Consider the following 144,179-nt stretch of genomic DNA (forward strand, 5'->3'; position numbering starts at 1 on the left):
AAGTATTATCTCTGCTTTAAATGTCTGGTAGAATTCCCCAGGAAGCCATCTGGTCCTGGACTCTTATTTGTTGGGAGATTTTTGATAACTGATTTTTTTTTTTGCTTGTTGTAAGACTGTTCAAGATTTCTATATCTTCCTGTGTAAGTTTTGGAAGTTGGTGGGTGCTTAGGAATTTGCATTTCTTCCAGGTTTTCCAATTTGTTGCATCTAATTTTTCATAGTATTCCCTGATAATTTCTTGTATTTATGAGGGATTGGTTGTAATAATTCCATTTTCATTCATGAGTTTATCTACTTAGGTTATCTCCCTTTTCTTTTTGAGAAGCCTGGCTAGAGGTTAATCAATTTTGTTTATTTTTTCAAAAAACAAACTCTTGGTTTCATTGATCTGCTAAACAGTTTTTTTTTAGATTCTATCTTATTTATTTCTGCTCTAATCTTTATTATTTCTCTTCTTCTGCTGAACTGATACATGAATTCAGCAAAGTTGCAAGATATAAAATTAATGTACAGAAATCAGTTGCATTCTTATACACTAATAATGAAGCAACAGAAAGACAAATAGAGAAACTTATCCCTTTCACAATTGCATCAAGAATCATAAAACACCTAGGAATAAACCTAACCACAGATGTAAAAGATCTGTATGCTGAAAACTATAGAAACCTCATGAAGGAAATTGAGTAAGGTATAAATAAATGGAAAAACATTCCATGCCCATGGATTGGAAGAATAAATATTGTTAAAATCTCAATACTACCCAAAGCTAGCTACACATTCAATGCACTCCCAAACAAAATTACAGCAGCATTCTTCTCAAAGCTAGAACAAGCAATCCAAAAATTTATACGGAACCACAAAAGACCTCGAATAGCCAAAGTAATATTGAAGAAGACGACCAAAGCGGGAGGCATCACAATCCCAGATTTAGCCTTTACTACAAAGCTGTCATCATCAAGACAGCATGGTATTGGCACAAAAACAGACACATAGACCAATGGAATAGAATAGAAACCCCAGAGCTAGACCCACAAACGTATGGCCAACTAATCTTTGACAAAGCAGGAAAGAATATCCAATGGAAAAAAGAGTCTCTTTCACAAATGTTGCTGGGAGAACTGGACATCAACATGTAGAAGAATGAAACTAGACCACTTTCTTACACCATTCACAAAAATAAACTCAAAATGGATAAAGGACCTAAATGTGAGACAGGAAACCATCAAAACCCTAGAGGTGAAAGCAGGGGAAAAACCTCTCTGACCTCAGCCACAGCAATTTCTTACTTGACACATCTCCAAAGGCAAGGGACTTAAAAGCAAAAATGAACTATTGGAACCTCATGAAAATAAAAAGCTTCTGTACTGCAAAGGAAACAATCAACAAAACTAAAAGGCAACCAACAGAATGGGAAAAGATATTTGCAAATGACATATTGGATAAAGGGCTAGTGTCCAAAATCTATAAAGAACTAACCAAACTCCACAGTTTAAAAACAATCCAGTGAAGAAATGGACAGAAGACATGAGTAGACATTTGCCTAAAGGAGACATCCAGATGGCCAACAGGCACATGAAAAGATGCTCAACGTCACTCCTCATCTGAGGATTTGTATTTCTCATCTGAGAAATACAAATCAAAACCACACTGAGATACCACCTCATGCCAGTCAGAGTGGCTAAAATGAACAAATTAGGAGACTATAGATGCTGGAGAGGATTGGAGAAGCAGGAACCCTCTTGCACTGTTGGTGGGAATGCAAACTGGTGCAGCCACTCTGGAAAACAGTGTGGAGGTTCCTCAAAAAATTAAAAATAGACTTACCTTATGAACCAGTAATAGCACCTCTAGGAATTTACCCAAGGGATACAGGAGTGCTGATGCATAGGGGTCCTTGTACCCCAATGTTTATAGCAGCACTTTCAACAATCCCAAATTATGGAAAGCCAAAATATGGAAAGAGCCTAAATGCCCCTCAACTGATGAATGGATAAAGAAGTTGTGGTTTATATACACTATGGAATACTACCTTGGCAATGAGAAAGAATGAAATATGGCCTTTTGTAGAAATGTAGATGGAACTGGAGTGTGTTATGCTAAATGAAATAAGTCATACAGAGAAAGACAGATACCATATGTTTTCACTCTTATGTGGATCCTGAGAAACCTGAGAAACTTGTCCATGGGGAAGGGGATGGGAAAAAAAAAGAGAGGGAGTGGCCAAACCATAAGAGACTCTTAAAAACTGAGAATAAACTGAGGGATGATCGGGGGTGGGAGGAAGGGTGGGTGATAGGCATTGAGGAGGGCACTTGTTGGGATGAGCACTGGGTGTTGCATGGAAACTAATTTGACAATAAATTTCAAATACGTACATACATACATACCAGAAATGAAAGGCCAACTTTGCTGTAAATCAGTTCTCATGAATTCTCAGATTTGTATGTAGATTATGCTTTACCCCACAGACTCATAGGTTTACTGGTATATAAGTTTCAATAAGTTTTACAGTAAATTGTAATGGCTGATAAACCACACATGCAATCATCATTTTACTTCTCAAAAGTAACTTCGCTATTCTTCCTTGTTAATTGTCAAGTGATTTGAACCAGTTAATTAAAAATGGTTGGGATTCTTAAAAAAAGAAATACCCATCATCCATTTTACCCATCCTCCCACCCACTACACCTTCAGCAACTCTTGCTTCATCCTCTATAGTTAAGAGCCTCTTCTAAGGTTTTCCTTTTTTTCCCCCCCATGTTCATCTGTCTCATTTCTTAAATTCCACATATGAGTGAAATTAAAAGGTATTTGTCTTTCTCTGACTTCTTTAGCTTAGCATAATATATACTGTAGTTCCATCCATGTTATTTGTTACATTTTACATTGGCAACATTTCATTCTTTTTGATGGCTCAGCAATATTCCATTATACACACACACACACACACACACATATATATATATATGTTATATCTCCTTGGAGATTTGAATGTTTATCATTACATAATATTTCTCTTTGTCTCTTGTAAGTTTTTTTGTAAGATTTTTTGACCTAAAATAGATTTTGTCTATTTTATAGACACCTTTTTTCCCTTTTGGTTATTATTTGCATGGGATAACATTTATATTCTTTTACTTTCAAACTATGCATGTTTTCACATCTAAAATGAGTCCTTCATAGACAGAACATATTATGGTCCTGTTTTAATCCATTCTGTCAATCTATGTTTTTTTAATTGGAGAACTGATTATGTGCATTTAAAGTAATTATTGATAGCCAAGAACTTGCTATTTCAACTTAGTTATTTGTTTTCCACGTATTTTATATACTTTTTGTCTCTTATTTCCTCCTATACTGCCTTCTTTTATGACTAGTTGAATTTTTTTGTACTGGCATTTTTCATTTCTTATTCCTTTAATATGTATCTATATACACTTTGGTGTTTCAATGGGAATTACATAGAACATCCTAAAGTTAATTTTATTCAAACTAATATCAACTTAAATTCAATTTTATTAAAAATGCTCTTATACCTCAACCGTCCTTTATATTATTGATGTCACAAATTACATCTTTAATTAAATAAATTATATTGAAATAGATTTATCATTATTTTATAATTTTATTTTTAATCCTGTAGAATAAAAAGTAGATTTATGAAATAAAATTAAAACAATACTGGTTTTTATATTTGCTTTTGCATTTACCTTTATCAGAAAAAATTATATATTTTTTTGATTTTTATGTGGCATTCTTTCACTTCAACTTGAAGTGTTTCTTTCAGCATGTATAGTAGATCAGATCAAGTATTAAGAAACTCCTCAGCTTTTGCCTATCTGGACATGAATTATTTTCTCCCTCATTTTTGAAGATCATATTTACCAGGTATAGAATTTTGGGTTAACAGTTTTATTATTATTTTTCTTTCAGCACTTTAAATGTTTCATCCCACTGTCTTTGGTCCTGAAAGATTTCTGTTGATAAATCTACTGATAATATTGATGATCACATTTACAAGATGATCTTTTTTCTCTTGCTGCTTTCAAAACACTCTTTTTATATTTGGGTTTTGACAGTTTGATTATAATGTGTCTCAATACAGGTATCTTGTATTTATTCATATTTATTATTCCTTGAATTTCCTGTATTTGTATATTTTCATATTTCTTTAATTTTTGGAAATTCTCAGCCATCATTTTTTAAAAAATAATTATCTTTACTTTTTACCTCTCTCTTCTCTCAGAGCTCACATAATGTGTGTATTTGTCTTTTTGATGGTGTCACATAAATCCTTTAGATTCTTTTCACTTGTATTCATTTCTTTTTTCTTTTTGTTTCTCTGAATTAATAGTTTTTAAATCACATCTTCAGGTACATTGATTCTTTCTTTTGTTTTCTTTTTTCTTTTTTTTTCACATTTGTGCTTTCTTCTGCCTGTTTGAATCTGCTGATGAACCACTCTAGTGAATTTTTCACTTCAGTTATTGTCCTTTTTAGATATAGAATTTATGTTTGGCCTTTTTCATAATTTCTATCATTTAGTCGATATTCTTCTTTTGTTTATATGTTGTATTCCTGATTTTCTTAATTTTTTGTGTGTTTTCCTTTAACATTCTTGCCATATTAAATACAATTTTTTTAGAAAATTGTTAGTCTAGTATATCTGAAGACTATGTTTCTTCATAGATGGTTTATAAAAATTTATTATTTTCCCTTAACAAGTTATGTTTTCCTATTTCTTATATAAGAATTGTGATCATTTATTGAATGTTAGGCATCTGAAAAAAATGATAGATTTTGAAATCTTTTCAGACTGGTCTCATGCATTGAAAAGTTCCTAATATTCTAGGAATGAAAGCTTATGGTCTTATCTGGTCTATTCTATACATATACTTCCCCTGGATATATGTGTGCACTTTTTCAATTTTTCCTTAAATACTTCTATATTTAAATGCCTCGATTTTTATAAGGGTCTTACCTTTGTTCCTACATAAGAATTTAGATATTATCTGGTAGATGCCAATCAGTGGTCTTTTTTAAAAAAAGTTTTAAGTTTTATATATTTTTAAGAGGGACAGAGTCCAAGTGGGGGAAGGCAAGAGAGAGGGAGACACGGAATCTGAAGCAGGATCCAGGCTCTGAGCTGTTCACATAGAGCCCAATGCAGGGCTTTAACTCACAAACCAGGAGATCATGACCTGAGCTGAAATTGGACGCTTAGCCGAGTGAGTCACCCAGGTGCCTCTGATCAGTGGTTTTTCATCCCTTTTGTGATACTGAGTTTCCCTGTGGCTTTTATGAAGCATGCTGCTGTGTCTTTCCCTAGCCTGAGAGTCCAGCTACTTTTGACTGAGCCTCAAGTTAGGCTTCAGAGAGACCAATTAGTCACAAAGAGGACAGACAAATTAGAACATGGAAAATTTTGGTCCATTTTAATCTCTCTGGTTTACAGAAGGGAAATAAGGATGGGGTTTCTGCTTCCCTCAAAGAATCCTGTACCACATCATAAAGGGTGTGAAGCAAGGTGGAGTAAAAGAAACACAAAATTTCCTACAATGTTCAAAGTAGCTCTTTCTTCATTGTGTTTGGTTGCTGTAGATTCTTAAATGATTTCCAGAGCTCCTATTAATGTAGTTTAGTTATTTTTTTTATAATGTATTTAATGTTTCTAGTGAGTACATAGGCTCAGGCATTTTTAATTTGCCATCTGCTTATATCACCTACTCTATCAATATTTTATTCATATACTTTGAAGATATTATTAGATGCTTACAGATTTAAGATAGTGTTTTATTTTGATTAATTGACCTTTTTATTATTTTGCAAAATTATTTTTTTGTGTATGGTAATATTACTTTTCTGAAATACAAGTTTTGCCACATTAATATAGTGACTGCAGTTTTCTGAACTTAATTTTTTTTCATGTAATTAAGTGGGTGAGGGAAAGAACTTGGATGATCTGTATGGTCACTAGGTTTCTCAGATTTTATGAAATACACACTCAAAAATCATTAAAAAAACATGTCTTTCTCCACATATAATATCAAGCCCAAGGAGAAATGCAATTGAAATTATATTTTCTTAAAATGCAGCCCTGGGGCGCCTGGGTGGCTCAGTCGGTTAAGCAGCCGACTTTGGCTCAGGTCATGATCTCGCAGTCCGTGAGTTCGAGCCCCGCGTCGGGCTCTGTGCTGACAGCTCAGAGCCTGGAGCTTGTTTCAGATTCTGTGTCTCCCTCTCTCTGACCCTCCCCCCGTTCATGCTCTGTCTCTCTCTATCTCAAAAATAAATAAACGTTAAAAAAAATTAAAAAATAAATAAAACGCAGCCCTGTAGTCACATTGCCTTTATGCCTGTCTCCAGCCAATTCATTCAGCCTCTCTGAGATTTACTTTTCTCATATTCAAATGTTGTACATTGTCAACTACAAGAAAAAATGGAAAAGAACACAAATATAGGGGAGATAAAAAACATCCTGCTAAACAATCAATGAGTTAACTAGGAAACTAAAGAATGAATAAAATATACATGGAACAAAATTTAAATGAAAACACAATGGTCCAAACCTTTGGATGCAGCAAAAGCAGTCAGAAGAAGGAAGTACATAGCAAACAACTCTTCATCAAGAAGCAAGAACAATCTCAAATACACAACTTAAATGTATACCTAAAGAAGATAGAAAAAGAACAACAAATGAAGACTAAAGCCAGGAGAAGAAGGGAAATTATAAAGGTTGGAGCAGAAATAAATAATACAGAAACCAAAACTGAAACAAAAACAAAAACAGAAAAACAGATCTATGAAACTGGGAGCAGGTTCTCGAAAATAATTGCTAAAATTGATAAACCAGATGTATCAAAAAGAAAGAGAAAAGACCCAAATAGGTAACATCATAAATGATAGAGGAGAAATAACATCCAACATCATAGAAATAGAATCAGTTATGAGAAAATATTATGAAAAATTATATACCAACATATTTGGCAATCTGGAAGAAATGAATACATTCTTAGAAACATATAAACTTCCAAAACTGAAACAGGAAGAGATAGAAAATTTGAAAAGACTGATAACCAGCAAAGAAATTAAATCATTAATCAAAAATCTTCCAGCAAACAAAAGTCCAGTACCAGATGGCTTTCCAGGAGAATTCTACTATACATTTAAAGAAAAATTAATATCTATTCTTCACAAAATGTTTCTAAAAATAGAGATGGAAGGAAAACTTCCAAAATCATTCTATGAAGCCTACATTACTTTCATTCCAAAACCATACAAAGACCCTACTATAAAAGAGAACAACAGGCCAATATCCCTGATAAATCTGAATGGAAATATTCTCAACTAGATACTAGCAAATTGAATCCAAGAGTACATTAAAGGAATCATTCACCATGATCAAGTGGAACTTATTCCTGGACTTCAGAGGCCATTCAATATTCACAAATCAATGGACATGATAAACCACATAAATAAAAGAAATGATAAGAATGATATGATCCTCTCAATTGATGTAGAAAAGGGATTAAAAAAATACTACATCCATTCTTGATAAAATCTCTCAACAAAGTAGGGATAGAGGAAAAATATCTCAACATTATAAAAGCCATAAATGAGAGACCCACAGCTAACATAATCCTCAATGGGGAAAAACAGTTTTTCCTCTCTGGTCAGAAATAAAGGAAGCATGGATATCCAGTTTCATGCCTGTTGTTTAAGATAGTATAGGAAATATTTTAAACTTCTTGTGGAACTTCTAGAGAGTTTTCCACAGTGACTGCACCAGTTTGCATTCTCACCAACAGTGCAAGAGCATTCCTTTTTTTTTCACATCTTCCTCAATGCCTGCTATTTCTTTTATTGTTAATTTTAGCCATTCTGACAGGTTTGAGGCAGGATCTCATTGTGGTTTAGACTTGTATTTCCCTGATGATGAGTTATGTTGAGCATCTTTTAATGTGTCTGTTAGCCATTTGGATGTCTTCTTTGGAAAAATATCTATTCATATTGTATGCCCATTTTTTTTATTTGGGTTATTTATTTTTTGATTGTTGAATTTGATAAGTTCTTTATAGATTTTGGATACTAACACTTTATCAGATATGTCATTTGCAAATAGCTTCTCCCATAAACTGCCTTTTAGTTTTGTTGATTGTTTTCTTTGCTGTTCAGAAGTTTTTATCTTGATCAAGTCTCAATAATTCATGTTTATTTTTGCCTCCCTTGCGTTTGGCAATATGTCTAGCAAGAAGTTACTCTGGCCTAGGTCAAAGAGGTTGCTGACTGGAATCTCCTCTAGGAATTTTATGGTTTCTTGTCTGATATTTAGGTCTTTCATCCATTTTGAATTTATTTTTGTGTATATTATAAGAAAGTGACTCAGTTTTATTCATCTTCAAGTCACCATCCAGTTTTCCCAACACCATTTGTTGAAGAGAGTGTCTTTTTTTCCATTGGCTATTCTTTTCTGCTTTGTTGAAGATGATTTTACTATATAGTTGTGGGTCCATGTCTCAGTTTTCTATTCACTTACATTGATTTATGTGTCTGTTTTTGTACTAGTATCATACTGTCTTGATGACTACAACTTTGTGATATAGGTTGAAATCCAGAATTGTGATGCCTACACTTTTTTCTTCTTCAACATTGCTTTGGGTATTCAGGTGTTTTGAGGTTCCATGCAAATTTTATAATTATTTTGTCCAGCACGGCTAAAAAATGCTGATGGTATATTGATAGGGATTGCATTAAATGTGTAAATTGCTTTGGGTACTATGGACATATTAACAATGTTTGTTCTTCTAATCCATGAGTATGGAATGCCTTTCAATTTCTTTGTCTCATCCTCTATTTCTCTCATAAACATTCCATAGTTTTCCTAGTACATATATTTTACCTCTTTAGTTAGGTTTATTCCTCGGTATCTTACTGTTTTTGGTGCAGTTGCAAATGGGATTGATTTCTTGATTTCTTTTTCTGCTGTTTCGTTATTTCTTTATAGAAATGCAACAAATTTCTGCATGTTGATTTTGTGTTTTGTGACTTTGCTGAATTCTTGCATTAGTTCTAGCAAATTTTTGGTGGAGTCTTTCAGGGTTTCTACATAGTGTAACATATAGCCTGCAAATAGTAAAAGTTTGACTTCTTCCTTGCCAGTTTGGATGCCTTCTATTTATTTTTGCTGTCTTATCCCTGAGGCTAAGACATCCAATACTATAGAAAATAGTAATGGTGAGAGTGGGCATCCTTGTGTTGTTTCTGACCATATAGGATATGCTTTCATTTTTCACATTTAGAATCATATTAGGGGTGGATCTCTCATTTATGGACTTTATGATGTTGAAGTATGTTCCATCTATCCCTACTTTGTTTAGGGTTTTTATAAGAATTGATGCTGTATTTTGTAAAATTTTTTTTCTGTATCTATTGACATGAGTATGTGGTTATTATCTTATGTTTTATTAATGTGGTGTATCCTGTTGATTGATTTACAATTACTGAACCAGCCCTGCAGCCCAGGAATAAATCCCACTTGATCATAGTGAATAATTCTCTTAATGTACTGCTGAATTCAATTTGCTAGTATTTTATTAAGAACGTTTGTGTCCATGTTCATAAGGAATATCTGCCTGTAATTTTACTTTTTAGTGGGGCCTTTGGTTTTGGAATTAAGGTAATACAGGCTTTGTAGAATGAGTTTCAAAGTTTTCCTTCCATTTCTATTTTTTGGAACAGTTAGGGAAGAATAGGTATTAACTGCTTTAAATGTCTGGTAGAATTCCCCTGGGAAACCTTTTGGCCCAGGACTCTGTTTGTTGGGAGATTTTTGATTATTGATTCAATTTCTTTGCTGGATATGGATCTGTTCAAATTTTCTATCTCTTCCTGTATTTCTGTGGTGTTGTGATCTGTCCTCTTTCATTCATGATTTTATATATTTGGGGCTTTTCATTTTTCTTTTTGATACGTCTAAATAGGGTTTTATCAATTTTGGTAATTCTTTCAAACAACCAGCTCTTAGTTTCATTGATCTGTTCTACTGGCTTATTATTTGTTTGTTTCTATAGTGATTATTTCTGCTCTAATCTTTATTATTTCCCTTCTGTTGGCTTTAGGCTTTACTTGCTGATCCTTTTCTAGATCCTTAACGTGTAATAGGTTGTGTATTTGGGAACTTTTTTGTTTCTTGTGACAGGCCTGAATTTCAATAAAATTCCTTCTTAGGATGACCTTTTTTGCATTCCAAAGTTTTTGGACTTTCATGTTTTCATTTTCATTTGCTTCCATGTATATTTTTTAATTTCTTCTTTAATTTCCTGGCTAACCCATTCATTATTTAAAGATTTTTTTTAATGTTTATTTATTTTTGAGAGAGAGAGAGAAAGAGACAGAGAGTGAGCAGAGGAGGGGCAGAGAGAGAGGGAGACACAGAATCCAAAACAATCTCCAGGCTCTGAGCTGTCAGCACAGAGCCCGACGTGGGGCTCAGACTCCCAGACTGTGAGATCATGAACTGAGCTGAAGTCAGACACTTAACTGACTAAGCCACCTAGACGCCCCTAACCTATTCATTCTTTAGCAAAATATTCTTTAACCTCCATGTATTTGAGGGCTTCCCCAATTTTTTTTTCTTATGGTTGATTTCATGTTTCATATCCACATGATCTAAAAATAACCATAATATAATCTTAATCTTTTTATACGTGTTGAGGTCTGATCTGTGACCCAGTATGTAAAATATTCTGGACAATGTTTCAGGCACATTAGAAAGAATGTGTATTCTGCCATGTTAGGATAAAATGTACTGAATATATGTTAAGTCTATCCAGTCCTGTGTGTCATTCCAAGGTTTTGTTTCATTGTTGATTTTCTGCTTAGATGATCTATCATTATAAGCAGGGTATTAAATTCTCTTATTATCGTATTCTTATCAATGAATTTCCTTATGTTTGTTATAAATTGAATTATATACTTGGGATCTTCCAATTTGGAGGCATAAATATTTACAATTATTAGATCTTATTGTTGGATTGGCCCTTTTCTTTCTGATAGAGTGCCCTCCTTTATGTCTTGTTATAGTCTTTCGTTTAAAATTTCTTTTGTCTGGGTGGCTCTGTCGGTTAAGTGTCCGACTTCAGCTCAGGTCATGATCTCACAGTTCATGAGTTTGGGTCCTGCATCAGGCTCTGTACTGACAGCTCAGAGCCTGGAGCCTGCTTCAGATTCTGTGTGCTTCTCTCTATGCCCCGCCCCTACTCGTGCTCTGTCTCTTTCTGTCTTTCAAAAATAAACAAAATGTTAAAAATTTAAAAAAAACCTCTTTTGTCTTGTAGAAGTATGTCTAACAGTGTACTTTTGACATCCATTTGCATGGTAGATGGTTCTTCATCCCCTCACTTTCAATCTGGATGTTTCCTTAGGTCTAAAATGAGTCTCTTATAGGCAACATATAGATGATTCTTGTTTCTTTCATCCATTCTGATACCTATGTCCATTGGAACATCTAGCCATTTACATTTACATTCATTATTGAAAGATATGAATTTAATGCCATTGTATTACTTGTAGAGTTTGTGTTTCTGGTGTTGTTCTCTGGTCTTTTCTAGTCTTGTTGCTTTTTAAAAAATTTCTCTACTCAAAGAGTCTCCCTTGAAATTAGTTCCTTTATCTCTGCAGTAAGGGATAATCTAGTGTCTTCTATTCTTTTTTCAAGTCCAGCTAATATCCTTATAAATGTTTTAAATTCTAGTTCAGACATCTTACTTATATCTGCATTTATTAAAATTTTAGCCATCATTTTTTCCTGTTCTTTCTTTTGTGATGAATTCTCCTTTCTTGTAATTTTGGGGGAAAGAAAATAAAAGCAAAATAAAACAAAATAAAAATTTTTAAATAGAAGAAAAATAAAATAAAATACGTAAAAGAAGGTTGATCATAGGTGTGTTTTGGCCTGTTTGTTATGAGAAGCTTGACAGAAAAAAGTTAGAAAAAAAAGAATAAAAAAATAAAAATTAATATATATATGTATATATATATAAATTACAAATATATAAAAATAAAATTAAAACATTAATAATTTCTCTTTATGTATCAAAAAACAAACAAATAAAACAAAGACAAATAACAAAAACAAAACAAAACAAAAAGACACTAGATTGTTTTTCCCCTAGAGCTGAATGAAGCTTTGCAGCACTCTATGATTAGTAGACTTGGTTTGGTTAAAGGGGTTTGTGCTTGTTTTGGGTGAGGACCCTGCTGCTCTGATTCTCAGGTGCTATTGCCCTAGTGTAAATGTGCCTGCAGGGGGGTGCTTGGTGTAGCAGCTCCATTCTCCACTTGCTGTTGCTGTTTAGCTCACTGATGTGAATCAAGCTGGCAGGCACAGGGAGAAAATGGCTTTGCCCTGTTCTTTCATCTCTGGAGTTGGAAATGTGCACCACTCTTCCTCATTAAACCCTCATAGATGTGCAGACAGTGAAGTCGCCTGTGTCTCTGGTTTCTGTGAGAGCTCCGCCTTCACCTTCTCTGTATCTGAGCTGTCCACCTGCCAGATGGCTAGCACTTCTGCATTTTACCTCAGGCATGGCTGTGTTTTAAAACCCCACACTTCAGAGACATCTGTGGGGTGGACCCATACTGATCTTATAAGGGAGTGATATGCCCCGATTCGAGAGACCCCCCCGAAAAAAACCACCAGAGTCCAGAATCAAAGCCAAGCGGCAAGGGTCGTTTATTGCAGGTTCGAACTTGGTCCTCCACACACTCGTTGCCGGTGACGCTAAGAGACCCCGAGTAAGGATCTTACAGCTTCTTTTATAGACAGGCACAAACAAGTTAGGGATATTTTTTAGAGGTTACAGAGCTGTTGTTAGTTAACATTTAAATTTGAACGCTCAGCAGAACTTGATTGGTTCCCGCCTTTATTTCAAACCATTTAGCAGAACTTGATTGGTTCCGCCTTTATGTCAGACTACAACCAGGCACGCCCTGGCTGGTTTCGGGAACGGGGGTGGAGGGGGAGGTCTTTTCTTTGCAGTTGTGAGTACACCTGGTAATTTTTCTCTTAGTCTCTCATTCCCCCCTCTCTTTGGTGCCTTAAGAGCCAATCTTGGATCTTATATGTCTGACTCAAATGTTTCGGTAATGACGGGTTGGTATTGGGTCCTAAGGACCATCAGTTGGATCGTGTTAACTCGGTCTTTGATAAAGGCAACTAGTTTATTAATAATATAAGGGCCGAGGGTGAGGAGGAGAAGGAGGAGTATAAGGGGCCCAGCTAGAGCAGAAAGCAGGGTGGCTAGCCATGGGGACTGATTGAACCAAGACTCAAACCAGCCTTGTTGTTGTTCTCGTTCACGCTTCCGTTTGGCCAGGCCTTCTCTAACTTTAGCCATGGACTCTCGGACTACTGCAGTGTGGTCAGCATAAAAACATTCTTCTCTTAAGGCTGCACATAAACCTCCCTGTTGGAGGAAGACTAGATCTAGCCCCCTTCGGTTCTGTAGGACCACTTCAGAAAGGGAGATCAGAGATTTTTCGAGGTGAGAGATTGAGTCCTCAAGTCTGGCTATATCCTCATCAATGGCTGCCCTTAGGCTATCGAACCCTCGGTGCTGGATGGCTAGTGATGAGATCCCTGTTCCTGCCCCTATGGCACCAAGGCCAAATAAGGTGGCCAAGGTTATGGTCGTAAAGGGTTCCCGTTTTGTTCTTATTGACTCTCTTGCTTCTGTCCCTTCTGTCCACAGATCATATACAACATTTTCTCGGTGGTAAATAACCCTTGGAAATATTAATATCATGATACAATATTCGGGTGACAAATTAAAAACATCCCTGCTAACACATGGGGTGAGCCCTGTCTTAGAACAAATCCACCAACTGTCAGAGCTGGAATCATCCATTTAGATTCACCCATAGAGTAATTAGTCTGGGCACAGAGCTGGATATGGCTAGAGAGGACCTTTCCTATACAAGTCCCATTGCCAGTGACCGCTTGCAGTGTGAGGCGGGGGCCCTTTCGATTCCACTTGCAAGCTGCTGGCGACTCTTCTTCTGACTGTGAAAAAGGGGCAGCTAGACCTATGGTTTCGTAGAAGGGGGGTTTTAGATCATAACATAGCCAGCAGGCCCTTGTTGCCTCAGGGTCCGATGGTTTAAGGCCTCATACGCTGCTGTTAACAATTTCCATAGGGAGTCTATACCTTCTGGGATAGACTCATCTCTTTTCTTTCTTTTTTTTTTTTTTCTAATACCTGATTTGGCCCTACCGGTTGTACAAGAGGGGAGACTTAATTTTATTTGAATGGCAGTCCCAAAGAGGGGATATTGATATAAGTAGAGTCCCCAAGTGAGTCCTAAGACCCACTGCCTATCTTTTTTCCCCTCCTCTGTAAATCTCACACGAATAAGGTTACAGTTTTCATCATACCTGGTGCAGGTACATGGTTGGACATAGGACATTTCAATAAATTGGGGTTTTACTTCCCACTTCCATTCCCCATCATTAGAGGTCACACAACTCCAGGCTGTGCAATAGAGGTTTTCAAACCCTCCACATGTGTGCCTCATTGCCCCCGTCCTAAATCCTGGACATGCATAAAATCCATTTCTACTTATTGATACCCTCCTTTGCAGTTGCCTCCATTTACCTCCTTCCATTTCTTTTAATGGACTAATTTTTTCTAAATTAAAATATAAATCTGGCCACCAGGTATTTAATGGGGCGGTTCCTAGGGTTTTGTTGTAGACTTCATGAGTCTCTAAATTAGTAATTTCCCATGTCAAATTATAGGGGTCGTGGGGGTTTGGATTTACAGACAGAATTTGCAGAACAATCAAGAGAAGGGCAAGTACCATAGTTACGGCTCAGTCCATTGGGGGCATAGGGTCAATTTTAAAGGATTGTCCTTAGTCCGATCAACAGTCCAGGTTGTCTTTGAAGGTCCGATGAGGTCTGAGAACGGGTCCACTGGTTTGGCGTGGGCGAAATGGATCCAGGTGGCGATTCCGTCTACTTTGATGGCAGTAGGCGTTGTCAGGATGACCTGGAAGGGTCCTTTCCACCTGGGCTCCAGAGTTCCCTGCCGATGACGTCCAACAAGGACCCAATCCCCTGGCCGGAATTGATGTGGAATAGGCGGGGTCCAGTCTCATAGAGTTCCTTTAATTTGGGCCATATATCTTCATGGACTCTCTGCAAGTCTTGTAGGGAGAACAAGAATTCAAGACTATTATCGTTCTCAGCTTTGACAAGGTTATCTTTTAGGTTAGGGATGATGGGGGGTGGTTTACCATGTATTATTTCATAGGGTGTGAGTCCCAGTTTGTATGGGGAATTACGCACCCTGAACAGAGTGTAGGGGAGAAGGACCACCCAATTAGTGCCAGTCTCCATGGTCAATTTGTTTAGGCTCTCCTTTAAGGTTCTGTTCATTCTCTCTACCTGTCCTGAGCTTTGGGGTCGGTATGCACAATGTAATTTCCAATCAGCCCCAAGTATGGAAGCTAGTCCCTGACTTACCTTAGAGTCGAATGCAGGTCCATTGTCTGACCCTATCATTACTGGAAAACCATACCTGGGCAGGATTTCTTCTAGGATCTTTTTGGCTACAATCTGCGTCGTTTCATTCTTGGTTGGAAAGGCTTCAGTCCATCCTGAAAAGGTATCTACAAAAACTAGCAAATACTTATATCCATATTTTCCTGGTTTTACCTCAGTGAAATCTACTTCCCAGTAGGTTCCCGGTCTGCTCCCTCTTTGTCTTACCCCTGTTGTCTGAGGATTGCTACTCGCATTGTCGAGTTGGCACACTGTACATTTAGTGACTACTTGATCGACCTTATCAGAGACATTTCTGATCTTTAGTCCAGTCTGTCTCAGTAAGTCCAACATTTGCCGGGAACCTAAGTGGGTGCTGCGATGGATCCACTCTAGAACTTGCCATCCTAGTTTATTTGGGAGTATAATGCTGCTTTTAGAGTCTCTCCACCAGCCATCTTTGATTCGGGTCATAGGAAGTTTACTCATCCATTGAATGTCACTTTCTGAATACTCAGGGCTGGGGGGCAATTCCCGGGGTCCGGGGTCTGGCAACTGTAGGGTCAGCAATTGCGCTGGGGGCCAAGCTGTTTTTTGCAGTCTGATTGGCCAAATTGTTGCCCCAGGAAATTGGGTCGGTTGTCTTCTGGTGTCCTGGGCAATGCACAATCGCTAGCTTTTTGGGTTCCCATAAGGCTGCTAGCAGGGCTAGAATCTCTTCTTTATTTCTGATGTCTTTCCCTTCAGCTGTGAGGAGCCCCCGTTCTCTGTATATCGCCCCATGTATATGAGCGGTGGTGAAGGCATATTGGCTATCAGTGTACACGGTTAGCTTGTGGTCTCTTCCTAACTTTAGGGCCTGGGTTAAGGCTATTAGCTCAGCCTTCTGGGCTGAGGTTCCGGGGGTAAAGCTTCTGCCCACACTACTTCGGTCTCTGAAGTCACGGCCGCCCCCGCATACCTTTGTCCTTGGTGAACGAAGCTGCTTCCATCGGTAAACCAGATGGCATCTGCGTCCAATAATGGCTGATCCTGCTTGTCCTCCCGGACCCCATAAACTTGAGCCAGTATGTCAGCGCAGTCATGAAGTGGGGTTCCAATGTCTGGGTCTGGCAGCAGTGATGCTGGGTTCAGCGCCATTGGGGGGGGTGAAGATGACCCTGAGGGGATTCAACAGCAGTCCCTGGTAATGAGTGAGTCAGGCATTGCTCAGCCATGGGTCAGGCGGCTGCTTGAGGATGACCTCGATGGCATGCGGGGTGGTGACTCGTAATTCTTGGCCCATGGTCAGCTTATCAGCGTCCTTTACCATTAGGGCAGTGGCTGCAATCATCAGGAGACAGGGTGGCCATCCGGCGGCCACTGGATCTAGCTTTTTAGACAGATAGGCTACTGGCCTGCACCAAGGGCCTAAATGCTGAGTTAGCACCGCCTTAGCTATGCCTTGGTATTCATCTACATATAGGTGGAAGGGTTTGGAGACATCGGGGAGTCCCAGGGCAGGTGCTGATAGCAGAGCAGTTTTGATTTGTTGGAAGGCCTGTTCGGCTTCTTCCGTCCAACTAAAGAGCTGTTGATCTTTTGTTGCCTGGTATAAAGGTTTTGCTAATTCAGCAAACCCTGGTATCCATAGTCTGCAGAACCCAGCCGACCCTAGGAATTCCCTCACCTGCTCGTGGTGTCTGCGGTCTGGGAATACGAAGGACAGTCTCCTTCCGGGCATCCGTTAGCCAGCGTTGCCCCCCTCTCAGTAAGTAACCCAGGTAAGTTACCTCTGACTTGCAGATCTAAGTCTTCTTTGCTGAAGCGCGGTAGCCTAAGGTTCCCAGAGTTCGCAGGAGACCTTTGGTTCCCTGGATGCAGGTTTCGGGTGTCTAGGCAGCTATTAAGAGATCATCAACATACTGTAGGAGAGTTATATTAGGGTGTTGTTGTCTGTACTCACCTAAATCTTCGTGTAGAGCCTCGTCGAACAGGGTCGGAGAGTTCTTGAATCCTTGTGGCAGTCTGGTCCAAGTGAGCTGGCCATTTATGCCCCTGTCTGGATCTGTCCACTCGAATGCAAATAGCTCTTGACTTTTAGGCGCTAGTGGTAGGCTGAAAAAAGCATCTTTTAGATCCAGAACAGTATACCATTGTTTTTCTGGGCTGAGGGCGCTCAGGAGAGTATAGGGGTTAGGAACGGTTGGATGTATGTCCATCACCCGCTTATTGACTTCTCTCAGGTCCTGCACTGGTCTGTATTCCCTGCTGTTGGGTTTGCGCATGGGCAGCAGAGGGGGTATTCCATGCTGAGTGGCAGGTGTGTAGGACCCCGAAGTCAAGGAGGCGGCGGATGTGCGGTGTGATGCCATTTTTGGCTTCCGTGGGCATAGGGTATTGGCGCACGCGGACGGGGTCCGTCCCAGGCTTGACCTCTATAAATAGGGCTAGGCGATGTTTTGCTAACCCCATACCACCCGTTTCTGCCCACATGTCTGGGAAGCATTGAAGCCAGGGCTTGATGTCCTGATCCAGAGGAGTGGGTTCCTGATGGAGCCTATATTCATCTTCTAGTTTCACAGTGAGTACAGATATGGGTTGGTTGTGGAAGTCAGTCACTGTGGGCCCCCCCCCCCGGTTGGAAATGAATTTGGGCCCCCATTTTGGTAAGCAAATCCCTCCCCAACAGGGGGCAGGGGCTGTCGGGAATGACCAGGAAGGAGTGGGTTACCTTCCCAGTTCCTAAGTCCACAGTCCTCTGGGTTGTCCAGGGGTACTTCTTTATTCCAGTGGCCCCTTGTACCCAGGATGATTTTTCAGATACTCTTCCATGTGGCTTGACCAGAACTGAGTGCTGTGCCCCGGTATCAACTAGGAACTGGACCAGGGTCCCCTCCACTTGCAATGTTACCCTAGGTTCGGGGAGGGGATCCGAACCCCGTCCTCCCTATTCTGTATCTTGGGTAAACAGTATGGGGGCTATTTTAGGCTGCCACTGCCCTTGGCTGGGGCGGGGTTGTTTCTTCTTGGGGCATTCTCGTATCCAATGGCCTTTTTCTTTACAATAGGCTCATTGAACTTTATCTAAGTGCCACCTGGGAGGGCGTATTGTTTGAATGCCTTCTGGGGGTAGCTGTTCTTTCTGGACTATAGCAGCCAGGACTTTAGTCATTTTCTCTGTGGCTTTGATCTGTCTCTCTTCTGGGGCGTCCCTGTTGTTGTAGGCCCGTTGTGCTATACGGAGCAGATCCTGGATCTGTTTACCTTCTAAATCCTCTAGCCTTTGGAGTTTTTTTTTAATGTCAGGAGCTGCTTGATTTACAAAGGACATAACGACAGCAGCCTGGTTTTCAGGGACTTCTGGATCCATGGGAGTAAACTGCCTAAAGGCTTCCATTAATCTCTCTAAGTAAGCAGCTGGACTCTCTGCCTTTCCCTGTACGACCGAATATACCTTAGCCAAATTGGTGGGCTTGCGAGCTGCAGCCCGGAGACCTGCCACAGAGTCTGGCGATAAATGAGTAGCCTTCCCTTACCTTCTGCCATGTTGTAGTCCCATTCATTGTGGAGGTCTGGTTAGGGGGAAAGCCGCATTAATGAGGTCAGGGTTAGATGTCGGCCGACCGTCGTCTCCGGGAACCAGATTTCTTGCTTCGAATTGGATCCTCTCTCGCTCCTCTGTGGTGAACAGGATGCAGAGGAGCTGCTGACAGTAGTCCCAGGTGGGCTGGTGGGTGAACATGACACTGTCTAAAAGAGCTATTAGATCTTTAGGGTTATCAGAGAATCGAGCATTCTGCGTTTTCCAGTTGTAAAGGTCACTAGTGGAAAAGGGCCAATACTGGAGTCGGGGGTTGCCTGTTTCATCGGGGGGTCCTATTTCCTGCAGGGGTAGGGCCACAGTGGAGTCGGGCAGGTGAGGGTTTGGCTCACGCTGGGTGTGCCTGCGGGTTCGGCCGGCTGGCCCCCTGCAGTTGGTTTCATTTTCAATGGGGCTCGGCGCGGCTGCTGCCTCCCGTCCTCCCTGTTCCCCTAGGGGGGCAACTAGTGGGGTGACTGGTGGGGCGGCTGCCGTGGGCAGGGCCTGGGGTGCGAGGGGAGGGTGATGATAGGGTGGAGGGTCTAGGGATAGTAGGCCCTGACTATCGGGCAATATGGGATACAAGGGCGCGGCTGGCGTCCTTGATTTTGGGGGACCTGCAGGCTGCATGGCAAGGACCTTACATGTTCCCGAGGATAGGAAGGGGGCCAACCAAGGGGGTGGATTTTCCACTGAACCCAGCCATACAAGAATGTAGGGAATTTGATCAGGGTGTCCCTTGCGACCCAGTAGAAAAACCTTTGATTTCACCTTAGCAATTATAGGGAGGCAGAAAGTTCCTTCGGTTAGCCATCCAACGCCGAAGGTTGGCCATTCAGAGCGGCAGAGGGTTACTAATTTTCCTCGCCGGATGTCTAAACTCAAATTCTGTCCTCTGGTTTTAACATCCCTGAAGTTAGCAACGAGGAGAGAAAGAGGAGTGCTTTGAGATTGACCCATCTGTATCCTGGAGGTGGAGGAAAGGATTAAAAGGAGAAACAGTAAAGTTATGAGGATTTCTGGCTGGGCCAGGCCAGGTCGCCTGTGAAAGAGAAGGAATTTAACACTTAAAAATTATAGAATAGAGAACACAACACTTAGATCGCTAGCGCGTTTCGGGTGTTTGCCACCCGAACAGAAAAATTCCAATGGGCCCAAAAAGGTGCCCCAGACGGGTGCCAGTGGACGTCTCCTACTGGACTTGACCGACTGCCCTATAGCGTGTCCGCCAGGGCCGTGTCAGTCACCAATACAGATCCCGCGCGGGAGAGCCAGAAATGAACAAACAGAAACAGACAGAGCCAGAAATGAACAAACAGAAATGGACAGAGCCAGAAACAAACAGACAAACAGAAACGGACAGAGCCAGAAACGAACAGACAAACAGAAATGGACAGAGCCGGCTCACTCACCGATCGGTCTCAGGGACGACCCATTGACTTGGGGTCTGGTGGGTTTGGGGGGGTCCTGGACGAGCCCCCAGATGATATGCCCCGATTCGAGAGTCCCCCCCACCCCCGAAAACAAACCACCAGAGTCCAGAATCAAAGCCAAGCGGCAAGGGTCGTTTATTGCAGATTCGAACCTGGTCCTCCGCGCACTCGTTGCCGGTGACGCTAAGAGGCCCCGAGTAAGGATCTTACAGCTTCTTTTATAGACAGGCACAAACAAGTTAGGGATATTTTTTAGAGGTTACAGAGCTGTTGTTGGTTAACATTTAAATTTGAACACTCAGCAGAACTTGATTGGTTCCCGCCTTTATTTCAAACCATTTAGCAGAACTTGATTGGTTCCCGCCTTTATGTCAGACTACAACCGGGCACGCCCTGGCTGGTTTCGGGAACGGGGGGGGGGGGGGGGGGGGGGGGGAGGTCTTTTCTTTGCAGTTGTGAGTACACCTGGTAATTTTTCTCTTAGTCTCTCAGGAGGATTTTCTTACGTTGTGGCTGGTGCCAGTTTATCACAGGCAGCCAAACAACTGCACAGACTGTCAGAGTTTATGGTAAATTGCAACACACAGCTGGATTGCTGCCTTCAGCCAGTATCTCTGTTCTTATATTGGTGAGCAAGACAGCTCCATGGCGCTGCAGGATCCTTTGCCTGGCAAAGAGGCCATATCACCTCTCCTAAATGCACTCCAAGCTGTCGCTGGTGCTGGCTTGTCTCAAAAGTAAGTCAGGCAACTGAGCAGTGGTTTGGAGTTTATGATAAATCACAACACAGAGCCAACACCAGGCTTTGTAGACCTTTGCCAGTGTCTTTGTTCCTATACTTTGTCCCATGGTGCCTGCAGGGTCCTTTGCCCACAGAGAGGCTATATCACTTTTACAATATACTCCAAGCAGGGGAACCACTTCTCTTCTATGGCCTTGGGGATCTTTAGGTTGCCTGCTTCTGGGGCTCATCTCTGCTCTCCCACCAGAGCACTGCCCAGCTCTTCAGGCATGAAACTATTAACATCACAGACCTCTGAAACATTTGAGTCTGTGTCCTGCTGTTTACAAAAAAACTAGCAATATTGTAACCCTTCCTTTTTCCTTGTCAAAAGTTTTGGGGAGTAGTTTTCTTGTGTAGTCATCTGTGCGTGTTTTCACTCTTTTTTTTAATTATTATTCTCTTCCTTTTTCTCTCTCTCCTTCTCTCTCACTACTCTCACCATAGTCAGGGCTCCCTCTCCTTGTGAATGTCTGTGGCTCTTTTCTCCCACAAACTCTAGGCAGTTCCTACCTTCCATGGTCACATTTCTGGTTTGTACATGTGCAGCTTTGTTCTCTAAGACTTCCATTTGATTTTTGGATGTTCAGAATAATTTTATATTTATCTAGCTGTGGTTTAAGGGAGGATACAAGCTTAAGGTCACCTTACTCTTCTGCCATTTTACCTCCACCCCCCCCACCCCAAATATCTTTCACTTTTGAAGTTAAAGTTGATGTGGTTTTAGAGTGGTGGTGGGGGGGGGGGGTCCAGAGCTGACAGCCAGGAAAGAATTCTTGAGACAACTTTTATGCAAAAAGGTTATTTTGTTAAGGCATGGGGACAAGAATTATGGGCAGAAAGTGCCGCAATGGAGTTGTGAAGAATGACTGATTATATACTATGTAAGTGGGGGAGGTAAGGGCAAAAAGAGGTTTCCAAAAAGACTTTCAAAAAGCTAAACAGGACTCATAAGATACTGGAGGCTTAGTTATTGTCAAGCTAAGGTTGTTTTTCCCTCTAGCAAAACATTAACATGAAGACAATAGGAATGTTATACTCTGTATTTGCCTCAAGTATTTGTCAATGGGCTACATGTTTTAAAGAAATGTAGTTTTATCTACATTTTCTTCTTGTCTTTGTTCCCCAAAGGGCTCCAGGAAACTGAGTCTATAGGTTTCTAGAGATTGCTTTTTTTTTTCAAGTCATTAAAACAGTTGGAAACCAATGGGAGGCTCCTGTTCTGTATGACAATGATTTCTATCAGTTAACCATTTGTTTTTCCCTTTCCTTTGTTCTTGGGCAGCCAGGAATGCGTGAGGAATGTCACACAAATCCCACCTGGCAAGGGGGTCACTTGTGGAGTGTTAGATTGCCTTATGCTCCTTCACCAAAAGTGAAGTGATATTTTACTTTCATATGAAATAAGAATCAGTATTGCCTTCAGCTAGGAAAGGATATCTTTATTTACAGACACTTGTGCTATAAGAAAAGTATAATTCTTCAAAGGTATTTTTTGGGTCCAAGTAGCAGAGAAAGCAATTAACCTAAATACTCAAGTATATGAGTTTAATAGTTGAATGAGTTATTTTGAACCAGGCATTAATTTATACATAAATGTTCTTGTAAACAATTACTGAAGAATTGCATTGTAAAGATGATTCATAATCTGAAAGTGTTAGCTCAAGGTATTTCTCCCACATATTACATGACACTTTCTCCATAAACCATGGTTTAACATGAAGACTTTGGTAGCAGACATATTCAATATTAGTAACATTGAATTTTAGAATATATAAATGACTTGGTTTTATTTCTTGTCTAACTGCACTGGTTAAAATCTCAAATACAGGGTTGAAAAGAAGTTGTGGAAGCATATATTCTTGTTTTATTCCTCATCTTCGGGCAATGCATGCATTCTTTTGCCATTAAATAGAATGCTACCTGTGAATTTTCCATAAAGGCTCTTGAACAGGATATGGAAGTTCCCATCTATTACTAGTTCATTGAGTGTCCTTTTCATAAAAAGCATTTGATTGTTATCAAAATATTTTTCTATATCTAGTGATATGACCGTGTGATTTTTTATTCCACTGATATAGCACACTATATTAATTAAATTTTAGATGTTAAACCAACTTTGAATTCCTGGGATAATTCCCCGTGTTCATTATATATAACTCATATGTTGTTGTATTCTGTTTGCTAGTATTTTGCTGAACGTTTTTACATTTCTATTTATAATAGAATTTGATCTATAGTTTTTTTTACTTGGTGTCCTTGTCTGGTTTTAATGTCAGGGTTATACTGACTTGATATTAATTTCCCATTTTATTCCTGTCATTACTTGAGTTAACAAATATTTTCCTCTTTGCCAAGGGGCTCTGTGTATGCGTTGGGGCACAACTCTTTTAATCAGAAAATTTACCACTCCTCACCCCTCCTTGTACTTCACTTCCTGTTTACTCAAGGTGAAAATTTCAACCAAAAGTTATAGATTGGAGCATTCTATGATATTTTCTGAGCATGTTTGTAGTCTTATAGTACCTCAAGAATATGTCAGAGTTTTTAAAAACCTATTATGGGACAACCTGTTTTCAGCTCTTTCTTTTAATATTTTGGGCATATTTCTTGTTTCCTTTGTCTGATATTACAACCTTGGGAAGCTGTGATGTAAAATAACCACCACCAGTTGTTTTCAACTAATGTCCTGAAGATAAGGCTTTTCCTATAAAATGAGGTCCAAATTAGGTCAGCTAAAAACACCACCATGTAAATGAAGTTCTTTAAGAAAGTTGGAAGACAGATCATATAATGACAGTAATATTTGGTTGGGGCTTTTTGTTGAGATCCAAACTTACTTTCCCCTTTCTAGTGACTGGTTTATTTTGTTCCTAATTACCATGGTTGTCATGGTGCTGATTTTCTAGGCTACAGAAGAGGTGAGGAAAAGAAAAAAAGTCAATTTTACAATGCCATGATCAATCCTGATGTCCATACTGAGATTCAATAATTTTTTCTTGAATTAGTGATCCTCAGATTGTTGTAAGCTTTGGTTAATTATCAGAGTTCCAAAAAAAGTTGATTTTTCACTTTTTTGCCAGTGTTTTTATTACTTTTATAGAATGTCAGATTTGTGAAGGTTATAAGTCAACCAATATGAAAGTCTTCCCTCAGAAAACCATAGTTTTGAAGTAAATCAGGGAAAAAGATAAAGCAATTACCTTTTAAATGTAGTGGGTAATTACAATGGAAAGTCCTCTAAAATGTGGAAACTCTGCTTAATCAACTAATAAACCAAATGATATAACAGTTCAGTACTTCAATGATATCTTTAAATACTATAATTATGAATCAATTTTATTAATTTATAATTTCTAAAATATTTTCCACACCAATAACGAAGCAGCAGAAACAGAAATCATGGAATGAATCCCATTTACAATTGCACTGAAAACCATAAAATACCTAGGAATAAACTTAACCAAAGAGGGAAAAGATTTGTATGATGAAAAACTATAGAAATCTTATGAAAGAACTTGAAGACACAAAGAAAGGGAAAAACTTTCCATGTTCATGGATCAGAAGAACAAATATTTTAAAAATTTTTATACTACCCAAAGCGATCTACACATTCAATTCAATGCCAATCAAAATAGCATTAGCATTTTTCACAGAGCTAGAACAAAGATTCCTAAAATTTGTGTGGAGCCACAAAAGATCCTGAAAAAACAAAGTAATGTTGAAAAAGAAAACCAAAGCTGGAGGCATCACAATCCCAAACTTTAGCCTGTATTACAAAGCTGTAGTCATCAAGACAGTTTGATGGCATTGTCACAAAACCAGACACATAGACCAATGGAATAGAATAGAATAGAAAACCCAGAAATGGACCCACAAATATATGGCCAACTAATCTTTGATCAAGCAGGAAAAGATATCCAATGGAAAAAAAAAGACAGTCTCTTTAAAAAATAGTGCTGGGAGACCTGGATGGTAGCATGCAGAATAATGACACTGGACCACTTTCTTATATTATACAAAAAAATATATTCAACATGGATAAAAAGGCCTAAATTTGAGATAGGAAACTATCAAAATCTTACAGACAACAACCTCTCTGACCTCAGCTTCAGCAATTTCTTGCTCAACACATCTCCAAAGGCAAGGGAATTGAAAGCAAAAGTGAACTATTGGGACCTCATCAAGATAAAAAGCTTCTGCACAGCAAAGGAAATGATGAACAAAACTAAAAGGCAACTGACAGAATGGGAGAAGGTATTTTCAAATGACATATTAGTTAAAGGGTTAGTATCTAAAATCTATAAAACGACTTACCAAACTCAACACACAAAAAACAAATAATCCGGTGAAGAAATGGGCAGAAGACATGAATAGACACTTCTCCAAAGAAGACATCCAGATGACAAACAGACACATGAAAAGATGCTCAACAACATTCATCATCACGGAAAGACAAATGAAGCCACATTGAGATACCACCTCACACCGGTCAGAGTGGCTAAAATTAACAACTTACGAAACAATAGATATTGGTGAGGATTTGGAGAAAGGGGAACTCTCTTGCACTATTGGTGGGAATGCAAATTGGTACAGACACTGTAGAAAATAGTGTGGTTATTCATCAAAAAATTAAAAATAGAATTACCTTACGACCCAGCAATTGAACTACTAGGGATTTTTCCAAAGAATACAGTGTTTCTGATTTGAAGGGGTACAGGAACCCCAATGTTTATAGCAACATTATCAACAATAACCAAATTATGGAAAGAACCCAAATGTCCATCAAATGATAAATGGAGAAAGAAGATGTGGTACATATACGCAATGGAATACTCAGTGATGAAAATGAATGAAATCATGTCATTTGCAAAAACGTGGATAGAACTGGAACGTATTATGCTAAGCAAAATAAGTCAGTCAGAGAAAGACAGATATATAATTTCACTCATATGTGGAAATTCAGAAATTTAACAGATGACAATAGGGAAAGGGAAGGAAAAATAAGATACAAACACAGAGCGAGGCAAACCATAAGATACTCTAAAATACAGTGAACAATCTGAGAGTTGATGGTGGTAGGGGTTGAGGAGGGAGGGATAATGGGTGATAAGCAATGAGGAGGTCACTTGTTGGGATGAGCACTTGGTGTTGTATGTAAGTGAAGAATCATGGGATCTACTCCTAAAGCCAAGACTACTCTGTATGTTAGCTAATTTGACAATAAATAAAAAAGAGAGAAAGAAGAAAGAAAGGAAGGAAGGAAGGAAGGAAGGAAGGAAGGAAGAAAGAGAAAAGCTGCAAGCATCACAATTCCAGTTTTCAAGTAATATTTCAAAGCTGAAATAATAAAAATAGTATGGTCCTGGTACAAAAAAAGACACATAGATCAATGAAACAGAAAAGAAACCCAGAAATAAACCTACAGTTGTATTATCAATTAATTTTGACAAAGGAGGCAATAATGTGAGGGGGGCAAAAGACAGTCTCTTCAACAAATGGTGTTGGGAAAACTGGACAGCAACTTGCAAATGAATGAAAGTGGAACACTTTGTTTCACCATACACATGTGTGACATAAAACCATAAAACCCCCAATAAAACTAGAAGACAACCTATTTGATTGGGAGAAGATATTCGCAAAAGACATATATGATAAAAGGTTAATACCCAAAATATAAAAAGAACTTATACAACTCAACATCAAAAAAAATCCAATTAATAATGGGCAAAAGAAGTGAACCTGTATTTCTGCAAAGAAAACATTAGATGGCCAACAGACACACGAAAAGAAACTCAACATCACTTATCATCTGGGAAGTGCAAATCAAAACCACAGTGAGATATCACTTCATACCTGTCAGAATTGCTAAAATCAAAATACAAGAAAAAAGTTTTGGAGAGGATGTGGAGAAAATGGAACACTTGTATACTTTTGATGGGGTTTCAAAGTGGTGTAGCCACTGTGCAAGTCAGTATGGAAGTTCCTCAAAGAATATGAAAACCCAAAGAATACGAAAACACTAACTCAAAAAGGTATATGTACCCTTATATTTTTAGCAGCTTTATTTACAATAGCTAAATTATGGAAACATCCCAAGTGTATATTGATAGATGCATGAATAAATAAGATGTGGTGTGTGTGTGCGTGTGTGTGTGTGTGTGTGTATAATCCATTCATATAAATGAATGAAATCTTGCCATTTGCAACATCATGGATGGAGCTAGACAATATAATGCCAAGTGAATAAAGTCAGTCAGAGAAAGACTAGTAACATGATTTCACTCATATGTGGAATTTAAGAAGGTAAACAAATGAACAAAGGTTGGGGGAAGGGGGAGGCAAATGAAGATACAGACTCTTAAAAATAGAAAACAATCAGATGGTTTACCAAAAGGTAAATGGGTGGGGGAATGGGAGTAATAGGTGAAGGTTAAGGTTAAGGCTACACTTATCTTGATGAGCACTTAGTAATATGTGGAATTTTGAATTTGTATATTGTTCAACTGAAACTAATATAACTATATCTTAGCTACACTGAAAATATAATTACATTTGAAAATTAAAAAATAGAAAAATAAAAATAAACAATTAAAATATGTATTAATAAACAGAGCTCACTTAGCAAAGCTATTATCATAGTCGAGGGAGGAAATTATGGGTTCCTGAATTTGGAAAATGACAGAATGGAAAGGAAAAAAAATAAGAAATGTGGAATTTTAATCTTCAGGGCTTTGATACAGAAGGGATAAAGAGAAAAATATGTAAAATTCCTCTCATCATTTTACCTCAGATGGTTAAATTTAAAGCATTAAGTGCAATAAAAAGCAAGGAAAATGAAACCAGTTTTATTTCAGCTTGAGAAGTAAATATCAAAGTCCATTTTAGGCCCTGAATTTGATGTATATGGGAAATATTTACAAGTAGATTTCTAACATTCATTTGAAAACTTGGGTTTTGAAGGTAAGACAGTACTTATGGCTGGCAATGTAGGTTTGACAACCATACAATTATACACAGAGGATACAATTGAATAAACAGGATTGAACAATAATAATTATTATCAGAATCATTATTATTATTATTATTGAAGGAGAAGAAAAAAGATATAGGAAATAAATGTAAAACCGGTTGAAAGATTACAGTAGATTAAGAATAGAAAGTGAATACGGATCAATCTTTCATGTGGTTTCAAAGTAAAAGTAAGAAGAAAACAGCTGTAACCTGAAGGATAGTCATGGTAGGGAATTGTTAATTAGTTTAAGAATATTTATTTTGATATTTTAGAGGAATCTGACCAGTTCTGAAGGCTAAGAAATGTGTTAATGGAAAACAAAATAAACATATCTAAGCTCCTATGGTACTAATTTCTGGGGAATGACAGGAATGGAGAATGATGAAGTGGGAGATTGAGACTGGGTCAAACACTGGACAATTCATTTCTGAGACTGCCAAGTTGAAAAGAAATGTGAAGATAGAGATATTTGGAGATATGAGTGAGGGAAGTCACATAACTTCACACTAAAACAACTTGATCTTCCTAGTAACAGATTGTGGTAAAGCAAAGAGCACCTTTAGTGATAGTGAAGGTTTGGATAAAGTTGAGAGACTTAAAATTATGATAAAATATGGCTTTCATATTTAAAAATATTGGTGTTACAGGAGCTGTGAGTAATGTTGAGTTCTATAAGGTGGATGGGTATACAATTTGATGAAATAAAAAAATAAATATATGCTTTCAGAGGTGCTGAGGGATTTTGAGGCAGAAGTGATAGACATTGATTCTGTGAAAGGAGGCAATGAGAGGGAATAGGGTAGGGCAAATATCTGCTCTGGCTCAAACAAATTATTCAATATAAGTAAATAGATTATAATAGTTTCCTATTGGTTTAGGATATGTGATGAACATGCTAAAGAGCTTTAAACTGATGTGAGAGGAATCAGAATTAATTCCTTTTATTTGAACAGAGAGGAGTGGTTTGATCATCATAATATATAGATTTGTTGGAAGAAAAATAGGCTAAGAGGGAAGGTCAGTTAAGAGGTGATTTTAGTTGTCTTCCTCTGAACCAAAAACAGTTATAGAATTACATAGAAAGACACAGTTGACAATAACATTGTGAAGGAAAAATCAGTTTTTAAAAATGAAAATCTGCCATTTGCTTTTTTGTTTTTGTTTTTTTATTTTTAATATTAAATTTATTGTTAAATTGGTTTCCATACAACACCCAGGGCTCATTCCAACAGGTGTCCTCCTCAGTGCCCATTCTGCCATTTGTAATGGCATGGATGGAACTAGAAAGTATAATGCTAAGTATAATAACCCAGTCAGAAAAAGACAAATACCATATGCTTTCGCTCATATGTGGAATTTAAGAAACAAAACAAATGAGCAAAATGGGAAAAAGAGAGAGAGACAGAGAGAGAGAAACCAAGAAACAGACTTAAATATAGACAACAAACTGCTGTTTACCAAAACGGAGGTGAGTGGGGGATGGGTTAAAATACATTGGAGATTAAGGAATGCACTTGTACTCATGAGCACAGGGTGATATTTGGAATTGTTGAGTCACTATATTGTACACCTGAACTTAATATAACACTGTATGTTAACTAACTGGAATTAAAATAAAAACATTAAAAATCAGTCTTTTAAAACTTACTATATTAAAGAAAAATGACAATTGCCATACTATACATATATTTTAAATAATTTCACCAAACCATACATAAAGTGAAAGAACTTTATAGTGATAAATTTTATAATCTATTTTCTGAATGTTAGTATTTAATAATATGAAGCTGACATTGAAATTTGTTAGAGACAATGATACATGTTAGTTTTTTAAATTTAACTTGTGAGAAATAATTGCCACTTCACACATAATTTCAATTTATCAACCCTCATGGATTTAGATTTATCAAAATTAATTAGAGGAGACACTTAAAATTCTAATGCAATAAAAATGAATTTAAAGTTTGAAAAATATAGAAAAATGTTATACTTAAATTTATCTCCATCCTTGCCCCCACTAATTCCTGCTTTGAACATTGTCATAACTTCAAAAACATCTGTAATCAATATGATTACTCATTCTATTTTTTCCTTAATAAAGAATACATTTATTATTATTCATGACTTAAATACATTAGGTAGACGCTATAGCTATGCCCACATGAACTTTAGAAGGAATTATTTCCACTATTGTCTCAAAATAAATATTTTTTATGTTTTATTTTATTTATTTATGAGAGAGACAGAGAGAGAGAGAGAGAGAAAGAGACAGAGTGCAAGCAAGGGAGGAGCAGAGAGGGAGACACAGAATCTGAAGTAGGCTCCAGGCTACTCGAACCCACAATGGTGAGGTCAAGACCTGAACCGTAGTCGGACACTTAACTGACTGAGCCACCCAGGCACCCCTCAAAGTGGATATTTATATTGCATATTGCATTATATAATTCAGTTTGAAAAATCCTAGGAAATTGTAAAATCAGGATACTAGGAGAGTTTTTAATTAATTTTTCAGTACACCCCTGCTTCAGCACAAAACTGGTCCTAAATCATGATAACTATTTTATTTCTGCAGTAGAAAGTTTTTCCTTCTTTATAAGCTGAGGGTCACCTACTGCATGATAAACATTTTTTTTTCATTCTGGTGGCATCAGCAACAGGCTTCATTTACTTGAAGTTTGTTTCTAGTGATATTTGACACAGGGAGGTGTCAAATATTATGGCCAAAAATATTCTTGACCAAAACAAAGCACCATTAATCAACTTTCTAAAAATAGAGTTTGGAGCATCTACCTTGATACTTCTTTAAAATATTTGATTCAATGTTCATAGACAATGTGCCCTTAACACTAATTATAATAACTCTTCCTCCTTTTTTGAATTGAGAGCAGAGAGAAAAGATCACTTCAAATGCTGATATAAGCAACAAACAGTGAAGGTGCACACTTGCCTATATTTTAATGTTTAACCAAATCAAACTTGCAGGATAATTAATCTGATACCCATATAATGCATGTTTTGTGTGTGTGTATGTGTGTGTGTGACATGAAAATTTGTTAAAAGTTAAATATGTTGCACTATGACGGACATTCATTTTTTATTCAAAAAGCAAAACTGAATTGTTTTAAAAAAAACTTTTTTAAAGATATTTCATGTGAATAGCTTCTGAATGTTATAAAGATTTTTCACATATAAAATGATGGCTGTGGAAAGTTCTGTCTTCAGTATTTGATATTAACAGATTTTTTTGATATTAGGGATAATTTAGTTACAATATTTTCATTACACTTATGCTCACAAACGTTAAAAGACAAATAACTTGCATGTAATTCACTAATGGCTGGGTCAACTATAAACTCCTGTCAAATGTCCATTTCATTAATTCTCTCGCTCCTTTAAGTTTCTTCTTGAAAGAACAGATGCACCCAGTTCCCGATAATCTCCCCAAGATTCATGGTGCTAGAGGTAGTCCCAGAGATTAGAACTCTTGCCCATGATTTTGGAGAATTTTCTCCTTGAGAATTGACACTACTATATTCCTGCTGCTAGTAGGAATATCTGACCCAAACCAAGTTAAGTTCCATGAGTTGCTCCATTGTTATATTTCCACGTTCCTGTCCTATTGCAGCTTTTAGACTGCAATAAGGTAGGCTTAATCACCATACATTTTTTGCAAATATATTATTTATGAGATAAATTTTAACCATAATCTTTTTTAGTATATTGCCTTTTGGAAATCACTATCATACACTCGTAGAAATTAAAAAAAATCTATATTACCAAACTTTAATTCTAAGAAATGGAAACTTTCTGATCTCTTTGCATTCATATTTTGATATCTCTTTCTTGAATATGTAAAGGTGGAATGATCTAATTGTCTGAACTGAATGATGGTCAACTGGCATAAATAAATTATATGGGCAAGAAGAGAAAAACAAATTTATAATTAGTATTTAAAATTAATATTTAAACATATTTTACTTCTAATTGGCTTCTTTGTTTTATACCAAGGAAAAAAAATAATTTTCTTTTTAAAAGTGCAGATAATATTTTATTTTATTCTTTTTATATATTTTTTCTTCCAAGATTTTATTTAAATTCAAATTAGTTAACATAGAGTGTAGTGTTTGTTTCAGGAGAAAAATTGAGTGATTTATCACGGATATATATAACATCCAGTGCTCATCACAACAACTGCCCCCCTTAATGCTCATCACCCATTTAGCCCACCCACCTCCCCTCCAGTACCCTTTAGTTTGTTCTCAATAGATCAGATTCTCTTATGATTTGTCTCCCTGTATGTTTTTATATTATTTTATTTTTCCTTCCCTTCCTCTATATTCCTCTGTTTTGTTTCTCATATTCCATGTATGAGTGAAACAATGCAGCATTTTTATTTCCTTGGCTGACTTATTTCACTTAGCATGATACACTCTAGTTCTTTTTTTTTTTAATTTTTAACGTTTATTCATTTGTGAGAGACAGAGAGAACAGAGCATGAGCAAGGGAGGGGCAGAGAGAGACAGAATAAAAAACAGGCTTCAGGCTCTGAGCTGTCAGCACAGAACCTGACGTGGGCCTCGAACTTATTGATCGTGAGATCATGATCGGAGCCGAAGTTGGACACTCAACCAACTGAGCCACCGAGGTGCCCAAGATATACTCTAGTTCTATCCACATCATTGCAAATGGCAAAATTTCATTATTTTTGGTGGTTGAGTAATATTCCCACAACTTCTTTATGCATTCATCATCAATGGACATTTGGGCTCTTTCCATAATTTGGCTATTGTTCACCATGCTGCAAAAAAAATAAATAAATAAAATAGGGTAATGTGCCCCCTTTGAATCAATATTTTTGTAGCCTTTGGATAAATACCTAGTAGAGCAATTTCTGGGTCATAGGGTAGTTCTATTTTATCATTTTGAGGAACCTCCACAATGTTTTCCAGAGTGGCTTCACCGGTTTGCATTTCCACCAACACTTTAAGAAGGTTTCCCTTTTTTCACATCCTTGCCAACATCTGTTGTTTCCTGAGTTGTTAATTTTAGCCATTCTTACAGGTGTGAGGTGATATCTCATTAGTTCCCATTTGTATTTTCTGAGGATAGGTGATGTCGAGCAGTTTTTCATTTGTCTGTTCATCATTTGTATGTTTTCTTTGGAGAAATGTCTGTTCATGTCTTCTGCCCATTTCTTAACTGGATTATTTATTTTTGGGATGTTGAATTTGGTAAGTCCTTATAGATTTTGGATACTAGCCCTTTAGCCAATATGTCATTTGCAAATATCTTCTCCCATTCTGTAGATTGCCTTTTGGTTTGGTTGATTGGTTGCTTCCCTGAAAACTATAGAACAATTATGAAAGAAATTGCAGAAGACACAAAGAAATGGAAAAGCATTCCATACTCCTGGATTGGAAGAACAAATATTGTTAAAATGTGTATACTACCCGGGGCACCTGGGTGGCTCAGTCAGCTAAGCATCCGACTTCATCTCAGGTAATGATCTCATGGTTGGTGAGTTCGAGTCCCATGTCAGGCCCTGTGCTAACAGTTTAGAGCCTGGAGCCTGCTTCAGATTCTGTGTCTCCCTCTCTCTCCTCCCCTCCCATGTCCATGCTCTGTCTCTCTCTGTCTCTCAATAATAAATAAATGTTAAGTGTTTTTTTTTTAATGTGTATACTATCCAAACCAATCTACATTCAGTGCAATCCCTATTAAATTAATACCAGCATTTTTGGAAAACAGAACAGTGACATGCAGAAGAATGAAACTGGACAACTTTTGTATGCCATACACAAAAATAAGTTAAAAATGGATGAAAGAGGGGCACCTGGATGGCTCACTAGGTTAAACATCCGACTTCAGCTCAGGTCATGATATCATGTTTGGTGTGTTCAAGCCCTGCAAGGGGCTTTCTGTTGTCAGCATGGAGCCCGCTTAGGATCTTCTGTCCTTCTCTCTCTCTGTCCATCCCTCCTCTCAAAAATAAATAAACATTTAAAAAAAATAAATGGATGAAAGACCTAAATGTGATACAGGGAACCATCAAAATCCTAGTGAAGAACACAGGCAGTAACCTCTTTGACCTTGGCCATAGCATCTTACCTCTGGACACATTTCTGGAGGCAAGGGAAACAAAGCAAAAATGTACTATTGGAACTTCATCAGATAAAAATCTTTCTGCACAGATAATATTTTAAATTTATTTCTAATTATTGTCTAGCACAGAACTGGGAATCAAACAAGTGCTCAAATATATTTGTATGTTTTAAAAAAAATTTATAAGTTGTTTATGTTAACATAGGTCCAGAATTTCACCATGGTCTTTCATGGAGTCCTTAATTTTATTGATTTATTGAATATTTCATAGATATTTATTAAGTGATCATTATTTACCAGCCACTTCTAGCTTCTAGAGATAAAAACACAAATGTCATACTGTTGTGACTTTAAATAAATCACAGTTTTGTATTGAAGACAGCCAAGGAAATAAAAAATATAAGAGGTATATAAACTCGATGAAAGCTGTCATCAGTTCAGTTTATTAATGTATCTTCAACACCTAGCATACTGTCTGCTATAGCGTAGTTGTTACATAAACATTTATTTACTGTTTTATTGATAAGTACTATAAAAGACCAACAATTCTCACAGAATTATAATTAAGTTTGAAGCATGTCACCAATAAAATGTAACTTCTAAGCTATCAATATTTGCAAAATATTTCCTTCATTTTTTAAAATTAAAGTGTTTAATCTTATACTAATATAATTCCCACCTACCTGAATTCTGAAGTATTTAGAAAAGCTGTTCGGTAGAGAATACAATCTGCTGAAGTGAGATTTTCTCTGAGTTCTGCTTCTAATTCTTATTAAAATGTAACCATATTATATAATTCCACTACTAGATATTATCTAAATAAAACAAAAATGTTAATTTAAAAAAAATATATACATCCCTATGTTTATTGCAAACATATATATACCCTTACGTTTGTTGCAGAATTGTATATAATAGCCAAGATATGAAAACAACTCAAGTATCCATTGATAGATGAATGGATGAAGAAATTGTGGTATATACACACATTTGTATACACACATATATACATACATAAATATTACTCATCCATAACAAGGAATGAAATATTGTCATTTATATAATTTATATGCAAATGTATGTCACAAATGGCAAGATTCCATTATTTTGTATGGGAGAGTAATATTTATATATATGAATTTACACATGTAAGTATATGTGTATATACATATGTGTGTGTATAAACACACATACATATATTTATGTATAAATATATATATGATTATTATTCAACAATTATAAATGCAATTTTGCTATTTGTGACAAGGATAGCCCTAAGGGTATTTTTTTCATAGGTTTTTATTTTTTTTTTAATTTTTTTTTCAACGTTTATTTTTGGGACAGAGAGAGACAGAGCATGAACGGGGGAGGGGCAGAGAGAGAGGGAGCCACAGAATCGGAAACAGCCTCCAGGCTCTGAGCCATCAGCCCAGAGCCCGACTTGTGGCTCGAACTCAGGGACCGCGAGATCGTGACCTGGCTGAAGTCGGACGCTTAACCGACTGCGCCACCCAGGCGCCCCTTTCATAGGTTTTTAAACTATTCTTTATTGTAATTAGTTTTATACTTGGTCATATAGTATTTACTTAACTTCACAATCAATAATTATTTAAATATAAAATTTTTATAAAACAATAGTGTTAGTATGCAATAAGTTTATGACTGCACATAAATGAAAATAATTGTGTAAATGAACCTGAGTATGGTCTTTTCTCAGATCCTTGTTATTTTCATTTGATCAAAGTTCTTCCACAGCAACCAAGATTCTCTAATACTTTGAAAATTAATGTTAAAAATTGATAGGAGCAATATATGTAATTTTACTTTACCTTTGATGAAAGTGCTATGCCCATGTGTTTTATTTTTGGAGACATGCTTGCAAATAACAAATTAAACCTCCTATTTTCTGGCCATTTAGAAACAAAACACTAAAATTTATCAAAGTAACTCAGGGAAAATATTAAGAATTCCTTTTTTACAAAATTCTATTTATTTATTTTGATGGGGAGGAGGGGCAGAGAGAGAGAGAGAGAATCCCACGCCAGCTCCACACATCATCACAGAGCCCAACATGGGGCTTGATCTCAGGAACAATGACCTGAGCCAAAACCAGGAGTCTGGAGCTTAACCAAATGAGACATCCAGGGATCCCTTAAGGATTCTAAATGTAGGTAATTAAAACTGTTTGTGTGTTTGCTTATATTTTAAAAGTTTTTATTTAAATTCCAGTTATTTAACATACAGAGTAATATTAGTATCAGATGTAAAATGTAATGATTCAACACTTCCATTCAACATCTGGTACTCATCACAAGTGCACTCCATAATCCCCATCACCAATCCCATCACTGCATATGAGTTTAATTATATGGTATTTGTCTTTCTCTGACTGATTTATTTCACATAGTGTAATACTATCTGTCATCCACGTCATTGCAAATGGCAAGATTTTATTTTTTTATGGATGAGTAATACTCCATTGTGTGTGTATATCTATCTATCTATCATCTATCTATATGTATATATAAATCACAACTTCTTTATCCATTCATCAGTGGATGGACTTTTGGAGTACATCCATAATTTGACTATTGTTGTTAATGCTGCTATAAACATTGAGGTGCATGTATCACTTTCAATTAGCATTTGTGTATTCTTTGGGTAAATATAAAGTAGTTCAATTGCTGAATTTTAAGGCAGTAATATTTTAAGATTTTAAGGAACCTCCCTAGTATTTTCCAGAAAGGCTTCACCAGTTTGCATGCCCACCAACAGTGCAAGAAGGTATTTTTTCTTCACATCCTCACCAACACCTGTTCTTGTGTTGTGGATTTTAGCCATTCTGGCAGTTATCTCATTGTAGTTTTGATTAGCATTTCCCGATAGTAATTGATGTTGAGCATCTTTTCAGATGTCTGTTGACCATCTGCATGTTTTCTTTAGAAAACTTTCTATGCATGTCTTCTGCCTATTTTTTAATGGAAGTATTTGTTGTGTGTGTGTATGTGTGTGTTGAATTTTATAAGTTCTTTACATATTTTGGAAACTGACCCTTTATGACACGTCATTTTCAAATTCTTTCTCCAATTCCGTAGGTTGCCTTTTAGTTTTGTTGATTGTTTCCTTCTCTGTGAAGAAGTATTTTATTTTGATGTAATCCCAATAGTTTTTTACTTTTGTGTCCCTTCCCTCAGGAGACATCTAGAAAAAAGATGCTGTGGCTGATATTAAAGAAGTTATTGCCTGTGTTCTGTTCTAGGATTTTTATGGTTTCCTGGCTCAGATTGAGGTATGTAATCCATTTTGAATTTATTTTTGTATATGGTATAAGAGAGTGGTCAACTTTCATTCTTTTGCATGCTGCTGTCCAGTTTTCCCAACACCGCTTGTTGAAGAGACTTTTTCATCCATTGGATATTATTTTGTGCTTTGTGGAAGAATAATTGACCATAGAGTTGTGGGCTCATTTCTGGGTTCTCTATTGTGTTCCATTACTCTATGCATCTATTTTTGTGCCAGTACCATACTGTTTTGATTGCTACAGATTTGTAATATAACTTGGAGTCTGGAATTGGGATGCCTCTAGATTTGCTTTTCGCTTTCAATGTTGCTTTAACTATTCAGGGTCTTTTGTAGTTCTGTACACATTTTAATATTATTTGTTCTAACTATGAAAAATGCTGTTGGTATTTTGATAAGATTTTATTAAATTTATTATCAGTGGGCATGCAAACTGATGTAGATTTCTTTGGTTAGTATAGACATATTAACAAGTGTTATTTATTTGGTTAGTATAGACATATTATCAAGTGTTGTTCTTCCAATCCATGAGTATAGGCTATCTTTTCATTTGTTTGTGTCATCTTCAGTTTCTTTCATCAGTGTTTTATAGCCTTCAGAGGACACGTTTTTCACCTCTTTGGTTATGCTTATTCCTAGTTATGTTAACGTTTTTGGTGCAATTGTAAATGGGTTTGATACCTAAAATTCTCTTTCTGCGTTTTCATTACTAGTGTATTAGTGCCATAGTAGCAATTGAATTTGTATCCTGAATACTTAATGAATTTATGAGTTCTAGAAGTTTTTAGTAATATATTTTGTGTTTTCTATATAGAGTGTCATGTGATCTAAAAATACTCAAAGTTTTACTTCTTCCTCACCAATATGGATGCATTTCACTTCTTTTTTGTTGTCTTACTGCTAAGGCTAAGACTTTCATTACCATCTTGAATAGAAGTGGTGAGATTGGAGATCCATGTCTTGTTCCTGACAACAAAGAAAATGCTCTTAGTTTTTTTCCCCGTTGAGGATTATATTAGCTGTGCGATTTTCATATCTAGCCCTTATCATGTTGAAATATGTTCCATCTTAACCTACTTAGTTAGAGTTTTTTTATCATGAATGGATATTATACTTTATCATATGCTTCTTCTGAATTTATTGAAATGATCATATGGCTCTTATTCTTTCTTTTATTAAGGTGATATAACACATTCATTGATTTGTGAATATTGAACCACTTTTACAACCCAAGAAAAAAATCCCACTTAGTTATGTTGAATGATTTTTAAGTATTGTTGGATTTGTCTTGCTAGTGTTTTGTTGAGGAATTTTGCATCTTTGTTTATAAGAGATATTGGGCTGTAGTTCTCTTTTTTAGTGGTGTTTATCTGGTTTTGTTATCAGGGTAATGCTGGTTTAATAGAATGAATTTGGAGGTTTTCTTTCTTTTCCATTTTTTGAATACTTTGAAAAGAATAAGTTTTTTTTTAAAGAATAAGGATTAACTATTGTTTAAAAGTTTAGTAGAATTTGCCCGTGAATTTGCATGGTTGTGGGCTTTTGTTTGCTTGGAGGTTTTTGATTACTGATATCATTTCATTGGACGTTACCAATTTTTAAAAGTTTTATATTTCTGCCTGCTTCAATTTTGGTAATTTATATATGTCTAAGAATTTACTCATTTCTTCTATGTTGTCCAATTTATTGGCCTATAGGTTTTTATAATATTCTCTTATAATTGTTTGTATTTCTGTGGCGTTGTTTGTGATTTATTTATTTGGGTACCTTATCTTTTCTTTTTGATAAGTCTAGCCAGTTTATCAATTTTATTAAGTTTTTCAAAGAACCAGTTTCTGGTTTCATTGATCTGTTTTTTTTGGGGGGGGGTATTTTATGTTTATTAGTTGTTTTTTTTTTAGATTCTATGTCATTTATTTCTGCTGTAATATTTATTATTTCTTTCCTTCCGCTGACTTTAGGTTCCATTGCTATGCTTTTTCTAGCTAACTAATGGGTAAGTTTAGGTTTTTTTAAGTTTATATATATTTTGAGCATGAGGGAGGCAAAGAGAGCAAGCAGAGGAAAGGAAGAGACAGGGGGAGTTAGAATCCCAAGCAGGCTCTGGGCTGCCAGTGCAGAGCCCTATGTGGGGCCCAAACTCACAAACCAGGAGATCATGACCTGAGCCAAAACTGAGAGTCAGACAACCACCAGGTGCCCCAATTTAGATTTTGTATTTGATATTTTTCTTGCTTCTTAAGATAGAACTGTATTGTTATATCCTTTCCTCTTAGGATCTCTTTTGCTGAATCCCAAAGGTTTTCTCATGACCACTAACCAGACCTGCAAGGAATATTAAAGAAGATGCTTTGAGTGGAAAGGAAAGACCCAAAGTGACAAAGATAAGAAAGGAACAAAGAAAATCTCCAGAAACAATGACAAAACAAGTAATAAAATCACACTAAATATATATCTATTAATAATTACTCTGAACAAAAGGAATAAATGTTCCTTTCATAGGTGTAGGTTGTCAACATGGATAAAATAACAAAACCCATCTACAGGCTGTTTACAAGATTCATTTTAGATCTAAAGATGTCTGCAGATTGAAAGTGAGTGTACATAGAAATATTCGTCATGCAAATGGATGTCAATAGAAAGCCAGAGTAGCAATATTTATATAAGACAAACTAGACTTCAAACCAAACACTTTAACAAGAGAAAGAGAAGAGCATTATATCATATTAAATGGGACAATCCAAACAGATGTAACATTCTAAATATTAATGCACCCATCATGAGCACACCCAAATATATAAAACAATAATAACAAATGTAGAGGAACTCATTGATAATAGTACAATAATAGTAGAGAATTTTAACACCCCACTTACATCTAAGCAGAAAATCAAAAAGAAAGCAGTGGCTTTGCATGACACTCTAGACCAGATGTATTTAACAGATACATTCAGAACATTCTGTCCTAAAGAAGCAGAATACACATTCTTTTCAAGTGCACATGTAAGATTCTTCAAAATGAATCACATATTAGGTATCAAAACAGGGTTCAATAAACACAAAAAATATTGAAGTCATTCTATGAATATTTTCTGACTACAACACTTTGAAACTTGAGGGGAAAAAAAGAAGAAAAAATATGGAAAGACCACAAATACATGGAGGTTAAATGACATGCTACTAACCATTCAATGGGTCTACCAGGAAATCAAAGAATAAATGAAGAAATAATACATGAAAACTAGTGGAATTAAAAAAAAATCCAAAACCTTTGGGATGCAACAAAAAGCGGTCCTAAAAGGGAAGAGAAGTATATAGCAACACAAGCCTACATTAAGAAGCAAGAAATATTTCAAAAAAAAAATCTAACCTTACACCTAAAGAAACTAAAGAAATAACAACAAAGTCTAAAGTTAATAAAGTTTGGAAAAGAAATAAATGATACAGAAACTAAAAAGCAGTAGAGCAGATCAATGACACCAGGAGTGGTTTCATTGAAAAACTTCATAAAATTGATAAGCCCCTAGCCAGACTCATCAAAAAGGAAAGAGAAAGAACCACATAAATGAAATCACATGGAGAGAGAAGAAATAACAAAGAACATCACAGAAATATAAACAATTATGAGAGAATATTATTTAAAATTTAGAGGCCAACAAATTAAGCAAACTAAATGGACAAATTCCTAGGAATGTATGAGCTACCAAAAACTGAAACAATAAGAAAGAGAACACTTGAACACACTAATAACCATCAAAGATATTGAAACAATAATCAAATATCTACCAAAAAAGAAAAGTCCAGGGCCAGATAGCTTCACAGGCAAGTTTCTCAAACATATAAAGAAGCATTAATACCTATACTTCTCAAACTAATCCAAAAAAATAGAAAAGGAAGGAACACTTCCAAAGTCATTCTATGATGCCAGTATTATCCTTATACCAAAGCCAAAGACACCATTAAAAAAAGAAAACAACAGGGGCGCCTGGGTGGCTTAGTTGCTTGAGCGTCTGACTTCGGCTCACGTCATGATCTCGCAGTTTGTGAGTTCTAGCCCCACGTTGGGCTCTGTGCTGACAGCTCAGAGCCTGGAGCCTGCTTCGGATTCTGTGTCTCCTCTCTCTGCCCCTTCACCACTTGTGCTTTGTCTCTCCCTATCAAAAATAAAGAAAATATAAAAAAAGAAAAAAGAAACCTACAGGGCAATATCCGTGGTGATCAAAGATGCAAAAATTGTCCGTAAAATACTAGCAAACTAAATCCAAGTGAATTAAAATAATCACTCGCCATGACAATGTGGGATATATTCCTGTGCTGCAAAGGTGATTCAACATTGAAAAATCAATGTGATACACCATGCTAATAAACGAAAGCATAAGAAACATGTAATCTTTTCGATAGATGCAGAAAATGCACTTGACAAAGTACAACATCCATTCATGATAAAAACCCTCAGCAAAGCAGGCTAAGATGGAACAAGCCTCAACATAGTAAAGGCCATATATGAAAAACCCACAACTAATCCATTCTCAACAGGGAAAATACTGAGAAATTTTCCACTATGATCAGGAAGAAGACAGGGATGTCTAAACTCCCTACTGTTATTTAACCCAGTATTGAAGTCATAGCCACATTTTAGAAAACAAAAATAAAAAAAATTATCCAAATTAAAGAGTAAGAAGTAAAATTTCATTATTTGTAGACGGCATGATAGTATGTTTAGAAAACCTGAAACATTCCACCAAAAAACTACCAAAACTGATACATAAAGTCAGTAATGTTGGAGGGCATAAAATCAATGTACAGAAATATATTTCATTACAATACAGACATATTTAAGCACCAGAAGGAGAAATAAAGGAATTAATCCCACTTCCAATAACATCAAAAACAATGAGATACCAGGAATAAATCTAATCAAAGAAGTAAAAATATGTACTCTGAAAACTATAAAACACTGATTAAAGAAATTGAAGATGACACTAAGAAATGGAAAGACATTCCATGATCATGGATTGGAAGAACAATTATTCTTAAAATGTCTACAGTACCCTAAGCAATATACATATTTAATGCACTCCATATGAAAATACCAACAGTATTTTTCACAGAATGAGATGAAACAGTCCTAAAGTTTGTATGGAACCACAAAAGAATCCGAGTAGTCAAAGCAACCCTAACAAAGAAAAGCAGAGATGGAGGCATCCCAATTCCAGATTTCAAGTTATATTACAAAGCTATAGTGATCAAGACAGCATGGTACTGGCACAAAAATAGACACATAGATGAATGGAATAGAATAGAGAACCCAGAAATGAACCCACAAGTATATGGTCAATTAATCTTTGACACAGCAGGAAAGAATATCCAATGGAAAAACAACAGTCTCTGCAACAAATGGTGTTGAAAAAACTAGACAGCAAGATGCAAAAAATGAAACTGGATAACTTTCTTACACCATTCACAAAAATAAATTCAAAATGGGTGAAAAATCTAAATGTGAGACAGAAACCATCAAAATCCCAGAGGATAACACAGGAAGTAATCTCTTTGACATCAGCCGTAGCAAATTTTTGCTACATATGTCTCCTGAGGCAAGGGAAACAAAAGTGAAAATAAATTATTGGGACTACATCAAAATGAAATACTTCTGCACAGAGAAGGGAAACACTCAACAAAACTAAAAGGCAGCCTACAGAATGGGAGAATATATTTGCAAATGGCATATATGATAAGTAGTTAGTATACAAAATCCATAAAGAACCTATTCAACTCAACAACCAAAATACAAATAATATTTTTAAAAATGAGCAGATTTGAATAGACTTTTTCCAAAGAAGGCACAGATGGCCAACACATAAAAATCTGCTCAGCATTACTCCTCATCAGAGAGATAAAAACCCGAACTACGATGAAATATCACCTCACACCTGTTAAAATGCCTGACATCAGCAACACAAGAATAACAGGTATTGGTGAAGTTGTGCAGAAACATGAACTCTCTTCCACTGTTGGTGGGAATGCAAACTGGTACAGCCACTGTGGAAAAAGGTATGGAGGCTCCTCAATAAGTTAAAAATAGAACTACCCTATGTTCTAGAAATTGCGCTACTGTGTATTTACCCTAAGGATACAAAAATACAAATGCAAAGGGACATATGCATCCTGATATTCATAGCAGCATTATCAAACATAGCTTATTTTTTGAAAGATCTCAAATTTCCATTGACGGATGGATAAAAAGAGGTGAATATATATATATATATATATATATATATATATATATATATGGAATTTAAGAAACAAAACAAATGATCATAGGGGGAAAATGGTAGAAGCCAACCAAGAAAATGACTCAACTATAGAAAACAAATTGGTGGTTGCCACAGGGAAGTCATTGAGGAGATTGGCTAAACAGGTGATAGGGATTAAGGAGTGTACTTGATGTGATGAGCACCTATTGTGGTATGAAAGTGTTGAATCACTAAATTGTATGCCTGAAACTAATATTGCACTGTATGTTAGCTAAGTGGAGTTTAAATAAAAAGTTATAAAAAATAAATACAGAAGTAAAACAGAAAATATAAGAATATAAAAGCAATTTCTTACTCAAAAGAATTAAATAATTATTGATAGACATGCATTTATTGCCATTTTTTTTTTTTAGTTTTGTGGTTGTTTCTGGAGATTTTCTCTGACCTTCTCTTTCTCTCATGTTTTGTTGATTTTCTTTAGCTATATATTTGGGTTTCTTTCTTTTTATTATTTGCATCTGTATTAGTGGTTTTGACATATGCATATCTTTAGGTTTGTATACAACCTCTTTTGCAAATAGCAGTCTATATTAAGTTGATGGTCATTCAAATTTTAATCATTGTTTCTTCTCCCCACGTTTTATGTATCTGTGATTATATTTCATATCTTTTTTTCATGATTTCCTTGACTGATTTTTACAGAAGTATTCATTTTTACTGCTTTTATGTTTCCTGTCTTTATAGTGCCAACTTTGATCTCTCCTTTCCACTCTAAGTTTCCCCTTTAATATTTCTTGCAGGAGTGGTTTTGTGGTTATGAATTAACTTGGTTTTTGTTTTCTGGGAAACTCTTTATCTCTCCTTTTATTCTGAATGATACCCTTGTTACATAAATATTCCTGAATGATGATTTTTTCCCATTCATCACTTTGAATATATCATGCTACTCCCTTCTGGCTTGCCAAGTTTCTGTGGAGAAATCTCCAGCTAGCGTTAGGAGCTTTCTTTTGTAAGTTAAAGATTTCTTTTGTCTTGGTGCTTTGAAGACTTTTTCTTTTCCAGTATATTGTACAAATTTAATTGCAATATATCTTAGCATTGGTCTGCTTTTGTTGATTTTGTGTGAGTTCTCTGTGCCTCCTTGACTTGCGTTTCTTTCCCAAGATTAGGGAAATTATTAGCTATTATTTCTTCAAATAAATTGTACCCTTTTCTCCCTCTTCTTCTGGAACTCATATAATTCAAATTGTATTGTTTGTTACAGTCACTGAGTTCCCTAAGTCTTTCTTGTGTTACATAATACTGCTTTCTCTCTTGTTGAGCTTCATTACTTTCCTTTATTTTGTCTTGTAGATCACTAATTCATTCATCTGCTTCTTCCAGCTTCTTGTTCATTGCATTAAGGCTGTTTCCTATCTTCTTTATTGCACTCATCTCTGATTGATACTTTTTTTATATCTTTTATCTCTGTTGGAAGGGTCTTGTTGATGTCTTCTATTCTTTTCTCAACCCCAGTGTGTATCTTTATCATCTTTGTTTTAAATTCCCCATCAGGCATGTTACTTGTATTTATTTCATTTTGATCTCTGGCAGTGGACTTATAATTTTCTTTCCCTTGGGACTAATTCTTCTGTCTTCCCATTTTGTCTAAATCTCTACCTTCTTCTTTGTGCTAGAAAAGCCAGCTATGTACCCAGTTCATGAAAGTAATGGACTTATGAGGTAGATGTCGTATCATGCCCATGGCCTAGCACTTAAGGAAGTACCTCCAGGGTGTGCTGTGTGCACTCTACTGTTGTGTTCTGGTTTCTCTCTCCTTCGTGCCAACTATCTCGAGAGACTTTCCTTGCCTGCTGTGGACAGTGTGATCCCTGGCCTGAATGTGACAAGTTTTAACTAGGTGTGCTCTGGTACTCCTGTGAAATGAAACATGTCATCACCTCCATAAGGACTGAGGCACTGCAAAAGTCTCTGGTTTATAGACATGGTGTGAGCTTGGGATTTTTGCTGGTCTTCTCTTGGAAGGACCTACCCCACTAGAAATGAGGTGAGTGTAACTGATAAGGGTAGTCACACCAGAGCCCAAGGGGTGGGGCTTAATATGAGCAAGTTAGGCAGATGGTTTCCTTCTTTACTGCTTCCCACGGGTGGCTCTGTGTTTATACTGTTATGAGAGGTAAATGGCCTGTGCCATCTCCTTTGTTCCTGGAGAGGTAACTCAGTGAATGCTACCTATCAAGGACACTTTCTGAAAAGTGCAAATAATCTACCCACTGTGTAGCCCAGGCTCTATTTTCAGGCTGTCTTCCCCCAGGTTGTTTGCCTGCCTTCTCTGTAGTAGCAGCCCTGATGCCCTCTAGGCTTTATCTCAGCCAAACCTGTGGACCTTTAAAACTTCAGGCTTTAAACACCACTGGTTGCAAGAACTCACAAAATTCAGCTCCTCTCATTTTTGAAGCCAATGTCTTTGGAGAAATATTCTCCTTCTGTGTTCCCTTGTGTTCTCCTCTCTACTTCCTCCTTTTCCCGAACCACTGCTCTCTCTCCTCCACAGCAGCCATGGTCTGTTTCTCCCCTAAATAATGTCTCTGCACTTCTTACCTTATTCAATGTCCTCTTTTCTCCCTATAATTGTTGAGTTTGTTCTGTCAGACTTGAGGTCGAGTTTTGATGTATTTATGGTGATTTGATTATCATCTAGCTGTATTCATAGGACAAGGTGAGTCTAGGGTCCTCCTACACTGCTGTTATCTTCCTGTTCCTGAAACAAGTGTGTATTATGCTAAGCTAAATAAGTCAGACAGACAAAAAAGCATACTATATGATTTCACTTCTGTGTGGTGTCTAATGAAAACAAACACTCAAGAAAAAAAAAAAAAAGAAAAAAAACTCTTAAATACAGAGAACAACCTGATGAGTAGGGGTGGAAGTTGGGTGAAATAGGTGAAGAGAATTAAAAAGTACATACTCCTAGTTATAAATTAAATAAGTCATGAAGAAAAAAAGTACAATATAAGAAATGTTGTCATGGGGTGCCTGGCTGGCTCAGCCCACAGAGCATGTGACTCCTGATCTCACACTCGGGGTTATAAGTTTGAGTTTCACATTGGGTGTAGAGATTACTTAAAAATAAAATCTTAAAAAAATAAAAATAAAAAGAAGTATCCTCAGTAATATTTTAATAATGTGTGGTGACAGGTGGTGACTACACGTATTGGGGGGAGCACTGAATAATGTATAGATTTATTGAATCATTATATTGTGCACCTAAAATTAATATAAAATTATATGTCAACTATACTTCAATAATAAAGAATAATAAAGATAATGGGTTTATTTTATATACCTTAAGTAAGAGTGTTTAAAACTAATAAATACATGCTTTTCAAATTAAAAAAAGTGTTATTTTAGGGAAATTACCTAGTCTCTCTGAGCCTTAGTTCTCTCATCTGTAAAATAATTATAGTAATAGTACTATTTCATAGAAGTGCTGTATGGATTAAATTTTTAAAATACACAAAATATTTGTAACAGTCCTGGCATATACTAAGTGCCATATAAACATTAGATATTCTTATTAGTATATGTTTTTTCCCTCCAAATGAGAACAAAGGGCACATTCTCGATAGCTTCTTGGCAATTGTATATTATCCAACCTGTGTGGGCCTATCAGAATGGTTGTGTTATAATACTCTGTCATTTGATCATATCAGAAAAACAGATAAGAACAGCCATGACAGAACAGCAAAAAGATAATTTGAGAGCCTGTAGGAGTGGCATTTCAGGCCCTCACATATTCAGTAGCTGACAAACATAAATTACACAGGCTAATTTATTTCATTTTGGTCAGTTATCTATTAGCCAATCAATAGGCTTCCTGATTTCTTGTGGCTTTACCAAATATTGTTTTTTGTAGTCTGAATTAAATAGAAATTTTAAAAATATCTAAGTTTAAAAAATGTGTTTCTTAGAAAAAAGGTTAGATCCTTAGAATTTTATTTATACTTTCTTAATTCTTTTATCCTGTGTTATTGGGCTACAAGTCTTATTGGCATCCCACCTTTTAGTATTTGTCAGCATATTCCCTGACCCTTGCTGAAGAATTTTGTTAACTTGTACAGCTTGTAAATTGAATTTTGAAGATACTGTAGTTCCGTCACCAGTAATTTAACTAGCAGTGGGTAATAGAAAACTTTCATAAAAGGAAAATGTGTGTATTTCATATTTACTATCCAAACAAATTTTAGCTAAGGATATATTGTTTCATATGAATATACTGGCCTTTCTAGATAATATTTGAAATAAGCAAAAATACAAATTAACAATGTTTTCTGTTTTGCTTTTACAAGTTTGTAGAGCATGTTAAAAGAAGATTTGGTTTCACAATGTATATAACCTGAACAAATATGTCATTCTTTTTCTAGATATAGAAAGTATGCTTATTAAGATTTGCATATATGCATATATATCCTTGTGTGCAATGTTTAAACTTAGACATTTGTATCATTTATAAAAATCCACCACAGGTATGTGCCCACACACACAGACTTTTAACCTTAAAATAACAGCTGTTTTGAAGCTAATATAATTTTACTCATAGAAAATGTGTTCCATAAGAAAGCAATATTTCACAATCTAAAGGTTGGCTAAATGTTTTCTAGTGACATCTGCTTTGCTACTCTCTATATTTAAGTCTGTGTCTTGTCTGTGTTAATATATAATTCTGGTTTTTTTCCTGTATTTTTAGGATTTTAAAAAATAGACACTGGTGTTAAGATATAGATGATAGATATAGATATAGATATAGATATAGATATATAGATATAGACATAGATATAGATATAGATATTTTAAATATCTTTTTAGGCCTTCAGTTGAGTTTTAGCACATCAGTAGCCAAGCACAATAGGGACATAATAGGAACCACAAGGTGATTTCAAGTATGTTATTTCCTATTTAAAAGTTGATTTCTCAAATTACTATGCTATAACAAAGGTATTTTTCTATTTGAATCCACACTATGTGTGTATATTCATAGACTATTAGATAAATTCCGTGTGTGTGTGTGTGTGTGTGTGTGTGTGTAATCTGTAAAACATGGAAACTGACATCCACGGAGATATATTTTTAGCAACGCATAACATAGATGATTGACAGAACAAAGCATATGGAAATGAAGAAGAATCTAACCCACATTTAGATCTAAGAAAAAAATATTTGCCTCAAGGGAAAATATTAATTATTTTGTCTACATGCAAGATAAAAGTTTGGAAGACATATCCATCAAAAGGTATAAATAGCCTTTTGGAATAAATAGCAAAATAAAAAATTATTTGTAAATTGACAGTAAATTTGACAACACTGAGGGTGTAAACAAGTTATTTGGCATGAAAAGCACTTTGAAATCATAGCCTCTGTCAGGAAGCATCTGTGTGTAGATTTAGTTATCCGACAGAAATTTACATTTCTCAGAAATCTTTGTTAAATGCTAATGATTTCTTCACCTTCCTTAATTATTTTAATTGCTGCTTCAGAATGTTCCCTATAAATACTCAAAAGATGCAAAAATGCACAAAACCCTATTAAATTTCATCAATAATATAGACTTATTGTACTTTGGAATTGACAGAAAAACACCTACTAGAAGACAAATTGTTTAAGTAGATATACCAGGTTTATATTTCTGGTATTAAACATAGAAGACACATAAATCAAACAAAGATCCTTATAGGACTGGTTCCCAAGGCTGGACACTTACTGCCTACCTGCTTGTATTCACTAATCTTTGTCTTACAATGTTCAAGTTCTTCTTTCCAGTTTACCTCTTAACTCAGGCAAATGAAATCCATCTGAAACCTCCCTTCAGATGATGGCGACTGCCCTGACAAGACTTCTTGCAGTCCCAGACCACCTAGACTTTTTGAGCTAATCCCCCAACTCACACCTGGGCAGATGGTCCATGGAATGAGGTATAAAATGGCTTACCATTACTTTTATTATAATACTACAATCTCTGCCCAGGGAGGGGCCTCAGCCTCATTTACATAACATACAATATATCTTTAAGCATGTTTCTTTAAGGGGTATGCCCAACCTTTTGCCTACCTCTACTTATGATCAGGCTTCTCTAACTATTCATTGTAATCTTTAAAAAAAGGTACCCATTCACCTTATTTCAGGGAATCATGGCTTTTGGAAGCCATTCCCTGTAATCTTTTTATTTGTTGCAAATAAGTTTTCTCTGTGTGACAGTTCACCTGGTGCAGTTTCTATGACTCACCAAGGAGTAAATTCACATTAGATTGATTACACTAGGACAAATAAAATTGTTGTCTTTAAGGAGAACTCCTTACTAACCTGTATCTTTGGACATTTGTTAATATTTTGCAAGAAGCATTAAAATTAAAATTAAAATTAAAACTCAAAAATGAAAATAAAATCACCCAAGAGTCCGAATGTTTACAGACTACAATATTTTTCACTATCTTCAGTTACTGACAAAATTTTACAAAACTATTAAGGTAAATTAGTAGATGTGATAGAATGTAAAGAATACTATCACAGGGACTCAGGAGTCCTATCTTTGTCACTTACCCGCTATCAGTTAACTTCTCTGGTTCTCAGTCTCTTCATCTATAAAGAGGAAGACATTACATCATTCATTTTTGAAGTTTCTTCTTATCTTCTAATTTGAGGTTTCAAGTTATCTGGAATTTGAGTATTATTTATCAAAATCTCTTAGATTTAACTCACATATAAGCTGTCTTTTGACCAAAAATTATTTTACTTTGTTTTTTCAAAGTTATTTCCTGTTAATTAATAGCGTTTTTCACAAAGGTAGAAGAAACAATCTGAAAATTTGTATGGAACCACAAAAGATCCCAAATTACCAAAATGCAACCTTGAAAAAGAAAAACAAAGTTGGAGACATCACAATTCCAGACTTAAAGTTATATTACAAAGCTATAGTAACTAAGACAACATGGTACTGGCACAAAAATGACACGTAAATCAGTGGAACAGAATAGAAAACCCAGAAATGAACCCACTGATATATGGTCAGTTAACCTTCAACAAAGCAGGCAAGAATATCCAATAGAAAAACAACAGTCTCTTCAACAAATGGTATTGGAAAAACTGGACAGCAACAGGCAAAAGAATTAAATCACACGACTTTCTTACACTATACAGAAAAATACATTCAAAATTGATGGAAGACCTAAAAGTGAGATAGGAAACCATCAAAATCCTAGAGGATAAAATAGGCAGTAACCTCTTTTACATTGACCATAACTAATTATTATTAGACATGTCTTCTGAGGCAAGGAAAACAAGGGCAAAAATAAACTATTGAGACTTCATCAAAATAAAATATGCACAGTGAGGGAAATAATCAACAAAACAAAAAGGCAACCTTTGAAATGGAAGAAGATATTTGCAAATGACATACCTGATAATGGGTTACTATCCAAAATACAAATAACCCATTTTACATATGGGAAGAAAGCATAAGTAAGCATTTTTCCAAAGAAGATATACAGATGGCCAAAATACACATGAAAACATGCTCATCATCACTCATCATCAGGGGAAATGCAAATCAAGAATTTGCCTCACACCTGTCAAAATGGCTAAAATTGACAACACAAGAAACCACAAGTGTTGGCTAGGATGCAGAGAAAGGAGAACCATCTTGCACTGTTGGTGGGAATGCAAACTGGTGCGGCCACTCTAGAAAACAGTATGGAGGTTCCTCAAAAAGTTAAAAATAGAGCGACCTTGGGCACCTGGGTGGCTCAGTAGGTTAAGCTTCTGACTTGATTTTGGCTCAGGTCAGAATCTCATGGTTCCTAAATTCAACCCCCCATCAGCTTCTGTGCTAGCAGTGCAGAGCCTGCTTGGGATTTTCTCTCTCTCCCTCTCTCTCTGCCCTTCTTCCACTCATTCTCTTTAAATTAATTAATTAAAAAAGAATAGAACTACCCTACAACTCTGTAATTGCACTATTAGGTATTTACCAAAGAATACAATAATCTTAATTCCAAGGGATACATGCACCCTGATTTTTATGGCAGCATTATCAACAATAGCCAAATTATGGAAAGAGCCCAAATGGTGTGCACCTATTGATATATATATATATATATATATATATATACACATATGTCATGAAAAGAATAAAATGAAATGTTGCCATTTACAATGACATGGATGAAGCTAGAGTGTATTATGATAAGTGACATGAGTCAGAGAGAGATAAATATACGATTTCACTCATATGTGGTATTTACAAAACAAAACAAATGTTCATAGGGGAAAAAAAGAGAGAGAGGAAAACCAAAAGACAGACTTTTAACTATGGAGAACAAACTGATGATTAGCAGAAGGGAGGTGGGTGGTGGGAAGGGCTAAATAAGGAATGGCAATTAAGGACTGCACTTGTGATGAGCACTGGATGTTTCATGGAAGGGTTGAATCACTAAATTTTACACCTGAATTAATATTACATTTTATGTTAACTAACTGAAATTTAAATTAAAACTTAAAAATAGGCATTTAATGTTTGTGACAGACACTTGTGAGAACAAATGTCCTAAGCTCTTTCAAAATCATAGAATCTATACCTTTAAGAAAACTGAAATCCACAGAACTTAATTGACTCGAACTTACCGGCTATATTTAAAATAGTTTGCTTTTATGTTCCAGACCTTTATTAAGTACTTCACTGTTACTATCTCACTCATTTATTAAAATGGCATATGATATGAGAAGGCAGTCTGGCAGTAGAACTGGAATTAGAACCAAGTTCCTTGATTCAAAGGCCTATGTTTCCTCACCACTATATTCATAAGTTAAGTAGGCAGTTGACTATTTAAGTATACTTTAAGAAAATTTGCTAGATTGCTATTACACTATTGGATGTGCTAACAACTAAGAATTTCTTTTCAGGAGGTTCTTATTAAAAGCCACAAAAATAAGTTAACACAGTGATTGCTAAGTGCTTATCTATAATAAATATTTTAAGTGCCAGTAGTAAAATCACTCAGTTGTTTTCATAAGGCAAGACTTAGTTCAATCCAGCATTTTTATGTTGAATTAGGATTAGTGTAGTTTAAAATATTTGAATTTTTCTAAGTTACTTATCCGACCATTCTTGTTTTAAAGGATATTTCTCTTATTAAATAATGGTCTACATGAAAAATAGTATATTTTATCTCGTCTGCCAAAAGCAATTTGACATAATGGTTAAAAAGTGGAGTCCTGGCTTCAAGTCATCTTGACTGAAGGGCACCTAATTCATTTTCAATTCTGTAACTTCGTCCAACTGATTAAACTTTTATAAAAGTTACTTTTCACAACTCTACAGTATGGTTAATAATGGCACCATTTGCATTACAATATTGTGATGATAACCTGAGTTACTACAATGTGAAATACCTTGCACAGGTTAATGGAATGATAAACATTAACTGTTACATATACATGGTAGACTGCAAGTGCATGTGTGTGAGTGTGTGCACACATAAGCACACATGTGTTTTTTAAATATTTTTTGTTGAAATAAAAAGTCTGCAAACATGTGTTGGTCTTGATTTCTTCATGCTGTTGTTTTGTTTTACTGGTCCATGAAATAAAAAAAAATGGTATGGGGGCACCTGGGTGGCTCAGTCAGTTGAGCGTCTGACTTCAGCTCAGGTCATGATCTACAGTCCGTGAGTTTGAGCCCCACGCCGGGCTCTGTGCTGATAGCTCAGAGCCTGGAACCTGTTTCAGATTCTCTGTCTCCCTCTCTCTGCCCCTTCCCCACTTATGCTCTGTCTCTCAGAAATGAATAAATATTTTAAAAAATTTAAAAAAATGGTATGAATTGGTTAGCTTTTCACCTCAATATGATATAATTTTAGCATACTGAAACTAAATAAGATACCGGAAGCATGCTAGATAAATTTCTGAACTTAAGTTTGGAATTAACGAAAACTTAAGAAGTTCTTACCATGAAATTTAATCCAAGATTTAAGTTGTCCAGGGAAGGTGGAGAACACAGAAAAAGCACTGGGTCATGGGGTGGAGAGTAGAAGTTGATCAAAACAAAGATGTGAAGAGGCATAAAACTAACTTAGCTGACTTCCTGGTATTACACAGCTACTTCTCTGTCTATATCAAACTCCATCACTCAGAAAACTTTATAAACTCTCCTTATAGACTAATCCCATATCCAAAAATATTGGTTCTTTGCAAAGAAGAAAACACATGTAGGTAGATCAGCTTCTTACCTTAAATCCAGTCCTATAGTATCATCTGGAAGATTGGACTGGGGTGAAATATACTCACATTACATAAATAAAAATACATGAAGAAGCCCCACATGGTGTGCAGAAAGGAAAACTAACACTATAAGCAGGAAAACTTCAAGCTTCAGTTAAACCATTCCTCTTATTGCTGTTGGAGCACATATCTGATGCTGTCTGGGTCATAGAGGGAGAGAATGGCCTGCAGATGGAGGAAAATGAGCTAGACCGAATCCATTGAGAGTTAATGGCAATGTAATTGATAAAAGCATTTTCCCTGTTTTATGGTTATATACATTGCAATCTTCTTTTTGTCGAGAATACTAATATGGAAAATGGTGTCAAGAGGAGAAGTTCCAACACACCACAGGAGCAAAAAGAAAAAAAAAATCTGAGATTGGGTTCATTCAAGATTATAAGAGAACGTACATTGTCCCTCCCACTAAGGAAACACAACTCAGTGCCAAGACAGTCCTTCTTAGTCTTAGTTTCTCCCACAGGAGAAAGTGAGAGCATATGAGTGAGCATCTGGCTTCCCCAGTTCTGTGTGGCACTCCAAAGGGATCCATTTCTTTCTTGTTCCATCCAGGACACTGAGGTGCTGCTGTCTGACTAAGGGACAGGGAACAGCTGGGAGAACAGTTACCAGGGTTCTCAGAAGGCAGCAAAGGGATTCAGATCCTACAAATTATGAAAGGGGTAACACCAGAAAACCCACCATTAGCTACTGAGGATGTTTTCTCTGAAAATTCCCCCAACTGGCCCATGGGCACCCCAATGCTCCATGCACTCCCACCATGTTGCCAGCTTCCTGTGTGCACCTGTGAGGGTGGCAAAAATGATGGAAGGTGCACACAGGAAACTGGACTTAGGGTGCACAGAAAGCCAGTCCCTACAGCTTTGTGAGAAAGCACACAAAATTGAGCATTCATCACTGCATTAAGGAAAGCAAAGTGGAGGGTCTCAACTCTTGGCCTCCCTTTGCAGAATCATCATGATGAAGAATATAATTGCAGAATGAAAATTATAACACTATACCTCCCAAGAGAACAAGAATACAAAACAGGTATATCTATAGAAACAATTTGAGAAATTCTCAGAATCCCTAATAGAGCTGATGGAAGGTATTATTCTCTAGAAGTAAACCAGTAGAGAATGGAGGACGTGACTCCTCTATTTCAAATGCAAAGGCAGCAATGTAAAACTTTAAGACACATGAAAAATTAAAGAAACATTATATCACAAAGAGAAGACAGTAATTTCCCAGAAACAGAGATTTGCAATTTGTCTAATAAAAAATTAAAAACAATTGTTTTAAGAAAGCTTAGTGAGTTACAAGAACACAGAAAAACAATGCAATGAAATCAGGAGAGCAATAAACAAACAAAAAGAGAAAGTTAACAGAAGGCTATAAATCAAAAAAAACAGCCAAACAGAAATTCAGGAACTAAAGAATACAAGGAATGGAGAAAAAAAAAAACAAAAGAAAGAAGACTGACTAGCAGACTTAATTAATCAGAAGAAATAATCTGCGAAGTAGGAGACAGATCATATGAAATTATCCAGTCACAGGAGAATAAAGAAAAAAGGAGGAAAAAGAGTGAAGAAAATTATGCTAACTATAGATACCATTAACAAAACAATCTATGCATTATTTGAGTTCCAGAAGGAGAAGGCAGAGAGAAAGAAGTAGAAAAGGGTTTAATTATAAATTCAAGTTCATAATATTCAAATACTGTAATATGGTGCTGTGTTAATCATTTTGCTCTAGCACAAAGGTAAAAGGATCAAACCATTAAAAATAATTATACCTATAATAATTTGTTAAAGGATACACAATATAAAAAAACAGGTAAATTGTGACATCAAAAACGTAAATTTTGGGAAGGAAGAGTAAAAAAGTAGAGTTTTTGTATAGGCTAGGGTTATGTCATATTTAGCTAAAATTTGACTATGGTAACCACAAAGCAAAAACTCTTAGTAGAAAAAAAAGTGATTGTAAATTTTATCTTAGTTTTTGACATTTAACAATGAATAGTTTCATTTTCTCCAGTGTGTACTATAAACTAATATTAGGGAAAGTCTTGTGAAAATATGTCCACAGATATTTAGCTACCATTTCAAATGATCGTCCTATATAAGTGAACTCCATATATCGCACCATGAATAATGAATGAAGTCCCGGACAGGATTATTTGGTTTGCTTGTTTACATGCTTCCCCCCCCCCCCCACCAATGATCCAGGTTGACAATCTACATTGATCAAATAAACATAAATATACAAATGAGTAATGAAGAAAAGCAAAAACAATTAGAGAGCCTTCTTGTTAATGCAGTATTTTCTATAATTGAAATATCATGCCTTCATTTTAAAGTCAATACTTCTTGTGGAAGAAGACACAGAAATATTTTGTGTTGGGAGTTGATGTCAGATAAAGAATACAATTAAATGTTGTGTCACCCAGAAGCTTACCAACCAACCAGAAATCTTGGAAAATTATTTCTTCAGCCCCCAGTAAAAATCTTTTCTACTAACTCAGGCTAATGTCAGAACTAAATACAATCAGTGCCAAAACAGTATAATACCCTATGTAAAAAGTTTTGGTTCATAACATCAGTTTATGTACAGGAATCTAAATGTGAATTTGGTCACTTTTTTTTTTTTTTACAGAGTAGCTTATCAATTATTTATAAGCTTCTGCATATACTGAAGAGTAGTTTATTTTTTACTTTCAGAATTTCAGTATCTTTGCTATAAGCACCAAATGATTTATTTTCAGAAACACATTTCTGCAGTCATTTTTCATGGAGCCTACATGAATATTTGAACACTTTTTAATTTAGGAAAGATTTTTATTTTTAAAAAGATAAAATGGTTGTACATATACTTTCCTCACTTTGGTTTCTACAACATGACTTGCCTTATTCAGCTTCCTAATCTCTCTCAGTCCTACTTACTCAGAGTATCATCTTATGCATGGGTTAATGTTATAAAAGCATTCCTTAAGTTTAAAATAATAATTAGTCAAAATTCCTTTTGAAATTTATTTATATTTCTTTTACATTGACAATACAAACACTACAGTAAATCTTATTTTGGTATGCGATCCTGGAGAGTAACATGTATGTGAAAACATTTATAAAGTAATGTGTAACACTTACAGTACATAATGTGGATCATCTATATAAAGTATAATTTAATAGGATTTTAATCAAATAAAGGTAAGAATGTAGAGTTGAATTCATATCAGTTAAATATACCTATCATAAAATTTCTGATGTAATCTCATACAACTATTACATTTTGGCTATAGGCTACAGACCAAGAGTCCCTACACAGTAGATCTAAGAAATAATAAGAGGCAGAGGAATAAGAAATCTTGAGTTAATATTATTTAATTTGTCATTGTTAACTGAACTTTCCCTTTCTCTCCTCTCTTTATCTTCCAACATACTGGGTAACAAAAGGTTTGCTAGGATTTGGAGCCAAGTATTTCTCTAAATGTATTCTGTAGAAGTTATCTATCTATCTACCTATCAATTATCTATATATTTATCTATATATATGTCTATATACATATGTATATTGATATAGATACAGATACAGATATATATTTTTTAAAATAAGGCCTATGTAACTTAGAGAAATAATAATACATGTTTAAATAATGTAAGTGAAGAAAACAGGCATAATGCATTCACCCATTTCCTTTGTATGAAATGTGTATTACTCCTTCAACTAGAGTATAAACTTTTAGAAGTGCATGTAAGGGAAGGTGGTTACTACATTATTTCTCCTCATATTGCTTAGCCATGCTGAACATTCACTAGGTCCTCAGTAGAGACTTGGTTGTCTATATGCTTGTCTACCACTGGCACAAAGCATATTAGAAATACATATCTACACTGAATGGCCAATTGGTAAACATCTGTCCTATGTGGGGTCATGTAGCAGGACAAGGTTACATCAAGCCATCAGCACACAGACAGGAGCTGTGAGGGTAGTTGTGAATGCTTGAAAGTGCCTTGGAAATATGCCAATTACTAGTCTGTGAAGGAAAAGTGGATTCAGTGGATTCAGGAGCAGGTCAGGGTCAAATGCCGAGTCAACACAGTAAGAGAAATGAAGTCTGAGCAGGAGCAAAACCAAGAATCAGAGATTAGCAAGGTACACCCAGTTCAGGGATGAGGCCAATATACAACTGAGCATGTCAAATGATAGGAACATAATACTGGAGTTCCTTTTAAAACCCTGGGGGTTGTCCTTTAAAGCTTCAACCTTCCAAATAAATAATTACGAAATGTCCATGGAAGTTAAGCAGTAACACCTAGAATATATAATAATCCCTTCTTTCCTTAAGAACAGGGATTTTGGTCTGGTTCACTGATGAATTTTCATAGCACAATACAGTATCTGAAGCATAGAAGGTACTTAATAAATATTTATCAAATGAATAAATGCAGGAAATCCTACAGTGAATTCCCTGAGGATTTATGCCTCAGTAAGATGCATGCATTTTCTTACATTCATTCAGTCAACTAAATAAGCACCAAAATAATTAATTTATAAAATGAATAAAACTGTGAGGAATAAAAATATATACATACTACATAATTTATATTCTCAAAAATGTTTCAGCATTACAGGGATTTTAAAACTTACAAATAAATATATAATACATGTGAAAATGTTGAGAGGTATGAACAAAATGAAATTGAAATGTAGAGAAGTGATTAACTCTGTCAGCAGATTAAGAGAAGGGTGACATTTGACTGAATATTGAAAGACAGGAAAGCCTAATGCCATTGAAAATAGGAAAAGGACAACCTAGGTAGAAAGAATAATCAATAAAGTACAATAATAGGAAAATACATGTTTGAGAAACAATCATTTAGTTAGTTTGGGAATATAACATATATTGGAAATAAAATAGTGGAAGAAGCAGGAAAGGTAGGATGGATAATTATCAGAGAGATTTTCAAGCACTGGGCTAAATACTATTAAATTGTATTATAGAGTAGTTTAAGGCTTTAGGCAAAGGAAAATATAAGCTGTAGCTCTTCTTTAGAATGATTAATGTGATTGTGTAAGGTGTCTTTGAGAAGAAAGCTAGTAGAAGATAGAGTGTCATGTAAGAAGCAATTACAACAGACAAGAATAAATAAACATAAAATAGTGAGAATGAGGAATGGAGACATTCCTCATTTACATGCCCTTTTTAATCAAAGAATCAGACATCCATACATGAATAAGAATATCTTTGTAGGGGTTTCCAGATTTTGCACCTTGCTCCAAAGGACCCAAGAAGAATTTTGCCCACAAATGTGTCAGTAGGAGATAGACAAACTGCCATATGAACTATGGAACCAGAAGAGACAGAATTAGGTGAATGTTAATTGGACAGTCACCCACCCACAAAAAAGACCTTGCAGAAGTCTATCTCTCCTGAAGGAAGAATCCATCACATCGTTGGAGGAAAAAGAAAAAATACAAGTTCGGTTGCAGTGAAGGTGGTAAGACAATTTTTCTGTTGTTAACTCCACTTAATTGGGTCTCATTTTTCTGTCAGAGACACCTATCTTGTAGAGAGAGACAAAGGCAATGAGAGAGGGCTCAGTTATCCCAGCTGAGTGGGAGGCAAGTGGAGAACACAAATTTTCTTCACCAGCACCAGGAGAACTAAGGTGGGAGATTTGCCACTGGAAAAGAAGGATATTGAGAAAAGCAGATAAAAATTCAAAAGGCCTTTAAGTTATTGTGCTCAGTAGAAAGCCCACCTACATTCTTCTGGGAGTGCCACCCTTGAGAATTTCTGTACTGTGCATGTCTCAAACACACTATGTTCTAAATACACATCTCCCCCAACTCTTGTTGATTCCTTGTGCACATTCTGTAGTGTATCCATAAGACCAAGATCCAGTAGATAAAGAATGTGCTCAGGAAATAGGCCACAATTAGTGGACAAACTTAAGCTATAGAACAACATTTTGGAATAAAAAATAAATGTTTTCATTAACCAGCCTGGTGAACTATAAGAACAAAAGAAGAAAAAGTTTAATTAAAGTGGTATCTGCTACTTCAAACGTGAAAACAGAAGTGCTAGCTACAAAAAAGATACAAAAAGTCAAGAAAATATGGTACCACAAAAAGAGAATAATTCTCCAGCAACCAAAATCAAAGGCATAGGATATTATGATCTAATTGATAAATTTAAAATAGCGATTGTAAAAAAATTCAATGAGCTACAAAAACTCATAAAGAATTCAATGAAATCAGGAATACAATTAATAAACAGAAGAAGTAATTAATCAAATATATTGAGAATGTTAAAATACAGAAATTCTGGAGATAAAGAATAAAATTAATGAGATAAAAATGCAATATAGACTATCTGTAACAGGAAAGATTGGGTGGAAGAAGGAATAAATGACTTGGAGGACAGGAATATAGAAATGATACAGTTATGAGAAGGAACTAAAATATAAAGAGTAAAGAAAGGCTACAAGCACTAACACAATCCAACAGAAAGGCAAATATTTAAATTATTTGGGTCCAGCAAGACAAAAGAAGGGGAAGGAGGAAAAAAGTTTATTTAAAGAGGTATTAAGAACTTTCCAATCCTGGGCATGGACTTGGAAATGCAAGTCCATGTAGCCAATAGAACACCCTATTATCTCAATGCAAAGAAAACTTCTCCAAAATACATCATAAGGTAACTATCAAAATTGAAAATAAGAAATAATTTTAAAGGCAACTAGTTAAACAAAGAATAACCCACAAAGGGACCTCCATGAGGCTATCAGTGGGTTTCTCAGCAGAAACTCTACAAGGCTGAAGAGAGTGGAATGATACCTCCAAACTGTGGAAAGATAGAAATTTACAGTAAAAAATACCTTAACTGGCAAAGTTATCCTTCTTATATGAAGGAGATACAAAAGCCTTCCACCTCAAGAAATGTTGAGGGATTTCACCACAACTAATCCTTGCAAGAAATGTTGAAAGAAGTTCTTTAAACTGAAATGAAATTACACTCATGAGCAACATGAAAACATTAAAGCACATAACACACTGGTAAAGATAAAAAATACTCAGAACTAGAAAACTGTAACTCTATGTTAGGATACTATGTGAACCATTCAACTATCATATAAAAGTTAAAGGAAAACTTCCTGGGAAGATGGCAGAGTAGGGGGGCCCTAAATTCACTTTATCCCAGGAGTGCAACCAGATAACACTTGCACCAGAGCAAACAACGCAGAAAAGGACCCAAAGACTATCTTAACAAACTCAACAAGTAAATGTAAAGAAGAAGACACATCGAATAGGGTAGGAAAGTTGAGAACTTGGTGGGAACCTAAACTCTGTGGCTCTGACCACTGGAGGGAGGGATATAAGGGCACAGTGAAGGACAATAAAAAGACTAGAATGATGGGAACCCTACAAAGGGAAGAAACACCCCCATAACATTTGGCTTTGAAACCAGAGGGACCAAATTTCCTGAGTGCTTACAACCAGCAGGACTTAAAGCATAGAACTTTAAAAATCAGTGTACTTGGCTCTGAGAGAGCCAGGAGGGCAATAAAAAGCTGAGCCTCTGTCCTTAAAGAGACAGCAGAGCAAACAACCCATGGAGGTACAGCTTGAGAGCATTAGTTTGAAAGGTGTCTAGGACTTATAGGAGAGAGTTCTGAAACTCTGTGAGGGGCTTCTCCAGCAACATAGGAGCTGGCAGTTATCATTTACCTTTCCTGACTCACATCATAAACACATGGCCACTTGTGGGAACCAGTGCTGCACCTTCATTCACTATCTGACTTGTAAACACCACACCCTGCCCCCCCCCAAATGAAACCTGTCTCAGTCCCTGCACAGAAGATCCACCCCTCCAACAAAAGACCTGCACAAATGTTGCAAATACTACCTCTCCTGACCTCCTGTAGAGAACACAAGCACCTTGTTAAAATTGCACCTGCTGCTCATGTGTGCTTTGTGGATTAGCCCCAGCCAGCCCAGGTTTGCAATGGCTGTGCATCCACTGTATAGGAGGACAACCATGCCCTAGTTAAAAGTGCACAACTTACCCATCACTTTCAAGTGCAAAAGGCATAGTTGACCTTTCTAACACAGAGAAAGAGACAGCGAGTTAGGCAAAAGGAAGAGACAGAAGACTACATCACAAATGAAAAGACAGGACAAAATCATAGCAAGAGATCTAAGTGAAACAAATATGAAAAACATGTCTTATAGAGAATTTAAAATAAGTATCATAAAGATAGTCATTGGACCTGAGAAAAGACTGGAGAACATCAAGCAGATCCTTAAGAAAGACAGAAAACAAACAAAAAGAAAATCAATCAGAGATGAAGAACACAATAAATTAAATGAAGAATACACATAATGGAATAAATAGCAGGCGGGAAGAAGCACAAGACTGAATTTATGAACTGGAAGACAGTAATGGAAAGTAATCAAGCTGAACAAATGAAAAGGGGAAGGGTTAAGATGGTGGAATAGTAGGGGGACCCTGGGCTAGTCTCTTCCCTTGAACACAGCCAGATCAACATCAAATCATTTTGAATACCTAGGAAACTGATCTGAGGATTAAGAGAACAATCCGCATAATTTTAGGGAGAGAACAGGGCAGGTGCAAAGTGCAAAGACACAATTGGAGGAGAGCAAAGCCATGGTGCCACAGAGGGGAGGGAGCCCTTTTCATGTAAAAGAGAAAGATAGAGGAAGAGAGAGTAGCATCAGGTTCATGCACAAGAAAAGCACTCCCCCCAAACCATTGACTGGAGAATCATGAGGAACAGACTATTCCAAGTTTTTGCAACAGTGGAGTTCAAATTCTGTTTTGGGAAGTCTGTGCCATTCACTGGATTCTATCCAGGCAGCTGGCAGTGCTCCTGGTGAGGAGGGTAGAGGCCCAGGAGTGGAAAGCCAACATCCTGGTGTGGGGAACCCCTGGGTTGCACTGGAAGAGAATATTTCCATTCATGGAGTACATTTTAAAAAGGGTTTATTGCCTCTCCAAGGACAAAAGATTCTGCTGGCACCTTTGAGAAGCTGTTCAACAGCTGGAGACAGAGGTACCGGCAGAGGGTAAACTGGTCACAGCATTTCGCTATGCTTCACCATAAACTCCAGGCACCTGCGACGCCATGCAACTGCCTTTTTGAGACAGAATGGCACCAGGTGCAGTGTTGCAAAGCTCTCCTCAGGAGGAGGGGAATGGGTCCACACCTTGCTGGGTCCTTAAGATTTGGAGTTGTGAATCCCAGTGGTGCTCCGGAAATAAAACAGGAGAGCTGTGGTGTCTGGTGTGTCAATGGCCCAGGCTCAGAAGGGTTGAGGGGAAGGATGTGATGGATGCTGGAACACAGGAAGGGAAATTGTTTGTTCGTTTGTGGAAGTTTCCTGAAGAGTGGCAAGGCGAGCTACCCTACCTGGGGATAAAAGAGCAAGGTGATGCCTTCTCCCACCCCCCTGTCCACCAGCATGGTCAGACTTGAGCAAACAAACACAGTGCCCCCAGTGGAGGCTGGAGGCCATCTGCACCCTACAGGTGCATCTTTACTAGGGCAGGTCTCACTGTGAGCCAGCACAAGGGGTCTATCACCCAGGAGACAGACATATAGGCCCTCTGCATGCACCAAGTCTAATGATCATAGAATGCTCCAAAATGTCAGCTTCAGTTCTGGTGGAAATAGGACAAGGCTCTTTTTTCTTTCTCTTTGTGTTTCCTTTTTTTCAAATCAGGGTTATAGTTTTTTGTTCATATGTTTGCTTTTTAAATTTCCTTTTCTCGTTTTTTGGACCAGTTTTTTCTTTCTTTCTTTCTTTCTTTCTTTCTTTCTTTCTTTCTTTCTCTTTCTTTCTTTCTTTCTTTCTTTACCTTTTTCTTTGGAATCAGGCTTATAGTTTTTGTTTGCCTGTTTGTTTGGGTTTTTTGCTCCTTTTCTCTTTTTTGGATCAGGGCTTTTTAAAGAACATCAGGTTTATTTTAACAAACAAATCAAAGCACACCTAGTTAAAGGTCCAAACACTCCTCACTGCAAGCAAGGAGGAACTCTGCAGAGGCCTGATCTGGGATAATGAGCAGCCAAATCACAACAGCAGCTATATCAGAACATCCTGGGGTATAGAGAAGAATGCACACAGCATCCACCAGAAACAGTTCCTGATTGACAGACCCAGGACAGTGTATGAATACTTCTTAATATAGCATTTCTCTCAGGAGCAGGAAACATAAAAAGCTTTTGTAACACACAAAAGATAGAAACATAGAAAAAAGGGGCGCCTGGGTGGCGCAGTCGGTTAAGCGTCTGACTTCAGCCAGGTCACGATCTTGCGGTCCGTGAGTTCGAGCCCCGCGTCAGGCTCTGGGCTGATGGCTCAGAGCCTGGAGCCTGTTTCCGATTCTGTGTCTCCCTCTCTCCCTGCCCCTCCCCCGTTCATGCTCTGTCTCTCTCTGTCCCAAAAATAAATAAACGTTGAAAAAAAAATAAAAAAAAAAAGAAACATAGAAAAAAATGACAAGATGGAAGAATTTTCCCTGAAGAAAGAGAAGAAACCAGTCAGGAACTTCGTCAAAACAGATATAGCTAATATATCCAAACAAGAATTTAGAACAATAGTCATAAGAAAAGTAACTGGGCTTGAATAAAAAGCATAGAAGACACCAGAGAGAACCTCACTCGTTCTAAGACCTAAAAACTAAAAGGAAAAAATAAAAAAAAAATGTTACTGAGATGCAAAACTGGCTGCTGTAAATACAATGAGGATGGGAGAAGCACAGGAATGAATAGGTAATATAGCAGATAAAATTATGGAAAATAATGAAACTGAAAATGAGAGGGAAAGAAATTTTTAGGTTACAAATACAGATTTAGGGAACACAGTGATTCAATAAAGCAAAATAATATCCATATCATAGGAGTTCCAGAAGAATAAGAGTGGGAAAAAGTGTCAGAAATTATATTTCAACAGATTATAGCTGAGAGCTTCCCAAATATGGGGAAGGAAATAGGCATTCAAGTATAAAAAGCACAGAGAACTCCCCTCAAAATCAAAAACAGATCAACATCAAGACATATCATAGTGAAACTTGCAAAATACAAAGATAAAGGGAAAATTGTGAATGTACCTACATACAAAAGGTGCTTAAGCTACAAGGGTAGAAAAATCAGGTTAGTAACAGACCCGTCCACAGAAATTTGCCAGGCATGAATAGAGTAGCATGATATAATCAATGTGCTAAATGAGAAAACTATGCAGCCAAGAATACACTATCTAGAAAAGCTGTCTTTCAGAAGAGAAGGATAGTTTCACATGCAAGTAAAAACTAAAAATGTTTGATGAACACTAAAACAGCTGTGCAGCAATTATTAAAGTGGGCATTTTGAGCAGGAAAGAGAAACCAAAAGAAACAAAGACTAAAAAGGAACAGACAATCTATAGGAACAGAGACTTTACACATAATACAGTGGCACTAAATTAATATTTATTAATAATTATTATGAATGTAAATGGACTAAAAACTCCCATCAAAAGGCATAAGGTATCAGAATGGGGGAAAAATACCAGATTCTTCAATATGCTGTTTACAAGACACTCATTTTAGGAACAAAGAGAACTCCAGATTGAAAGTGAGGGGGGTAGAGGGCCAATTATCATGCTAATGGACATCAAAAGCTAGAGTAGGCATACTTATATCAAACTAGATTTTTTAAAATTTCAATTCCAGTTAATTAAAATACAGTGTAGTCTTGGGTTCAGGAGTAAGACCCAGTGATTCATCACTTACATATAACACCCAATGCACATCCCAACAAATGCCCTCCTTAATGCCCATCACCCATTTAACCCATCCCCCCACCTACCTCCCCTCCAGCAGCCCTCAATTTGTTCCTGTATTTCATAGTTTCTTATGGTTTGCCTCCATCTCTGTTTTTATCTTATTTTTCCTTTCCTTCCCCTATATTTATCTGCTGAGTTTCTCAAATTCTACATTTGAGTGAAATTATATCATATTTGTCTTTCTCTGCCTGACTTATTTCACTTAGCATAATAACCTCTAATTCCATCCATATTGTGGCAAATGGCAGATTTTCATTCTTTTTCATTGTGGAGTAGTATTACATTGTATGTGTATGCATATACACACACATATGTGTACCACATCTTCTTTATGCATTAATTAGTTGATGGACATTTGGGTACTTTTCATAATTTGTCTATTGTTGATAGCACTGCTATAAACATTGGGGTCCATATGCCTTTCAAATTAGCATATTTGAACCCTTTGGATAAATACTTGGCAATGCAATTGCTGGGTCATAGGGTAGTTCTATTTTTAACTTTTTAAGGAACACCCATACTGTTTTCCAGAGTAGATGCACCAGTGTCCATTCACACCAACAATGCAAAAGGGTTTCCTTTTCTCTGCATCTTCATCAACATCTGTTGTTTCCTGAGTTGTTGATTTTAGCCATTCTGACGGTGTAAGGTGATTTCTCATTGTGGTTTTGATTTGTATTTTCCTGATGATGAGACATGTTGAGCATCTTTTCATGTGCCTGGTAGCCATCTGGGTGTCTTCTTTAAAAATGTGTATTCTCCACATCCTTGCCAGCATCTATAGTCTTTTGATTTGTTCATTTTAGCCACTCTGACTGGTGTAGGGGGTATCTCAGTGTGGTTTTGATTTGTATTTCCCTGATAATGAGTAACGTTGAGCATCTTTTCATGTGTCTGTTGGCCATCTGGATGTCTTCTTTGGAAAAGTGTTTATACATGTCTTCTGCTGAATTCTTCACAGGATTATTTGTTGTTCGGGTGTGGAGTTTGGTGAGTTCTTTATAGATTTTGGATACTAGCCCTTTATATGATATGTCATTTGCAAATATCTTTTCCCATTCCATTGGTTGCTTTTTGGTTTTGTTGATTGTTTCCTTTGCAGTGCAGAAGCTTTTTACCTGATGATGTCCCAATAGTTCAATTTTGTTTTTAATTTTCAGCAACGTGGATGGAAATGGGGGTATTGTGCTAAGTGAAATAAGCCAGTCAGAGAAAGACAGATACCATATGTTTTCACTCACAGGTGGATCTTGAGAAACTTAACAGAAGACCATGGGGGAGGGAAGGAGAACAAAAGTTACAGAGAGGGAGGGAAGCCAACCATAAGAGACTCTCAAATACTGAGAACAAATTGAGGGTTGGTGAGGGGATGGGGGAGAGGGGAAAGTGGGTGATAGGTATTGAGGAGGGCACTTTTTGGGATGAGCACTGGGTATTGTATGGAAACCATTTTGACAACAAAGTATATTTAAAAAGTTACAAAATAAAAGTGTCTATTCACTTCTTCTGCCCATTTCTTCACTGGGTTATTTGTTTCTTGGATGTGTTGACCTTGGGTGTAGCAACATCTTGACCTGGCTCTGGAGGCAAGGGAAATAAAAGCAAAAATGAAGTATTGGTATCTCATCAAGATAAAAAGCTTCTGCACAGTAAAGGAAATAACCAACAAAACCAAAGAGCAACCGATGAATGGGAGAAGTTATTTGTAAGTGACATATCAGATAAAGAGTTAGTATCCAAAGTCTATAAAGAACTTACCAAACACAACACCCAAAAGACTAACTAGATTTGAAAACAAATACTGTAATAAAAGATGACAAAGGGCACTACATCATAATAAAAGGGTCTATCCAACAATTATAAATACTTATGCCTCAACCTAGGGACACCCAAATACATAAAGCATTTAATAAAAAAGTAAACACAACTAATTGATAATAATACAATAATAATAGGGGACTTTAACACCCGATTTTCAGCAATGGACAGATCATCTAAGCAGAAGATCAAAAAGGAGACAATAGCTTTGAATGACACCCTGGACCTGATGGACCTAACAGATATGTTCAGAGCATTTCACCCTAAACTAGCAGAATACACTTTCTTTTCAAGTGCACATGGAACATTCTCCAAAATAGATCACATACGGGTCACAAATCAGGCCTCAACAAGTACAAAGAGATTAAGAATGTACCAAACATATTTTCAGACCACAACACTATGAAACTTGAAGTGAAGCACAAGAAAAAATTTGGAAAGACCACAAATACGTGGAAGTGAAAGTGTATCCTACTAAAGAATCAATGAGTTAACCAAGAAATTAAGGATGAAATAAAAAGAACACGGGAGCGAAGGAAATGAAAACAAATCCATTGGGATGCAGCAAAATATATCATAACAGTGAAGTATACAGCAATTCAAGCCTTTATCAAGAGGGGAAAAAAGTATCAAATAACACAACTTACACCTAAACAATATTGAGAAAGAAAAGCAAATAAATCACAAAACCAACAGAAGGGAAATAATGAAGATTAGAAAATAAATGAGCCACATAGAAATGAAAACTAACAGTAGAACAGTTCTGACTTCAGATCAGGCTATGATCTCACAGTTTGTGGGTTCAAGCCCCATGTTGGGCTCTGTGCTGACAGCTCAGAGCCTGGACCCTTCTTTGGATTCTGTGTCTCCCTTTCCTCTGCCCCTTTACACTTGTATTCTCTCTTTCTTTCTCTCTCTCTCAAAAATAAACATTTAAAATTTGAATAAAAAAGAACCAAGACTACAGAAATACAAACAGTTGTAACACAATATTGTGAGCAGTTATATGCCAACAACTTGGGCAATCTGGAAGAAATGGATAAATTCCTAGAAATATATAGACTACCACAACTGAAACAGGAAGAAATAGAAAAATTGAATAAACTCATAAGCCACAAAGAAATTGAATCAGCAATCAAAAATCACCCAACAAACGAGAGTCAAAGGCAAAAATTGATTCCCATGGGAATTCTACCAAACATTTAAAAAATAATTAATACCCATTCTTCTGAAACTCTTCCCAAAAATAAAAATGGAAGGAAAATTCCAACCTTATCCTATGAAATCAGCATTACCTTGATTCAAAAACCAGGCAAAAATCCCACTAAAAAAGAGGATTGCAGGCCAATATACCTAATGAACAAAGATGCAAAAATTCTCAATAGGGATGCCTGAGTGACTCAGTCAGTTAAGCATCTGACTTTGGCTCAGGTCATGATCTCCCAGTTCGTGAGTTTGAGGCCCGTTTTGGGCTCTCTGCTGACAGCTCGGAGCCTGGATCCTGCTTCAGATTCTGTCTCCTTCTCTTTCTGCCCCTCCCCCACTTGTGCTCTGTATGTGTGTCTCTCTCTCAACAATAAACATTAAAAACATTTTAAAAAATTCTCAATAAGAGACTAGCAAATTTAATCCAACAGTACATTAAAAGAATTATTCACCATGATCAAGCGGAATTTATTCCTGGGCTGAAGGGGTGGTTCAGCTTCCACAAACTGATCAAAATGATACACCACATTAATAAAAGAAATGACAAGAACTGTATGATTCTCTCAATAAATGCAGAAAAAGCATTTGGCAAAATACAACTACTTTCTTGATAAAAACATTGAAGTAAGGATAGTCAGAACATACATCAACATTATAAAGGTCATATACAAAAGACCCACAGCTAATATCCTAAATGGGAAAAAAAAAGTGAAAGCTTTTCCTGTCAGGTCAGGAATATGACAGAGATTTTCACTCTCACCACTGTTGGCCAACATAATAGTGGAAGTCCTAGCTTCAGCAATCAGAGGACAAAGAGAAATAAGATGTACCCAATTAGGCAAGGAAGAAGTCAAACTTTCACTATGAGCAGATGGCATGATACTCTACATGGATAACCCAAAAGGCTCCACCTAAAAATTGCAAGAACTGATAAATTAATTCAGCAAAGTTGCAGGATAAAAAATCAATGTTCATAAATTGGTTACATTTGTATATACCAGAAATGTAGCAGCAGAAAGAGAAATCAAGAAATCAATTCCATTTACGATTGCACCATAAATCATAAGATACCTAGGAATAACCCAAACCAAAGAGGTAAAAGATCTGTACTCTGAAACTTATAGAACACACATAAAAGAAACAGAAGAAGAAACAAAGAAATGGAAAAATATTCCATGCTCATGGAGTGGAAGAACAAATATTGTTAAAATGTCAGTACTACACAAAGCAATCTACACATTCAATGCAATCCCTAAAAAATAACACAAGCGTTTTGAAGAGCTAGAACAAGCAATTCTACAATTTGTATGGAACCATAAAAACCCCAAACAAAGTAACGATGAAAGGGATAGCAAATCAGGAGGCATCACAATTCCAGACTTCAAGCTGTATTACCAAGCTATAATCATCAAGACAGTTTGGTGTTGAAACAAAAACAGACATATAGAACAATGGAACAAAATAGAGAACCAAAAAATGGGCCCAAAAATGTCTGGCAAATAATCTTCAACAAAGCAGTAAAGAATATCCAACGGAAAAAAGACAGCTTCTTCAACAAATGGCTGTGGGAACGCTGGGCAACAACATGCAGAAGAATTAAACTGGGCAACTTTTTTTTTCTCTATACACAAAAATAAATTCAAAATAGATGAGGCAAGGGAAATGAAAACAAAAATGAAATTTTGGGACCTCATCAAGATAAAAACCTCTGCACAACAAACGAAACAATCAGCAAATCTAAAAGGTAATAGGCAGAATGGGAGAAGATATTTGTTAATGATATATCGGATAAAGGGCTAGTATCCAAAATATATAAAGAACTTACCAAACTCAACACCTGAAAAAAAATAATCCAGTGAAGAAATGGGCAGAAGACATGAATAGACACTTTTCCAAAGAAGATATCCAGAGGGTTAACAGACACATCAAAAGATGCTCTACATCATTCATCATCAGAGAAATAAAATCAAAACCACACTGAGACACCACCTCACACCTGTCAGAATGGCTAAAATTAACAACACAGGAAACAACAGATATTGGTGAGGATGCAGGGAAAAGGGAATCCTTTTACACAGTTGGTGGGAATGCACACTGGTGCAGCCACTCTGGAAAACACTATGGAGATTCCTCAAAAAGTTAAAAATAGAATTACTTTATGACCCAGCAATTTCAAATACGAGGTATTTAACCAAAGGATACAAAACTAGTGATTCGAAGTGGCACATGTACCCCAATGTTTAGAGCAGCGCAAAAAACAAAACAAAACAAAACAATAGCCAAATTATGATAAGAGCCCAAATGTCCATCAAATGATGAATGGATAAAAAAGTGGTATGTGTAGGGGAGCCTGGATGGCTCAGTTGGTTGGGCGACTGACTTCAGCTCAGGTCATGATCTCACAGTTTGTGAGTTTGAGCCCCACGCCAGGCTCTGTGCTGACAACTCAAAGCCTGCAGCCTGCTTCTGATTCTGTATCTCCCTCTCTCTCTGCCCCTGACCCACTCTCATTCTGTCTCTGTCTCTCTCAAAAATAAATAAACATTTAAAAAATTTAAAAAAGAAGTGGTATGTGTAAATATATATAATTGACATCATTCTACCATCAAATGGAATTAAATCTTGTCATTTTCAAGGATGTGGATAGAACTAGAGTGCATTATGCTAGGCCAAATCAGTCAGCTAGAGGGAAAAAAAATACCATGATTTTTCTAGTATGTGGAGTTAAGAAACAAAACAGATGAACATAGGGGAAAGGAAGGAAAAATAAAATAAGGTAAAAACAGAGAAAGAGGCAAACCACAAGAGACTCTCAACTATAGAGAACAAACTGAGAGTTGCTTGAAGGAGGTGGGTCAGGGGATAGTCTAAATGGGTTATGGGCATTAAGGAGGGCACTTGTTGGGATGAGCAAGCACTGGGTATTATATGTAAGTGATGAATCACTAAATTATACTACTGAAACCAATACTACACTATATGTTAACTTACTTGAATTTAAATAAAATCTTTGATGAACAAATGAAAGAAAATTTAATTTTACAAAATGAGTGTAGACTTAGGGAACTCAGGAAATATCCAGTGTAATAAAATTTTCATTGTATGGGTACCAGAAGTAGAAGACAGAAAAGAGGGAAAGAGGGCAGAACATTTATTTGAAGAAATAATAGATAACTTCTCTAATCTGGGGAAGGAAAGTGATATGAAAATCCAGGGGGCACAGAGGTCCCGCAAACAAAGGGAACCACGGATCCATACTAAGACACATAGTAATCAAATCGGCAAAAAGTAGTGATAAAAAACAATCAGCAAAAGAAAAGAAAACAGTTACATTGAAGAGAAACTCCATAAGATTATCAAAAGATTTTTCAGCAGATTTTTTTTCTAGCCAGAATTCAGTGGCAGGGCATATTCAAATTGCTGAAAGGAAAAAAAATCTACATCCAAGAATACTCTATCCAGCAAGGTTATCAGTCAGAACAGAAGGAGAGATAGTGAGTTTCTCAGACAAACAAAAACTCAAGGAGTTCAAGATCACTATGCCAACCATGCAGGAAATATTAAAGGGGACTCTTTGGGAAGAAAGGAAAAACCTCAAGTATGAGTATGAAAAGTAGGAAACACAAAAGCAGTAAAAATAAGAATTCCTTTAAAAAAACAGTCCAGAGATTAAAAAGAAGGGTGTAAAATATGACACAGTATGCCTACAATGTGGAGAAAAGAGTAGTACAGAATGAATTCATACTTAAATGACCATCAACTTAATATAGACTGTTATATGCAGATGATGTTATATAAAAACAAAATGATCATTATAAATGAAAAAAAGACAGTAATCGATAAATATTTATGTACCCAATATGAGAGCACCCAAATACATAAAATAATTATGAAGAAACATAAAATAGCTAATCAATGGTAATACAATGACAATAGCACCCCCACTTACATCTGTGGACAGATCATTCAATAAAAACATCAATAAGGAAACAATGGCTTTGAATGATACACTGGACCACGTGGATTTAAGGCAGACATTTAGAGCACTGCATCTTAAAGCATCAGAATATACTTTACTTTTAGGTGCACGCAGAACAGTCTCCAAAATAGATCACATATTAGGCCACAAAACTAGTCTAAAATACTGCAAAAAGTCGAAGAATACTTTGCATCATTTCTGGCCACAGTGTAATGAACGTAGAAGTCAACTACAAGAAAAATATCTGGAAGGACAGCAAATATATGGGGGTTAAATAAATGCTAACATGCTACTAAATAATGAGTAGGTTAACCAAAAAAAAATCAAAGAAGAAATCCAATATTACCTGTAAATAAGTGAAAATGGCCCATAAGCTTTGGGATGCAGCAAAAGTGCTTCTAAGAGGGAAGTTTACAGCAATAAAGGCCTATCTCCAGAAGCAACAAAAGTCTCAAATAAACAACCTACCCCTACACTGAAAGGACCAAGAAAAAGAAGAAGAACAACAACAACAACAAAAAAAAACAAACCAGCAGAAGAAAGACTATAATAGAAATTAGAAATAAACAAAATAGAAACAAATAAATAGCACAATGAAATGAAACTTGCTTCTATGGAAACATAAACAAAGTTTATAAACCTCTAGCTGAACTCATCAAAAAACAAAAAAAGAAACAACTTAAATAAACAAAATCACAAATTAAAGAGGAGAAATACCAAAAAAAGATGGAGATACAAACAATTAGAGTATTATGAAAAATTACTTGCAAACATATTAGGCAAACTAGAAGAAATGGATAAATTCCTAGAAACATACAACATACATAAACTGAAGCAGAATAAAATAGAAAATTGTAAGAGACTGATTACCAGCAAGGGGACTAAATCAGTAATAATAATAATAATAATAATAATAATAATAAACAATAACAATTAATAATAACAATAACAATAACAATAAAGAATAATAAAGACCCTCACAACAAACAAAAGCCCAGGGCCAGATAAATGTGCAGGCGAATTCTACCAAACATTTGAAAAAGAGTTAATACCTATTATTCTTGAATTATTATAAAAAATGGAAAAAGAAGGAAAAAAATCCAAATTCATGCCATGAGGCCAGTATCACCAATGATTCCAAAACCAGATGAAGACACCACAAAAATATAGAACTACAGGCCAATATCTCTCATGAATATGCATGTAAAAATCCTAAACAAAATAATAGCAAACCAACCCAACAATAATTAAAATAATTAGTCACCAAAATCAGGTAAGGTTTATTCCCAGGATGCAAGTGTGGCAATATTTGCACTTCAATAAACATGACACATCACATCAATATGAAAAAAGACAAAAAACATATGATCATTTCAATAGAGGCAGAAAATTCATTTGACAAAGTACAACATCCATTTCTCATAAAAGCCCTCAACAAAGTAGGTTTAGAGGGAACATACCTCAACATAATTTTCATATATGCAAAACTCAAAATAAACATCATACTCAATAGGGAAAAACTAAGAGCTTTCTCCCTAAGGTCAGGAAAAAGACAAGTACTTCTATTCTCATCACTTTTGTTCAACATATTACTGGAAAATTAGCAAAAGCAATCAGACAACAAAAATAATTAAAAGGCATCCAAACTGATAATGAAGAGATAAAACTTTCACTATTTATACATAACATGATACTCTGCATGGAAAACTGGAAAGACTCCACCAAAAAACTGCTAGAAGGGATAAATGAATTCAGGAAATCAAAGATATTAAATCCATGTGCAGAAATCTCTTGAATTTCTATACACCAATAATAAAGCAGCAGAAGGAGAAATTAAGGAATCAATCCCATTTACAACTGCACCAAAACCATAAGATACCTAGGAATAAGCCTAATCAAGGAGGTGAAAGGCCTATATTCTGAAATCTATAAAATATTGATAAAAGAAGTTGAGGATGTCATACAAAAATGGAAAGATATTCCATGCTCATGGATTAGAAGGACAGATATTGTTTAAAAATCTATATAATCCAAAGGAAGCTAGACATTTAATACAATTCCTATCAAATACCATTGGCATTTTTCAGAGAACTAGAACAGGAATTCTAAAATCAATATGGAAACACAAAAGACCCTGAATTGTCAAAACAATCTTCAAAAAGAAAAGCAAAGCAGTACGTATCACAGCTCCAGACTAGAAATTATATTATAATGCTGTAAAATTAAAACAGTGTGGCACTGGCATTAAAATAGACATATAGATCAATGGAACAGGATAGATAACCCAGAAATAAACCAACAAGTATATGATAAATTAATATTTCAAAAATCAGGAAAGAATATCCAATGAGAAAAAATACACTCCCTTCAAAAAATTATGTTGGGAAACTCGGACAGTAACATGGAAGTGAATGAAATGGCACTAATTTTTTACCATACCAAAAATAAACTAAAACTTGATTAAAGACCTAAATGTGAGACCTGAAACCATTAAAATCCTACAGTAGAGCACAAACAGTAAGGACTCTAATATTGGCCATAACACCTTCTTTCTAGATATATCTCATGAAACAAGAGAAACAAAAGCAAAAATAAACTATTGGAAGTACATCAAGATAAAAAGCTTCTGCACAGTAAGGAAACAATCAACAAAACTAAAAGGAAACCTGTTGAATGGTGGAAGGTATTTGCAAATGACTTATCCAATACAAAGTTAGTACCCAAAATATATAAAGAAATCTTTCAAATCCACACCCCCTGAATATAATTGAATTTTGATACACCAATAATAAAGCAGAATAAAGAGAAACTAAGGCATCAGTCTCATTTATAATTCCTTCAAAAACAACATACCCCGGAAAAACCTAGAGAAGGATATAAAAAACCTGTACTCTGAAAAGTGTAAAATTGTGATTAAAGAAATTGAAGATGACACACAAAAAATGGAAAGATATCCCATGCACATGTACTGGAAAAAGAAATACTGTGAAAATATCAACGCTACCCAAAGAAATCTATACATTTAATACAATCCCTACCAAAATACCAACAGTGATTTTCACAGAGGTAAAATAAACACTCCTAATATTTTTATGGAGCCACAAAGACCTCAAATAGCAAAAGTAAAATGAGAAAAGAAAAACAAAGCTGGAGACAACACAATTCTAGACTTCAAGTTATATGACAAAGCTGTAGTGACCAAAACACTATGGTACTGCCAAAAAAATAGAAACAGATCAATGGAACAGAATAGAAAACCCAGAAACCAGCCCACTACTCTATGGTCAATTAATCTTCAACTAAGCAGGAAAGAATATTCAACGTGAATAAGACAGTCTTTTCAACAAGTGGTGTTTGGAAAACTGAAAAGCAACGTGCCAAGGAATGAAACTGGACCACTTTCTTACACCATACACCAAAATAGACTACAAATGGATCACAGACTTAAATGAGAGATGTGACACCATCAAAATCCTAGAAGAGAATACAGGCAGTAAGTTCTGTAAAATCAGTCATAACAACTTCTTGTTAGATATGTATCCTGAGGCAAGGAAAACAAAAATAAATTATTGGAACTACATCAAAAATAAAACGTTTCTGCACATTGAAGGAAACAATCAACAAAATTAAAGGAAAGCAATGAAATGGGAGAAGATATTTACAAATAACATATATTATAAAAAGTTAGTACCCAAAATATATAAAGAACTTATAGAAATGAACACACACAAAAACAAATAATCCAATTTAAAAATGGGCAGAAGACATGCATAGACATTTTTCTAAAGAAGACATCCAGATGGCCAACAGACACATGGAAAGATGCTCAACATCACTCATCATCATGGAAACACAAATCAAAACTCAAATAATATATCACTTCATACCTGTCAGAATGACTAAAATCAACAATACAAAAACAACGAGTGTTGATGAAAATGTGGAAAAAGGTGAACCCTTTTACACTGTTGGTGAGAATGCAAACCGGTTCAGCCACTCTGGAAAACACGATGGAATTTCGTCAATAAGTTAAAAATAGAATTACCATATGATCCAGCAATTGCACTACTAGGTATTTGTCCAACGTATATAAAAATACTGATTCAAAAGGACACATGTAGGGCACCTTGCTGGCTCAGTTGGCTAAGTGTCCGACTCTTGACTTCAGCTCAGGCCATGATTTCATGGTTCATTATTTCAAGCCCTGCACAGGACTCTGTGCTGTCAGCTCTGTCTACTTGGAATTCTCTCTCTCCTCTTTCTCTGTCCCTCCCCTGTATCAAAAAAGATAGATGCACCTTGATGTTTATAGCAGTATTATCAATAATAGCCAAATTATAGCAAGAGCCCTAATGTCCATCAACTGATGAGTGGATAGAGGAGAGGTTGTATACATATTCAATGTAATATTACTCAGCCATCAAAAGAACGAAATCTTGTCATTTGCAACAACATGGGTGGAACTTTGGAACTTGAGTGTGTTATGCTAAGAAAAATAAGTCAGTCAGAGAAAGACAAATCCCATATGATTTCACTCATATGTGGAATTTAGGAAACAAAACAAAACAGATGAAGATGATGGAAAAAAAAGGGACAGGCAGACCATGAAAGAGATTCTTAACTATAGAGAACAAACTGAGTGTTGCTGGAGGGGAGGTGGGTGGGGAGATGAGTTAAATAGGTGATGGATATTGAGGAGGGCACTTGTTATGAGCACTGGGTGTTTTATGTAAGTGATGAATCACAAAATTCTACTACTGAAACTAATATTACACTATTTGTTAACTAACTGGAATTAAATACAAACTTAAAAAGAAAAAAAAAAACACTAATTCAAAGGGAATACATGCACCCTGATGTTACAGGAGATTTATCTACAATAGCCTAATGATGAAAACAGCCTGTGTCCATCAACTGATGATTAGATGAGGAAGAGCCAGCATATATGTATGCATATATGTATATATAGTATAGACAACCCAAAATAAACCCACAATTATATGATCTGTTAACCTTTTAAAAAGCAGGAACGAATATTCAATGGGAAAAAATAGTCTATTCAAAAAATGATGTGGGGAAAACTGGACACTAACATGAAAATGAATGAAATTGCACCACTTTCTTACCATACATAAAAATAAACTAAAATATATTTATATGTTTATATTTTTATTTTTAAATATCTATACATAATAATATGTATTATTATATATAAATAAACTATATATAAAGGAATATCACTATATTACTATGCATTATATATAACTATATAATGTGTATAATGGGATATTAATCAGCAATAAAATCAATGTAATCTTGTCATTTGGAATGATATGGATGGAGCCAGAAACATGCTAAACAAAATAGTCAAAGACAAATACCATATGATTTCATTCATTTGTGGAATTTACGAAACAAAACAAATGGGCAAAGGGAAAAAAAAGAGAGAGACAGAGGCAAACCAAAAAACATTCAACCATAGAGAACAAATGGATGGTTACCATAAGGATGATGGGCGGGGATGGGTTAAATAGGTGATGAGGATTAAGGAATGAATTTGTGATGGGCACCAGCTGTTGTATGGAAGTGCTGAATCACTATATTGCTTACTTGAAACTAATATCACACTCTATGTTAACTAAGTGGAATTTATATAATAACTTTGAAAAATCCAACTGTAAAAAAAAAAAAGGAAAAAAATGGCACATTTTTAATGAAAATCCACCCAGTTGTGTAGGGAATTTATCTTTGTCCTCTGATATAACTTTTTGCACAAGCAAATGCAAGTTGAGACAGCAAATATATTAAAAGACTACAAAGAATATGCAAATTAAAATTAATCATTGGAGAACTGTGGACTCTCCATCAAAAGGCTTAGGTAGCCAAATCTAAACAACAACAACAACAACAACAAGAGTAACAAAAAAGGTGTGTAGTGTGTAGTTGATAAAAGTAAGTATGGCAGAATGGCTTTAAAATCCCAAATTTCCAGTATCCAATGAAAAAAGACAGTCTCTTTAACAAATGGTGCTGGGAGAACTGGACAGCCACATGCAGAAGAATGAAACTAGACCACTTTCTTACACCAGTCACAAAAATAAACTCAAAATGGATTAAGGACCTGAATGTGAGACAGGAAACCATCAAAACCCTAGAGGAGAAAGCAGGAAACAACCTCTTTAGCCTCAGGCACAGCAATTTCTTACTTGACACATCTCTAAAGGCAAGGGAATTAAAAGCAAAAATGAACTCCCGGGACCTCATCAGGATAAAAACGTCTGGACTGCAAAGGAAAACAATCAAAACTAAAAGGCAACCAACAGAATAGGAAAAGATATTTGTAAATGACATATTGGATAAAGGGCTAGTATCCAAAATCTATAAAGAACTCACCAAACTCCACACCCTAAAAACAAATAATCCAGTGAAACAATGGGCAGAAGACATGAATAGACACTTTTCCAAAGAAGACATCCAGATGGCCAACAAACACATGAAAAGATGCTCAATGTCACGCATCATCAGGGAAATACAAATCAAAACCACACTGAGATATCATCTCATGCCGGCCAGAGTGGCTAAACTGAACAAATCAGGAGACTATAGATGCTGGAGAGGATGTGGAGAAATGGGAACCCTATTGCACTGTTGGTGGGAATGTAAACCAGTGCAGCCACTCTGGAAAACAGAGTGGACATTCCTCAAAACCTTAAAAATACAACTACACTATGACCCAGCAATAGCACTGCTAGGAATTTACCCAAGGGATACAGGAGTCATGACGAATAGGGGCACATGTGCCCCAATGTTTATAGCAGCACTTTCAACAATAGCCAAATTATGGAAAGAGCCTAAATGTCCATCAGCTGATGAATGGATAAAGAAGATGTGGTTTATATATACAATGGAACACTACTTGGCAATGAGAAAGAATGAAATCTGGCCATTTGCATCAATGTGGATGGAATTGGAGGGTATTATGCTAAGTGAAATAAGTCATAGAAAGAAAGAGAGATACCATACGTTTTCACTCCTAGGTGGATATTTAGAAACTTAACAGAAGACCATGGGGGAGGGGAAGGGGAAAATTACAGAGAGGGAGGGAGGCAAACCATAAGTGACTCTTAAATACTGAGAACAAACTGAGGGTTGATGGGGGGTGGGGGAGAGGGGAAAGTGTGTGATGGGTCCTGAGGAGGGCACCTGTTGGGATGAGCACTGGGTGTTGTATGGAAACCAATTTGACAAATTATATTAAAAAAATAAAATAAAATCCCCAGTTTCCTATGGCACAAGAAGAATTGAAATTAAACACCTGCTGGTAATATTTTCCTTTCATTTGTCTTTCCTAAAACATGTATTGACATATTGTCCATTAAATATTTATCAGAAGACATTGGTGATCATATTTTTGATATAAAAATGCAGATGGATCTTTTCTGCAATGAGAAGAGATTGTTAAAAAAGAATGGGAGATATAGTCTTCCAGTTATGGGATTAAGAAATCATGAGAATAAAAGGCACAGCATAAGGAATACAGTGAGTGCTATTGTGATAGAGTTGTTTGGTGACAGATGGTAGCTACACTTGTGGTGAACATAACATATTGTATGGAAAAGTATCACTATTTTGTTCATGTGAAACTTTTAGAACATTTTGTGTCAATTGTACTCAAGTAATAGAAAAATAAAAGTTAATTTAAAAAAGAGACATCTTTCTGAATCTAGTAAGCACCTTTACGTATACAGTAATCTGTTATATTTATTATACCTTAAAAAGTTGAATCAATGGCTCCTGGGTAGCTCAGTGAGTTGAGTGCTGGACTCTTAATTTCAGTTGAGGTCATGATCTCAGGGTCATAGGATTGAGCCTTAAATTGGGCTTCACACTGTGTATGGAGCCTGCTTAAGATTACCTCTCTCTCTGCCCCACTTGCACTCTCTCTCTCTCAAAAAAAATGAAAAAAAGGTAAATCAGATTCAAGATTAATTTAAAGCCTATCTGAAAGCCTACTACATTTGGGGATCATAAAGGAAGACTTGGATAAGAGATCTATGATGAACTTCCTGACTTCAATAAGTTTAAAGCAGATGATGTATTCAGGAAATAGAAATGAACCAAATGTATGGGATATGGAGGGATTTAATAAAAAATATATTAGGGCAAGTACTTGAATCCAGTATTTGGAGAGCCTTCGATTACTGCTTGAGGATTGAAATTTAGTCTTGAATCAAAGAAGAACCAGTGGAGGTTTTAGAGTTGAGTATCATGATTTAAACCATGAAAACATAACCTTGTTATCATTGTGAAGAATTGATTAGATACAAGATTGGAAATGAAAATAATCAGGAGGCCATTTTTTTCTTTAAATGTTTATTTATTTATTTTCAGAGAGAGAGAGTGCTCACAGGGGAGGGGCAGAGAGTGATGGGGAGAGAGAATCCTAAGAAGGCTCAATGTTGTCAGTGCAAAGCCCAATTCAGGGCTCCATCTTAGAAACCATGAAATCATGACCTGAGCCAAAATTGAGTTGGATGCTCAACCCACTGAGCCACCCCGGCATCCCATGAAGCCATTTGATAGTCTAGAGACTATATGAAAGTAATTGAGGCATACATTTGAAATAAAGTAGAAAAAGAAAAAGAGAACAAAGAGAGCAAAATATGTTGTAGAGATTTTCTAAGGAATATGTAGTGAAACATTTTATTCTGAAAACCTTCCCATTTAGAGGGGACTTCTCGTTATTATTCTCTAGGCCATTCACAGTCAAATGTAAGTGTTCATCTGGAATCCCAAAGTTTTTTTAATTAATTAATTAATTAATTAATTAATTAAGTTTGAGACAGAGAGAAACAGAGCACTAGCGAAGGAGGGGAAGAGAGAAAGACACACACAGAATCCAAGTCAGGCTCCAGACTCTAAACTGTCAGCACAGAGCCCAGTGTGGGGTTAGAACTCACAAACCATGAGATCATGACCTGAGCCAAAGTTGGACGTCTGACTGAGCCACCCAGGCATCACTGGAATTCCAAGTTTTCATCTTTAATATAAACTGGATTTTGAATTGGGATTTAAAACTGGGATTCACAAAATCACCTAAAATTAATTTCATTAATTTTTTCCATATAAATTCTTCTTAATATATCTATGTGTCTCACTTCTTCACTGAAGTCTCTTTTCACAATCAGAGGGATCTTACTCAGTCACCCAGTAGAAAATTCCAAGCTCTGTTATCTCACTCTGTTATACTTTATTTCCTAAACTATGTTTTTTTCATTAGTTTTTTTAAATTTATCAATACCTAACTATTTACTTCTAATCAAACTCTCCCCTTCCATTATAATAATTTAAGTTTCATGAAGGCTTTTTCTGTTGTCTTCACCACTATATTCCCAGGGCCTAATTTAATGTCTGACACAGTGTTGGTGCTCAATAAATATTTGCTGAATAAGTGATTAAATAAGTGTATATATGTTTTTGAGTTCGTTAAACATAATAGTGATGAGGACAGTGCACTTCTACTTATGTTTATTCCTCAGTGAATAACTGAATGACTGCATGGTAGAGTGTTAAATATTAGAATCTATGAAATTTCACATCTTTAGTTATAATCCTGGCTCCATTATTTATTAGCTCCATGATCTTAGATAAATTAATTTCTCCATGAGTTTCATTTTCTTTACCTATAAATTGGGGACAATAGTACCCACTTATAAGGGGATTATAAGAATTACATGAACTAAATACAAGGGGATTATAAGAATTACACGAACCAAATACAGTGACTAGTACATGGTTTGGCTTGACCAGGTGACATTTTTTGATAAGTAGATATAATTAGAAGTAAAAATCCTAGTTCTTAAAAAGTAATGTCTGGTATTGCTGGCTTTCTTAAATAATGATGAGATATCTATGAGAAAAGCATTTGCAGGGTAGTTACTGCTATCTCAGTCTGACCTCAAGAATGAAAAATGTGAAGCAAACTAAACCTGACCACAAGTCCAGAAAGAACCCATTTGATCTGTAGCCTACATACAGCTATGGTTAAACTATAGATATGTGAGCAAGAAAATGGAATGTTTGCTATTTAAGGTGTTTTTTTAAAATTTTTTGTGTGTGATAATAGCTGCATAATAGTAACAGTCTGCATGTTAACTAGCATTATCTTTAACAAAATATGGAATGGCAATTCCTGTTAATGAAATGGTTTTTGAGCAAGGACAGAATCAGAGTAGATTTGGTGGATAAAGATATAAAGATGAGTTAAGGTTTTTGCCCTCATCGCTACTATCTATTATTGGAAACAGGACAGAGGTACAGGTAGCTATATGCAGGCATCATGGCATGCAGAAGTCACAAAGAAAATGCCATTCAATTCAGAAGAAAACACTAGTTGCAAACAAGTGAATATGGAGAAAGTTTGTGATTGGGCATTTAAGATGAGGTTTGAAAAGAAAGTAAATATTTTAGTACAATCAGTGTGATTTAAAGCCAATTTTCCTATACTTTGAAGCACTATATTTGATTTAAAAAATCTTTTATAATATTCAAAGACCAAAACACCATATATTAATTTATTAAGTAGTTTTCTGCCTTATACATGGTGCCAAGTAGATATTTATGTGTATCCTCATTCGTATTTATAAAAAGTAAAAGGGCCTAAAACAACATAGTGATCTTTATACATGTTTATAAAGCTACTTTTGCTATTGCTAGATTAACTATAGGAATAAAACCCTATGTGTTGGTGTTTATATGTATGTATATACATGCATACATTCATACATACATAGATGCATACAGAAGGAAAGGGAACATTTGGAGTTTGGTGTTTGGTTTTCTGAGAGTTAACACAGTTCAATATTTTTTTTAAAAGCTGAAAATGAAAGATCAGTATTCATTCTTGCATCTGCATTTTATTTGCTTCCTCTCCATGGTTTTGTAAAGAGGTTGTCCTTTTACAAATGCATCACCCATATGGCTTTAATTTAACTAGTCTAGGAGCTGCTTACTATAGAACATATGTCCTGCCTCTTTGAAATGTCTGAAGTCTACTGGGAAAATTTATAGCCCATATCCCTTGTGCTTGAAGAGATGTTAAACATGTTTTGGAAATCTGACACTATTACCTGGTGTGTATGCAAGTGAGTGTGTGTGTGTGTGTGTGTGTGTGTGTAATATATTCTTGTTGTGGGCATGGGAGAAAGTAGAAACAGAGAAGGTTATATTCTGCCCATTTCAAACTTTTATGTGGCTTGTATTATCTAAATATTCTACAAGAATTATAGCACCATAGGGGTTTTTTGTCTTCCTACTACAACAGTTACTTCTTAGAACATCTTTATCATCATCTGCATCATTATTAGTATAACTAACATTTATTAATTAGTTGTCAAGTGCTTTACATGGGCTATTTTCTTTAATAGTTAAAACACTGTAATGAGTGAAATACTATTACTTTATTCACTTTACAGATGAAGAAATAGATGATACCTGGAACAGTTAGGCAACATGCTCCAAGCTACACAGCTAATAATTTTCAGAACTAAGATTCATAGTCAGAGCTGTCTGACAGAAGAGCCCATTTTTGTTCTCCTTCTTCTATACACTTCAGTTTGTTATTCAGAGGACAATGAGAGTTTCTTATTTGACTCAGTATAATATTTAAATAAATATTTAGTAGTTAAATATTGAATAAATGGCAGACTGAAAAAAATAAGTTGGCTTTGTAATGGAAAAGCTCTATCCAATTACTTGCTGGACTTTCTTTGGGGTGGAGTAATGTGAAATAACACAGCTATCATTTTCAAGTAAATCTTGGGCAATTTTGGAAGTTATATTAATGAACTGAGTACACAGCTTTTAAAATTCTTCATATCTGTCAATGAGATAAACTTACACTCTGGGAGAAAAAGGATACATTATGCATTTAATATTATTTCTTAGTCACTGTGCATCTGTGTCATCCAGTATGCCACCATCTAGTATGCCACATATGCATTTTGATTTATAAACTGTGTATTATATATTCTTCACAACAGTCTCAGGAAATAGAAATTTACCTTGGTATTCCTTTAAAAAAATGAGAGAAGCTTTGGCTCACTGGTGGCTCAGTTGGTTAAATATCTGACTCTTGATTTTGGCTCAGGTGAAGATCTCACAGTTAGTGGGATTGAGCCTTGTGTTCAGCTCTGCACTAACAGCATGGAGTCTGCTTGGGGTTCCCTCTCTTCCTCTTTCTTTTCCCCTCCCCTACTCTCTCTCTCTCTGTCTCTGTCTCTCTCTCTCTTTCTCAAAATAAATAAAAACTTTTTAAAAATCAAAGAAAGTTTAATATGTTGCAATGGCATCATATAAAAATTTATGTCCAACACTCATGACTTTTATATTGTCCTTTGTTGCAGATTAATTGCACCAGAATTTCACTCCATAGAGGAAGGGTTTACTGGTTAAGAACTTGCACTGCAAAATTAGATATGTTTAAGCTCAAGTACAAGCTTGCTGTATGAGCTTGAGAAAATTAATTATCCTCTCTTTACTTAATTTCTTATGTAAAGATAATAATTGATACACACATGTTGAACACGATTATTAGCTTGGTACTGTACTAGGCACTGGTGGTATATGGAGATAACAAAAATAAATGCAAAATTAAAATTATGATATGTATCAAAAACTTGGATACATAGTGTTGTAAAAGCATATAATACAGGAAATTTATCTAGTCATGGAAGTAAAAGAAACCTTTCTTGAGAAAGTGATGCTTTAGCTAAAAATTGTGGATGAATAAACAATAGCTAGATTAAGAAAATGACTGAAGATTGTTGTATTAAATGACATCATGCATGGAAAGTTACAATGCCTAACACATAGTAAGTAGTTAATAAGTGTTACTTTTGATTAATAATACTACTTTTTTTTGCATGTGTTTTGATTATCTCCTGCTGAAGAACAAATGACCTCAAAACTGGCTACTTAAAACAAAGAACTATTTTATTATATTGTCTGGTTTTAAGGCTGTCAAGTTTTGAGAAAAAATATCCAGGCTGTTGGGCCCTGATCCATGTGGCATCAAATCAGACATATGAATCTGAAGGATTTACTTCCATGACAACTGATTTTACTTACCCATATATCTGGTGCCTTGGTGCACATGGCACCACATCCACTACTTCCTCTACATGTGGCTTGGACTTCTAATAGAACAGCACTCTCAGCATAGTCATACTTTTATGTTAGCTCACATCTCTCTAATAGTGAATGTACCAAAACACAGGAAGTAGAGACATCCAGTCTCTTAAGATCCGCACCTGTAACTGCTACACTGTCACTTCTAACATATTCCATTGGTCAAGAAGTCAGAAAGTGCATAGATTTAAGAGGAAATGTTGACTAAAACCTTCAGTGAAGACATTCAAAGAAATGGTGGTCATCTTTAACCTACTTCAAAATTGAAAAATTTAAGTTTATTATATGCATATTAAATTTGTGACAATAGCTACTATGATTAGGACAATTTATATAACTATCTTGAAAAATTAGTCATTGAGCATCAGGAGGTGTGGTTCCTGGCCCTAGCTCTCTCTAAATGCTCTTGTGACTTTGGGCAAGCCAATTACCATCTCAGGGCTGCCAGTCATAAATTATCACTTGTTGCATATCTTCTAAGGTCAAGACTCTAAACCAAAAATTAAGATACATTTGAAAAAAGAGAAGATAACTGATTACAGTTGAAACAAATTGCTTCTAAGCTACATAATCTCTTCCAGCTCTGAAAAAGTTTATGATTTGAACAGATTTATTAACTTTGCCAGAAGACTAAGAATAATGTTTGTGTCAGATATAAAATTCATCACAATTCAGGTCACATCTTTGTACTTTTAATGGTCACAGAAGTTGACCCATATAGAACAAGAATAAAAGCTCTTTAAACAGTTCTCACTTATTAGGTGTTTTCCTGCATGATAAATATATGTCTTGGGGTGGATATATAATATACTATATATATATATATATATATATATATATATATATATATACACACACACACACACACATATATGTATATATATATACATTATTTTACATTTTTCTAGAATGTTTGAGCAGTTTTAAAGATTCTATTCAAAATAATTGTTTCAAGTCGTTTTCATTTTCATTAGTTGGCATGTACTTTTTAAAATTTCTTCTTTTATTTCCTGGTAAATCAACTCATTGTTTAGTAGCATGTTGTTTAAATTCCATGCATTTGTGATCTTTCCAGATTTTTTTCTTCTGGTTGACTTCTAGCTTCATAGTGTTGTGGTCAGAAAAGATGCATGGTAAGACTGCAATTTTTTGTATTTGTTGAGGCCAGTTTTGTGACTTAATATTTGACCTATTTTGGACAATGTACTCTAGGCACATGAAAAAAAAATGTATTCTGTATTTCTTGAGTTGATCTGGTCCAGTGTGCCATTCAAAGTCATTACTTCCTTGTTTATTTGCTCTTTAGATGATCCTTTCATTGATGTCAGTGGGATGCTAAATCCCCTGCTATTATTGTATAGTTATCAATTAGTTCCTTTATGTTTGTTATTAATGGTTATATATATTCTATATGCTAAAGTCCCCTGCTGGGTGTGTAAATATTTACAAGTGTTATATCTTTTTGTTGGATTGTCAACATTGTGATTATATAATGCCCTTCTTTGCTTCTTGTTAGAGCCTTTGTTTTAAAGTCTAGTTTGCCAATATAATTACTCCTATTCTGGTTTTCCTTTCACACCTATTTGCTTGATGAATGTTTCTCCATCCCCTCAATTTCAATCTGTACGTGTCTTTTGACTTAAAATGAGTCTATTGTAGGCAACATATAGATGGGTGTTGCATTTTTATCCACTCTGTCACCTTATATCTTTTCAGTGGAGCATTTACTCAATTAGTCAATTTACATTAAAAGAAATTATTGATAAATATTTACCTATCGACATTTTATGACTTGTTTGTCATTTTTTTGGAGATTTTTTTTCTGTTCCTGTCTTGACTTTCTCACTTTTGATATCTCTTTTGCACTCAAAGTATTCCCTTTAATATTTACTGCAGGGCTGGTTTAGTGGTCATGAAATACTTTGGTTATTGTTTGTCAGAAACTCGTTATCACTCCTTCTATTCTGAATAATAGCCTTCCTAGAGTAGTCTTGTTGCAGATTTATACCATTCAGCACTTTGATATATCATGCCACTCTATTCTGTTTCACCAAGATTCTGTGGAGAAATCTCCAGGTAGCCTTATGGGTTTTCCCTTGTAAGCAGATAAATGATATAGCCACTAAATACACAAGAAAAGAGATCAATGGAACCAGGATCTGATTCTTTGAATAAATTAATACAATTGAAAAACCTCTACCTAAACTTATTAAAAAGAAAAGAAAAAGTGCCCACAAAAATAAAATCACACAAGAGAGAAAAATAACAACCAACCCCACAGAAATACAAACAAGTATAAGTGAATATTGTGAAAAACTATATGCCAAAAAATGGACAACATGGAAGAAATGGAAAAATTCCTAGAAAAAATATAAACCACCAAAACTGAAACAGGAAGAAATAGAACAGTTGAACAGACTGATAACCAACAAAGAAATGGAATTAGTAATCAAAAAATTCCCAGGGTCAGATGACTTCACAAGTGAATTCTACCAAACATTTAAGGAAGAGTTAATATCTATTCTTCTCAAAGTATTCCAAAAAATAAAAAAGGAATGAAATTTTCCAAATTCATTCTATGAGGTCAGCATTGCTCTGATAATATATCACATAAAGATTCCACAAAAAAGAAAACTACAGGCCAATATTCCTCATGAAAATGGATGCAAAAATTCTCAATAAGATGCTAGAAACCCAAATCCAAAGCGCATTAAAAATCATTCACCGTGGTCAAGTGGAATTTATTCCTGTATAGCAAGTGTGGGTCACTATTCAGAAACCAATCAACATGACACACCACATTAATAAATGAAAGGATGAAAAAACATATGATCCTCTCAATAGATTCAGAAAAAGCATTTAACATATTACAGCATCATTCTCAATAAAAATTCTCAAGTAAGTAAGGATAAAGGGAACAAACCTCAACATCATAAAAGCCATATATGAAAGACCCACAACTAATATTCTCAATTGGGAAAAACTGAGAGCTTTGCCTCTACAACCTGAAACAAGACAGAGATATCCGTTATCACCATTGCTATTTAACATAGTACTGAAAGTGTTAGCCTTAGCAATCAGATAACAAAAAGAAATATAAGATATCCAAATTGGCAAGGAAGAAGTCAGACTTTCACTACTCACAGATGAAACAATACTCTATGAAAAAAACCTGAAAGATTCCAACAAAACATTGCTAGACCTGATACACGAATTCAGTAAAGTTGCAGGATACAAAATCAACATACAGATAGATATCTGAGGCATTTCTATTTTCAATAATGAAGCAGCAAAGACGTCCAGGAATCAATCTCATTTACAATTGCACAAAAAACCATAAAACACTTAGGAATAAACCTAGCCAAAGAGGTAAAATATTTGTACTCTGAAAACTATAGAACACTGATGAAACAAATTGAACATGACACAAAGAAATGGAAAAAAACCTTCCATGTTCATGGATTTGAAGAACAAATATTATTAAAATGTCTATACTACCATAATCAATCTACACATTCAATGCCATAACAAAATAGTGCCAACATTTTCCACAGTGTTAGAATAAACAATCCCAAAATTTGTGTGGAACCACAAAAGACTCTGAAAAAGAAAAACACAGCTTGAAGCTTCACAATTCTGTGCTCCAAGTTATATTACAAAGTTGTAATCAAGACAGCATTGTGCTGGCACAAAAACAGACACATAGACTAATGGAACAAAATAGAAACCCCAGAAATAGATCCACAACTATATTGTCAACTAATTTTTGACAAAGCAGGGAAAAATATTGGAAAAAAAGACAGTCTCTTCAGCAAATGGTGTTAGGGAAACTGGAGAGCAACTTGCAGATGAATGAAACTGAACCACTTTCTTACAGCAGACACAAAAATAAATTCTAAATGGATGAAAAACCTAAATGTAAGATAGGAAACAATAAAATACTAGAGGAAAACAAAGACAGCAACTTCTTTGACATCAGCCATAGCAACTTCTTACTAGACTAATCTGAGGCAAGAGAAACAAAAGCAACAATGGACTATTTGGACTTCATCAAGCTAAAAAGCAAAGTGAAGGAAACAATCAACAAAACTAAAAGGTAGCCTACAAAATGGGAGAAGATATTTGCAAATGACATATCAGATAAAGGGTTAATACTGAAATCTCTAATGAAATTATCAAACTCAACTCCCCCCCCAAAAAAATCTAGTTAAGAAATGCACAGAAGACATGAAAAGATTTTTTTTCCAAAAAGGACATACATATAGCTAAAGACACATGAAGAGATGCTCAACATCACTTATCATCTGAAATGATGGGAAATGCAAGTCAAAACTACAAATAAATACCACCTCACACATGTTAGAATGACTAAAATTAACAAAACAGAGAACAACACATGTGGGCAAAGATGCAGAGAAAAGGGAAACTTCTAACACTGTTTTGAGAATTCAATGGTGTAGCTACTCTGGAAAACAGTATGGAGTTTCCTCAAAATGACAAAAAATAGAAATACCTTACAGCTCAGCAATTGCACTACTAAGTATTTTTCCAAGGGATTCCAAAATACTGATTTGAAGGGGCACATGCACTCCAATGTTTATAGCAGCATTATCAACAATAACCAAATTATGGAAAGATCCCAAATGTCCATCAAGTGATGAATGGTTATAGAAGATGTTGTATAGATATACAATGGAATATTACTGAGCCACCAAACAAAAGGAAATCTTGCCATTTGCAACTATGTGAATGGATCTAGCGTGTAGTTTGCTAAGTGAAATAAGTCAGTTAGAGAAAGATAAATACCATATAATTTCACTAACGTGTGGAATTTAAGGAACAAAACGGGTGAACATAGGGGAAAAGAAAAAAAAAGTAGACAAAACATAAAAGGTTACAAAAATACTGAATGAAGGGGCACATGCATTCTGATGTTTATAGCAGCATTATCAACAATAAGCAAATTATGGAAATAGCCCAAATATCTATTGACTGATGAAGGGATAATGAAGATGCAGAACATATATACAATGGAATATTAGTCATCAAAAAGAATGACATCTTGCCATTTACAATGACATGGATGGAACTAGAGTGTATTATGCTAGGTGAAATAAGTCAATCAGAGAAAAACAAATACCATATGATTTCACTCATGTGTGGAATTTAAGAAACAAAACAGGGGCGCCTATGTGGCTCAGTCAGTTCAGCATCCGAATTTGCCTCAGGTCATGATCTCATGGTTCGTGGGTTTGAGCCCAGCGTCAGGCTCTGTGCTGACAGCTCAGAGCCTGGAGCCTGCTTTGGATTCTGTGTTTCACTCTCTCTCTGCCCCTGTCTGCCTCCTGTTCTGTCTCTTCCTGTATCTCAAAACTAAATACACATTAAAAAAATAAAACAGAAACCAAAAAAACCCACAGATGAACAAAGAGGAAGGAGGTTAAAAGAGAAGGAGGCAACTCCTAAGAGACTCTTAAGTATAAAGAACAAACTGCGGGTTCCTAGAGGAGAGGTGGGCAGGGGGGGGGGATGGCCTGAATGGGTGATGGATATGAAGAAGGGCACTTGTTGTGGTGAGCACTGGGTGCTATATGAAAGTGATGAATCACTAAATTGTACTCCTAAAACAAAACAAAATATTATAAAGTTCAACACCCAAAAAACAAATAGTCCAATTAAAAATTGTTAGAAAACATGAATAGACATATTTTCCAAAGAAGACATACAGATGCCCAACAGACACATGATAAGACACTCATCATTTATCATCAAGGAAATTCAAATCAAAATTACAATGAGATATCACCTCATGCCTGTCATAATGGCAAAAATCGACAAGACAAGAAACAACAGGTTTTGGCAAGGATGCGGAGAAAAAGGAACTCTCTTGTACTATTTGTTTTATTGCAAACTGGTGCATCCTCTCTGGAAAACAGTATGGAAGTGCCTCAAAAACTTAAACATAAAACTACCTTATCATTAAGCAAATGACATTTGTGGGTATTATTCAAATAATACAAGAAGAGCAATTCAAAAGGATATATGCATCACTATGTTTATAGCAGCATTACTAATAATAGCCAAGAATATGGAAGAAGCTCATTGATTCATGAATGGATAAAGCTGTGATGTGTGTGTGTGTGTGTGTGTGTCTATATATATATATATATATATATATATATATATCAGAATAGAAAGTTATTCAGATTATTCAGTCCTTAAAAAGAATGAAATCTAGGGTCACCTGGGTGGCACAGTTGGTTAAAAGTCTCACTTTGGCTCAGGTCATGATCTTATGGTTCATGAGTTCAAGCCCCACATCAGGCTCACTGCTGTCAGCACAGAGCCCACTTCAGATCCTCTGTCTTTCTCTCTCTCTCTCTGCCCCTGCTCCACTTGTTCTCCCTCTCTCTCAAAATAAATAAATATTGGGGGCTCCTGGGTGGCTCAGTTGGTTAAGATTCGGTTCAACCCTCACATCGGGCTTTGTGCTGGCAGCTCAGAGACTGGACCCTGCTTCAAATTCTGTGTCTTCTCTCTGCCCCTCCCCCCACTTACACTCTGTCTCTCACTCAAAAATAAATTAATTTTTTTAATTAAAAATAAAAAAAATAAATATTACAAAGAAAGGAATGAAATCTTGCCATTTGCAATGACATGAATGGAGCCAGAGTGTATAATGTAAAACAAAATAAGTCAGTCAGAGAAAGACAAATACCATATGATTTCACTAATATGTGGAATTAAAAAAAAGTGAAGGGGAAAATAAAAGGGAGAGTTCTGAGTTGCCTGGTTGGCTCAGTCAGTTAAGTATCCAACTCTTAATTTCAGATCAGGTCATGATCTCACAGTTTGTGAGATTGAGCCTACATCAGTTTCTGCACTGACAACCCAGAGTCTGCTTAGGATTCTCTCTCCCTCTCTCTTTGCCCCCTCCCCTGGTCTGTCTCTCTCAAATTAAATAAATCTACTTACAAAAAAGAAAAACGGAGAGAGAAGGAAATCAAGAAACAGACTCTTAATGAAAAAGAACAATCTGACGTGGGGTGCCTCGATGGCTCAGTCGATTGAGCATCCAACTCCAGATTTTGGCTCAGCCCATGACCCAAGATTCATGGGATCCAGCCCCACTTTGGGTTCTGTGCTGAGAATGGAACCTGTTTAAGATTTTCTTTCTCTCCCTCTGCTCCTCTCCTGTTCTCATGCATGCTATCTCTCTCTCTCTCTCTCAAATTAAACAAACAAACAAACAAAAAACTAATGATTACCAGAAGGGAAGTGGGTGGGGGAACAGGGTAAGTAGAAAATGGGGTTCACTCATTTTGATGAGTACAGTATGATGTTTGGGATTGTTGAATCACTGTATTGTACACCCAAAACGAATATAACACTATGCAAACTAACTGGAATTTAAATAAAAACTTTAAAAAGTAAAAATTTTAAAGGATATTACAATTATAAACATATCCAGACTCAGAAAAAAAAAACAGAATCTTAATATGAGCAAACATTGGCAAACTTGAGGAAAGAAACAACCAGTTCTAAAATAATAGTTGGAGTCATAAATACACCATTTTCAATAATAGGTAGAATATCTATATAAATCAGTAAGAGATAGAGGAATTGATTAAAACTATAAACTACATCAAACTAATAAAAGTTTATAGAACACTACACCCAATAACAGAAGAATGCACTTCTCAATTGGACATAGAATATTATCAAGAATAGTTTATATATGGGCCAAAAATGAGTTTCAAATATAAAAATGTTGAAACCACACAAGCTCTCTTCCAAAACACAATGTAGTGATGTTAGATGTCAGTTAGATATTAAAGTTTTACCAAACTCTCTCAAACAGTGAGTCAAAGAGAAAATCAAAAGTGAAATTAGGCAATATGTTTAAATGAATTAAAAGAAAAATAATACATAAAAAAAACTTATGAGGACTGATAGCAGTGTCCAAAGTGAAAAATACTACATAAATGTTTACATTAAAAACTAAGAAAGATTTCAAATCAGTAACGCAACATTGCAACTTATGAAGCTAGAAAACAACAGAAAACTAAACCCCATACTAGCAGAAGGAAGGAAATAATGAAGAGATAAATAAAAGATATTATAAAAAGTAGGTAAAATTAATAAAACTAAGACTATTTTGAAAATATTAACAAAATTGACAAATGCTTAGCTAAATTGTCTGGGGAAAAAAGACTCAAATACCTAAAATAAGGCATGAAGGGGATAGTATTGATACTGATTTTACAGGACTAATTGATTAAAACACAGTACAATGAACAATTGCACACCAACAAATTGTATATTCTAGTTGGTGTGAACAAATTCCTAGAAACACAGCCTAGCATGTAGAATCATGAAGAAATAGAAAGTGTAAATAGACTTATATGTAGTAAAAACATTGAATCGATATTCAAAAACTTCCCAAAAATGTAAAGGCCAAAACCAGATAGAACTGGTGAATTCTATCAAATATGTAAAAAAGTAAATAAATAACCCCAATCCTTCTCAGAATCTTCCAAGCAATTAAAGAGTAGAGAACACTTCTTAATTTAATCAACAGGGGCAGAATTAGCCTAATAAGAATGCCAGACAAAGTCACTTCAAGAAAAGAGAAGTAGAGACCAATATTCCTTATAAATATCAAAGCAAAACCCCTCAACAAAATACTATTAAAACAAATTCAACAGCATATTAAAAGGATTATATACTACAAGCAAGTTGCATTTATTCCTAGAATGCAAAGATGGTCTAACATATGAAAATCAACTAACACAATTAGTTTACCACATTACCAGAGTGAAGGGGAATAAATCATCTCGATGTAGAAATGCTTTTGACAAACCTAATACACTTTCATAACATAAAAAAAATTAAAAAAACTAGAAATATAGTTTTCTGCCCCTATTCACATGGGATACATTCCAAGACCCCCAGTGGATGCCTGAAATCATGAATAATATTAAATCCTATATATGTTATGTTTGTGCCTACACTTACATACATACACACCTATGATGAAATTTTGATATATAAATTAGTAAAAGTAAAAGATTAGCAATAACTAATAATAAAATAGAACAATTATAGCAACATTCTGTAATAAATGTTATGTGAATGTGAGCTCTCATTCTCTCTCAAAATATCTTATTGTACTGTGCTCACACTTCTTGTGATGATGTGAGATAATAAAATGCCTATGTGATGAGATGAAGTGAAGTGAATGTCATAGGCTATGTAACATAGTATTAGGCTACTATTGACCTGACTGTACATCAGAAGGAGGATTACTTGCTTCTAGACTGTGGCTGGCCATGGTAACTAAAACCATGAAGTGAAACCCTGGATAAGGAGGGACAACTGTAGAAAAAAATTACTTCAACATAAGTAAGGACAAATATGAAAAACTCACAGATAACATCATACTCAATAGTAAAAAGCTAGATTCTCCTCTAATATTAAGAACAAGAAAAGGATGTAGACTTTTGCCACTTCTACTCGAGTATGTAATTTCTAGATAGAGAGCATTTGGGCTAGAAAAAAAATAAATGTAACCAAATTAGAAAAGAGGAAGTAAAATTATATCTATTTGCAGACAACAGGATCTTAAATGTAGAAAACTCTATAGATTAAGGGCATACAAAAGTTGTTAGAATAAACAAACCTATCACAGTAGTTGGAAAAAAAATCAATATTTGCATCGTTTCTATACCAAAAAGAATAAAATTCATAAGAATAAATTTAACCTGGGGAGGAAAACAGTTGTACATTGAAAACAACAAAATATTAACGAAGAAACAAATAAGTGAAAAAGTATTTTGTGTTCATGGACTGGAAGACTTAACACTGCTAAGATATCAATGGGCTCCATGCTGTCCATGCCTGCTTGGGATTCTCTCTCTCCCTCCCTATCTCTGGCCCTCCCTGCTTGTTATCTCTCTCTCTCTCTCTCTCTCTCTCTCTCTCAAAATAAATAATTGGAAAAATAAAACGGAAAAATCTGTCCCAAATTCATGTTGAATCAGAAGGGATTTCAAATAGTCAAAATAATAAAAGAAAAACAAAAGGAAGGTATTATATTTCCTGATTTCAAGACTTAATACGAAGTAATGTTAATAAAATCATTGTGATACTGACATTAAACCAGGCATATACACCAATGGAATAGTATAGAGAACTCTCCACAGAACTCTCACATATATAGTCAAATGACTTTTTACCAAAGGTGTCAAGATAACTCAATGAGAAAAGGGCAGTCTTTTAAGCAAACATCATTGGTAAAACTTTATTGGTAAAACTGAATATCCACTTGTAAAACATGAAGTTAGACCCTTGCCATAAAAAAATTAACTCAAAATGGATCAAAAACTTCTAGAAGAAAATAGTAAAATATTCATGGTCAAAAATTTGGCAATGATTTTATGAATATGCAAACAAAAGAAAAGGAAACAAAAAAATAGATAAATTGTACTTCATCAAAAATAGTCACTTTTGTGCATCAAAGAGCACTATAAACAGAGAAAAAAGCAACCCAGGTGATGTAAGAAAATATTTTCAAGTAATATATTTGATAATAAATTAATATTCAATAACTATAAATAATATATACAGTCAGCAACAACAGAACAATTTAAAAAGGGCAAAAGAATAGAACATGCATTTTTCTGAAGATATAAAAATGTCCAACAAGCCCATGAAAAAATGCTGAACATCACTAGTCATTAGAGAAATAAAACTAAAACCGCAATTATATATCATTTCACATTGTATGGTCAGTATTATGAAATAAATTAAATGAAAAATTGTTGGCAAGGATATGGAGAAATTGGGACACCCACATTGCTAGTGAGAATGGGAAATGGTATACCTGCTATGGAAAATAGAATGGCAGGTTCTCAAATAATTACACATCGCATAAAATTTCATTTCTGGATATATACCTAAAATAACTGAAACCAGAGACTAAAACACATATTTGTATACAATGTTTATACCAACATTACTCAGAATACTAAGATGGTAGCAACTCAAGAGTCAATTGACAGAAGAAGGAATAAAGAAAATATGATTGTATTTGTCTACTTGGGCTTCCATAACAGAATACCATAATCTAGTGGCTGAAACAAAAAAAATTTATCTTCTCACGGTTCTGGAGATGAGAAACCCAATATCAATATCAATATCAATATCACTATCAATATCAATGTCAATATCAATATCAAGGTTAGGGATCTCTCCTTGGTTACAGATGACATCTTTCTTCCTATGTACTCACACAGCAGAGAGAATGAGATCTCTCTTCCTCTTTATATAAAGGCCACAGTCCTATATCATTAGAGTCCTACTTTATGGACTTATTTATGTTTCATTACTTCTTGACTTTATCTGCAGATATAGTCACATTGGAGGTTAAAGATTTAATACATAAATTTGAGAGGACACTTTTCAGTCCATAGAAGCAATATATACATAAATAGAATACTATTTATTCTTTATTTTTATTTTTTATATGAAACGTATTGTCAGATTGGTTTCCATACAACACCCAGTGCTTATCCCAACAGGTGCCCTCCTCAATGCCCATAACCCACTTTCCCCTTCCTCCCACCCCCATCAACCCTCATATTTATTATTTAAAGTAAAGGGAATTCAGAACACTGCTGCAAGCTACAACATAGGTTAACCTTGAAGACACTATTCTAAGTGAAATAAGACACTCACAGAGGGACAAATATTGTGATTCCACTTAGATGAGATATCTAGATGAGTCAAATTTATAGAGGCAAAATGTAGAATGGTGATTGCCAGAGGCTGTGAAGAGGAAAAAGTTGAGAGTTAGTAATAAATGACAACTGAGTTTCAGGGGTGTAAGATGAAAAAAATCTGGTGATGGAGGGTGGCCAAGGTTGCACAACTATGTGAATGTACTTAATGACACAGAATGCTAAATGTTATGTTATATACGTTTAAGTGCAATGGAAAAAACAGATTTCAGCACATTTAAATTATCTCTGTGCTAGAGAACCATTAATGAGAGTCAAAGGAAGGAAAAACTGGGTCTTTGAAAAGAGAAACAAAATTGACAAATCTTTATACTGACAAAGGAAAGATAAGAAACAACTGAAAGCAGAAAGAAAAATAAAGAGATCACTAACAATCTCACAGAAATTAAAATAAGAGAATATGATTAACAATTACACTTAAAAATTAGATAACCTAGACTGAATTGGCAAATTGGCATATTCCTAGAGACATACCAACAACCTAAAATTACTCAAAAAGAAAATCCCAACAGACCTATAACTAAAAAAGAGAATGAATCAGTAATCAAAACCTCCCAAGAAAGAAAACTCCAGGACCAGATGAACTTACTGATAAATTCTACCAAACATTTAAATAATTATCACCAGTCTTTCTTAAACTCTTCTGAAAAAAAAATGAAGAGAGACAATTCCTAATCCCTTCTATAAGAATAGCATTACTCTGATACCAAAGCCAAACAAGGCATCACAAAAAAGGATATACCAATATTCTTGATAAATATAAATACAGAAATCCTTAACAAAACACTAGCATATTTAATTCAGCAGCATATTGGAAGGATTATACACCATGTCCAAGTGGGATTTATCCCAGAAATGCAAAGTTAGCTCATCATAGGAAAGTCAATTAATGTAACATAGTACATTAATAAACTAAAAGGAGGAAACATGATTATTTCAATGGACACAAAAATGTCATTTGAAAAAATTCCACACCATTTCACAATAAAAATACTCATAAAACAAGGAAAACAAGGAAACTTCCTCAACATAATTAAGCACATACATAAAAAAAAAAACACATAGCAAACATCAAATTCCAAGATAAAAGCCTGTGACTTTTCCCACAAAGGTCAGGAATACAAAGATGCCACTTCACTACTGATATTCAACATTGCACTGGAAGTTCTAGCCAGGGCAACTAGAAAGGAAAACAAATAAAAGATATCAAATTTGAAAAGAAAAAAAGAATATTGTCTTCACAGTTTACCTGATCCTACAAAAAGATAATACCAAAGAATGCACAAAATTGATGCTAGAGTGAAGGAATGAATTGTGCATAGCTAAAAGTTACAAGATCAATACAAAACTGAGCTGTGTCTCTGTACAGAAACCAGGAATAAACAATATAAAAAGATTAAGAAAGATTTTTGAAGTAATTATATTTACAGTGATATGCAAAAGACTAAAATAACAAGGAATAAATTTAAGAAAAGAACAAGTCCTGTGAACTGAAAACAAAATACAGTTGAAAAATATCTTAAAAACCTAAATAAATGGAAAGACATCCTGTGTTCATGAAATGGAAAGCCTAATATGCTGAATACAGAAATAATACCCAAAGCAATATACAGATACAATGCCACCCTTATCAAAAATTCGAAAACCTTTTTTGCAGAATTTGAAAAGCTGATCCTCAAATTCCTATAAAATTGCAAGTAATTATGAATAGCCAAAACAATTTTGAGAAAAAAAAAAACAAAAGTGGAAGACTCATACTCCCCAATATCAAAATTACCTCAAAGCCAATGTATTCAAAACATTGTGGTATTGGCATTACACTAGACATATAAAATAGAATAGAAATTAAAGTCCGGGAATAAATTAATATATCTAATATATAGATATAAACCATAAAATAGAATTGACTTTATCATGATAATCTTTTTTTATAGTGATAAAATTTACAATTTTAACTATGTTAATTGTGCAATTTAGTGACATTGAGTGCATGCACAATGTGCACCCGTCACAACTATACACCCCCAGAATATTTTCATCATCCAAAACTGGAATTTCATATATATTGAACAATAACTCTGTATTATTATCCCTTCTTTCCAGTCAATGGTAATCACTAATTTACTTTGGACTTATCCTAGGTACTTCATATAAATGTAATATCATATATGTCCTTTTGTGTCTGGGTTATTTCACTTAGCATGATTAATTTCAGGGTCCATTTATATTGTATCATGTACCAAGTTTTCACTACTTTTTATGACTAAAAAGTATTTTATTGTATATATACACTGCATTTTGTTTATCCATTCATTCATTGATGGGCATTTGGACTGTTTATACTTTATGGCTACTATGAATAATTCTGCTACAAACATGGTTTTGCAAGTGTCTGTTCAAATCCCTACTTCAAATTCTATTGGCTATATATGTTCAAGTGGAATTGAATTAAATGGCATACCATGCTTTATTTTTGACAAACTGTCATGCCATTTGATACAAAACCTGCATCATTTTACATTCCCACCAGCAATGCACAATGGTTCTAGTTTTTCCACATCCTCGACAACAGTTACTATTTGTTGTTGTTATTGGTGGTGGTGGTGGTGGTGGTTGTTGTCATAGCCATAGTATTGAATCTAGAGTAGTACTTCATTGTAATTTTGATTTATGTTAATTTCCCTAATAACTAGTGATGTTCAGCATCTGTTCCTGTGCTTACTGACCATCTGTATATCTTCTTTGTGGAAATATCTGTTCAAATTCTTCCCTATTTTAAAAATTGGGTTGTGTATTAATTTTCTAGGCCTGACATAACAAATGCCACAGACTGGGTGGCTTAACAGAAATATATTTTGTCACTTCTGGAGGCTAGATTGAAGATCAAGGTGTATGCAGAGTTGATATTTGTTTTTCTGAGGCCTCTCTCCTTGGTTTGTAGATGACCATTCTCTGCTACTGTCATGAGATGCTCTTTCCTCTGTGTGCCTCTTTCCCAATCCCCTTGTTTTATAAACACACGAGTAATACTGGACTACAGCTTACTCTAATGACATTAAGTTTACCTTAATTACCTCTTTAAAGAGACTATTTTCAAATAGAGTCATATTCTGAGGTACCGAAAGTTAGAACTTCAACATATAAATTTTGGGACATACAATTTAGTCCATGATACTCCATTCCCTGGGGCCCCAAAATCCATATTCTCCTCACATGCAAAATACATTCACCCCATCCCAACACCCACAAAATATCTTAATACATTCCAACATCAACGCTAAGTCTAAAATCTCATTTAAATATTATTTAAACCACATATGGGTGTGTCTATAGATGTGATTCATCCTGATGTAAAACTCCTCTCCAGTTGTAAACCTATAATACCAAATAGTTATTTGCTTTTAAACTGAAATAGTGTAACAAACATAGCATAGACATTTCTACCCCGAAATGGAGAAATTAAAAAGAAGAAAGGGGTCATTAGTCTCAAGCAAATTCCTAGCAGGCATATATTAAGCCTCCAGAATAATCCTCTTTGGCTCAATGTTTTGTTCTCCAGGCCCAGCAGCGTGTCCCTGTCTTCTGTGCACACCAGACTTGTGGCCCTAATGCCTCAGCCATGTTTGGCAGCCACAAAACCTCAGCCCTGTGAGTCATCCCTGACTGCTTTTGAATCAAGGAGGAGACAGATCCCCTGGTCTCTGCCTTCTGGGCTCGTGCTGGTGGTAGCAATTCTACCAATCTGTAAAACATCTTTGGGGTTATTATTCCCTTTTCTTGAGATATAGCACATGTTCACAACTATATAGCTCTATTGTCCCATCTCAAAATACCAGAAGTCCAACAACCTTCCTTAATTCTGCTTCATCTTTGTCTCCTTCCATCAAAACTGGCAGTGTTTCTGCTGGTATAACCATATTTCTGTTCTGGCTTTTGCTGAGATGGTTTATTGAATCCATAAGTAACAAGCCTATAATCTATGTAGAAGATTTTGTCTAGCCATACATTTAGTGTTTTCTCCAGAGCATTCTTTTGTTGTTGTTGTTGTTTTTTAATTTTGAGAGAGAGAGAAGTGAAAAGAGGGGTGGTGCAGAGAGACAGAGGGAGAGAGAGAGAATCCCAAGCAGGCTCCACACTGCCAGCACAGAGCCCAACATGGGGATCAAACTCATGAATGTGAGACCATGACATGAGATGAAACCAAGAATTGGATACTTAACCGATTGAGCCACCAAGATGGCTTTCTCCAGAGCACTCTTTACCATTTTCTGAAGTATGGGTAGGCTGAGAATTTGTCAAATCTTTCTGTGTTTGTTTGTTTGTTTATTAACAACCCCCCCTCAGTTTATCTATTTTGTTTTGCATTGTTAAGGAGAGATCAGGCCATGCCTTCAACACTTTGCTTAAAAAAAACCTTCTCATTTCAATGTCTAAGTTTATTACTAACAAGGACTAGTTTCCAAAAACTAGAACTCAATTTTTCCAAGCTACTCTCCACTTTATGATGAGGATCAATTTTCCCACAGTTTTCAATACTGTGTTTCTCATTTCTGCCTGAGATCTCACCAGAAGCACTTTTAACATTCATATTTCTACCAACATTCTCTTCATTATGGAATATCTATGTTTCTAAGATGTTAGAAGCTTTCTTTAGAGTTGTCTCTCACTTATGAGCCTTTCAATAATCACCTACAGTTCACATTTCTATCAACAGACACTTCAAGAAAATCTCAGCTTTTTTAACATACACTTCAAACCTATTTTTAAAGTAAAAAGGTATTAATTTTATTTTTTTAAGTTTTTATTTAAATTCCAGGTAGTTCACATACAGTGTAATATTAGTTTAAGATGTAAAACATAGTGATTCAACCCTTCCATACAACACATTGTTCTCATCACAAGTACATTTTTTAGTCATCATTATCTATTTAAACAATCTACCCACTCACTTCTACTCTGGTAACCCATCAGTTTGTTCTCTATAGTTAAGGGTCTGCTCTTTGGTTTGTCTCTTTGTTTTATTCTTTCCCTTTTGCTCATTTGTTTTGTTTCATTTCTTAAAATCCACATATGAGTGAATAATATGGTATTTGTCTTTCTCTGACCTATTTAAGCTTAGCATAATACTCTCAAGCTCCCTCCATGTCATTGCAAATGGCAAGATTTCATTCTTCTTTATGGTTGAGAAATGTTCCATTGTATATACATATCACATCTTCTTTATTGATTCATCAGTCGATGGACACTTGAGCTTCTTCCATAATGTACCTATTGTAGGTAATGCTGCTATAGACATCAGGGTACAGGTATCCCTTTGAATTAGTATTTTTGTATTCTTTGTGTAAATACCTAGTTTTAGATTCTATCCAATATCCATTTTCAAAATTGCTTTTACATTTTTTAGGTATTTGTTACATAAGCACCTCACCTTATGGTACCAAAATCTCTATCATTTTGCTAGTATTTCCATAATAAATACCATATACTGGGCGACAACTAACAGTAATCTAAGGTCTCATGGTTCTGAAAGCTAGAAGTCCAAGATCAATGTATAAGTAGGTTTGATATGTTTTGAGCTCTTTCTTGGCCATCTTCTTTAGGTATCATGACATCTTCCTATAGTATGTGTATGTGTTTTAATTTCTTTTACTTATAAGGACAATAGTTTTATTGAATTAGGGCCCATCCTAGTAACTATATTTTACCTCAGTTACTTCTTTAAAGGTTTGTTTCCAAATACATTCTGAGTTACTGAGGTTAAGAATACAACATGTAAATTTTAAGGGGACACAATTCTTCCCATAGAATGTTTTCTCCCATTCTGAGTGTTGACATTTTAATCTCTTGATAGTGTCCCTTACACACTAAAGTTAATTTTTATGGACTCTACTTTTTTCTTTTGTTGCATGTGATTTTGTTGTCATGCTCATGAAATAAATGCCAAATCCAAAGTTTGGATAAAGCTTTGAAGGTTTTTCTTGAAGTATTCATTTAAGAGTTTAATAATTTTAGCTTCTAATGTTGGGTCCTTCATTTTGAGTTAATTTTTGTATACACTGTAAAATAAGGGTCCAACTACTGTGTTTTGCATGTGGACATCCGGTTTTCCAGGTATTATTTGTTGAAAACAATGTCATTTTCCTATTGAGTGGTGTGTGCATCCTTGGCACACATCATTTGACCATACACGTGAGGGTTTTACCTGTTTTTTCTAATCTAATCTATTAGTCTTTGTGCCTGCCTTTATTCCTGTGCTACATTTTTTTTATTACTGTACATTTGTATTAAAATCTGGAATGAGAAAGCGTAAGTTCTCCATTTTTTTCTTTTTCAAAATTGTTTTGGTTACTAAATGTCTATTAAGATTGCATATGAATTTTAGGATGGGTTTTTCTATTTCTGTAATTGGAATTTTGATTGCAGTTGTATTAAATCTGTAGACCACTTGAGGGATATTGGCATCTTAAAAATATTATCTTCTGATGTATAAACATGAGATATATTTCCATTAATGTGTGTTTTCTGTAATTTGTTTCAGCAGTTTTGTAGTTTTCAGAGTACAGTTTTTTTAATCTTAAGTATTTTATTATTAAGTATTATTCTTAAGTATTTCATTCTTTTCTATTATAAGTGGAATTATTTTCTTAACTTACTTTTTGGAGTGTTTAATGTTAGTGTACAAAAACAAATGATTTTTCAGTATTAAATTTGTGTCCTGTACCTTTGCTAAATCTGTTTCTTAGATCTAACAGCCATTTTTTCCAAATATAGTGTTTTCTACATAAAAGATCATATATTTTTTAAGCAGAGATAATTTTACTTTTTCATTTCCAAATTGTATTCCTTTTCTTTTCTTTTCTTAATGTTCTAACTAAACCAGTGGCCACCAATCCCACTGATGAGTGCTCTGTTTTTATGAACTAATCATCTAATAATATCCCACCTCCAAAAACCATTATCTGGGTTTAGGATTGCAACACACAAATTTTGGGGGATACAGAAATATTCAGTAGGTAATACGTTGTTAAGTTAGACTGTTGAATTGAGATCTTTGTTCCATAAGCATTTAAAGTTATAATTTTTCTTTTTGGTATTGCTTTTGTATATCACATCTCTCTGGTATACTTTTTAAAAATATTCCTTTGTATCACGGTATTTTTAAATTTTCCTTATAATTTCTTTTGTAACCCATTGGTTAGTTAAGAGATTTATTAATTCCCATATACTTGTGGTTTTATCCAGTTTTTTTTTCTGTATTTTAATTCTAGTTTTATTCTACTGTAATCAGAAAGATACTTTGTATGTTTTCAATCTTTAAAATTATTGAAGACTTCTTTTGTGGTCTAATATATGAGCGATTCTGGAGGATATTTTATGTGCACTTGAGAATAATATGCCTTATGCTGTTGTTGGATGAATGAAATGTTCTATTATTGTCTGTTTGATGCAGATGGATTAGAGCATTAAGTTCCTCTATGTACTTTCTAATTGTAATGGTTAATTCTATGAGTCAACTTGGTTGAATCAGGGTGCCCAGATATTTGAACAAATATTATTCCGTATCTTTTGGTAAAGGTGTTTTTGGATGAGATTAATATTTAAAATGGAATATTTTGACCAAAGCAGATTACACTACAAATGTGGGTGGACCTCATCCATCAGTTGACTGCCTTAATACAATAAGACTAGCCTACACAGAGGAAGGAGGAATTTTGCCAGAACACTGCCTTTGGTCTTGAACGTTGGTTCTGCTTCTCTGGAGAACACTAACACATAAATCTTCTCTGTGTCCTTTTTCAGTTATTTTTCATGGATCAAATAACATATAATTTAGTTTCATTTGATATATAATTGACATAAAACATTGTGTAAGTTTAAGCTATACAACATGTTTTATTTTATACATTTATATATTGCAATATGGTCACCACCATAGTGTTAAATTTCTGTCATTTTGCATAATTATCATTTCTTTAGTGTGTGTGTTGAGAACATTTAACAACTAGTCTCAGAAACTCTTAAGTTTGTAGTACAATATTGCTTGTTAAAATCACTATGCTACACATTAGATCTACAGAACTTATTTATCTACTAGTTGCACATTTTTACCATTAAATAAATCCCATTTTCACAACACCCCAGGCCCTGCTAATCACCATTTTACTCTGATTTTACAGGTTTTCTTTTAGATCTTACATTACATGTAAGTGAAATCATGCAGTATTTTTCTTTCTCTGTCTGAACTCATCTCAGATTAATACCCTCAAGGTTTAACCATGTTGTTGCAAATGGCAGGATTTCCTTTTTTCCCCTCATGATTAAATAATATAATAAATATTATTTGTAATTATATTTGTAACAATTATATAATAATATAACATATAATAGTTATGTAGCACAATACTATCTATACCTGTATCTACATATCTTTATCTCTATCTATCTGTCATCTATTTATCCATTTTTTTAAACCTGAAAATTGTTTGCCATAGTGACTACACCAATTTACATTTCCACCAATGGTGCACAACCGTTCCCTTTACTCCATCCACATCCATGTTAAACATTGTTGTCTCTTCCCTTTTCTAGGACAGTTATTCTAACTGTTGTGAGGTGACATATCATTGAAGTTTTTATTTAAGCTCCCTGAAGATTAATGATGCTGAACATTTCTTCATATACCTGATGACCATTTGGATATCTTTGGAAAATGACTATTCAGTTCCTTTGCTCATTTTTTAATCAGACTTTTTGTTATTGACTTATATGAGTTCTTTATTTATATAACTATATTAAAATATATTTGAAAATTAATATTAGTTAATATTAATATTATCTTATTTGATATATGGTTTGCAAATATTTTCTTCCATCCCCTAGGTGTTCTATCATTTTGCGGACTTTTTTCTTTTTTTTAATGCTTATTTATTTTTAACAGAGACAGAGACAGAGTGTGAGCGGGGGAGGGGCAGAGAGAAAGGGAGACAGAATCTGAAGCAGGCTCTAAGCTCTGAGCAAGCTGTCAGCACAGATTCTGATGTGGGGCTTGAACTCACAAACCGCGAGATCGTGACATGAGCCGAAGTCAGACGCTTAACCAACTGAGCCACCCAGGCACCCTGGACTTTTTTCTTTTGCTGAGCAGTTCGTTATTTTTATTTGTTTGTGTGTTTGTTTGTTTGTTTGTTTAAATTTGATGTAATTGCACTTGTTGATTTCTGCTTTTGTTGCTTTATGCTTTTGATGTCATATCCAAAATATGTTTGTCTAAATCAATGTCAAAGTGCTTCTTCCCTAAATTTTCTTCTAAGTGTTTTAGAGTATTTGGTCTTATGTTCAAGTTTTTAATTTATTTTGAGTTAATTTTGTGTGGGTGGTATAAGACAGGGCCATAATTTCATTGTTTTGCATGTGGTTATCCAGTTTTCACAACATCATTTGTTTAAGAGATTATTCTTTCTCTATTAAGTTGATATGAGTTCCTTGTCAAATATTAGTTAACCATAGATTCATGGGTTTATTTCAGGGATTTCTATTCTATTTAATTGGCATATGTGTATATTTTTATGCCATTATCACACTGTGTTAATTACTTTAGCTTTGAAGTATAGTTTGAAATCAGAAAGTGTCATGCCTCCATCTTTGTTCTACTTTCTTATGCTTTCTTTAGCTATTCGGGGTCTTCATAGTTCCATACAAATTTTAGGGTTTTTTTTTCCTATTTATATAAAATAACCTTGGAATTTTGATAGGAATTTCATTGAACATATAGATAGCTCTGGGTATTATGGGCATTTAAACAATAGTAATTCTTCCAACCCATGAATTCAGGATTTGTTTACATTTGTTTGTGTTTTCTTTAATTTCTTTCATCAAAGTCTAGTATTTATGTTGCTTTCATCTTTCACTTTCTTGGTTACATTTATTGCACAGTATTTTTGAATTGATATTATTGTTGACAAGACAGCTTACTTTTTTACTCGTGATGATTAAACAAAGTGTTATATTAGTTTCAGGTATAAATATAATGATTAAACAATTCTATACATTATTCAGTGCTCATCACAATAAGTGTACCCTTAATTTCCTTCATTGATTTTACCCATTCCTCACCCACCTCCCTCTGGCAATTGTCAGTTTATCATCTATATTTATGTGTCTGTTCCTTTGTCTCATCTTTCTTTTTTCATTTTTTTCTGTTTCTTAAATTCGACATATGAGTGAAACAGCATCATACCATCTAGATCCATTCATGTTGTTGCAAATGGAAAAAATGTATTCTTTTTTTATTAATAATATTCCAGTGTGTTTGTGTGTGTGTATGTCCAGTGTGTTTGTGTGTGTATATCATATATATATATATATATATATATATATATATATATATGTCACTTCTTTATCCATTTGGGATAGTTCTCATTTGTGATTTTTTTCAGATATTTCATTTTTAGTAAATAGAAACACAACTGGTTTCTGAATGGTGATTTTATATTCTGAAACTTTGCTGAATTTGTTGGTTAAGTTCTGACAGCTTTTTTGTTGACACTTAAGGTTTTCTATATATAGGGTTATAACATATATAAATAAACACAATTTTGCTTCTTCCTTTCCAATGTATATGCCTTTTATTTCTTTGTCTTCCATAGTTGTTCTAGCTAAAACTTTCAAGACTATGTTGCATAAAAGTGTTGAGACAGGGAACACCTGTATTTTTGTTGCTTTTAGAGGAAAGCTTTAAATCTTTCAAGTTTTGAGTATGAAGTTGGTTTTAAGTCTGTTATATGTGACCTTTATTATTTTTTAATGTTTATTTATTTTTGAGAGAGAGAGAGAGAGTGTCAGGAGGGGAGGGATAGAGAAAGAGGGAGACACAGAATCCAAAGCAGGCTCCAGACTCTGAGCTGTCAGCACACAGCCCAATGCAGGGGTCAAATGCATGAACTGAGAGATCATGACCTGAGCTGAAGTCGGATGGTTAACCGACTCAGCCACCCTGGAGCCCCTATGTGACCTTTATTTTTGAGGTATGGTCCTTCTAAATCAAATCTTTGAGAATTTTTGTCATGAAAGGATGTTGAATTTTGTAAAATACTTCTGCTTTTACTCAGATGATGACATGGCTTGTCTGTTTTTATTTTTCATCCTATTAATGTGCTGTGCCACATTTGTTGATTTGCATATGTTGAACTACCTTGCCTTCCATGGATAAATACCTCTTGGTCATGGTGTATATATTAGTTTTAGTGTGTTGTTGAATTCAGTTTGCTAATATTAGTTGAGAATTTTTAATCTGTATTCATCACATATATTGATCTGTAGTTTACTTTTTACATCGTGTCCTTTTCAGGCTTTGGTATGAGGAAAATAACAGCCTTGTAAATTACTTTGGAAGTGTTCTCTCCCATTATTGGGGGAAGAATTTAAGAAGAATTGACATTAATTTATAGCGTTGTGATCTGAAAATATGCATGGTATGATCTCAATCTTTTTGTAACTATCGATACCTGATTTGTGAACAAATATGTGACCTATTTTGGAGAATGTTCCATGTGCACTTCTGCTGCTTTAAGATAAAATTTTTTGAATACATCTATTAAGTTATCTGGTCCCATGCGTTATTCAGAGCCATTGTTCCCTTTTTGATTTTCTGCCTAGATGTTTTGTCCATTGCTTAATTTTTGTTAATTTTTAAAAAAAATATTTATTTTATTTTTATACAGAGACAGAGAGAGAGAGAGAGAGAGAGAGAGAGAGAGACATGACTAGTGTGGGAGGGCCAGAGAGAGAGGGAGTCACAGAATCTGAAGCAGGCTCCAGGCTCCAGGCTCCAAGCTTTCAGCACAGATAGCACCTGATGTGGGGCTCGAACTCATGAACCATGAGATCATGACCTAAGCCAAAGTTGGATGCTTAACAAACTAAGCCACCCAGGGCCTCCCTTTACTTAATTTTTTTTTAATGTTTATTTATTTCTGAGAGAAAGAAAGAGTGCGAGTGGTGGGGGGGGGGGGCAGAGAGAGAGGGAGACAGTATCCAAAGCAGGTTCCAGGCTCTGAGCTATCAGCACAGAGCCCGACATGGGGCTTGAACTCACGAACAGCAAGAGCATGACCTGAGCTGAAGTTGGACACTTAATCGATTCAGCCACCCAGGCACCCCCCTTTACTTTAAATTGAGCATTAAAATCTCCTATAATTATGGTATTCTTGTCAATAAGTTTGCTTATGTTTGTGAAAGTCGATTTACATATTTGGGTGTTTCACTTTGGGGGCATAAATATTTACATTTGTTAGCTTTTCTTAATGGATAGACCCCTTAATCATTATATGATGCTTTTCTTCATCTCTTGTTACAGTCTTTGTTTTAAAATCTAGTTTGTCTGTTGTAAGTATGGCTACTCTGGCTTTCTTTTGACGTCCACTAGCATGATAGATGATCCTCCATCCACTCCCTTTCAATCTGTAGGTGTCCGCAGGTCTAAAATTGGTCCCTTGTAGGCAGTATATAGATGGATCTTTATTTTTTTAATCCATTCTGATATCCTATGTTTTTGATTGGAACATTTAGTCCATTTATTTCCACATTGATTATTGAAATGTATGAATTTAGTGCCATTGTGTTATCTGTGGATTTTGTGTTTGTGGTGATGTTCCTTGGTCCTTTGTAGTCTTTGCTGGTTTGCAGTCAGAGAGTTTCCATTGGGCTCTTTCCAGGGCTGGTTTAGTGGTCACAAAATCTTTTAGTTTTTGTTTGTCTGGGAAAGTCGTTATGTCTCCTATTCTGAATGACAGCCTTGCTGGATAAAGGATTCTTGGCTGCATATTTTTCCTATTCATCACATTGGATATTTCTTGACACTCCTTTCTCACCTGCCAAGTTTCAGTGGACAGTTCTGCTACTAACCTTATGTGTCTACCTTTGTAGGTAAAGGACCTTTTGTCTCTAGCTGCTTTCAGAATTCTTTGTATTTTGCAAGTTTAATTATGATATGCTATGGTATTGATATGTTTTTGTTGATTTTGAGGGGAGTCCTCTGTGCCTCTTGGACTTGAATGCCTGTTTCTTTCCCCAGATTAAGGAAGTTCTCAGCTATAATTTGTTCAAATAAACCTTCCGCCAATTTTTATCACTCTTCTCCTTCTGGGATTCCTATGATATGGATATTCTTTTATTTCATGGAATCACTTAGTTATCTAAATCTCCCCCTCATTATCTAGCAATTCCCTTTCTCTCTGTTTTTCAGCTTTATTATTTTCCATAAATTTACCTTCTATTCAGACTATTATCTCCTCTTCTTCTTCCATCCTCCCTGTCGCTGTATCTAATTTGTTTTTCATTTCAGTCATAGCATTTTTAGGGGGGTATAAACATTTTATTTTTTATTTTATTTTTTTAATATAATTTATTGTCAAGTTGGTTTCCATTCAACACCCAGTACTCATCCCAACAAGTGCCCTCCTCCCTACCCAGCACCCACTTTCCCCTCTCCCCCACCCTCAATCTACCCTTAGTTTGTTCTCTGTCCTTAAGAGTCTCTTATGGTTTGCCTCCCCCCCTCTGTAACTTTTTTCCCTCCCTCCCTCCCCCATGGTCTTCTGTTAAGTTTCTCCAGATCCTCATATGACTGAAAACATATGGTATCGGTCTTTCTCTGCCTGGCTTATTTCACTTAGCATAATACCCTCCAGTTCCATCCACATTTCTATAAATGGACAGATTTCATTCTTTTTCATTGTCAAGTAGTATTCCTTTGTATATATAAACCACATTTTCTTTATCCATTCATCAGTTGATGGACATTTAGGCTTTTTTCATACTTTGGTTATTGTTGAGAGTGCTGCTATAAACATTGGGGTACATGTGCTGCTATTCATCAGCATTCCTGTATAGTTATAGCATTTTGAAAAATTCATCTTGACTAGTCCTTAAGTCTTTGATCTCTACAGCAATTGTTATGCTGGTGACTGCTATGCTTTTTTTCAAACCCAGCTATTAGTCTTAGAACTATTATTCTAAATTCTTATTCAGATATATTGTTTTTATCTTTTGGGGGGCAATTTTCTTGTTGTGATTTCTTCTTGACCTTTCTTTTGGGGGAAATTCCTCTGTCTTATCATTTTGGCTAAGTTTCTGTCTTTTGTGTGTTTTAAAAGTTTATTATGTGTCCTGAGATTACTGAGATTACTACTATATTAAGAAGGGGTCATACACTCTTCAGGGCCTGGCACTCCAGGAAGTGTTCCCGGTGTATGTTGTGTACACTCTGCTGTTGTGTTTTGGCTGTTCTACTCACTGGTCAGTTTTCTGCAGACCTTCTCCTTGATTGCAGTGGTGGAGTGTTTGGATCTTAACTAGGTGTGCTTTGATTGGTTTGTTGAAGTAGCCCTGGAAAAAAAAGTTCAGGGAGGGGGGGTGGGGGAGCCTGATAGTATAAAAAAAAAGAAAAAGGAAAAGGGAGAAAGGAAAACTAACCAGAGAGTCAAAAAACTATAAGGCTAATTCCAGAAAAAGAGAAAGGAAAATAAAGAATTAGAAGGAGAAAAGATGGAAAAAAGAATAGAAAAGAATAAAATAAAATAAAATAAAATAAAATAAATAAAAGTAGAATAAAAGTGCCTGAATATATATATATATATATATATATATATATATATATATTCTCCAAAAAAACCCAGAAACTATGGGCCTAATTCCAAAATAAAAACAAGAAAAGAGAAGAAAGAAAAAGAAAAAAAATAAAGATTTGTCTGTTCGTCCCTGGGCCTGGTGGCTGTGCTGGTCTGGAGGAGAGACTGGCTGTGTTGGGTCAGACTTGCTCTAGAAAATAAGCAGTTGCCAGTCATGGATGGGCAACTTTGTTGCAAACTTATCCCCACCCTCCACTGGGAGCTGCTGTGCTGCTCTCTGGAGTCCTACTATGTTGGTATTCTTGTGAAAAATGGCATCAATGCACTCTCTCCTCCCTACACTGAGAATCTCAACCCACGCTGTTCAGGTAGTCCTCAAAGAATAGTGAGGGCGGTCAGCTTGCCCTGAACCACATTTCTCCTGCACCTTCTTCTCGGCACTAGGCTGAGATTCAAAACCCCATGTCTTAAAGTACCCGGCTCTGTATAGATCTTCTTCCCTGCTCCAGAATAGAACCTCTCCACCCTGCTGATGAAAGGCCTCTGCCTGGCACCTGCAGGATCTTTAGTCTTTCGAGAAACAATAAGCCCTCTTCCTAAAGTACTCTAGGAAGAGAACAATTCTTTCTCAGCTACACCACACGATGTAATCCTGGGCAAGCTTCTTCCTCCCCAAGAGCATACACCACAGTCTTGCTCTGTAGAAAGTCACACACTTCAAAAGCCTCTGAATTTTAGCTCCAAAGCCTGTTTGCAAAAGTCCATGGTCCAGAGATATTTTTCTCTTGTTCTAACTTGGTACCACACTTTCACAACCCCTCTCTCTTTCTTTCCTTTTTGTCTTTCCACGTATAGTGTTCTTTCTCCTTTGTATCTCCATTTTTTTTTCTAACACATATACATGCACCTTGATCCTGCTAAGTTGTCTCTCTTCAGCTACGGAGATCCTTTTACACCTCCAAAGATCTATTTCCTGGGTGTTCCAAGTGATCTGACCTCAATACGGCTGTGTTTGAGGGACAAAGATAATCTATGTACCCCTATTTCTCTACCATCTTAACTCCCTCCCCCTGCTTCCAGTTTTTTTAATTGATTTTTTAAATGTGTATATATACATATATATAGTTAAAGAATTACATATATATGTGTGTGTGTGTATATATATATATATATATACACACACACACACTTTTTCAGTGCTTGCAGAATGCATTTATGCCATGCTAGACATTCACTAGTAAACTATGATTTCTCTTAGCCTAGGTATCAGTCAAAGGTAAAAGCATAAAATCTTCATTCTTGTTTGAGCATGCACCGTTCCTAGGACTGTTTAATTTTTCTGTTTCCACATGAATATGATTTATTTTAATAGTCTTAATTTCCCACAAAGTTTTACCACAGTTCTCCTTGAAACCTTATGTGTTCTATTATATTTTTTTCATCTGTAATCTCTTTCCCCAGATACATTCAGTTCTGTAGTCTTGCCACAGTGTTCACAAGCAGTGTCAATCAGTTTTGCTTGGCTGACACCTGAGTTAAGCAAGACAGACCATTCCTTCAGTCATCTCACAGAGTAGAACACTGCAAAAAAAAAAAAAAGTTATGCTCTGATACCTCTTGTTTCAGGGCTAAGGGCAAATAAAAGTTATTAAGCTTTCTACTGTTTTGGAAGTGGCTTTTTCTTTATTGTGTAGTCATTTGGTTTCTAAAGACTTGAATGTTTTCTAGAACTACAATAAAGAGAGTTCAGCCAGTTTTTGGTTGTTGTTTTTTGTTTTTAATGCTTCCATAGGTGAACAGGAGTTCAGATCTTTTCAGTCTTTGATTTTGCTGAAATTACTGTCTGGCCAATTGACTTTCCATTAATTTTTAAAATTCAGCAAGGGAAAGACAAGTTTCTTTAACAAGTGGTGCCAAGACAACTGCATATACACATACAAAATAACAAAACTGCAATTCCATATCACACTATATAAAAAAAACTAAAAATATATCAATGACCTAAATTTTAGAGCTAAACTATAAAATTGTTAGAAGTGAACATAAGGATAAATCTTCATAACCTTGCATTGGATATAGATTCTTAGATCAGACAACAAAAGCATAATCACTAAAAGATAAAATAGATACACAGGACTGCATCAAAAGTAAAATCTTTGTGTGTCAAAGGCATTGTTAAGAAAATGAAAAGATGGAGAGGAAGATGGCAGCAAAGTAGGATGTTAGGCTCTCCTTATCCTACGCATACAAATAAATAACTATCAAGTAATCCTAAATACTGAGAAAATTACTGGATGACTGGCAGAACAAATTCCACAACTAAAGGTACAGAAGATGACACATTGAAGAAGGTAAGAAGTGTGGACATGTAGTTTGGTGGAGAAACAAATCATGGCCCCTGTGGTGGGTAAGGAGCAATGGTTGCAGAGAAATTCTGAATGGGAAAAATTTGTAGCAAAAAATATCCTATCCAACAATGCTATCATTAAGAATAGAAGAAAAGATAGAGTTTACTAGATTAACAAAAACTAAAGAAATTTATGATCACTAAACCAGCCCTGCAACAAATATTAAAGGGAACACTTTGAGTAGAAAGGACAGGAAAAAAAAGTGACAGTATGAAGGTATAAAACACAAAATTAATAAAAGTGAATATCTTTGTAAAAAAATCAGAGTTCACAAAATGAGAGGATGTAAAATATGATGTCATATACCTAAAACATGAAGAGGTGATGAATAAAGAATGAGTTCAACTTTAAAATATCATCCACTTAATATAGACAACCATATGCAGAATAATTTATTTACAAACATGATGGTAACCATAAATCAGAAACTACTAATAATATGCAAAGAATAAAGAGAAAGAAGTCTAAATATATCACTAAGGAAAATAAGCAAAACATGAAAGAGAGAAAGACAAGAAAAAATAAGAGAAAAACTTCAGAAACAACCACAAAACAAGCACTAAAATAACTATATATATATATATATATATATATATATATATATATATAATTATTTCGAATGTAAATAGACTAATGCCCTAAACAAAAGATCTAGGGTGCAAGAATGGGTAAAAAAAAAACAGACCCCTTTATATGCTGCCTACAATAGATACATTTTACACCTAAAGATACCTACAGATTGGGGTGCCTGGGTGGCTCAGTCAGTTGAGCATACAACTTTGGCTCAGGTCATGATCTCATAGCTTGTGGGTTCGAGCTCTGCATGGGGCTCTGTGCTGACAGCTCAGAGCCTGGAGACTGCTTCGGATTCTGTGTCTCCCTCTCTCTGCCCCTAACCCACTCGCATTCTGTCTCTGTCTGTCTCAAAAATAAATAAACATTAAAAAAATTAAAAAAAGATACCTACAGATTAAAATATAGGGGGTAGAGAAAAATATATAATGCAAATGGATGTCAAAAGAAAGCCATAGTAGCAATAACTCTACTGAACAAAGCAAACATTAAAACAAAAACTGTAACAAGAGACAAAGAGGGACACGATATACAATAATTAAAAGGACAATCCAAAAAGAAGATAAAACAATTGTAAACATTTATGCACCCAGCAGTGGAGCAACCAAATACATAAAATAGTTAATAAAGCAAAATGAGATATTTCCATCTGAAGCAATGTGGATGGAACTAGAGTGTATTAGGCTAGGCGAAATAAGTCAGTCAGAGAAAGAAAAATCTCATATAATTTCACTCATATGTGGAATTTAAGAAATAAAATACATTAATATAGGAGAAGGGAAGGAAAAATAAGATAAAAACAGAGAGGGAGGCAAATGATAAGAGACTCTTAACTATAAGAACAAACAGGTTTGCTGGAAGGGGGGTGGGTAGGGGATAGGCTAAATGGTTGATGGTCATTAAGGAGTGCAGTTGTGATGAGAATTGGGTGTTATATGTAAGTGATAAATCACTAAACTCTATGCCTGAAACCGTTATTACACTATATGTTAACTAACTTGAATTTAAACAAAAACTTGGAAGATAAAAACAATACAATAATATTAAAGGACATTAACACCCTATTGACATCAATGGACAGATGATCTAAACAGAAAAAACAAGGGAACAATGACTTTGGATGACAAACTAGACCAGATGGACATAACAGATATATTCAGAAGAATACATCCTGAAAAAGAGGAATACACATTCTATTTTTTTAATTTTATTTAAATTCCAGATAGTTGACATACAGTATAATATGAGTTTCATACATAAAATATAGTGATGCAACACTTTCATAAAACACCTGGTGCTCATCACAACAAGCACACACCTTAATCCTCATCGCCTATTTAACCCATCACTCCACCTACTTTGTTTTTCATTGTCATTGGTGTCTTCTATAGAGTTAGGAGTCTATATCTTGGTTTGCTTCTCTCTTATTTTCCCCTTTGCTCATTGGTTTTGCTTCTTAAATTCCACAAATGAGTGAAATCATATGGTATTTGTCTTTCTCTGACTGACTTATTTTGCTTAGCATAATACTATCTCTATCCACGTGGTTGCAAGTAGAAAGATTTTATTCCTTTTTTTTGAAGCTGAATAATATTCTGCTGTGTATATATACCACTTCTTTATGCCCTCATCAGTCCATGGACACTTGGGCTATTTCCATAATTTAGCTATTGTAGATAATACTACTATAAACACTAGGATACATGTGTCCCTTCAAATCAGTATTTTTGTATTATTTGGATGAATATCTAGTAGTGCAATTGCTGAATAATAGGATAGTTCTAATTTTAACTTTTTGAGGAATCTCCGTACTATTTTCCAGAGTGGCTTTGCCATTTTGCATTCCCACAAACAGTGCAAGATGGTTCCCTTTTCTCCATATCCTTACCAACACTTGTTTCTTGTGATGTTGATTTAAGTCATTCTGACAGAGGTGAGGTGATATCTCATTTTAGTGTTGATTTGAATCTTCCAGCTGATCAGTAATGTTGAACATGTTTTCACGTGTCTTTTGGCCATATCTATGTCTTCTTTGAAAAATCTGTCTATTCACGTATTCTGTTGATTTTTTTAAAAAAGTATTATTCATTTTTTTTGGCTGTGGAGTTTTATAAGTTCTTTATATATTTTAGATACTAACCCTTTATCATGTATGCCATTTGCAAATCTCTTCCCCCACTTCGTAGGTTGAATTTTAGTGTTGTCAATTGTTTTCTTTGTTGTGCAGAAACACTTTATTTTGATGAAGTCTCAATAGTTTAGTTTTGCTTTTATTTCTTTCACCTCAGGAGACATATCTAGAAAGAAGTTGCTATGGTCCATATCAAAAAAGTTACTGACTGTGATCTCTTCTAGGATTTTTATGGTTTCAGGTCTCAAATTTAAGTCTTTAATAATTTTGAATTTATTTTTGTGAATGGTGTAAGAAAGTGCTCCAGTTTCATTCTTTTGCATGTTACTGTTCACTGTTCCCAACACCATTTGTTGAAGAGACTGTATTTTTCCCATTGCATATTCTTTCCTGCTTTGTAAAAAATTAATCATATACTTGTGGGTTTGTTTCTGGGTTTTCTATTCTGTTTTGTTGATCTATGTGTCTATTTTTGTGCCACTACAATACTATTTTGATTACTGCAACTTTGTAATATAACTTGAAATCTGGAATTGTGATGTTTCCAGCTTTGTTTTTCTTTTTCAAGATTTCTTTGGCTATTCTGATTATTTATGGTTTCATAAAAATATTAGGATGTTTTATTCTACCAATGTGCAACAGGCTTTTGGTATTCTGATGGGGTATTCAATCTTGCATTGAATGCGTAGACTTCTTTGGTTAGTATAAACATTTTAACAATATTTGTACATCCAATCCATGAGCATGGAATGTCTTTCTATTTCTTTGTGTCACTTTCAATTTCTTTCATCAGTGTTTTTTTATTATTTTCAGAGTACAGGTCTTTCACCTCTTTGGTTAAGATTATCCCTAGGTATATGATTGTTTTGGTGCGATTATAAATGGGATTATTTCCTTATTTTCTCTTTCTGCTGCTTCATTATTGTTGTATAAACATAACTAATTACTTTTTTTAAAGGTATTAATTAATTAATTAATTAATTTATTTATTTATGGAGCATGTCAGCTGGGGAGGGGCAGATAGAAGGAGAGAGAGAATCCCAAGTAGACTCCAGGCTTCCAACACAGAGCTGGACATGGGGCTTGATCTCAGGAATCACAAAATCATGACCGAGTTGAAATCAGGAGTCTGGATCCTTAATTGACTAGGCCACCCAGGTACTCCAAGATCTTTTTCTTTTTTGACAGAGAGAGAGAGAGAGAGAGAGAGAGAGAGAGAGAGAGAGACAGAGAGAGAAAGCACGGGCTTAATCTCCCAGCTGTGAGACCATGACCTGAACTGAAATCAAGAGTCAGAAACTTAACCAACTGAGACACCCAGGTGCCCCCGAAATGCAACAGATTTCTGTATATTGATTTTTATATTCTGTGAATTTACTGAATTTGTGTATCAGTTCTAGCAGGACTTTTTTGGTGAAGTCTTTGGGGTTTTCTATATATAGTATCATGTCATCTACAAATCGTGAAAGTTTTATTTCTTCCTTATTGATTTGAATTCCTTTTGTTTATTTTTGTTTTCTGATTGCTGTCGCTAGGAATTTCAGTACTATATTAATTAAGGATGATGACAGTGGACATCACTGTCTCACTCCTGACAGTAGAGGAAAATTCTCAGTTTTTCCCCATTGAGATGATATTAGCTGTGGGTTTTTCAAATATGGTCTTTATTATGTTGAGGTATTTTCCCTCTAAACCTACTTGTTCTAAGTATCTTTTTTCATTAATGGATGGTGTACTTTATCAACTGCTTTTTCTGCATGAATTGAAACAATAATATAGTTCTAATTCTCTCTTTTATCAAATGTGATCCATCATGTTGATTCGTGAATATTGAACTTCCCTTGCAACCAAGGAATAAATCACACTTAATTGTGGTGAGAATGATTTTTAGTGTATTGTTAGATTCGGTTTGCTAGTATTTTATTTAAAGTTTTTCATATGCATGTTCATCAAGTATATTGTCATGTAGTTATTGTTTTAGTGGTGTCTTTATCTGGTTTGGCATCAGGGCAATGCTAGCCTCATAGAATTAACTTGGGTTTTCCTTCCTTTTTTATTTTTCCAAATAATTTGAGAGATCCGTATTAACTCTACTTTAAATGTTTTGTAGAATTTGCTGTGAAGTCATGTCACATAGTTCTAGACTTTTGTTTGCTGGAAGTTTTCTGATCGCTGATTCAATTTCATTGCCAGTTATTGGTCTGTTCAAGTTTTCTATTTCCTCCTATTTTAGTTTTGGTAGTTTATATGTTTCTAGGAATTTGTCCATGTCTTCCAGACTGTCTAATTTTTTGGCATATATTTTTTTCATAATAGTCTCATAATTATTTTTTATTTCCTGGTGTTGGTTGTTATTTCTCCTCATTTTATTTTATTTTATTTTATTTTATTTTATTTTATTTATTTACTTTCTTACTTACCCACTTACTTACTTACTTATTGGATCTTATCTCCTTTCTTTTTTACAAGTCTACTTTGAGGCTTATCAGTTTTATTAACTTTTTTTTTCCAAAAACTCAGCTCCCACTGTCATTGATCTATTCTATTGTTTTCTAAGGTTCTGTAACATTTATTTATGCTCTAAATTTATTATATCCATCCTTCTTTTGGTTTTAGTCCTTTTGTGTTCTGTTTTTAGCTCTTTTAGGTTTACAGTTATACTTTTTATTTAAGGTTTTTCTTGCAACTTAAAGAAGATCAGTATTGTTATATAGTTCTTAGAGCAGCTTTTGATACATCCCAAAGGATTTATACTGTGGTGTTTTCATTTTCTTTTGTCTCCATGTATCTTTGTTTATTCATTGATTTCCTGGTTTACTTATTAATGTTTAGTAACATGTTGTTTATCCTCCATGTATTTGTGGTCTTTCCAGATATTTTTTTGTGGCTAACTTCAAGTTTCATAGTTCTGTGGTCACAAAAGCTGCACTGCCTGACTTTAATCTTTTTGTACTTGTTGTGGACTGTTTTGTGACCTAATATGTAATCTATTCTGGACAATATTCCATGGGCACTTGAAAAGGATGTGTATTCTGTTCTTTCAGATAAAATGTTCTGAGTACACCTATTAAGTCCATCTGGTACAGTTTGTCATTCAGAGCGACTGCTTTCTTGTTTATTTTCTGCTTAGATGATCTGTCCTTTGATGTACATGGGGTGTTAAAGCCCCCTACTATTATTGCATTATTATCAATTCGGTGCTTTATGTTTGTTATTAACTGCTTCCTATATTTTGGTACTTCAATGATGGCTGCATAAACATGTAAAATTGTTATATCTTCTAGTTGAATTGATACATTTATTATATAATTACCTTTTTGTACTCGTTAGATTCTTTGTTTTAAAATTTTCTTTGTATAATATAAGTATTGGTACTATGGCTTTCCTTTGACACACATTTGCATGATAAATATTTCTCTGTCCCTTCACTTTCAATCTCCAGGTGTTTTTAGGTTTAGAATGAGACATTTGTAGGCAGAATATAGATTATTATTATTTATTTATCCATTCTGAAACTATGTTTCTTTTGATTAGAGCATTGAGTCCATTTACATACAAAATAATTATTGCTAGATATGTACTTAGTGCCATTTTATTATTTTTTTTGTCATTGTTTCTATTTATTTCTCTGATCCTTTCTTGTATTTGTCACTTTTGGTCTCTGTTTCCGTTCAAAGAGTTCCCTTTAAATGTTTCTTGCAGGAATGGTTTTGTGGTCAAGGACTGCTTTTTTTTTTTTTTTTTTTTTTCTCTGTCTGGGAAACTTTTTCTCTCTCCTTGTATTCTGAATGATAGCCTTGCAAATATATTATTAATTCCTACAGGCTTTCCCATTCAACACTTTGGATATAGTATGCTGCCTCCTACTAGCCTTATAAGTTTCTGTTGATAAATCTCCAGCTAACCTTATGTGTCTCCCCTTGTAAGTTAAGGACTTCTTTTGCTTTGTTGCTTATTTTTTTAATATGAAATTTATTGTCAAATTGGTTTCCATGCAACACCCAGTGTTCATCCCAGAAGGTGCTCTCCTCAATACCCATCACGCACCCTCCCCTCCCTTCCACCCCCTCCCTTCCACCCCCCATCAACCCTCAGTTTCTTCTCAGTTTTGAAGAGTCTCTTATGCTTTGTCTCTCTACCTCTCTAACCTCTTTTTTTCTTCCCCTCCCCCATAGACTTCTGTTAAGTTTCTCAGGATCCACACAAGAGTGAAAATGTATGGTATCTGTCTTTCTCTGCATGACTTAATTCACTTAACATAAAACTCTCCAGTTCCATCCACATTGCTACAAAGGGCCATATTTCATTCTTTCTCATTGCCACGTTGTATTCCATTGTGTATATAAACCACAATTTCTTTATGCATTCATCAGTTGATGGACATTTAGGCTCTTTCCATAATTTGACTATTGTTGAGAGTGCTACTATAAACATTGGGGTACAAGTGCCCCTATGCATCAGCACTCCTGTATCCCTTGGGTAAATTCCTAGCAGTGCTACTGCTGGGTCATAGGGTCGGTCTGTTTTTAATTTTTTGAGTCACTTCCACACTGTTTTCCACAGCAGCTGCACCAGTTTGCATTCCCACCAAAAATGCAAGAGGGTTCCCGATTCTCCACAACCTCTACAGCATCTATACTCTCCTGATTTGTTCATTTTAGCCATTCTGACTGGCATGAGGTGATTTTGAGTGTAGTTTTGATTTGTAATTCCCTGATGAGGAGCGACGTTGAGCATCTTTTCATGTGCCTGTCGGCCATCTGGATGTCTTCTTTAGAGAAGTGTCTATTCATGTTTTCTGCCCATTTCTTCACTGGGTTCTTTGTTTTTCGGGTGTGGAGTTTGGTGAGCTCTTTATAGATTTTGGATACTAGCCCTTTGTCTGATATGTTATATGCAAATATTTCTTCCCATTCTGTTGGTTGCCTTTTAGTTTTGTTGATTGTTTCCTTTGCAGTGCAGAAGCTTTTTAATCTTCATGAGGTCCCAATAATTCATTTGTGCTTTTAATTCTCTTGCCCTTGGGGATGTATCAAGTAAGAAATTGCTGTGGCTGAGGTCAGAGAGGTTTCTTCCTGCTTTCTCCTCTAGGGTTTTGATGGTTTCCTGTCTCACATTCAGGCCCCTCATCCATTTTGAGTTTATCTTTGTGAATAGTGTAAGAAAGTGGTCTAGTTTCATCCTTCTGTGTGTTAGCTGTCCAGTTCTCCCAGCACCATTTGTTAAAGAGACTGTCTTTTTTCCATTGGATATTCTTTCCTGCTTTGTCAAAGATTAGTTGGCCATACTTGTGTGGGTCTAGTTCTGGGGTTTCTATTCTATTCCATTGGTCTATGTGTCTGTGTTTGTGTCAATACCATGCTGTCTTGATGATGACAGCTTTATAGTAGACGCTAAAGTCTGGGATTGTGATGCCTCCTGCTTTGGTCTTCTTCTTCAAAATTACTTTGGCTATTTGGGGCCTTTTCTTGTTCCATATGAATTTTAGAATTACTTGCTCTAGCTTCGAGAAGAATGCTGCCGTAATTTTGATTGGGATTGCATTGAATGTGTAGATAGCTTTGGGTAGTATTGACATTTTAACAATATTTATTCTTCCAATCCATGAGCATGGAATGTTTTTCCATTTCTTTATACCTTCTTCGATTTACTTCAAAAGCTTTCTATAGTTTTCAGCATACAGATCTGTTACATCTTTGGTTAGATTTATTCCTAGGTATTTTATGCTTCTTGGTGCAATTGTGAATGGGATCAGTTTCTTGATTTGTCTTTCTGTTGCTTCATTATTAGTGTATAAGAATGCAACTGATTTCTGTACATTGATTTTGTATACTGCGACTTTGCTGAATTCATGTATCAGTTCTAGCAGACTTTTGGTGGAGTCTATCGGATTTTCCATGTATAATATCATGCCATCTGCAAAAAGTGAAAGCTTAACTGCATCTTTGCCAATTTTGATGCCTTTGATTTCCTTTTGTTGTCTGATTGCTGATGCTAGAACTTCCAACACTATGTTAAACAACAGCAGTGAGAGTGGACATCCCTGTCGTGTTCCTGATCTCAGGGAAAAAGCTCTCAGTGTTTCCCCATTGAGGATGATAGTAGCTGTGGGCTTTTCATAAATGGCTTTTATGATGCTTAAGTATGTCCCTTCTATCCCGACTTTCTCGAGGGTTTTTATTAAGACAGGATGCTGAATTTTGTCAAAGGCCTTTTCTGCATCCATTGACAGGATCATATGGTTTTTATCTTTTCTTTCATTAATGTGATGTATCACAGTGATTGATTTGCAAATGTTGAACCAGCCCTGCAGTCCGAGAATTAATCCCACTTGATCATGGTGAATAATTCTTTTTATAACCTATTTAATTTGATTTGCTACTATCTTATTGAGAATTTTTGCATCCATATTCATCAGGGATATTGGCCTGTAGTTCTCTTTTTTTGCTGAGTGTCTGGTTTAGGAATCAAAGCAATGCTGGCTTTATAGAATGAGTCTGGAAATATTCCTTCCCTTTCTATTTTTTGGATAGTTTGAGAAGGATAGGTATGATTTCTGCATTAAATGTCTCATAAAATTACCCTGGGAAGCCATCTGGTCCTGGACTCTTATTTTTTGGGAGATTTTTGATAACTGATTCAATTTCTTCACTGGTTATTGGTCAGTTCATGCTTTCTATTAATTCCTGTTTGAGTTTGGGGAGTTTATGGGTGTTTAGGAATTGTCCATTTCTTCCAGGTTGTCCAGTTTGTTGGCATATAATTTTTCATTGTATTCCCTGACAATTGCTGGTCTTTCTGAGGGATTGGTTGTAATAATTCCATTTTCATTCATGATTGTATCTATTTGGGTCATCTCCCTTTTCTTTTTGAGAAACCTGGCTAGAGGTTCATCAATTTTGTTTATTTTTTCAAAAAGCCAACCCTTGGTTTCATTAATCTGCTCTACAGTCTTTTTTTTTTTTTTAGATTCCATATTGCTTATTTCTGCTTTGACCTTTATTATTTCTCTTCTTCTGCTGGGTTTTGGGTGTCTTTGATGTTCTGCTTCTCTATCCTTTAGGTGTGTTGTTTGATTTTGTATTTGGGATTTTTCTTGTTTCTTGAAGTAGGCCTGGATTGCAATGTATTTTCCTCTCAGGGCTGCCTTTGCTGCACCCCAAAGTGTCTGGATGGTTGTATTTTCATTTTCATTTGTTTTCATATATTTCTTAATTTCTTCTCTAATTGCCTGGTTGACCCATTCATTCTTTAGTAAGGTATTCTTTAACCTCCATGCTTTTGGACGTTTCCAAGACTTTTTCCTGTGGTTGATTTCAAGCTTCATAGCATTCTGGTTTGAATGTATGCATGGTATGATCTCAATTTCTTGTATACTTTTGAAGGGCTGTTTTGTGACCCAGTATGTGATTTATCTTGGAGAAGGTTCCATGTGCACTCGAGAAGAAAGTATATTTTGTTGCTTTGGGATGAGAGTTCTAAATATATCTGTCAAGTCCATCTGATCCAATGTATCATTCAGGGCCCTTGTTTCTTTATTTATCCTGTGTCTAGATGATCTATCCATTGTTGTAAGTGGAGTATTAATGTCCCCTGCAATTACCACATTCTTATCAATAAGGTTGCTTATGTTTGTGATGAATTGGTTTATATATTTGGGGGCTCCCATATTCGGTTCAGAGACATTTATAATTGTTTGCTCTTCCTGATGGATAGACCCTGTAATGATTATATAATTCCATTCTTCATCTCTTGTTACAGCCTTTAATTTGAGGTCTAGTTTGTTTGATATAAGTATATCTACTCCAGCTTTCTTTTTGACTTCCAGTAGCATGGTAGGTAGTTCTCCATCCCCTCACTTTCAATCTGAAGGTGTCCTCATGTCTAAAATGAGTGTCTTGTAGACAGCAAATAGATGGGTCTTGTTTTTTGTTTTTGTTTTTGTTTTTTTTTTTATCCATTCTGATACCCTATGTCTTTTGGTTGGAACATTTAATCCATTTACATTCAGTGTTATTATAAAGATAAGGATTTAGAGTCATTTTGATATCTGTGGGTTTCATGCTTGCAGTGATGTCTCTGGTACCTTGTCTCACAGGATCCCACTTAGGATCTCTTGTAGGGCTGGTTTAGTGGTGACGAATTCCTTCAGTTTTTGTTTGTTTGGGAAGACATTTAGCTCTCTTTCTATTCTAAATGACAGACTTGCTGGATAAAGGATTCTTGGCTGCATATTTTTTCTGTTCATAACATTGAAGATTTCCTGCCATTCCTTTCTGGCCTGGCACATTTCAGTAGATAGATCCATCACTAGTATTATCGGTATCCCCTTATATGTTAGGGCATGTTTGTTCTTAGCTGCTTTCAGAATTTTCTCTTTATCCTTGTATTTTGCCAGTTTCACTATGATATTTTGTGCAGAAGATCAATTCAAGTTATGTCTGAAGCAAGTTCTCTGTGCCTCTTGCATCTCAGTGCCTTTTTCCTTCTCCAAATCAGGGAAGTTCTCAGCTATGATTTCTTCAAGTACACCTTCAACACTTTTCCCTCTCTCTTCCTCCTCTGGAATCCCAATTATGCGTATGTAATTACATTTAACTGAGTCACTTAGTTCTCTAATTCTCCCCTTATACTCCTGGATTTTTTTATCTTTCTTTTTCTCAGCTTCCTTTTTTCCATAATTTTATCTTCTAATTCACCTATTTTTTCCTCTGCCTCTTCAACCTGAGCAGTCGTCGCCTTCATTGTATTTTGCAGCTCATTTATAGAATGTTTTAGCTCCTCCTGACTTTCTTAGTCCCTTGATCTATGTAGTAATAGATTCTCTGCTGTCCTTTATACTTATTTCAAGCCCATTGATTAATTTTATGACTATTATTTTAATTCATTTTCTGTTATATTGCTTAAATCGTTTTAGGTCAGTTCGTTAGCTGTTACTACTTCCTGGGGATTCTTTTGAGGAAAATTCTTCCGTTTTGTCATTTTGGATAGTCCCTGGAGTGGCACGAACTGCAGGGCTCTTCCTCTGTGCTGTCTGGATTAACTTGCGTTGGTGGGTGGGGCTGCAGTCAGACCTGATGTCTGCCCCCTGCCCACTGCTGGGGCCACAGTCAGACTGGTGTGCACCTTATCTTCCCCTCTCCCAGGGGCAGGACTCACTGTGGAGTGGGGTGGCCCCCGTCTAGGCCACTTACACACTGCTAGGCTTGTGGTGCTTCTTCGATTGGATCTGGTGTATTAGCCGGGGTAGATCCACAAGGTGCACAGGGGCGGGAGGGGCAGGCTCAGCTCACTTTGCCTTTGATGGTCCACTTCAGGAGGAACCCTGTGGCACCAGGAGGAGGCAGACCCGTCAGAGAGATGGATCCACAGAAGCACAGTGTTGGGTGTTTGCGTGGTGTAAGCAAGTTCTTGACAGAACTGGTTCCCTTTGGGATTTTGGCTGGGGGATTGGCGAGGGAGATGGCACTGGCGAGCTCCTTTGTTTCCAGCCAAGCTGAGCTCTGTCCTCCAGGGGTCAACAAATCCCCCTCCCATTTTCCTCTACCCTCCCACTCTCCGAGCAGAGCTGTTGACTTATAACATTCCAGTTGTTAAGTCTCACTGGCTGTCAGAAGACACTCCATCTGGCCCCTCTGCTTTTGCAAGCCAGACTCGGGGGCTCTGCCTTGCCAGGCAGGCTGCTCCTCACCGCCCCTGCTCTCTCCTGCCAGTCCGTGTAGCATGCACTGCCTCTCCACCCTTCCTACCCTCTTCCATGGGCCTCTTGTCTATGCTTGGCTCCAGAGAGTCCATTCTACTAGTCTACTGGCATTTTTCTGGGTTATTTAGGCAGATGTGGGTGGAATCTACAGTATCAGCAGGCCGTGGTGAGCGCAGCATCCTCTTACGCCGCCATCTTCTGTTTTCTCTCTAAAAAATACTCTTCTCAGGACTAAGTAGCCTGACCTGATGACACAGGAAACACCACGACTGTAGGGCAGGTCCAACCGTGTTTATACCACATGCCCCAGGGCCTGTGAGCCTCAGGTCACTGACCTTACCTCCAGTTTCTCAACTGGGACAGGAAGGCTGGGCCACAGGGGAGAGAGAGCCAGGCTCTGTGGTGAGAGAGGACACTCACAAGGCTGTTGTGTGTTGTCCCTCCACTGTGGGATCCAAGATCGCCTTCTTGCTTTTTTTTAAATTAATTAATTAATTTTGAGGGTGGGAGAGGGAGAGAGAGAATCCCAAGCATTCTCCATGCTGTCAGTTCAGAGCCCAAAGTGGGGTTCAATTCCATGAACGATGAAATCATGACCCGAACTGAAATCAATAGACACTCAAGTGACTGAGCCACTCAGGCACCACTGTCTTGCTGCTTTTAAGTTTTTTGTATGTTTGTTTTTGTTATCACTATATCTTACAAATGTACTTAACATATGTCTTAGTGTTGGCCTGCTGTGGTTGATTTTGATGGGAGTTCTCTATGCCTCCTAGATCTAGAAATCTGTTTTCTTCCCCAGATTAGTGAAATTTTCAGCTTTATTTATTTCAATAATTTTTCTGCTTCCTTTCTCTCTTCTTCATCTGGGACTCCTAAAATCTTTATTATGTTTGATGGATTCACTGAGTTACCTAACTCTATTCTTGTTTTGCATGATTCTTTTTCTTTTTTGTTCAGCTTCATTACCTTCCTTTTTTGTGTGTTATAGGTCACTAACTTGCTCCTCTGTTTCTTTCAGCTTGCTGTTCATTAAATAAAACTTGTTTCTAATCTCATTTATTGCACTCTTTATCTCTTATTGATACTTTTTAAAGTTTTGTCTCTGTGGTAAGGATTGTCCAGATGTTTTCTATTCTTGTCTCAAGCTCCATGACCATTCTTATGCTTGCTGCCTTAAATTCTCCACCACACATGTTGCTTAGGAAATCTTATTATGTCTCCTGTTCCTAAAGTAACCAGATAAATTTACCACTGAAAAAGACAACTGCAGGTCAATGTCTGATAGACACAAATGCAAAATTCATCAACAAAATTCTAGAGAGCTGAATCTAACAACAAATTAAAAAAAATTATTCACCATGATCAAGTGTGATATATTCTTGGGTTGCAAAGGTAGTTCAATATTCACAAATGAATCAACATGATACACCAAATTATAAGAGAAAGGTTAAGAACCATATGTTCATTACAATAGACACAGAAAAAGCATTTGACAAAGTAAAACAAACATTTATGATAAAAATCCTCAAAAAAGTAGGTTTAGAAGGGACATACCTCAACATATAAGTATTTGCCCCAAGATACAAAAACATTAATTCAAAGGGTATACATTCACCCCTATGTTGTGGCAACATTATTTACAATAGCCAAATTATAGTCCAGGCCACGTTTCCATTGATTTTTGAACAGAGTATATATATATACTGTATATTCCCTAGCTTTCAGCCATGAAAAAGAACCAAGTCTTGCCATTCCATTTGCAGTGTCGTGGGTGAAGCTAGAGAATATAATAAGTGAAATAAGTCAGTAAGAGAAAGGCACATACCATATGATTTCTCTTATATGTGGAATTTAAGAAACAAAACAAAGGAACCAATGGAAAAAAGACATACACAGAGAGAGAAACCCAGGAATAGACTCATAATTATAGAGAACAAAGTGATGTTTACCAGAGAGGAGGTGGGTGGGGAGATGGGTTAAAAAAGTGATTGGAATTATGGAGTACACTTTTTGTGATGAGCACCGGATGATGTATGGAATTGTTGAATTCTATATTGTACACCTGAAACTAATATAATAGTTTATGTTAACTAAAATAAAAATTTAAATAAAAGAAAATGAAAAGCCATCTTGGACAATACATGAAAATATTTGGACATGATATATATGATAATGGTTTAATATCCAGAATATACAAAGACCCCTACAACTCAATTAAAATGTCAAGCAATATATTTAAATAATGGGGAATTGCTTGCATAATTATGTCTTCTAACAAAAAATACAAATGACCAGCACACACATGTTAATATACTCAGCATCATTATTGTTAGTGAAATGAAAAATTCATATCAAAATGAGAAACTACTTCTTGCCCATTATGATGGCTATAATTTAAAAAAAGAAAGAAAAACAATTTTAATGAGAATGTGGAGAAATTAGAACTCTTATATAGCATTTGTTAATGTGAAATAATATTGCCAGTGAAGAAAACAGTCTGTTGGTTTCATACAACCCAGTATTTGTATTCCTAGGAATACAGTAGTCCCCTTATCTATGGATATATGTCCTATGACCCCAAGTGAAAACACAGATGGTATTTAACCATATATATATATATATATATATATATATATATATATAGTTTTTTTATTATACATACATACCTTTGACAAAACTTAATTTATAAATTAATAACAGCAAATGATTAACAATGATAATATAATACATTAATTATATCAATTTACTGTCATTAAAGTTATGTGAATATGGTCTGTGTCTCAAAATACTGTAGTGTGCTTTCTCTCTTCTTTTTGTGATAATATGAGATGGTAAAATGCCAATGTAATGAGATGAAGTGAAGTGAATGATGTAGGCATTGTAACATAGTTTTAGAGTAATATTGACCTTTTGATGATACATTAGAAGATATATTATCTGTTTACAGACCACAACTGACTGTAGATAACTGAAAATGTGAAAACAAAACTGCAAAAAATGAGGACTACTGTATACCCAAAGTAATTGAAAAGTAACTCAAAAAGATACTTGTGCACCAATGCTCATTGCAGCATTATTTACCATAGCTAAATTGTGGAAACAATGCATGTGTCCATCAACAAAATAATGGATAAATAAAAAATCTGGTATATATGTAACAGGGAATATTATTCACCCATAAAAAAGAATCAAGATCTCACAATGTTACAATATAGATGACCCTTGAAAACATTATGTTAAATAAATAAGCCAGATTCAGTGGGAGATAAGATGGTGGCATAGTATAAGGACCTTAGTCCCTCAAACACAACTGGATAAGTATCCAATCATTCTGAATACACAAGAATTCAATCCGAAAACTGATAGAATGTACTACACAATCAGAGGGAGAGAAGAGTCCACCTCAAGGAAGGTAGAAAATGTGCAGATATGGTTTTGGGAAAGAAATGGATAGCAGGTGCTGCAGATTGTAGGGAGCCCTGGCTGTGGAGAAAAGCAAAAGAAAGTGGATTTCACAGGGATAAGCCCAAGGGGACACTACCTTAAAGCTATAGGCTGGGAAAATGAGACAGGCTGAATTTCCTGAGTTTTTGCAACCAGTGTGGCTCAAAGACTGGAGTTTTAGAGGTCCCCAGGCTTGGCTTGGATAGACACTTGAGGATGATGCACAGCTTCTGGAGAAGATGCAAGCAAACACAGTGCAGATTGCATGATCTGTGAATCCCCTATGGGGCATTTTAGAGCATATACTGTTTATACATTTTAAAGCATATCTGTGAGAGATGGCATTGTCTCTCTGGGGATAAAAGAAGTGGAAGGTGCCATTTTGCTCCCCTTCCCATTATGTGGGTACATATATACCCACATAAGAGCAGAGATATCTGCTGAATGCTGTTAACCAGGACATTGACTGTTTAGCTTCCTTATTCCAAATCCCACGGCCCTGTGTAATGGTGTAACTTCCCTTCTGTGGCAAACCTGAATCAGTCACAGTGAGCCAAGAACCTTTACCAGAAGATAAGCACAGATCCCTGCTACACCAGGTCCCTGAAGATTGGAATTTTAAGTCAGGCCTGGCTAGGGTAGTGCCACAGGTGTGCTGTGTTGCTACAGGTAGGCAAGCAACCCAGATACAGATAGTGTGAAATCAGCCATCTGAAAAATGCCTGTGATGTATGAAGGGAAAGTATATACTCCTCTGAAAGTGCTTTACTAAAAGCAACAAGCACAGATTCCCCTCTCTGGGGACAAAGAAGTGGGCTGACACTATTTTTCTTCTCCACCCTTCAGCATAAGCCAACTTCAGTAAACAGCACAGTGCCAAAACTGGCTACCTAACTTGCTCACATCAAGTCCCACCCCACTAAATTCTGCTGTGACTTCTTTTATCTGTCAAGTGGGCATCTCAGTGGGCACCTCCTTGAGAAGACCAAGAGATACTCAAGCATGCAGCACATCTACTGACCATAGAGTTCTGCAAAGCCTCAGCTCTAGTGGAAATAGCATCAGGTTTCTTCAGGAAAGCAGATCAGGACACAGCTATTTAAAATTTACCACACTCCAGATAAGGTCCAAACACTCTGTGATGCAGGCAAAGAGAAACTCTGCACACAAGTGGCCTGAGGGATATAACAGTCAAAATACAGCAACATAGTTCATGCAGTACACACTAGAGACACCTCCTGAAGTTTCAGGCCCTGGTTACTAAGTGATTTACTCCTTACAAAGTCATTACTCTCAGGAGCAGGGAACATAACAGGCTTTCTTCACAAGAGAAGACAGAGACCTAGGCAAAATGCTGAGACACAGGAACTGATACCAAAAGAAACAACAAGAAAAGTTCATGGCCAGAGATCTAATTGAAACAAACAAACAAAAGGTGTATCTGGGTGGTTCAGGGGCACGTGGGTGTCTCAGTTAAGCGTCTGACTCTTGATTTTGGTTCAGGTCATGAGCTCATGGTTTCTGGGTTTAAGTCCTGTATTAGGCTCTGTGATAACAATATGGATTCTACTTGGGATTCTTTTTCTCCTTCTCTGTCTTCCCCTCCCCCTGCTTGTGCTCTCTCTCTCTCTCAAAATAAATACATAAATAAATTTAGAAAAAAATAATTGAAACAGAACTAAGTAATATGCCTCATCCAGAATTTAAACAGTAATTATAAGGATACCAACAGGCATGGAGAAAAGCATATAACACATCAGGGATACTTTCAACACAGAGATAAAATCCAAAAACCAGTCAGACTGAAATGAAAAATGCAATAACCAAGATTCTAACTGACTCAATGTAATGACTCCAAGGATGGAAGAATCAGAGGAATGAATAAGTGATATAGAACATAGAGAATTATGTAAAATAATGAAGCTAAACAAAAGAAGGAATAAAAAATCTTGGATGATGATACTAGACATTGGGAACTCAGTGAATCCATCTAATGTAATAACATTTGTACTACAGGAGTCCCAGAAGAAGCAGGAAGAGAAAAGGAAACAGAAGGCTTATTTGAGCAAACTGAAGCTTTAAACTTCCCTAATCTTGGGAAAAAACAGCCATCCAAGACCAATATTCACAGATATCTTCCATGAAAATCAACATAAACAGGTCAACACCATGACATATGATAATGAAACTTTAAAAATATAAATACAAAGAGAGAATCCTGAAAGAACAAAAGGTCCTTAACCTAAAGGGTAGACATATAAAGTTAGTAGCACACCTGTACTCTGAAACATGGTAGGCCAGTAGGGAGGAAGTGGCAGGAAATTTCAATGTGCAGAATAGGAAAAATATGCAGCCATAAATCCTGTACCAGAAAGACTGTCATTCAGAAAAGGAGAGAAAAATACTTTCCCAGACAAGCAAAAACTAAAGGAACTTGTGACCACTAAACCAGCCCTGCAAGAAATTTTAAGGGGGACTCCCTGAATGGAAAGCAGCAAAGACTACAAAGTACCAGATAACATCAGCGGAGACACCAAATCTACAGGTAATACAGTGATGGAAACAGAAAATCACAGGTAATACAGTGGCACTAAATTCATATCTTTAAATAATCACTCTGAATGTAAATGGACTAAGTGCTCCAATCAAAGGACATAGGGTAGCAGAATGGATGAAACAAAAACAACTCCAACAAGAGACTTTTATATACAGCTTACAAGGGACACATTTTAAACCTAAGGACACCCGCAGATTGAAATTGAAGGGATGGACAACCATTTATTGTGCTAATAGATGTCCACAGAAAGCCAGAGCAGCCATACTTACAACAGACAAACTAGATTAAAGACAAAGACTGTAACAGGAGATGAAGAAGGGAATCATATCATAAATAAGGTGCCTATCAGTCAAGATCTAACAATTGTAAATACTTATACCCCCAAAATGTGAAACCCAAATATGTAAATCAATTAATCACAAACAAAAGAAACACACTGATAATAATACTATTATAGTAAGAGACTGTAATACCTCACTGACAACAAAGGACAGATTAAGTAAGCAGAAAATGAACAAGGAAACAACGGTATTGTATGACACACTGGACCAGATGGATTTAACAGGTATATTCAGAATATTTCATTCTAAAGCAGCAGAATACACATTCTTCTCCAGTGCACATGGAACATTCTTCATAACAGATCACATACTGGATCACAAATCAGTCCAAAACAGGTACAAAAATTCGAGATCATATGATGCATATTTTCAGATCACAATGCTAAGAAACTTGCAATCAACCACAGGAAAAAAAATTGGAAAGTCCTCAAAAATATGGAGGTTAAAGGCCATCCTACTAAAGAATGAATGGGTTAACCAAGAAATTAAAGAAGGAGTTATAAATGGGATCGATTCCTTGGTTTCTCTTTCAGTTGCTTCATTGGGGTATAGGAATGCAACCGATTTCTGTGCAATGATTTTATATCCTGCAACTTTGCTGAATTCATGAATCAGTTCTAGCAGTTTTTTGGTGGAATATTTTGGGTTTTTCCTATAGACTATCATGTCATCTGTGAAGAGTGAAAGTTTGACCTCATCCTGCGTGATTTGGATGTCTTTTATTTCTTTGCGTTGTCTGATTGCAGAGGCTATGACTTCCAATAGTATGTTGAATAACAGTGGCGAGAGTGGACATTCCTGTCTTGTTCCTGACCTTAGGGGGAAAGCTCTCAGTTTTTCCCCATTGATGATGATATTAACATTATGTCATTCATATATGGCTTTTATGATCTCGAGGTATGATCCTTCTATACCTACTTTTTTCAGGGTTTTTATCAAGAAAGAAGGGATACTGTATTTTGTCAAATGCTTTCTCTGCCTCTATTTAGAGGATCATATGTTTCTTGTCTTTTCTTTTATTGATGTGATAAAACATGTTAATTCTTTTGTGGATATTGAACCAGCCCTGCATCCCAGGTATAAATCCCACTTGGTTTTGGTGAATGATTTTTTTAAATGTATTGTTGGATCCAGTTGGCTAACATCTTGTTGAGGATTTTTGCATCCATGTTCATCAGGGAAATTGGTCCATAGTTTTACTTTTTAGTGGGGTCTCTCTGGTTTTGAAATCAAGGTAATGCTGGCTTCATTGAAAGAGTTTGGAAGTTTTCCTTCAATTTCTATGTTTTGGAACATCTTCAAGAGAATAGGTGTTAACTCTTCCTTAAATGTTTGGTAGCATTTCCCTGGGAAGCCATCTGGCCCTGGACTCCTGTTTTTTGGCTGATTTTTGATTATTAATTTGATTTCCTTACTGGTTATGGGTCTGTTCAAATTTTCTATTTCTTCCTGTTTCAGTTTTGGTTGTGTATATGTTTCTAGGAATTTGGTCATTTCTTCCAGATTACCCATTTTATTGGCCTATAATTGCCCATAACATTCTTTTATTATTGTTTTTATTTCTATGTGTTGGTTGTGATTTCTCTTCTCTCATTCTTGATTTTATTTATACAGTTGCATAAAAAACCATAAAATACCTAGGAATAAATCTAACCGAATAGGTGAAAAATCTATACACTGAAAACTATAGAAAACTTATGAAAGAAATTGAAGAAGACACAAAAAAATGGAAAAAGATTCCATGCTCCTGGATATGAAGAACACATATTGTTAAAATGTCAATAGTACAGAAAGCAGTCTACATATTCAATGCAATCACTATCAAAGTAACACCAGCATTCTTTCACAGAGCTAGAACAAATAATCCTAAAATTTGTATGAAACAAGAGAAGACCTTGAATAACCAAAGCAATCTTGAAAAAGAAAACCAAAGCAGGAGGCATCACAATCCTGAACTTCAAGCTATATCACAAAGATGTAATCATCAAGACAGTATGGTACTGGCACAAGAACAGACAATCAGATCAATTGAACAGAATAGAGAGCGCAGAAATGGACCCACGAACATGTGGCCAACTAATCTTTGACAAATCAGGAAGGAACATCCAATGGAATAAAGACAGTCTCCTCAGCAAGTGGTGCTGGGAAAACTGGACAGCGACATGCAGAAGAATGAACCTGGACCACTTTCCTACACCAGACAGAAAAATAAAATGGATGAAAGACCTAAATGTAAGACAGGAAGCCATCAAAATCCTCTAGGAGAAAGCAGGCAAAAACCTCTTTGATCTTGCCCACAGCAACTTCTTACACAACTTGTCTCCAGAGGCAAAGGAAACAAAAGCAAAAATGAACTCCTGGGACCTCATCAAAATAAAAAGCTTCTGCAAAGCGAAGGAAACAATCAGCAAGAGTAAAGACAACCGACAGAATGGGAGAAGATATTTGCAAATGACATATCAGATAAAGGGTTAGTATCAAAAATCTATAAGGAACTTATTAAACTCAACACCCCTCAAAAAAAATAATCCAGTGAAGAAATGGGTGAAAGACATGACTAGACACTTCTCGAAGGATGACATCCAGATGGCCAACTGACACATGAAAAAATGCTCAACATCATTCATCATCAGGGAAATACAATTCAAAACCACACTGAGATACCACCTTACACCTGTCAGAATGGCTAACATTAACAACTCAGGCAACAACAGGTGTTGGTGAGGATGCGGAGAAAGGGGATCTCTTTTGCATTGTTGGTGGGAATGCAAGCTGTTGCAGCCACTCTGGAAAACAGTATGGAGCTTCCTCTAACAGGTAAAAATAGACCTATCCTATGACCCAGCATTTGCACTACTAGGCATTTATCCACGGGATACAGGTGTGCTGTTTTGAGGGACACATGCACCCCCATGTTTATAGCAGCACTATCAACAATAGCCAAAGTATGGAAAGAGCCCAAATTCCCATCGATGGATGAATGGATAAAGAAAATGTGGTGTATATATAATGGAGTATTACTCAGAAATCAGAAAGAATTAAATCTTGCCATTTGCAACTATGTGGATGGAACTGGAGGGTATTATGCTAAGTAAAATGAGTTAGAGAAAGGCAAAAATCATATGACTTCACTCATAGGAGGACTTTAAGAGACAAAACAGATGACATAAGGGAAGGGAAACAAAAATAATATAAAAACAGGGAGGAGGACAAAACAGAAGAGACTCATAAATATGGAGAACAAACTCAGGGTATCTGGAGGGGTTGTGGGACGGGGGATGGGCTAAATGGGTAAGGGGCATTAAGGAATCTATTCCTGAAATCATTGTTGTACTATATGCTAACTAATTTGGATATAAATTTTAAAAAATAAAAAATAAAATTTAAAAAATAAAGAAGAAATTAAAAAAATACATTGCAGCAATTGAAAATGAAAACACGATAGTCGAAACTCTTCAGGGTGCAGCAAAGGCAGTCCTAAGAGGAAAGTACATTGAATTCAGTCTTGTCTCCAGAAGCAAGAGTGGATCTGAAAGTCAGGAAATGGAGAAATATTTAACATCAAATAGATGTTAAAGAGAGCTATAGTAGCAATACTTTTGTCAGACAAATAAGATTTTAAACCAAAGACTGAAACCAAAAATGAATAAGGGCAATATATCATAGAAAGGGGATTATTTTAAAAGATCTAACAAGTATAAATTTTTATGTCCCTAAACTAGAAGCCACAAAATATATTAAAAAATAACAACAAACATAAAGGGACTCATTGATAATAATACAATAATTGTAGGGAATTTTACACATCACTTACATCCACGCACAGATCATGTAAGCAAAAGGTCAAGAAGCAAATAATGGCATTGAGTGACACACTGGACCAGATGGGCTTAGTGTATATATTCAGAACATTTCATCCCAAAGCATTAGAACACACATTCTTTTCAAGTACTCATGTAGCATTCTGCAGAATACATCACACACTAGGTCAAAATCAGGCCACAAAAAGTACCAAATTATTGAGATTATACCATATATATATATATATATATATATATATATATATTTATCAAAATGCTATGAAACTTGAAGTTAACCACAAGAAAAAATTTGGAAAGACCACAATTACATGGAGGCTAAAGAATATCCTACTAAAGAATGAATGGTTGCACCAAGAAATTAAAGAACAGATTTTTAAAAACACATGGAAAAAAATGAAAGTGAAATCGCAATGGTCTGGATCTTCAAGATGCAGCAAATGTGATCATAAGAAGGAAATATATAGCAATAGTCCACTACCTCAAAAAGAAAGACAGTTCTCAAATAATCAACCTCACCTTACACCTAATGGGGCTAGAAAAAGAACAACAGATGAAGTCGAACAGCAGCAGAATAAGAAAATAATAAAGATTAAAGCAGAAATAAATGATATAGAAACAACAGCAACAAAAATTCATTAAAACAGATCAATGAAACCAGGAACTGGTTCTTTGAAAAAATAAATAAAATTGATAAATCCCTAGTCAGACTTACCAGAAAGAAAAACAAAAGAACCCAAAAGAATAAAATCACAAATGAGAGAAAGGAATTAATAACAACATCACAGAAATAGAAACAATAATAAGATAATATCATGAAACATCTTACCACACCAAATTAGACAATCTTAAAGAATTGGATAAATTCCTAGAAACATATAAACTACCAAAAAGGGGCGCCTGGGTGGCTCAGTCGGTTAAGCGGCCGACTTCGGCTCAGGTCACGATCTCGCACTCTGTGAGTTCGAGCCCCGTGTCGGGCTCTGTGCTGACAGCTCAGAGCCTGGAGCCTGTTTCAGATTCTGTGTCTCCCTCTCTCTCTGACCCTCCCCGGTTCATGCTCTGTCTCTCCCTGTCTCAAAAATAAACGTTAAAAATAAATAAGTAAATAAATAAATAAATAAACTACCAAAAAGGAAACAGAAACAAATAGAAAACTGGAAGAGACAGATAACCAGCTAAGAAATTGAATCATTAATCAAAAAATCTCCCAACAAACAAAAGTCCATAGCCAGTTGACTTCAATGGCAAATTCTACCAAGCATTTAAGGAAGAGTTAATACCCATTCTTCTCAAACTATTCCAAAAATTAGAAATGGAAGAACAACTTCAAATCTCATTCTATGAGGCTAACATTACCTTGATTCCAAAACTTACCAAGACCCCACTGTAAAAGAGAACTCTAAGTCACTATCCAGAAGAACATAGATGCAATACTTGTCAACAAAATACTAACAAATGGAATCCAACAGTACAATAAAAGAATAATTCACCACAATACAATAAAGTGTAACTTATTCTAGTGCTTCAAGTGTCGTACAATATTCACAAATCAATGTGATAAACCACATTGATAAAAAAAAGATGAGAACCATATGATTCCCTCAATAGATACGTAAAAAGCATTTGACATAGTACTACATCCAATCATGATAAAAAAAAAAGTAAGCCTACAACGAAGTAGGGATAGTGGGAACATACTTCACCATAATAAAGGACATGTATGAAAAACCGCAGTGAATATTACCCTTAATGGGAGGGAAAAAAAACTGAGATCTTTTCCTTTATGTTCATGGACAAAACATGGATGTCCACTCTCACCATTACTATTTAACATAATATTGGAAATCCTAGTCTCAGCAATCAGACAAGAAAAATAAGTAAAAGGCATTCAAATTAACAGGAAAGAAGTCAAATTTTCACTATTTAAAAATGACATGATAGTCTACATAGAAAACACAAAAGACTTCATGAAAAAAAAATGCTAGACCTGATACAGAAATTCAGTAAAGTCACAGGATAAAAAATCAACATACCAAAATTAGTTGCATTTCTATACACATATAATTAAACAGCAAAAGGAAAAGTCAAGGGAGGAGCTGTTCCATGGTGGAACAGCATGGAATTTTTTTGTGTCTTGCATCCATGAAATACAGCCAGACCAACACTAAACCATTCTGCACACCTAGAAAACAGATTTGAGGATTAGCACAACAATCTGCATAACCTGAACCATAGAATTCAGCAGGTATGTGTTGCAGAGAGGTGAACTTGGGGAGAGAGACGCCGCAGCAGGCAGGGAGCTGCTTTTGTGGGCAGAGAGAGGATGAGGATGGGGGGAGAGTATGGGAAAAGCACCCTCCTAAAAGCAGCTGGAGAGAAAGTGGAAAATAGGAAACGGCCACAGGGACTAAACTAAAAAGGGAGAAAGGAGAAAGGTGAAAGGTGAAAGGAGAGGGTTTAAATTCTATTAAGACTATAAACAGGGGAGCTCAGAGTCTGCAACTCCGCAGATTGATACCTGACAGTGATCTGGTAGGAAGGGTGAGTCCTCAGGAGCAGAGTGGGGTCTGGGAGGTTCTTAGGCCACACGTGGAAAAGCAATTGCACTGCTGGAAGGCCATCTGGTAGAGACTGTTGAAGCCACCTGGTCCCAGCAGGCCCCAGAGAACGGCCACATTCACTGGTGCTGGAACAAGGTCATTAAGGATGAAGCCTGGTGCCAGATGTGTGTTGTGATTTTTCCATAATCCCTGAAAAGCTGCTGCTACACTATGTCGCGAACTCTTTCTGGGGCGGGCTGGCATCTGGCCGCAGTCTTGGGGCACCAGCAGCATCAGGGTCCAGGAAGCATTCCAGGTGCAGCCGACATTTGGCCATTGCTCAGTGAGACCCTCCTGAAGAGGGGCAGAACAGGTCAAAGCCTCAGTCCTTCAGAAGTAAGGGGCCAGGGAAAACAGCCGCATCTGAGACAATACTCAGGAGAGAGGTACTGCCTGGGGCCTGGTCACGGACAGTGAAAAAGTGGGGAGTGGATGAAAGCTGAAGACAGAGGACGGGTGCATGATTACTGATCGAGGAGAACAGAGTTCCGATACTACAGACTGGGTAGCTGGGTGATGCCATTTTCACCACTCCCGCGCATGCACATATGAACCTATGAGCACCACAACACTCCACCCCAGTAGGCTAGCAGTGCCAAGTAGTGGATAATGGAGCCGTTACACTAAGCCACACCCAACTGGGCCAACATCCCTGTTCAAGAACACAAGTCTCACCTCCTGCTTAGTTTATGGACAATAAAACTCTTCATAGCCTGACATCAATGAGAAAATGAAGTAATTTCAGTTGTATTTCAATCTGTTAGCAGGCCCATCTATTCAGCTTTCTATTTGTTTTCCCTGTTTCACTTCTTTTCTTTTCCTTGAATAGAGAAAGAGAAAAAATTCATTTTTATTTTCAATTTTCTTAAACATTTTTTTCTTTAATTTTTTTACTAATTTTTTTTACTTTTGTATAAATTTTTTCAAAGTCTATTTGACTTCCATCATTTTATTTTAGTCTACTTCATTTTATTTTAGTCTATTTCAAATGATTTTCTTTTTTTTTTATTTTTCCCTTTCCTTTTTTCGTTTCTTTTTCTTGAATACAGAAAGAGAAAAACTTTATTTTATTTTCAATTTCAAATATTTTTCTTTAAGTTTGCACTATGTTTTTTTCTTTTCTGTAATTTTTTCAAATTCCATGTTACTTCCATCATTTTATTTTAATCTACTACAGTATATTCACTTTTTCAAATTTTCAAACGGTTTCCTTTTTTTTCTTTTTTCTCTTTTGGTTTCTTTTATTTTTCTTGAATACAGAAAGAGAAAAAATCATTTTTATTTTTAATTTTTATTAAAATATTTTCTTTATTTTCCTACTATATTATTTACTTTTGTGTAATTTTTTTAAATTCTATTTTACTCCCATCATCTCATTTTAGTCTAATTTACTGTATGCATTATTTCAAATTCTCAAGTGGTTTCTTCCTCCCCTTTTTTCTCTAATCTGTCAAACCACTTTCAACATCCAGACCAAAACACACCTAGGATCTAGAATCATTTATTTTATTTGTGTGTGTGTGTGTTTAATTTTTTTAATTTTAATATTTTATAATTTTAATGTTTAAGATTAATTTCTCTACCTTATTAATTGATTTTCTCCCTTCAAAATGATGAAACAAAGGAATTCACCGAAAAAAAAGAGAAGGAAGACACAACACCCAGTTACTTAACCAACACAGATACAAGCAAAATGTCTGAAACAGAATTTAGAATCACGATAATAAGAATGGTAGCTGGAGTCAAAAATAGATTAGAATCCCTTTCTGCAGAGATAAAAGAAGTAATAAATAGAATGCAATAAAAAATGATATAACTGAGCTGAAGTCATGGATGGATGCTGCAGCGGCTAAGATGGATGAGGCAGAACAGAGAATCAGTGATATAGAGGAAAAACTTATAGAGAATAATGAAGCAGAAAAAAGAGGGAGATTAAGGCAAAAGAGCACAATTTAAGAACTAGGGAAATCAGTGACTCATTAAAAAGGAACAACATCAGAATCATAGGGGTCCAAGAAGAGGAAGAGAAAGAAATAGGGGTAGAAAGGTTATGTGAGCAAATCATAGTGGAAAACTTTCCAGACTTGGGGAAAGATACAGACATCAAAATCCAGGAAGCACAGAAGACCCCCATTAGATTCAACAAAAACCGACCATCAACAACGCATATCATAGTCAAATTCACAAAATACTCAGGGAAGGAGAAAATCATGAAAGCAACAAGGGAAAAAAAGTCCCTAACCTACAAGGGAAGACAGATCAGGTTTGCAGCAGACCTATCCACAGAAACCTGGCAGGCCAGAAAGGAGTGGCAGGATATATTCAATGTACTGAATCGGAAAAATATGCAGCGAAGAATTCCTTATCCAGCAAGGCTGTCATTCAAAATAGAAGGAGAGATCAAAAGTTTCCCAGACAAACAAAAATGAAAGGAGTTTGTGACCAGTAAACCAGCCTACAAGAAATTGCAGGGGGACTCTCTGAGGGGAGAAAAGATTAAAATATACATACATACATACATACATACATACATACATATGTACATACATGCATACATACCAAATGCAACAAATGTTGGAAAGGACCAGAGAACACCACCAGAAACTCCAACTCTACAAGCATCATAATGACAATAAATTAATATCTTTCAGTACTCACTCTAAATGTCATTGTACTCAAAGCTCCAATCAAAAGATGTAGGGTAACAGAATGGATAAGAAAACAAGATCCATCTATATGCTGTTTACAAGAGACCCATATTAGACCTAAAGACACGTTCAGATTGAAAGTAATAGGATGGAGAACTATCTACCATGCTAATGGTCAAGAAAAGAAAGCCAAGTAGCCATACTTATATCAGACAATCTAGACTTTAAAGACTATATCAAGAGATGCATAAGGGCATTATATCATAATCAAGGGGTCTATTCACCAAGAAGACCTAACAATTGTAAACATTTATGCACCAAATGTGAAAGCACCCAAATATATAAATCAATTAATTACAAACAAAAAGAAACTCATCGATACTAATACCATAATATTAGGAGAGTTCACCACCCCACTCACAACAATGGACAGTTCATCTAATCAAAAAATCAACAAGGAAACAATGGCTTTGAATAACACACAGGACTAGATGGACTTAACAGATATATTCAGAACATTTCATCCTAAAGCAGCAGAATGTACATTCTTCTCCAGTGCACATGGAATGTTCTCCTGAATAGACCATATACTGGGACACAAATCAGCCCTATGCAAATACAAAAAGATCGAGATCATACCATACATATTTTCAGACCAGAATGTTATGAAACTCGAAATCAACCACAAGAAAAATTGGAAAGATAACAAATACTTGGAGACGGAAGAGCATCCTACTAAAGAATGAATGGGCTAACCAAGAAGTTAAAGAGGACATTAAAAAGTATATGGAAGTCAATGAAAATGATAACACCACAACCCAAAATGACTGGGATGCAGCAAAGGCAGTCATAAGAGGAAAGTATGTAGCAATCCAGGCCTTCCTAAAGAAGGAAGATCTCAGATACACAACCTAACCTTACACCTTAAGGAGCTGGAAAAAGAACAGCAAATAAAACCCAAAACCAACAGAAGACAGTAAATAATAAAGATTAGGGTAGAAATTAATGCTATCAAAACCAACCAACCAACCAAACAAACAAACAAAAGAGTAGAACAGATCAATGGAACCAGAAGCTGGTTCTTTGAAAGAATTAACAAAATTGTTCAACCACTAGCCAGTTTGATCAAAAAGAAAAAGGAAAGGACCCAAATAAATAAAATCAAGAATGAAAGTAAAGATCACAACC

The sequence above is a fragment of the Acinonyx jubatus genome, chromosome X (genome assembly GCF_027475565.1).
Source record: "Acinonyx jubatus isolate Ajub_Pintada_27869175 chromosome X, VMU_Ajub_asm_v1.0, whole genome shotgun sequence".
Taxonomy (NCBI): domain Eukaryota; kingdom Metazoa; phylum Chordata; class Mammalia; order Carnivora; family Felidae; genus Acinonyx; species Acinonyx jubatus.